A 144,179-nucleotide genomic window follows, 5' to 3' on the forward strand; every position below is an offset into this window, starting at 1 on the left:
ATATGGAAAATAAAATCAAATCGAGAAAAAAAACCACTCATACAAATGGTAGCATCTGGCAAGTGAAAATTTCGTTCGTGTATATTTGTAGTCGCTGGGATGCTGTCTCATTGAGGCAAACGTGCATATCCTATTTCACATTTTAGCGTGCACATGTCTTTTGGTTATTTTGATTGCTAGGTTGCTGTCCCTTTGACTTTTACCCCACATTCTGAATTGATTTTGCTGTACACTATAAACTTTCAAACATGCAGTACATGTGTTATTTTATGTATTATAAAGTGAGAAAATGCTGAAGAGAAGAGCAAGGGACTAAGTAGAAAAAAGAAGGATTTTTTTTTCGCCGTCAAAACCCGACCTGCTTTGGCCACACGTAAATCGGTTGTCTACAAATAAAGTCCATGTCATTTTTATGATTGTAAACTAGAAGTACTGTCTTTTAGGGGAACATTTTTGGCTTAAAATTGTAAGTTATGTTATTTATTTTTTAGTGATTTGTATCATCATTTTGTAAAATATTAACTTATACAGATTGCATTGTGGGACTAAGTGTCAGAATTGTATGGATGGCAACTCTGTCTTTTTAAACAGCTTAACATTAATCGTAACCTTAAAAGAGCGACTTTTTACATGTGTCTAATAACTTTATTTCTTGTCACTTAGCAGATGATAATAAGTAAACACACATGCACAAGTACGTGTCAAGATGTGCTACAGATTTAATGTTTTCTTTTCACTGTATATCTTAAACTGTGTGTTTGCATAAAAGAAATGTCTTCACTGGGGACTCTAGAGCTGAAACCTGTAGTCTTCAGTTTAGCAGGGACTTAACTCTGGCCTTTTTTTTTGTCATTTTTGCAAATATTATCTAAAGGACACAGCCAGTGCAGGAAAGCTATGCTTCCAAAACTACATATTTACCTTGCTACGAAATAATGCATCAAAATAATGACTTTGCGATATATTCCTAGAAATTTTAGCAACTCTTTGACATAAAACACACCCTTTGTTATAAAGACACCAAATGGTACATATAAAAGTTTCTACCTCAAGTTTGAAAACGGACTTATAAGTTATTTAAAAAGTTAAATTGATGATAAGTTAAACATGAAAGGTCACCAGCCTTCAATTGTGTTGGACTGAAAGACCTTAAAAAATAGGCCCCACTATCTATCATGCTTTTACCCTTCCAATCCTGTATGTAAGTCTTATAATACTTCTTTGTCATGCACTTGCTTGAAAAAGCAAAGTAAGCTAACATTTTAAAATATTTCTCAATAATTTTTACTATTCCACAAGACATTCACAAAGAATTACCATTTGATGAAGGTGCGTCATGTACAGCGACAAATATATCAATCATAATATAAAAAGAATAGAACCATATATGTGTGGTAAAACTTTGCTTTAGTCAATTTGAAGTTCCAGTTAATAGATTCTACAAGGTATTCACAGAGAGGTATTAATTGATGAAGCTGATTTATGTCCAGCGACAAATATTTCAGCCACAATACCATAGGATAGTAATATGTATGAGTTTCAAAAATTATTTCTTCAGTCAAATAAAAATTCGAGTTTAAAGATTTTTGTTTACCAAACCTGAAATCGATGTAGGAAACGTCTAAAATACACAATGCTTGATTTTATTGATATCGTGGTGTTAAATGCCACTTTCATCACTATTGGAGTTTTCACTGCGGACAGTTTTTATATATGGAAAATAAAATCAAATCGAGAAAAAAAAACCACTCATACAAATGGTAGCATCTGGCAAGTGAAAATTTCGTTCGTGTATATTTGTAGTCGCTGGGATGCTGTCTCATTGAGGCAAACGTGCATATCCTATTTCACATTTTAGCGTGCACATGTCTTTTGGTTATTTTGATTGCTAGGTTGCTGTCCCTTTGACTTTTACCCCACATTCTGAATTGATTTTGCTGTACACTATAAACTTTCAAACATGCAGTACATGTGTTATTTTATGTATTATAAAGTGAGAAAATGCTGAAGAGAAGAGCAAGGGACTAAGTAGAAAAAAGAAGGATTTTTTTTTCGCCGTCAAAACCCGACCTGCTTTGGCCACACGTAAATCGGTTGTCTACAAATAAAGTCCATGTCATTTTTATGATTGTAAACTAGAAGTACTGTCTTTTAGGGGAACATTTTTGGCTTAAAATTGTAAGTTATGTTATTTATTTTTTAGTGATTTGTATCATCATTTTGTAAAATATTAACTTATACAGATTGCATTGTGGGACTAAGTGTCAGAATTGTATGGATGGCAACTCTGTCTTTTTAAACAGCTTAACATTAATCGTAACCTTAAAAGAGCGACTTTTTACATGTGTCTATTAACTTTATTTCTTGTCACTTAGCAGATGATAATAAGTAAACACACATGCACAAGTACGTGTCAAGATGTGCTACAGATTTAATGTTTTCTTTTCACTGTAAATCTTAAACTGTGTGTTTGCATAACAGAAATGTCTTCACTGGGGACTCTAGAGCTGAAACCTGTAGTCTTCAGTTTAGCAGGGACTTAACTCTGGCCTTTTTTTGTCATTTTTGCACATATTATCTAAAGGACACAGCCAGTGCAGGAAAGCTATGCTTCCAAAACTACATATTTACCTTGCTACGAAATAATGCATCAAAATAATGACTTTGCGATATGTTCCTAGAAATTTTAGCAACTCTTGGACATAAAACACACCCATTGTTATAAAGACACCAAATGGTACATATAAAAGTTTCTACCTCAAGTTTGAAAACGGACTTATAAGTTATTTAAAAAGTTGAACTTGATGATAAGTTAAACATGAAAGGTCACCAACCTTAAATTGTGTTGTACTGAAAGACCTTAAAAAGTAGGCCCCACTATCTATCATGCTTTTACCCTTCCAATCCTGTATGTAAGTCTTATAATACTTCTTTGTCATGCACTTGCTTGAAAAAGCAAAGTAAGCTAACATTTTAAAATATTTCTCAATAATTTTTACTATTCCACAAGACATTCACAAAGAGTTACCATTTGATGAAGGTGCGTCATGTACAGCGACAAATATATCAATCATAATATAAAAAGATAGAACCATATATGTGTGGTAAAACTTTGCTTTAGTCAATTTGAAGTTCCAGTTAATAGATTCTACAAGGTATTCACAGAGAGGTATTAATTGATGAAGCTGATTTATGTCCAGCGACAAATATTTCAGCCACAATACCATAGGATAGTAATATGTATGAGTTTCAAAAAATATTTCTTCAGTCAAATTAAAATTCGAGTTTAAAGATTTTTGTTTACCAAACCTGAAATCGATGTAGGAAACGTCTAAAATACACAATGCTTGATTTTATTGATATCGTGGTGTTAAATGCCACTTTCATCACTATTGGAGTTTTCACTGCGGACAGTTTTTATATATGGAAAATAAAATCAAATCGAGAAAAAAAACCACTCATACAAATGGTAGCATCTGGCAAGTGAAAATTTCGTTCGTGTATATTTGTAGTCGCTGGGATGCTGTCTCATTGAGGCAAACGTGCATATCCTATTTCACATTTTAGCGTGCACATGTCTTTTGGTCATTTTGATTGCTAGGTTGCTGTCCCTTTGACTTTTACCCCACATTCTGAATTGATTTTGCTGTACACTATAAACTTTCAAACATGCAGTACATGTGTTATTTTATGTATTATAAAGTGAGAAAATGCTGAAGAGAAGAGCAAGGGACTAAGTAGAAAAAAGAAGGAATTTTTTTTCGCCGTCAAAACCCGACCTGCTTTGGCCACACGTAAGTCGGTTGTCTACAAATATAGTCCATGTCATTTTAATGATTGTAAACTAGAAGTACTGTCTTTTAGGGGAACATTTTTGGCTTAAAATTGTAAGTTATGTTATTTATTTTTTAGTGATTTGTATCATCATTTTGTAAAATATTAACTTATACAGATTGCATTGTGGGACTAAGTGTCAGAATTGTATGGATGGCAACTCTGTCTTTTTAAACAGCTTAACATTAATCGTAACCTTAAAAGAGCGACTTTTTACATGTGTCTAATAACTTTATTTCTTGTCACTTAGCAGATGATAATAAGTAAACACACATGCACAAGTACGTGTCAAGATGTGCTACAGATTTAATGTTTTCTTTTCACTGTAAATCTTAAACTGTGTGTTTGCATAAAAGAAATGTCTTCACTGGGGACTCTAGAGCTGAAACCTGTAGTCTTCAGTTTAGCAGGGACTTAACTCTGGCCTTTTTTTGTCATTTTTGCACATATTATCTAAAGGACACAGCCATTGCAGGAAAGCTATGCTTCCAAAACTACATATGTACCTTGCTACGAAATAATGCATCAAAATAATGACTTTGCGATATATTCCTAGAAATTTTAGCAACTCTTGGACATAAAACACACCCTTTGTTATAAAGACACCAAATGGTAAATATAAAAGTTTCTACCTCAAGTTTGAAAACGGACTTATAAGTTATTTAAAAAGTTGAACTTGATGATAAGTTAAACATGAAAGGTCACCAACCTTCAATTGTGTTGGACTGAAAGACCTTAAAAACTAGGTCCCACTATCTATCATGCTTTTACCTTTCCAATCCTGTATGTAAGTCTTATAATACTTCTTTGTCATGCACTTGCTTGAAAAAGCAAAGTAAGCTAACATTTTAAAATATTTCTCAATAATTTTTACTATTCCACAAGACATTCACAAAGAATTACCATTTGATGAAGGTGCGTCATGTACAGCGACAAATATATCAATCATAATATAAAAAGATAGAACCATATATGTGTGGTAAAACTTTGCTTTAGTCAATTTGAAGTTCCAGTTAATAGATTCTACAAGGTATTCACAGAGAGGTATTAATTGATGAAGCTGATTTATGTCCAGCGACAAATATTTCAGCCACAATACCATAGGATAGTAATATGTATGAGTTTCAAAAAATATTTCTTCAGTCAAATTAAAATTCGAGTTTAAAGATTTTTGTTTACCAAACCTGAAATCGATGTAGGAAACGTCTAAAATACACAATGCTTGATTTTATTGATATCGTGGTGTTAAATGCCACTTTCATCACTATTGGAGTTTTCACTGCGGACAGTTTTTATATATGGAAAATAAAATCAAATCGAGAAAAAAAACCACTCATACAAATGGTAGCATCTGGCAAGTGAAAATTTTGTTCGTGTATATTTGTAGTCGCTGGGATGCTGTCTCATTGAGGCAAACGTGCATATCCTATTTCACATTTTAGCGTGCACATGTCTTTTGGTTATTTTGATTGCTAGGTTGCTGTCCCTTTGACTTTTACCCCACATTCTGAATTGATTTTGCTGTACACTATAAACTTTCAAACATGCAGTACATGTGTTATTTTATGTATTATAAAGTGAGAAAATGCTGAAGAGAAGAGCAAGGGACTAATTAGAAAAAAGAAGGATTTTTTTTTCGCCGTCAAAACCCGACCTGCTTTGGCCACACGTAAATCGGTTGTCTACAAATATAGTCCATGTCATTTTTATGATTGTAAACTAGAAGTACTGTCTTTTAGGGGAACATTTTTGGCTTAAAATTGTAAGTTATGTTATTTATTTTTTAGTGATTTGTATCATCATTTTGTAAAATATTAACTTATACAGATTGCATTGTGGGACTAAGTGTCAGAATTGTTTGGATGGCAACTCTGTCTTTTTAAACAGCTTAACATTAATCGTAACCTTAAAAGAGCGACTTTTTACATGTGTCTAATAACTTTATTTCTTGTCACTTAGCAGATGATAATAAGTAAACACACATGCACAAGTACGTGTCAAGATGTGCTACAGATTTAATGTTTTCTTTTCACTGTAAATCTTAAACTGTGTGTTTGCATAAAAGAAATGTCTTCACTGGGGACTCTAGAGCTGAAACCTGTAGTCTTCAGTTTAGCAGGGACTTAACTCTGGCCTTTTTTTGTCATTTTTGCACATATTATCTAAAGGACACAGCCAGTGCAGGAAAGCTATGCTTCCAAAACTACATATTTACCTTGCTACGAAATAATGCATCAAAATAATGACTTTGCGATATATTCCTAGAAATTTTAGCAACTCTTGGACATAAAACACACCCTTTGTTATAAAGACACCAAATGGTACATATAAAAGTTTCTACCTCAAGTTTGAAAACGGACTTATAAGTTATTTAAAAAGTTGAACTTGATGATAAGTTAAACATGAAAGGTCACCAACCTTAAATTGTGTTGGACTGAAAGACCTTAAAAAATAGACCCCACTATCTATCATGCTTTTACCCTTCCAATCCTGTATGTAAGTCTTATAATACTTCTTTGTCATGCACTTGCTTGAAAAAGCAAAGTAAGCTAACATTTTAAAATATTTCTCAATAATTTTTACTATTCCACAAGACATTCACAAAGAATTACCATTTGATGAAGGTGCGTCATGTACAGCGACAAATATATCAATCATAATATAAAAAGATAGAACCATATATGTGTGGTAAAACTTTGCTTTAGTCAATTTGAAGTTCCAGTTAATAGATTCTACAAGGTATTCACAGAGAGGTATTAATTGATGAAGCTGATTTATGTCCAGCGACAAATATTTCAGCCACAATACCATAGGATAGTAATATGTATGAGTTTCAAAAAATATTTCTTCAGTCAAATTAAAATTCGAGTTTAAAGATTTTTGTTTACCAAACCTGAAATCGATGTAGGAAACGTCTAAAATACACAATGCTTGATTTTATTGATATCGTGGTGTTAAATGCCACTTTCATCACTATTGGAGTTTTCACTGCGGACAGTTTTTATATATGGAAAATAAAATCAAATCGAGAAAAAAAAACCACTCATACAAATGGTAGCATCTGGCAAGTGAAAATTTTGTTCGTGTATATTTGTAGTCGCTGGGATGCTGTCTCATTGAGGCAAACGTGCATATCCTATTTCACATTTTAGCGTGCACATGTCTTTTGGTTATTTTGATTGCTAGGTTGCTGTCCCTTTGACTTTTACCCCACATTCTGAATTGATTTTGCTGTACACTATAAACTTTCAAACATGCAGTACATGTGTTATTTTATGTATTATAAAGTGAGAAAATGCTGAAGAGAAGAGCAAGGGACAAATTAGAAAAAAGAAGGATTTTTTTTTCGCCGTCAAAACCCGACCTGCTTTGGCCACACGTAAATCGGTTGTCTACAAATATAGTCCATGTCATTTTTATGATTGTAAACTAGAAGTACTGTCTTTTAGGGGAACATTTTTGGCTTAAAATTGTAAGTTATGTTATTTATTTTTTAGTGATTTGTATCATCATTTTGTAAAATATTAACTTATACAGATTGCATTGTGGGACTAAGTGTCAGAATTGTTTGGATGGCAACTCTGTCTTTTTAAACAGCTTAACATTAATCGTAACCTTAAAAGAGCGACTTTTTACATGTGTCTAATAACTTTATTTCTTGTCACTTAGCAGATGATAATAAGTAAACACACATGCACAAGTACGTGTCAAGATGTGCTACAGATTTAATGTTTTCTTTTCACTGTAAATCTTAAACTGTGTGTTTGCATAAAAGAAATGTCTTCACTGGGGACTCTAGAGCTGAAACCTGTAGTCTTCAGTTTAGCAGGGACTTAACTCTGGCCTTTTTTTGTCATTTTTGCACATATTATCTAAAGGACACAGCCAGTGCAGGAAAGCTATGCTTCCAAAACTACATATTTACCTTGCTACGAAATAATGCATCAAAATAATGACTTTGCGATATATTCCTAGAAATTTTAGCAACTCTTGGACATAAAACACACCCTTTGTTATAAAGACACCAAATGGTACATATAAAAGTTTCTACCTCAAGTTTGAAAACGGACTTATAAGTTATTTAAAAAGTTGAACTTGATGATAAGTTAAACATGAAAGGTCACCAACCTTAAATTGTGTTGGACTGAAAGACCTTAAAAAATAGACCCCACTATCTATCATGCTTTTACCCTTCCAATCCTGTATGTAAGTCTTATAATACTTCTTTGTCATGCACTTGCTTGAAAAAGCAAAGTAAGCTAACATTTTAAAATATTTCTCAATAATTTTTACTATTCCACAAGACATTCACAAAGAATTACCATTTGATGAAGGTGCGTCATGTACAGCGACAAATATATCAATCATAATATAAAAAGATAGAACCATATATGTGTGGTAAAACTTTGCTTTAGTCAATTTGAAGTTCCAGTTAATAGATTCTACAAGGTATTCACAGAGAGGTATTAATTGATGAAGCTGATTTATGTCCAGCGACAAATATTTCAGCCACAATACCATAGGATAGTAATATGTATGAGTTTCAAAAAATATTTCTTCAGTCAAATTAAAATTCGAGTTTAAAGATTTTTGTTTACTAAACCTGAAATCGATGTAGGAAACGTCTAAAATACACAATGCTTGATTTTATTGATATCGTGGTGTTAAATGCCACTTTCATCACTATTGGAGTTTTCACTGCGGACAGTTTTATATATGGAAAATAAAATCAAATCGAGAAAAAAAACCACTCATACAAATGGTAGCATCTGGCAAGTGAAAATTTCGTTCGTGTATATTTGTAGTCGCTGGGATGCTGTCTCATTGAGGCAAATGTGCATATCCTATTTCACATTTTAGCGTGCACATGTCTTTTGGTTATTTTGATTGCTAGGTTGCTGTCCCTTTGACTTTTACCCCACATTCTGAATTGATTTTGCTGTACACTATAAACTTTCAAACATGCAGTACATGTGTTATTTTATGTATTATAAAGTGAGAAAATGCTGAAGAGAAGAGCAAGGGACTAAGTAGAAAAAAGAAGGATTTTTTTTTCGCCGTCAAAACCCGACCTGCTTTGGCCACACGTAAATCGGTTGTCTACAAATATAGTCCATGTCATTTTTATGATTGTAAACTAGAAGTACTGTCTTTTAGGGGAACATTTTTGGCTTAAAATTGTAAGTTATGTTATTTATTTTTTAGTGATTTGTATCATCATTTTGTAAAATATTAACTTATACAGATTGCATTGTGGGACTAAGTGTCAGAATTGTTTGGATGGCAACTCTGTCTTTTTAAACAGCTTAACATTAATCGTAACCTTAAAAGAGCGACTTTTTACATGTGTCTAATAACTTTATTTCTTGTCACTTAGCAGATGATAATAAGTAAACACACATGCACAAGTACGTGTCAAGATGTGCTACAGATTTAATGTTTTCTTTTCACTGTAAATCTTAAACTGTGTGTTTGCATAAAAGAAATGTCTTCACTGGGGACTCTAGAGCTGAAACCTGTAGTCTTCAGTTTAGCAGGGACTTAACTCTGGCCTTTTTTTGTCATTTTTGCACATATTATCTAAAGGACACAGCCAGTGCAGGAAAGCTATGCTTCCAAAACTACATATTTACCTTGCTACGAAATAATGCATCAAAATAATGACTTTGCGATATATTCCTAGAAATTTTAGCAACTCTTGGACATAAAACACACCCTTTGTTATAAAGACACCAAATGGTACATATAAAAGTTTCTACCTCAAGTTTGAAAACGGACTTATAAGTTATTTAAAAAGTTGAACTTGATGATAAGTTAAACATGAAAGGTCACCAACCTTAAATTGTGTTGGACTGAAAGACCTTAAAAAATAGACCCCACTATCTATCATGCTTTTACCCTTCCAATCCTGTATGTAAGTCTTATAATACTTCTTTGTCATGCACTTGCTTGAAAAAGCAAAGTAAGCTAACATTTTAAAATATTTCTCAATAATTTTTACTATTCCACAAGACATTCACAAAGAATTACCATTTGATGAAGGTGCGTCATGTACAGCGACAAATATATCAATCATAATATAAAAAGATAGAACCATATATGTGTGGTAAAACTTTGCTTTAGTCAATTTGAAGTTCCAGTTAATAGATTCTACAAGGTATTCACAGAGAGGTATTAATTGATGAAGCTTATTTATGTCCAGCGACAAATATTTCAGCCACAATACCATAGGATAGTAATATGTATGAGTTTCAAAAAATATTTCTTCAGTCAAATTAAAATTCGAGTTTAAAGATTTTTGTTTACTAAACCTGAAATCGATGTAGGAAACGTCTAAAATACACAATGCTTGATTTTATTGATATCGTGGTGTTAAATGCCACTTTCATCACTATTGGAGTTTTCACTGCGGACAGTTTTTATATATGGAAAATAAAATCAAATCGAGAAAAAAAACCACTCATACAAATGGTAGCATCTGGCAAGTGAAAATTTCGTTCGTGTATATTTGTAGTCGCTGGGATGCTGTCTCATTGAGGCAAATGTGCATATCCTATTTCACATTTTAGCGCGCACATGTCTTTTGGTTATTTTGATTGCGAGGTTGCTGTCCCTTTGACTTTTACCCCACATTCTGAATTGATTTTGCTGTACACTATAAACTTTCAAACATGCAGTACATGTGTTATTTTATGTATTATAAAGTGAGAAAATGCTGAAGAGAAGAGCAAGGGACTAAGTAGAAAAAAGAAGGATTTTTTTTTCGCCGTCAAAACCCGACCTGCTTTGGCCACACGTAAATCGGTTGTCTACAAATATAGTCCATGTCATTTTTATGATTGTAAACTAGAAGTACTGTCTTTTAGGGGAACATTTTTGGCTTAAAATTGTAAGTTATGTTATTTATTTTTTAGTGATTTGTATCATCATTTTGTAAAATATTAACTTATACAGATTGCATTGTGGGACTAAGTGTCAGAATTGTATGGATGGCAACTCTGTCTTTTTAAACAGCTTAACATTAATCGTAACCTTAAAAGAGCGACTTTTTACATGTGTCTAATAACTTTATTTCTTGTCACTTAGCAGATGATAATAAGTAAACACACATGAACAAGTACGTGTCAAGATGTGCTACAGATTTAATGTTTTCTTTTCACTGTAAATCTTAAACTGTGTGTTTGCATAAAAGAAATGTCTTCACTGGGGACTCTAGAGCTGAAACCTGTAGTCTTCAGTTTAGAAGGGACTTAACTCTGGCCTTTTTTTGTCATTTTTGCACATATTATCTAAAGGACACAGCCAGTGCAGGGAAGCTATGCTTCCAAAACTACATATTTACCTTGCTACGAAATAATGCATCAAAATAATGACTTTGCGATATATTCCTAGAAATTTTAGCAACTCTTGGACATAAAACACACCCTTTGTTATAAAGACACCAAATGGTACATATAAAAGTTTCTACCTCAAGTTTGAAAACGGACTTATAAGTTATTTAAAAAGTTGAACTTGATGATAAGTTAAACATGAAAGGTCACCAACCTTAAATTGTGTTGGACTGAAAGACCTTAAAAAATAGGCCCCACTATCTATCATGCTTTTACCCTTCCAATCCTGTATGTAAGTCTTATAATACTTCTTTGTCATGCACTTGCTTGAAAAAGCAAAGTAAGCTAACATTTTAAAATATTTCTCAATAATTTTTACTATTCCACAAGACATTCACAAAGAATTACCATTTGATGAAGGTGCGTCATGTACAGCGACAAATATATCAATCATAATATAAAAAGATAGAACCATATATGTGTGGTAAAACTTTGCTTTAGTCAATTTGAAGTTCCAGTTAATAGATTCTACAAGGTATTCACAGAGAGGTATTAATTGATGAAGCTGATTTATGTCCAGCGACAAATATTTCAGCCACAATACCATAGGATAGTAATATGTATGAGTTTCAAAAAATATTTCTTCAGTCAAATTAAAATTCGAGTTTAAAGATTTTTGTTTACCAAACCTGAAATCGATGTAGGAAACGTCTAAAATACACAATGCTTGATTTTATTGATATCGTGGTGTTAAATGCCACTTTCATCACTATTGGAGTTTTCACTGCGGACAGTTTTTATATATGGAAAATAAAATCAAATCGAGAAAAAAAACCACTCATACAAATGGTAGCATCTGGCAAGTGAAAATTTCGTTCGTGTATATTTGTAGTCGCTGGGATGCTGTCTCATTGAGGCAAACGTGCATATCCTATTTCACATTTTAGCGTGCACATGTCTTTTGGTTATTTTGATTGCTAGGTTGCTGTCCCTTTGACTTTTACCCCACATTCTGAATTGATTTTGCTGTACACTATAAACTTTCAAACATGCAGCACATGTGTTATTTTATGTATTATAAAGTGAGAAAATGCTGAAGAGAAGAGCAAGGGACTAAGTAGAAAAAAGAAGGATTTTTTTTTCGCCGTCAAAACCCGACCTGCTTTGGCCACACGTAAATCGGTTGTCTACAAATATAGTCCATGTCATTTTTATGATTGTAAACTAGAAGTACTGTCTTTTAGGGGAACATTTTTGGCTTAAAATTGTAAGTTATGTTATTTATTTTTTAGTGATTTGTATCATCATTTTGTAAAATATTAACTTATACAGATTGCATTGTGGGACTAAGTGTCAGAATTGTATGGATGGCAACTCTGTCTTTTTAAACAGCTTAACATTAATCGTAACCTTAAAAGAGCGACTTTTTACATGTGTCTAATAACTTTATTTCTTGTCACTTAGCAGATGATAATAAGTAAACACACATGCACAAGTACGTGTCAAGATGTGCTACAGATTTAATGTTTTCTTTTCACTGTAAATCTTAAACTGTGTGTTTGCATAAAAGAAATGTCTTCACTGGGGACTCTAGAGCTGAAACCTGTAGTCTTCAGTTTAGCAGGGACTTAACTCTGGCCTTTTTTTGTCATTTTTGCACATATTATCTAAAGGACACAGCCAGTGCAGGAAAGCTATGCTTCCAAAACTACATATTTACCTTGCTACGAAATAATGCATCAAAATAATGACTTTGCGATATATTCCTAGAAATTTTAGCAACTCTTGGACATAAAACACACCCTTTGTTATAAAGACACCAAATGGTACATATAAAAGTTTCTACCTCAAGTTTGAAAACGGACTTATAAGTTATTTAAAAAGTTGAACTTGATGATAAGTTAAACATGAAAGGTCACCAACCTTAAATTGTGTTGGACTGAAAGACCTTAAAAAATAGGCCCCACTATCTATCATGCTTTTACCCTTCCAATCCTGTATGTAAGTCTTATAATACTTCTTTGTCATGCACTTGCTTGAAAAAGCAAAGTAAGCTAACATTTTAAAATATTTCTCAATAATTTTTACTATTCCACAAGACATTCACAAAGAATTACCATTTGATGAAGGTGCGTCATGTACAGCGACAAATATATCAATCATAATATAAAAAGATAGAACCATATATGTGTGGTAAAACTTTGCTTTAGTCAATTTGAAGTTCCAGTTAATAGATTCTACAAGGTATTCACAGAGAGGTATTAATTGATGAAGCTGATTTATGTCCAGCGACAAATATTTCAGCCACAATACCATAGGATAGTAATATGTATGAGTTTCAAAAAATATTTCTTCAGTCAAATTAAAATTCGAGTTTAAAGATTTTTGTTTACCAAACCTGAAATCGATGTAGGAAACGTCTAAAATACACAATGCTTGATTTTATTGATATCGTGGTGTTAAATGCCACTTTCATCACTATTGGAGTTTTCACTGCGGACAGTTTTTATATATGGAAAATAAAATCAAATCGAGAAAAAAAAACCACTCATACAAATGGTAGCATCTGGCAAGTGAAAATTTCGTTCGTGTATATTTGTAGTCGCTGGGATGCTGTCTCATTGAGGCAAACGTGCATATCCTATTTCACATTTTAGCGTGCACATGTCTTTTGGTTATTTTGATTGCTAGGTTGCTGTCCCTTTGACTTTTACCCCACATTCTGAATTGATTTTGCTGTACACTATAAACTTTCAAACATGCAGTACATGTGTTATTTTATGTATTATAAAGTGAGAAAATGCTGAAGAGAAGAGCAAGGGACTAAGTAGAAAAAAGAAGGATTTTTTTTTCGCCGTCAAAACCCGACCTGCTTTGGCCACACGTAAATCGGTTGTCTACAAATATAGTCCATGTCATTTTTATGATTGTAAACTAGAAGTACTGTCTTTTAGGGGAACATTTTTGGCTTAAAATTGTAAGTTATGTTATTTATTTTTTAGTGATTTGTATCATCATTTTGTAAAATATTAACTTATACAGATTGCATTGTGGGACTAAGTGTCAGAATTGTATGGATGGCAACTCTGTCTTTTTAAACAGCTTAACATTAATCGTAACCTTAAAAGAGCGACTTTTTACATGTGTCTAATAACTTTATTTCTTGTCACTTAGCAGATGATAATAAGTAAACACACATGCACAAGTACGTGTCAAGATGTGCTACAGATTTAATGTTTTCTTTTCACTGTAAATCTTAAACTGTGTGTTTGCATAAAAGAAATGTCTTCACTGGGGACTCTAGAGCTGAAACCTGTAGTCTTCAGTTTAGCAGGGACTTAACTCTGGCCTTTTTTTGTCATTTTTGCACATATTATCTAAAGGACACAGCCAGTGCAGGGAAGCTATGCTTCCAAAACTACATATTTACCTTGCTACGAAATAATGCATCAAAATAATGACTTTGCGATATATTCCTAGAAATTTTAGCAACTCTTGGACATAAAACACACCCTTTCTTATAAAGACACCAAATGGTACATATAAAAGTTTCTACCTCAAGTTTGAAAACGGACTTATAAGTTATTTAAAAAGTTGAACTTGATGATAAGTTAAACATGAAAGGTCACCAACCTTAAATTGTGTTGGACTGAAAGACCTTAAAAAATAGGCCCCACTATCTATCATGCTTTTACCCTTCCAATCCTGTATGTAAGTCTTATAATACTTCTTTGTCATGCACTTGCTTGAAAAAGCAAAGTAAGCTAACATTTTAAAATATTTCTCAATATTTTTTACTATTCCACAAGACATTCACAAAGAATTACCATTTGATGAAGGTGCGTCATGTACAGCGACAAATATATCAATCATAATATAAAAAGATAGAACCATATATGTGTGGTAAAACTTTGCTTTAGTCAATTTGAAGTTCCAGTTAATAGATTCTACAAGGTATTCACAGAGAGGTATTAATTGATGAAGCTGATTTATGTCCAGCGACAAATATTTCAGCCACAATACCATAGGATAGTAATATGTATGAGTTTCAAAAAATATTTCTTCAGTCAAATTAAAATTCGAGTTTAAAGATTTTTGTTTACCAAACCTGAAATTGATGTAGGAAACGTCTAAAATACACAATGCTTGATTTTATTGATATCGTGGTGTTAAATGCCACTTTCATCACTATTGGAGTTTTCACTGCGGACAGTTTTTATATATGGAAAATAAAATCAAATCGAGAAAAAAAAACCACTCATACAAATGGTAGCATCTGGCAAGTGAAAATTTCGTTCGTGTATATTTGTAGTCGCTGGGATGCTGTCTCATTGAGGCAAACGTGCATATCCTATTTCACATTTTAGCGTGCACATGTCTTTTGGTTATTTTGATTGCTAGGTTGCTGTCCCTTTGACTTTTACCCCACATTCTGAATTGATTTTGCTGTACACTATAAACTTTCAAACATGCAGCACATGTGTTATTTTATGTATTATAAAGTGAGAAAATGCTGAAGAGAAGAGCAAGGGACTAAGTAGAAAAAAGAAGGATTTTTTTTTCGCCGTCAAAACCCGACCTGCTTTGGCCACACGTAAATCGGTTGTCTACAAATATAGTCCATGTCATTTTTATGATTGTAAACTAGAAGTACTGTCTTTTAGGGGAACATTTTTGGCTTAAAATTGTAAGTTATGTTATTTATTTTTTAGTGATTTGTATCATCATTTTGTAAAATATTAACTTATACAGATTGCATTGTGGGACTAAGTGTCAGAATTGTATGGATGGCAACTCTGTCTTTTTAAACAGCTTAACATTAATCGTAACCTTAAAAGAGCGACTTTTTACATGTGTCTAATAACTTTATTTCTTGTCACTTAGCAGATGATAATAAGTAAACACACATGCACAAGTACGTGTCAAGATGTGCTACAGATTTAATGTTTTCTTTTCACTGTAAATCTTAAACTGTGTGTTTGCATAAAAGAAATGTCTTCACTGGGGACTCTAGAGCTGAAACCTGTAGTCTTCAGTTTAGCAGGGACTTAACTCTGGCCTTTTTTTGTCATTTTTGCACATATTATCTAAAGGACACAGCCAGTGCAGGAAAGCTATGCTTCCAAAACTACATATTTACCTTGCTACGAAATAATGCATCAAAATAATGACTTTGCGATATATTCCTAGAAATTTTAGCAACTCTTGGACATAAAACACACCCTTTGTTATAAAGACACCAAATGGTACATATAAAAGTTTCTACCTCAAGTTTGAAAACGGACTTATAAGTTATTTAAAAAGTTGAACTTGATGATAAGTTAAACATGAAAGGTCACCAACCTTAAATTGTGTTGGACTGAAAGACCTTAAAAAATAGGCCCCACTATCTATCATGCTTTTACCCTTCCAATCCTGTATGTAAGTCTTATAATACTTCTTTGTCATGCACTTGCTTGAAAAAGCAAAGTAAGCTAACATTTTAAAATATTTCTCAATAATTTTTACTATTCCACAAGACATTTACAAAGAATTACCATTTGATAAAGGTGCGTCATGTACAGCGACAAATATATCAATCATAATATAAAAAGATAGAACCATATATGTGTGGTAAAACTTTGCTTTAGTCAATTTGAAGTTCCAGTTAATAGATTCTACAAGGTATTCACAGAGAGGTATTAATTGATGAAGCTGATTTATGTCCAGCGACAAATATTTCAGCCACAATACCATAGGATAGTAATATGTATGAGTTTCAAAAAATATTTCTTCAGTCAAATTAAAATTCGAGTTTAAAGATTTTTGTTTACCAAACCTGAAATCGATGTAGGAAACGTCTAAAATACACAATGCTTGATTTTATTGATATCGTGGTGTTAAATGCCACTTTCATCACTATTGGAGTTTTCACTGCGGACAGTTTTTATATATGGAAAATAAAATCAAATCGAGAAAAAAAAACCACTCATACAAATGGTAGCATCTGGCAAGTGAAAATTTCGTTCGTGTATATTTGTAGTCGCTGGGATGCTGTCTCATTGAGGCAAACGTGCATATCCTATTTCACATTTTAGCGTGCACATGTCTTTTGGTTATTTTGATTGCTAGGTTGCTGTCCCTTTGACTTTTACCCCACATTCTGAATTGATTTTGCTGTACACTATAAACTTTCAAACATGCAGTACATGTGTTATTTTATGTATTATAAAGTGAGAAAATGCTGAAGAGAAGAGCAAGGGACTAAGTAGAAAAAAGAAGGATTTTTTTTTCGCCGTCAAAACCCGACCTGCTTTGGCCACACGTAAATCGGTTGTCTACAAATATAGTCCATGTCATTTTTATGATTGTAAACTAGAAGTACTGTCTTTTAGGGGAACATTTTTGGCTTAAAATTGTAAGTTATGTTATTTATTTTTTAGTGATTTGTATCATCATTTTGTAAAATATTAACTTATACAGATTGCATTGTGGGACTAAGTGTCAGAATTGTATGGATGGCAACTCTGTCTTTTTAAACAGCTTAACATTAATCGTAACCTTAAAAGAGCGACTTTTTACATGTGTCTAATAACTTTATTTCTTGTCACTTAGCAGATGATAATAAGTAAACACACATGCACAAGTACGTGTCAAGATGTGCTACAGATTTAATGTTTTCTTTTCACTGTAAATCTTAAACTGTGTGTTTGCATAAAAGAAATGTCTTCACTGGGGACTCTAGAGCTGAAACCTGTAGTCTTCAGTTTAGCAGGGACTTAACTCTGGCCTTTTTTTGTCATTTTTGCACATATTATCTAAAGGACACAGCCAGTGCAGGGAAGCTATGCTTCCAAAACTACATATTTACCTTGCTACGAAATAATGCATCAAAATAATGACTTTGCGATATATTCCTAGAAATTTTAGCAACTCTTGGACATAAAACACACCCTTTGTTATAAAGACACCAAATGGTACATATAAAAGTTTCTACCTCAAGTTTGAAAACGGACTTATAAGTTATTTAAAAAGTTGAACTTGATGATAAGTTAAACATGAAAGGTCACCAACCTTAAATTGTGTTGGACTGAAAGACCTTAAAAAATAGGCCCCACTATCTATCATGCTTTTACCCTTCCAATCCTGTATGTAAGTCTTATAATACTTCTTTGTCATGCACTTGCTTGAAAAAGCAAAGTAAGCTAACATTTTAAAATATTTCTCAATAATTTTTACTATTCCACAAGACATTCACAAAGAATTACCATTTGATGAAGGTGCGTCATGTACAGCGACAAATATATCAATCATAATATAAAAAGATAGAACCATATATGTGTGGTAAAACTTTGCTTTAGTCAATTTGAAGTTCCAGTTAATAGATTCTACAAGGTATTCACAGAGAGGTATTAATTGATGAAGCTGATTTATGTCCAGCGACAAATATTTCAGCCACAATACCATAGGATAGTAATATGTATGAGTTTCAAAAAATATTTCTTCAGTCAAATTAAAATTCGAGTTTAAAGATTTTTGTTTACCAAACCTGAAATCGATGTAGGAAACGTCTAAAATACACAATGCTTGATTTTATTGATATCGTGGTGTTAAATGCCACTTTCATCACTATTGGAGTTTTCACTGCGGACAGTTTTTATATATGGAAAATAAAATCAAATCGAGAAAAAAAAACCACTCATACAAATGGTAGCATCTGGCAAGTGAAAATTTCGTTCGTGTATATTTGTAGTCGCTGGGATGCTGTCTCATTGAGGCAAACGTGCATATCCTATTTCACATTTTAGCGTGCACATGTCTTTTGGTTATTTTGATTGCTAGGTTGCTGTCCCTTTGACTTTTACCCCACATTCTGAATTGATTTTGCTGTACACTATAAACTTTCAACCATGCAGTACATGTGTTATTTTATGTATTATAAAGTGAGAAAATGCTGAAGAGAAGAGCAAGGGACTAAGTAGAAAAAAGAAGGATTTTTTTTTCGCCGTCAAAACCCGACCTGCTTTGGCCACACGTAAATCGGTTGTCTACAAATATAGTCCATGTCATTTTTATGATTGTAAACTAGAAGTACTGTCTTTTAGGGGAACATTTTTGGCTTAAAATTGTAAGTTATGTTATTTATTTTTTAGTGATTTGTATCATCATTTTGTAAAATATTAACTTATACAGATTGCATTGTGGGACTAAGTGTCAGAATTGTATGGATGGCAACTCTGTCTTTTTAAACAGCTTAACATAAATCGTAACCTTAAAAGAGCGACTTTTTACATGTGTCTAATAACTTTATTTCTTGTCACTTAGCAGATGATAATAAGTAAACACACATGCACAAGTACGTGTCAAGATGTGCTACAGATTTAATGTTTTCTTTTCACTGTAAATCTTAAACTGTGTGTTTGCATAAAAGAAATGTCTTCACTGGGGACTCTAGAGCTGAAACCTGTAGTCTTCAGTTTAGCAGGGACTTAACTCTGGCCTTTTTTTGTCATTTTTGCACATATTATCTAAAGGACACAGCCAGTGCAGGAAAGCTATGCTTCCAAAACTACATATTTACCTTGCTACGAAATAATGCATCAAAATAATGACTTTGCGATATATTCCTAGAAATTTTAGCAACTCTTGGACATAAAACACACCCTTTGTTATAAAGACACCAAATGGTACATATAAAAGTTTCTACCTCAAGTTTGAAAACGGACTTATAAGTTATTTAAAAAGCTGAACTTGATGATAAGTTAAACATGAAAGGTCACCAACCTTCAATTGTGTTGGACTGAAAGACCTTAAAAACTAGGCCCCACTATCTATCATGCTTTTACCCTTCCAATCCTGTATGTAAGTCTTATAATACTTCTTTGTCATGCACTTGCTTGAAAAAGCAAAGTAAGCTAACATTTTAAAATATTTCTCAATATTTTTTACTATTCCACAAGACATTCACAAAGAATTACCATTTGATGAAGGTGCGTCATGTACCGCGACAAATATATCAATCATAATATAAAAAGATAGAACCATATATGTGTGGTAAAACTTTGCTTTAGTCAATTTGAAGTTCCAGTTAATAGATTCTACAAGGTATTCACAGAGAGGTATTAATTGATGAAGCTGATTTATGTCCAGCGACAAATATTTCAGCCACAATACCATAGGATAGTAATATGTATAAGTTTCAAAAAATATTTCTTCAGTCAAATTAAAATTCGAGTTTAAAGATTTTTGTTTACCAAACCTGAAATCGATGTAGGAAACGTCTAAAATACACAATGCTTGATTTTATTGATATCGTGGTGTTAAATGCCACTTTCATCACTATTGGAGTTTTCACTGCGGACAGTTTTTATATATGGAAAATAAAATCAAATCGAGAAAAAAAACCACTCATACAAATGGTAGCATCTGGCAAGTGAAAATTTCGTTCGTGTATATTTGTAGTCGCTGGGATGCTGTCTCATTGAGGCAAACGTGCATATCCTATTTCACATTTTAGCGTGCACATGTCTTTTGGTTATTTTGATTGCTAGGTTGCTGTCCCTTTGACTTTTACCCCACATTTTGAATTGTTTTTGCTGTACACTATAAACTTTCAAACATGCAGTACATGTGTTATTTTATGTATTATAAAGTGAGAAAATGCTGAAGGGAAGAGCAAGGGACTAAGTAGAAAAAAGAAGGATTTTTTTTTCGCCGTCAAAACCCGACCTGCTTTGGCCACACGTAAATCGGTTGTCTACAAATATAGTCCATGTCATTTTTATGATTGTAAACTAGAAGTACTGTCTTTTAGGGGAACATTTTTGGCTTAAAATTGTAAGTTATGTTATTTATTTTTTAGTGATTTGTATCATCATTTTGTAAAATATTAACTTATACAGATTGCATTGTGGGACTAAGTGTCAGAATTGTATGGATGGCAACTCTGTCTTTTTAAACAGCTTAACATTAATCGTAACCTTAAAAGAGCGACTTTTTACATGTGTCTAATAACTTTATTTCTTGTCACTTAGCAGATGATAATAAGTAAACACATGTCATGGTGTAAATTTCTGTGATTTTATTTCATAATTTTTAATACTGTTTTATGTTGTTACAAACTTTCACAAATCCATATGTCGTAATCTTCTTAAAGTACAATTAGTAAAATAGAACTTAATGTCATTTTGAGATAACGGATTAAGCTTCACAAGTTCTCGTGAATAGACCAAATTTGTCAAATTTGTATTAATTAGTGTCATTCTATATTAGAGTAACTCAACATTTGTTATAAAAAGAAACATTCAGAAATTATGGTCAGTGAGGATTACCGAACGTTAGAATACGGAACTCGTATTGCTACTTTTAAGGACTTTCAAGCGGACTGTGCCGTTGTTATTGTTTTATGGACTTCCATATGTAACTTTGATTTATGTAACTATATTGAGATAATTTGATTCAACAATAGAACATTGAAAGTACAACCTGTGTATTTCTTATTTATTTAAATCTACCGCTAGTTCCCCCGTGTTGTAAAATTACAATACGTCAATTGGTGCGAGGACCCGGAACATTCTGCTGATTCTATAACATCAATCAACAGTTTGTGTTGCAAAATCCCGTGTATTATATACAATATGAACATTTATGGAATTCCAATCGTTTACGACAGAAACCACCCAAGACAAGAAGACAGTGTGAATCGACAAAAGGAATTTAAAGGAGTCGCTTATCACCAAAGTAACTTTCAACGGCCTCAAACAAATTCGACTTTTGATCGCCATGTGAACTTCAAGTGCTTTAGGTGTGGACAATTTGGACATTTTAAAGTAAACTGTACATCACCCAGCAAGGTACCAAAGTCAACGAAAAGGAAAGAAAGGGACTCAATCAGACTTCGTGTGTTTCTCGCAAAGAAAATGAACAATGATTTTCCATTCTCAACTTTAGACGATGAAGATTTTCAAATAACTGTGACTAAAACCAATCATCCGGTTAAAATGGAAATGAACAGTTTAAAGATTAACATCCAAAAACTCAGGAACGAAATAGTCGCGCAGGAAAAAGAGATTGTCAACAAAAATACAAGAATTAGCGATTTGGCTTTATCCTTAGAAGTCAAAGAAGAAATGCACGACGAAGAATGTGAACAGCTGGAGAATTTTATCAAAGCTCAAGGAGAACACTATGAGGAATTAGAAAAACAAAGACGTTTTGCCGAAATAACTTTGTTTTCCGTTCAAACATCAGTGGAAAGTGCAAACCGCGGACTTTATCAAGAACTTCAACAGGAAAAGCAAACTGTACAGGAATGGATAAAGATCTGTGAAAAGAAAAGTGAAGACATAACGCACTATCGCTCGTTGTGGGAAAACGTTAAATTGAAATTAGAAAAAACACAAATTGAAATATCTATGTTGAAACAATCTTCAAGTAATGGCAACAACAATACTGCGCCGAACAATATGAGGTACTCAAGAGGTCAAAACCATCGATCGAGAGGAAACCGTCCTAACAGAAGAGGCTTTGGAAATTACAAAATAGTGTCAGTTCTATATCCTTGAGACTCTGGGTCAGAGTCTAGCTGGAGCGGAGGAGAGTTGTCATGGTGTAAATTTCTGTGATTTTATTTCATAATTTTTAATACTGTTTTATGTTGTTACAAACTTTCACAAATCCATATGTCGTAATCTTTTTAAAGTACAATTAGTAAAATAGAACTTAATGTCATTTTGAGATAACGGATTAAGCTTAACAAGTTCTCGTGAATAGACCAAATTTGTCAAATTTGTATTAATTAGTGTCATTCTATATTAGAGTAACTCAACATTTGTTATAAAAAGAAACATTCAGAAATTATGGTCAGTGAGGATTACCGAACGTTAGAATACGGAACTCGTATTGCTACTTTTAAGGACTTTCAAGCGGACTGTGCCGTTGTTATTGTTTTATGGACTTCCATATGTAACTTTGATTTATGTAACTATATTGAGATAATTTGATTCAACAATAGAACATCGAAAGTACAACCTGTGTATTTCTTATTTATTTAAATCTACCGCTAGTTCCCCCGTGTTGTAAAATTACAATACGTCACACACATGCACAAGTACGTGTCAAGATGTGCTACAGATTTAATGTTTTCTTTTCACTGTAAATCTTAAAGTGTGTGTTTGCATAAAAGAAATGTCTTCACTGGGGACTCTAGAGCTGAAACCTGTAGTCTTCAGTTTAGCAGGGACTTAACTCTGGCCTTTTTTTTTGTCATTTTTGCACATAGTATCTAAAGGACACAGCCAGTGCAGGAAAGCTATGCTTCCAAAACTACATATTTACCTTGCTACGAAATAATGCATCAAAATAATGACTTTGCGATATTTTCCTAGAAATTTTAGCAACTCTTGGACATAAAACACACCCTTTGTTATAAGGACACCAAATGGTATATATAAAAGTTTCTACCTCAAGTTTGAAAACGGACTTATAAGTTATTTAAAAAGTTCAACTTGATGATAAGTTAAACATGAAAGGTCACCAACCTTAAATTGTGTTGGACTGAAAGACCTTAAAAAATAGGCCCCACTATCTATCATGCTTTTACCCTTCCAATCCTGTATGTAAGTCTTATAATACTTCATTGTCATGCACTTGCTTAAAAAAGCAAAGTAAGCTAACATTTTAAAATATTTCTCAATAATTTTTACTATTCCACAAGACATTCACAAAGAATTACCATTTGATGAAGGTGCGTCATGTACAAACAAACAGACTTGTAGGTGGCCTTCGGCTGTTGTCTACTCTATGGTCGGGTTGTTATCGCTTTGACACATTCCTCATTTCCTTTCTCAATTTTATTGTAAACATCCTTTTGTCAGGTTAAAAATGTGTCTGCCAAAAAGATATGGCTAAATGTCAAATACACATTTTAGAATTTTAGGAACACATGTCCTTTGTTAGATAAATGTCAGGAAAAAGGAAGTTGTAGTAAGGAATACAGGCCTTATGTTAACACTACTTGTACTTAGAAATACTCATGTTTATCATATTTTTAAGGCATCATGATTTTTTTACATTTGTCATTATTTTCTTAAATATTCTACATATTACAGATAGGTGCGGTCCTAACCTTGACAAAATTAACTTGGAGCAGAATTGTTGACTGCTTTTTAAGTTAACTTGATAATTTTTAAGCAGAAAAACAAGATAACTTCGTCGTTGGAGCTTTTTTTAGGACTTCTGTAGACCTATCGACAGGTCTGCTCCAGACCAGATATTTGAACAAGCCTGCCTTTTTACAGTCCTGAGGACAGGTCTGCTTCTGACCAGACCTGTGGACAAGTCTGCTTCTGACCAGACCTCTGACCAAGTCTGCTATTGACCAGACCTGAGGACAGGTCTGCTTATAACATATTATCGTGTTTAAGAGTTTCATATAAGACTTGAGCTTTAAACAAAATATGTAAACAACATTCGCATTGTTTTTCCCCAGATAGCAAATTTATTTACTCCCTAGACTCTACTAGATATTATACAAAATATCTGTTTTATTTATTTGATATATTTATTTATACTTAAAACAATGACTATACAATCACATAGAGCTATCATAAAGGAAATGAGAGTTTTTTTTATTGGAATGCAGATAGAAATATGGTCCGAGGCCACAATTATTTCGTAGTGCATTTCTTTTAAAACATAAATGAATATAAAAAAAATCCCACCTGCGCTTTCTCAAAGAAACTTTTACAGTATGTTGTACTACTTTTGGGACAAATTATATTAAAATTATAGAAAACTTCATCGGCTCTAACTCAAAATATGGACAATTTTATCTTTATGGCCTTTTTAGCTGGACTAAATCACTACTTTCCTTTAAAATGTTGGACCCAAATTTTTTTACAGTGAAATTTCACCCCCTACGTGCAATTTGAATATTAAACATGGAGTTATAAATTTGGAAAGGGTAAAAAAAAATAATGGCAAGTAACCCACTGTCAACAATAGGGACTATATTCGGGAACAACGAAAATCAAGGGTCTCGGACCATATAAGGTTATCCAACGCATCGGAACAATATTCTTATATCATGGGATATCAACATCATTGTCGACGTTGCTTCGTTCCCCGTTTTTGACCTGTCTCTTCTTAATTTTACTTTATGCATTTATTCATACATGGGTATTTCATATGTTATTTCTGGAATCATGTCTTTTAACATGAATTTCGCATGTCTTTATGACGTCATTTACCAGATAGAAGGCGCGCCTATATCCCTGCTCTATTAAAAGTTTCCAACACATTCATAATTGTCATTCTGTAGGGTAGGAAAGAAATATGTAATGTTCTTTAAGTTCATAATCGTGATTGCCGTATGACTGAAGGAGAGTGACCATTCTTTTAGATTTTAATCTGCCTAATTTTGTGCAGTATAAAATAAAATCTTTTCATCCGTTTGCTCAACGTGTGTTAGAAATTTTTATGCATACATTTGCATCACGTAGTGATGGTAGTCACATGACAGATTCGTCTGAAAAACCTATCCCAGAACTGGCCTATTGTTATTCAACTTGTTTTCATTGGCTTTACTATTCTATTTTCTGCAGAATATTCTAACGAAAATTGTACAGTGTCCGGATACAAACAGTGTGGTAAAACTATTTTGTCAAATTCGTCAGATTTGTCGAGAGATTTGTCTTTACCGATTAATTGATATATGGGACGTCCCAAAATTATACTTAATGTGCACTTCAATGAAATAGTTGCCACTAGACGTTTAACTACGAACAAAATCAATCAACCGAAATAATAGATCAACAGTATACTATTCCCAGAAGAGAACACCATATACTTTTTTGTAAAAAGTACAAATGAATTCAAACATGTCAGTGTTGGTACTTGGATGATGCAGCCAAATAGTTTTTTTACGTGCCATCCTGAACTACTATCTCTAGTGACTGATCACTAAGGCTTGTTTTTACCAAATTCCGTAAATTCTGAAACTACTGGGCCAAATCAAACCAAACTTGGCCACAATCATCATTGGGGTATCTAGTTTAAAAAAAAATGTATGGCGTGACCCGGCCAACCAACCAAGATGGCCGCCATGGCTAAAAATAGAACATATGGGTAAAATGCAGTTTTTGGCTTATAACTCAAAAACCAAATCAATTAGAGCAAATCTGACATGGGGTTAATTGTTTATCAGGTCAAAATCTGTCTGGCCTGAAGTTTTCAGATGAATCAGACAACACGTTGTTGGGTTGCTGCCCCTGAATTAGTAGTTTTAGGGAAATTTTGCTGTTTTTGGTTATTATCTTGAATATTATTATAGATAGAGATAAACTGTAAACAGCAATAATGTTCAGCAAAGTAAGATTTACAAATAAGTCAACATGACTAAAATGGTCAGTCGATCCCTTTAGGAGTTATTGCCCTTTATAGTCATTTTTTAACCATTTTTCAAAAAATTAAGTGTTCTTTTAAAAAAAATCTTCTCCTCTGGAACTACTAGGCCAAATTAAACCAAACATGGCCACAATCATCATTTGGGTATCTAGTATAAAAAATGTGTGGCGTGACCTGACCAACCAACCAAGATGGCCGCCATGGCTAAAGATAGTACATGGGGTGAAATGTAGATATTGGCTTATATCGCTGAAACCAAAGCATTTAGAGCAAATCGGACGAGGAGTAAAATTGTTCATTAGGTCAACATCTATCTGACCTGTAATTTTCAGACAAATCTGACAACCAGTTGTTGGGTTGCTGTCCCCAAATTAGTAATTTTAAGGAAATTTTGGTTATTATCTTGAATGTTATCATAGATAGAGATAAACTGTAAACAGCAATAATGTTCAACAAAATAAGATCTACAAATAAGTCAACATGACCAAAATTGTCGATTAACCCTTTAAGGAGTTATTGCCCTTTCAGGTAATTTTTTAACAATTTTCATAAATTTTTAACAATTTTCATAAATTTTTGTAAATTTTTGTTAATTTGTTAAGAAAATATTTTTTAACTGTTATTACTGGGCCAAGTTCATTATACATATAGATAATTATAGCAACAAGAATGTTCAGTATAGAAAGAGCAACTACCACATCACCATTACTAAAACACAATTTTGTATTGAATTTATCGGAGTCCATTGTTTAATATTCAAATAGACCAAGGTGAGCGACACAGGTACTTGAGAGCCTCTAGTTTGTTATTATGAAGGCAATAAGAAGGACAATGATACGTAATAACACAAAAATAATATAACAAGGGAGGGACATCAGTATTCTTCTCACCTTTCCATTATATCAAAATCATTAGAAAAAATGTTCATCACTAAATTTTAACTTTGTTTTTCCTCCTGCTGTTTGTCAATAGAAATTCACGAGACGTGATTACTACGAATGAAGCCATTACATAAAGCAACGTGTATACATCGTGTGTCTATATTTAAATGTGTGGGAGAAAAAAACAAATTCCCGACATGACTCTTAGCTAGGTGGAGGGGACATTTATTTCCTTGTGAGTGAATATTTTGCGTTAGATATTTGTCACTGAACGGCACAGTAACAATCAAAGACATAAATCGTTTTATACAAATGTCGATCATTCAAGCAATAATTCTTGAAATCAAACAAGCGAACAACCCAAACAAATAAATCGATCAATTATTATTAAATTCATATTAAATGACATTATGCCCAATTTCATTCAACCTAAGTTCAGTCACACAAGAATGATTTTTTTATTTAGATATCAAAATATGTGGTCTTTGCTGCGCATTTTCATCTATTATTAGTAAGAAAAAATGAAAGACAATCTTTATTTCAAATCTATTGTTCCAGGATTCATTTGTCTTTTATAATTTAAACTTTTGAGATGATCCCTTAACTGAAATATCTCAACTCTAGACTCTGGACTATCATGTGTACATGTCAGATGACAACGTACATATTGTATTGAAGTAAAGAAGTAGGTTCAATAAGATCCCTTTTTTTGGCTCCAAAATATAGCAGTTTTACAAAATTGTTGAAATGTAAACTTTTAGTTATTTATTGACAGTAGAATGTTTCTGCTTCATAAATATGTGCTGTTTTTGGCAATACAATGCACATAATATCCGGTACTAGCACCATTTAGTCATGCAAAATTATTGAAATCGTCACAATTCTAACATTTTAGTTAAATTTTAGACGGTTTTCGTGAAAACGAAAGTGGCCTCATTCGTGTTCATCCTTATTATTGAAATGTTAGTTTTATTTGATGATAATACATACCTTATATAAAGGTTGAGGATGAACATGTATGCTGTCACTTCTATTTTTTTCCAAACACCATTTAAAAAGTGACGTTTTCGGCAAATTTGGTAGATTTTTCATATTTTAGCTTGAATCGGATCGTTTTTAATGACTAAATCAGTTTAAATATTTCACATTTACTAATTAATTCAAATAAAACAGACACTTAAGTATTTAAAAAGTGGTCAAAATCTTTCGTCGGGTGAACTTTACCGGACCTACTCCTTTAGTCCCCGTCTCTTTCCTCCCGAATGTGACCTACCGAATTAGACTGAGCAAGGGCTATGCTCTTTTCGTTAAAAGATGAACTGAGACATACAAATCTTTAAAGCAACTAGATCGTCTCACCTCTACGGAGCACAATATATTAGATTTTGTATGCTATTTTTATGTTTTTGCTTTTTTCAAAGCTATGTCAGTGATTGTTTATTTTCAACTTATGAGTTTGAATGTCCCTTTGGTATCTTTCGCCTCTCTTTTGTAAACATATTTTTTCTATGTCTACGTCATAACGTAATTAAACGGTAAGCATTGCGTTTAAGATTTACTATGCTTGAGAGAGAGAAAAAATGATTTGACAAAAACCCTGGTAGAAAGTATCAATGTATCAAAAAAATATGTTTGTATGTTTTAATGCCACTTTAAAGCAACATTTTTAGGCTATTTCGTGGCGGCGGATTTTTATTGGTGGCGGAAGCCGGAATGCCCGAAGAAAACCACTGACTTTCGATAGGAACAGTGACAACCCTAGTCAATTAAAGAGTCGAGTTCCCCTAAAGAGCGGGGTTCAAACTCACAACCCCAGTATTAACTGGCTAGTAATTACACTAGTTACTACTTAGACCATTCGGCTACCGAGGCCCAAGGAAATAAGAAAAACAAACGGCTAATGTTATTCTTTGTTTTTATCGCGTATAAAAGACGACAGGACTTCTTACATTTATGATACTTTTCTAATGTTGCTAATAGTATAAGCATACCAAAAACAAATGTACAAGGACAATTCACAAATATTTGTTTTGGCGAATCTTCTGATTACCAGTAAAACCCTTCAAAAATTTCCAATAACTCAAGTATTGCATCGTCAATAGCAAATCCAGTATGATCATGCCTGAAAATCAACTACGTCAGTAGTGTTTGATAATGTCAAAAGTTAACACCTTTGTATTTAAACATTGAAAGCAGATCAACAAAATTTAGAACAAATGATTTATTAGTGATGCATAAACTAGTTTACTTTATAGAATAATAACTTAAGAATAATATAGGTCAATTATTACTATTATTCCAGTCATGATGATATATGAACAATTTGTAGCACCGCAACCCCCCCCCCCCCCCCCCCCTTTGCTTTTTTTTTCCCAAAACAAATAATAACAAAAATAGTTTTTAAAGTTATGTAATTATTAGACAATTTACTATGTCAACCACGATTTTTGACTAGACATTTTTTTCTCTTTAACATATTAAAATATAAAAACACGATGATTACCGTTTCATTTGTGTCATAGAAGTTTTGTATTGGACATATTTGGAAAATAAAAACATGATATTTATAGTTTCATTTCATTTTTTTTTAGAGGAACAGGAAATTTAAATAAAAAGTATATAATGATATCAATAAGGCCCTCACATTTGCGTCATTTAAAACGACAAATGTTTAATATGTAAGGGAATGAAATCACAAATCACGACACTAAGAGCTAGGAGATATTACAGATAGTACTTATTGTACAATTTAAAAAAAAACAGAAGAACGATATTACATCCTTCATTTATCCCGGTAAGAATAGCCAATTGCAATAAAGACTGATATACGATGAGATATAGGTCATTATTGTGTTAAATGCACTTTATTATTTAGGTGTTGATATCATCCAACTGCAATTCCTCACACACGATCTGAATAATGATATACGTTTCGTGTGATGACAAACATGATGATCACGTGTATCGTATATTTTGCCAATCTGCCTTATTGGACATCAGAGCTACTTTTAGTACATTTAATATATAAATTATCATACAATCTTAATATTAATAAAAGTAAAGCTTCAATTTAACTATAAAAAAGAAGAGGTGGTTTGATTGCCCATGAGAAAACTCTGCACAAAAGACTAATATGACACCGAAATTAACATATTTAGGTCACCGTACGGCCTTTAACAATAAGAAAAAAGGCCAATATTGCATAGTCAGCTATTAAAGGCTCCTGTATTCATCACTTCTACAATGGTGACTTTTTTACGCCCTGGTCTAATAAGTGAAAGCACACCCATTAACAAATAGTGTTAGCATTTAATGTTTGTCAACCTGTATTTAAGTCTAACCATATCGTTTTCTCACTCGGGCTATATCTAAAAACACTATGTTTACTTTTTTATTTGTTTATTGGCTTCGATCATTCTTGAATTTTCTCCATATCTAGTAATATAATTGTTTTTCTCTTGATTTAAAGATCTTTCATTAATTGTCCTTTACTGACCATTTGCTGATTAAAAAGAGATATAGGTTAGTTTTCAAAAATATACACTGACATATATTAATCGAGGTGTAAACTTCATCTAGCTGCAAATTTTATAAACATATTCATGACTAATATTAATATTATGATGACCTATATTTTACTTAAGTTTGATCTCTTTTGTGAAATAAACCGACTTTCGCATCACTAATAAATCCTTTATTCTATATCTTGTCAATCTGCTTTTAACGTGTGAATACTAAGGTTTTAATTTTTTGACATTATCGTTTCGTATTTGATTTTCAGACATGATTATACTGCATTTGACATGGCTCAGTACCTCTACATCTCGTCATCGGTTGTTGTTCAATAAAAATTCTTCAATTTTTGTCTTATATTTTTGGTATTGTACTTTTTCTGGGTTTTTTTAATACATATCACGTGGCTCTGTACGTATAAATCCCGTTATTGAGCTATTGTAAAACTGTTTTGTATTCTTGTCTTTAAGTTTTGCTAATGTGATATATTTTAATGCCTTTTTATGTTTCTTGCAAACAGATTTGACGTGGCTCTGTACTTATACATCCCTTCATTGTGTTATTGTACTTTGGTAAATTTGTGTATTCTTGTCTTTAATTTTTGCTAGTATGCTTGGTCTAAATGCCATTTTGTGCTTCTTTGTTACAATTTTGTTGTTTTATAATAATTAAGATTATAACACATCGTTGACTGCTGTAACTCTATATCTGACATTTTTACTTATAATGTCTTTTTTTTATGCATAGTTGTCATTACAATGAAATTTGTTGTGACTGTCATACTGTGAGAGGTTTAGCTAGCTTTAAAACCAGGTTTATTCAACCATTTTCTAAATAAGTAAATGCCTGTTCCAAGTCAGGAATATGACAGTTGTTGTCCATTCGATTGATGTGTTCGAGCTTTTGATTTTGTCTTTTGATTAGGGACTTGAATTTTCCTAGGAATTTATTATTGTTGTGATTTTCTATTTGCAATTGACGATGCAATTTTACAGTAGTTTTGTTTTAGGTTATCCTGGTAAATGAAAGTTTTGCCAATATAAAGTATTGCACATTGTCTTTGCACATGCATTTGGTGTATGCTTAAAATGAAAGTAACATTCGAAAAATATCACAAATGTGAGAAGTCCTCCGGTCTTTTTTACGCGATAAATATGAGTGTGATGAACTCACAATTACATTAGCCTACTTTTTACTTTCATTATGTGTTTTGTTTCTTTCATCCGGAAGTTTAAAACAAAATAATTGTGTTTTTTTTTAAATCCTATAATTGTAGGAAGCTACCATTTAATTTTTATTAGGGGAAAGGGGAAATGTTAGCTCCCTTAGAGACATTGAGATTTTCACCCGGGGTTTCAGTCCAATCAGTGTTTTTCTCTCTTTCAGGCATAAAAGATGAAAATGTGCAGCAAAGACCACATCTTTTCATATTTAAAGAAAAAATGACAAGTGTAAATCAGAAAAGCAAATTCTTTTATGACAAAAATTTGGTTGAATGAATTTGTGGATAGTGTCATTTTAGATGAATTTAGCATACAATGATCAATTGATTGGTTTTGTTTGTTTGCTTGTTTGATTTAAAGAAATATTGGTTGATACATCGACATTTTTGTAAAACAATTTAAGTCTTTGCTTGTTACTGTGGTGTTCAGTGGCAAATATCTAACAAATATTCTTCACTCACTGAGGGATAAATGGTCCTCTCCTTCTAACTAAGAGTCAGGCCAGGAATTTTTAAGGCGGTGCAACATTTAAGTAATTAATATAACGCGTTTTAGTGCGTGCATTTTAGGTAAAATACTTTAAAAAAAAAAAGCTTGACTAATTTCGTAAGTTCGGACGTCTTTTATACGCGATACAGAAAATATGTTGACGAACTATGATGTACATTTAGCCGTTTTTTTCACAACTTCAGCAATATTTTGTGCCAAGACGGTACAAATATTTTCCCCTAAAATAAAGTGTTTGAATTTCATATTTTTCACTAGATCGCTTTATACCTTCCAGAATATATGATTTTTTACACTGGAAACTTTTCAATAAGAATATTGTTCCTTATTAATATGTTTTACGCATGCCTTAAGGTGTAATACCACCAAATCATGGTACGTCACATCCGGTTGCAGACGAAAGTAGGTCTAAAAAAATATTCCCTTGAATTTGACCGTTGTAGGTAATTAATCCTACATTTTATTGCAGTAAAACTATTTCTGTGTCATAAACATATGTCTTTGGTATTTCAAAACACCATTATTTTTTATTTGTATTTCTATAGAAAATTTTGTAATTTTGAGGTTACATGGTGACTAAACCTTGTACACAGATAGAATAAGGGGAGAAATTTGATTGGTTAACTTCCAATGATGGTTATTTTCTTATATGCAATGAAATGTTATGTGAAACTTTTTCTATAGAACTGGACAGGATAAAACTTTACTCATGCCAAGTATTTCTTTATTTGAAACAAAGATAAAGTCTGCACAATTTTTTGAAAAGTGCAAATTTAACAAAGACTAATAGGGGAAAATCAATGGTGGTATTACACCTTAAATGCAATGTAAAAAAACAATGTTTGACCAGTTTCGGCAGGTTGGACGTCTAGCATTCGCGATACAATGTATCAATTTACAGACTACGATGTACATTTAGCCAGTTTTTTTTCCTTTTTTTTAACTATGTTTTATGCCAGAACAACACCCACACTAATTATCATTTTTCTATCTTTAAAGCAAGTGCTCGAATTTTACATTTTGTTTTCTTTAAGGATTTACGTCTAGACACTTTTTTTTTACACATTTCAAAAATAAAAACATGATGTTTTTCATTTATGTTTATGTAATAGACATTGGTTTTTTTTGTCTCCCACACATATAAATTATAAAAACAATGTAAACAGTTTTGTTTATGTAATAGGCATTTTTTTTCTCTTAACATCGAAATATACAAACACGTTGTTTACCGTTTCCTTTATGTAAAGGCTTCATTCAATAACGCTTCTTGTGAATTTCATTGACAAACAGCAGGGGATAATAAGAATTTATAATTTATTGATAAAACATTTTTTTCTCCAGATATTTTGTAAACTATATATTGGCACAAATAGATGTAGCACTATTACAAACTTCTTAAGGCGGTACCTACAGTCCTTGGATGGTGTAAACTTCCCACTAACACCATACAACATTACACCATACACCATACACCATTACACCATACACCTTGTACCATTACACCATACACGTTTCACCTTTGCACCATACACGTTACACATTACACCATACACCATTCTCCATTCTATCTACACGATCCGAAATTACCCATAACGCAATAAAATTTCAAATATTAAGATTATTATTATTGTTTATGTTTACAATCCGAAAAATTAAAATAAAAAGGACTTCGTTTTCAACCAATGAAATGTTCTACAACGTTCATTCACACCATTCCCGATCGCACGTTACACAATCACACCATTCCTCATACACCATTACACCATTCCCCTTACACCATACACCATAGCACCATACACCTTACACCATTGCACCATATGCCATACACCATTACACCATACACGTTTTTTTGGGAAGTTTACACCATCCAAGGGCTGTAACACTTCAGTCAGATTACTCTGTAAAAATATGCTAAACGTTATAATCACGTTGTATTGTAATTTTTTATATTTTTGTCAAAGGGTTAAATAAACATTTTGTCAAAATGTTATGAAAATTAAACTAGTCAAATTAATATAAGTCAAGTTTTTCGATATCACCTAATATGAAATATTTTCTAATATGATTAATGTACCATCGTCCATCAAAAGTAAAATCACAAAAATACTGAATATCGAAGAAAATTCACAAAGGAAAGTCCCTAATTAAAATAAAATGCATTTTATGAACGCCTTCAAAATAAAATCCGAAACATTAAATATGATTAAATCGATTGTGTGGATGTCTTATCTAATGCGAGATAAAAAGGGACTTTTATCCGTGTTTTCTTTATTTTTACAATGGTGTTTTTTTCTTTTGTCCTAGTTAAATAAGTCAAAGCACGCCTATACATTGTTCAAAAATTTTGCAAGTGTTGGCATTTTATATGTATCAAACTGGATTTAAGTCTAGACATTTCTTTTTCTCGCACATTCGAAATCTAAAAATAGGTGTTTACCTTTAGTTTGTTAAATGGCATCAATCATTCTTGACTTTTGACGTAACTTTCAAATATTAATGGCCTGGGGGAAAGGGAAAGTTACTATTTAGTATTGGAAGTTTTTCTTCTAATAGAAAGATCTTGTAATTATTGTCCTTTCCCGATCATCTACCGACCATAAAATATTTATCTGTTCGTAGGAATGGTCGTCCTATCTCGTGCTGTAATGATGATAAATAAAGAGGGACGAACAAGAAATCTAAATTAAAATTATAGTTCAATCAATAAGGTTAAATATATAGATTTAAAAGAAATGATCAAAGCGAAAAGTATCAATTTTTATTCATGCTTTAGCACAGAACGTAAAGCCAATTACGACTGCTGTGCAAAGAAATTTAGGTCGGTTTTCTGGGATATTCACTGACACGTATTAACTGAGGTGGTAATTTGATACATCTGCATTTTTTTTATATATTAAATAAACCGACTAAAGTATCAACAATTAATCGTGTATTCTATATTCTGTCAATCTGTTTGTGATGTGTAAATACAGAGTTGTTAATTTTTGACACTATCAAAATATTTTTGTCGTATCTGACTTTCAGACATATTTATAATGCGTTTGTAAATCTGCATTTAGACATAATTTTTGGCTTTTTAAAACATTGCGCATGTGACTATCAGGCATGCTCAAAGTGCATTTGTTATTGACGATGTAATTTAAGAGTAATTGTTTTAGGTTTTACTGGTTAACGAAAAATTTGCCTATAGATAATTATCCATTGTCCTTGCAAATGCATTTCAAGTACGCTTTTAATGTAAGTAACATAAGGAGGTAAAACAAATGTTAGAAGTCCTGCGGTCTTTCATACGCGATCAATATTATTATGATGAACTAGAATTACATTAGCCGTTTTTTTTTTCTAACTGCCATCATGTGTTGTTTGCTTACATGAAGTTTACAACATAAACCCTTCAATTGTTTTTTTCAAATTCTTCAAATGTTAGACATTGATATTTTCACGCAGGGTTTACGTCTAGACATCTTTTCCTCTCTCAAGCATTTCAAATCTGAAACGCAATGTTTACTGGTTTATTCACGTGATGCCATAGACATATTAGAAAGATGTTAACATCAGACAGGCGAATGATACCAAAGGGACGGTCAAACTCATAAATTGAAAACAAACTTACAACGACATTGCTCAAAAAGAAAGAAAAAGAAACAATAGTTCATACAAAAAAGCATAGCAACGTTTTGTGATCTCGTGTGCCCTGGAAAAATAGATTCTGCTACACATGTTGCACCTGTCGAGTTAATACAAATTTTAAGAAAAAGTACAAACCCGATGATAAGTATAAATCGGTAAGTCACATTCAAAAAAAGGGGGACGGGATCAAAGTGACGATAACGCGCCATCCTCTTACAACAAACAAGTGGCAGTCGAGGGTTTATAGTTACTGTTAAGATATTACATAAAGATTAAAACATAAACTTTAGCTTCCGCTTTACAAGCAGAACCAAATGCAATGAAAGTCCTAACTATGTATTGGCTTCCGAAGCTCCACAAAACACCTTACACATATAGATTTATTTCGTCTTCAAGCCATTGTTCCACAACTAAATTGTCTATTCTTCTTACCAGTAAACTTGGTACTATAAAAAAAAGATAATAAATTGTTCAAATAAGGCTTTCGAAAAAAGTGAAATTAATTACTTTTGGAGTGTCAAGTACTCGTTGGAAGTACTTGATAAATTGCATGCTTATATTGGTGATTTTGAATCTGTTCAAAACTTTGATTTTTCTACCCTGTATACCACATTGCCTCACATTCTCATTAAGAACAAATTCATCCACCTAATTAAATGGGCATACAAAAAGTCAGAATGTGAATAAATATGTTCAAACTCTTTTAGGTCATTTTGTAGTAGCAATAAACAAAAAAAACTATGTCAATTGGACATGCTTTGATACTATATATGCCCTTGAATTTTTACTAGATAACATTTATGTTCGCTTTGGAGATTCCATATATCGTCAGGTTATCGGAATTCTAATGGGGACTAACTGTGCACCACTTATTGTGGACCTGTTTTTGTATTGCTATGAGTTACAATTTAGGACAAAAATCAGCAAAGACCCATCGAAACAACATCTGATAAACAAATTTAATAATACTTTTAGATATTTGGATGACATTTTGGCTGTCAATAATGACGACTTCATAATGTATACTAAAGATATTTTTCCTATTGAACTTACTTTAAATAAAGCTAATACTAAAAATGACCACTGTGACTTCCTCGATCTTAATATCTATATAATAAACGGGAAGCAGAATACAAAAAGTTATGATAAAAGAATCCTATCGTCAATTATCCATTTTTAGATGGTGAGGCTCCCTGGTCACCATCTTATGGTGTTTATAATTCTAGACGTATTAGCTTTTAGCTAGAGAAATTTATGTATAACTGAAAAATTATTACACCAGGGTTTTCGATGTCACAAACTGGTCAAAACATTAACTTAATCTTATCACCGGTATAAAGAAATAATGCGTAAATATAACTCAACATGCAGACATCTTGTACGTTCAGGTATTACACATCTAATTTTTTTTTTGTAATATTCTTAACAAAGCACAAAAATGTCAGTATTTACCTCAAAAGCTTACAAAACCTTTAAACAGACTTATTAAGAAGGAATAAAGTTACGATACTGTTGTCAGGTCATTAAAGATTGCATATTTCGGCTTTAATATTGATCCACTATAGGGTCTTTGCATCGGAGCTAAACACATTTTTTTTTTAAAACACTTGTCGGAGTGACACGGGTTATGTTCTTTTCATATATATATATAATGATAGTATGATAATAAACCCCTAACGGGAGGGATTGTACCTGATATTCATATGATGAATTCAAAATCTTCCAATCAGTTTAATTGAGGTCTGGAGCTGGCGTATCAGTTAACTGCTAGTAGTCTGTTGTTATTTATGTATTATTGTCATTTTATTTACTTTCTTTTGTTACATCTTTTGACATCGGACTCGGACTTCTCTTTAACTGAATTTTAATGTGCATATTGTTATGCGTTTACTTTTTTCAACATTGGCTAGAGGTATGTGAAGATCTCATAAACATGTTTAACCCCGCCGCAATTTTAAGCCTGTCCCAAGTCAGAAGCCTATGGCCTTTGTTAGTCTTGGATTAATTTTAATTTTAGTTTCTTGTGTATAATTCGGAGTTTAGTTTGACGTCCGTTATCACTGTACTAGTATACATATTTTTTAGGAGCCAGCTGAAGGACACCTACGGGTGAAGGAATTCCCGCTACATTGAAGACCGATTGGTGGCCTTCGGCTGTTGTCTGCTCTATGATCGGGTTATTATCGCTTTGAAACATTCCCCATTTCCTTTCATAATTTTATTGACTAATTTCGAAAGTTATGACGTCTTTAATACGCTATACGATAAATATGTTTTCGAACTATGATGTACATTCAGCCGTTTTTTTCTAACTTTAGCAATGGTTTGTGCCAAGCCCGCACAAATATTTTCCCCTAAAATGTGTTCAAATTTCATATTTTTCACCAAGATATAACAGTATTCTGTAACGATTATCCATAAAAAAAAAATCGATGTTTACCATTCTGTTTATATAATATTCATATGTTTTATATCTTCCACATATCAAAATATACACACACGTTGTTTACTGTTTTCTTTATGTAATGGCCTGTGCTGTTCAATGAAAAATATCTTACGCACATTCTTCACTGGCAGAAAGATAAATGGTCGCCTCCTCCTCGCTGGGAGCCAGACCTGGAACCAGTTTCTCGATTAAGAATTCAATGAAAGAGTTTATAGAAACAAGTGAAAAGTTGGGCCTTAATCCCTTCAATAACAGGTTTTCGGGTCAATGCAACATATGCTTTTGCATCAAATTAATTATTCAAAGGGGAATATGCAAAGATTGTTTACTCCTCTAGATCTCTTTTCCCTTTCAAAATAGATACTTTTATTTTTTTATTGGACAAGATTCATGACAGTGCCATATTCAAATGAAACATGGATTTGAACCTGCTGCAAGTTAAACATATTCACGACTCTAACAATGATAACATAAAGGCCTGTATTTAACTTAAGATAAGTGGCATATATGAATATGTCAACATAACCATCTTTGTAAATCCATTATCTAATGATATGTCACTCTGATCTGATAAAATTTTGAAACGAAAAACAATTTGTCAAAAAACGTAATCTTTTATGAAGCGATTCAATATTTAAGTTATAATTCTTTGTGGTTTTTCGAGTACACTGGAAATTTCAATATGCATAGTGTTCCATCGTCCTTTTAAATACTTATTGTATGCATGCATTGGCCAATTTCAGATGTTCGAATGTCTTTAATATACGAGATAATATATTTACGAAATAAGATAAACATTAAGGCGTTAATTCCTAACGTTAGCAATTTTTTTGTGCCAAGACAAAATCAAAGCAAATATTTTTTTCCAAAAATAAAGCAAGTGAAATAAAAAAAAAAAAAAAAAAATATCCGGGATTTACGTCTAGACATTTTTTTCTTTCACACATTATAAATACTAAAAATAATAGATCCAAGATGTTTACCATTCTGTTTATGTAAAAGGCATTTCTTTTGTCTCCCATACATTTAAATACAGAAACAAGATGTTTACAATTTGCTTTATGTAATGACTTCATTCATCGTCACATTCTTCATGAATTTAATTGATAAATAGCAGGGGAAAAGAGAAAGGTAAAAGTTAGTGATTAAACATATGATTTTGATATAATTGATAAGTAGCGAAGAATTCTATCATCATCTTTATGATATATTATTCCTTAGTTTCAAACATTTTTGTCCTTTTTCCGGTATAATAACAAAAAGGGGAACAAATAGGACAGTTTTAAACAAAAAATCTTTTTCAATGAATAAGGTGCTCGATCCTTACGTTTGCCGTGAATAACAGAATCTAAAATCTGTTGTTTAAAGTCTATAAAGTAAAGAAAAAAACATTTGGAGCTAATAGGTAGTAGATCATATATTGATTGAGATGGTACGTGTTGTATGAATTGAAAAGCAATTAAACTACGATGTTATTAAATGTGCATCCTTTATATTGCACATTATGAAAAGTCCATGACTAATGATGAATGCTGAGATATAGGTCAGTTTCCTGGTAATTGCACTGACATACATTTACTCAGGTGTTGATTCATCCAGGTGCGAATTCTTCACACATGACTTGAATGATAATGTGATAAAGACCTACATTCTACATACTGTATATTCCTAATATATAACAACTAAACTAAACCAACCCTTATAAACTCTTATATTTTGACATTCTGACTTGATTCAAATTTGAATGTCTGAAGTCCGTTCTTTCAACATAAGTCAAGAATTACATCATTTAGTCCTGAGTTTTCTGTAGTATTATATGTACTGTTGATTGTATTTTTTTCTATTTGATTGCCACTGGTTGCTCACTTGCTATCTTCATCTTTATTTCTAACATTTACTCAATAGATTCATTCAAAGTAATATGCAGATCCAGCCCTTGTGTACAAATTTGTTTATTAAATGTTTAAGAGTCTCGTTTCGTCGTACTTAAAATTCCTAAACAAGTTATTATAATTATATTCCTGAATTTAAATTCAGATGTTATGGTATGAGCGTTACTTAAGATCAATTGAGAAAAGTGTTACGAGCTTACTAGTTTATAAAGTAAGATTTTAATCACTTACTGTTCTTATGGTATCCTCTTTTTGCAAGTTATATGATCCCATTTCAATAAACATATAACTAAACCTCATTATAGTCACCAAACCCATGAGATCACTTAGTCTATCGAAATTAGACAAACAAAATAATGTTATTTTTTTTGTTTTCTTCTTGTTAGCCCTCTGTTCGAAATCTGTCCCAATGACTAATAGAACTAATCGCAGAGAGGGGCTGAGCAGAATATTCGCGTTAAAAAATCGAATATTGGTTAGAACATAAACACACTTGAAAAATGCGTTCTTTCTGAAAAGCAGGAATATAATGTTCATATTGCACTTTTTGCATTATTTAATAAAGTTAATTGAAGTTTTCAAGATGTTAAAAATTAAAAAAAAGTATCTGAAAAATGCTAAAACTTTGCAAGGGCTAAATTAGAGCGCAATTTAGTTCCAGCATTTTTTTCTTTACTTGATTACATAGTTCAAGCCACCGTTTTTCAATACCAAGAGAACTTATCTTATATTAGATAGACTTTTATTTGTTTATTTCCTGTAATATATATCAGTAAGTGGAAATTTCACGTTGATTCGCGCAACCTTAGTATACGGATGATTCAAGCGCGTGTATAACAAGCAAATAAATGAGGAAATCTGACGAACTTCGAAAATGCAAGATGAGGTGCTTCGACAGTGCAGTCCTCTCTTGCTAAGCATGCATCATCCGCTATGCACATTACCATATAATCCAAATGTATTACTCGAGCGAAGGACATAATCGGTAAAGTTAAAGATCATTCAACTATACTGGATCTTAAACCGGCAAAAAATGTCGTTAGTCAGTTGATAGAATTAATGTAACGATCCTAAAGAGAGCCTAACAAAACTTTAAGAATGTACACCTCTTAGTAGCCAAAAATTTCTAGAATTAAACTCTGTTTCTTAACGTGATGTTTGGGTTGGTATGACAATAAATACATTTAGCGTATTTACTGTCTTCTAATTGGCTAAAATAATTAGCTTTATTTTCAATGTTATCAATTTTTATGGCAACACGCTTCGCGGATTATTCAATGTGAAGAGTCAAAAATTAATTTTACGGCTCAATAAATTCAAAATAAACAACAGCCATTCATTAAATAAACAAATAATTGGTGAAGAAAATATCATATGGTGGTGCACTTCTTTTTATTGTACTTTATGGATCAGCCCTTTTAAAGTACCCTATGTTAATGATTTTTCCATTTTTTATCTATTTTTACCTATTTTGGGGTTATTATCATGAAAAAAAAATCATAGTTCCTCCATCTTACTTTTTCTCATACTTTCAACAAAGATGAAGTGGACCAATCTGAATAAATAGAACTTAAACACAGTTATACGTAGGTGTAAATATAAGTTTTATCATAATTATGTTGATGCTTTTTGGTGTCAAATTTACCATGATGTCAATTTTGTAAATTTGTGATTTTTCTCAGTTTTAAGAACAACATGCATATTGTTTCAACTTTTTTGCTATAAATGATTGAGAAAATACATATCTAAGAAGTTTGAAAAGAAAAAAAATATATGGGATGTACATATTCTGGTAAAATCATTTCTTGTACATTTCACCTATTTTCTCAAAATTTTTGCTAAAAAGACTGACTTATTTGGTCGTAGAGTTTGAAAATTTGATTACTCAAAAACTTTCTATTGGAAATATACAATTTTTTAACAGAGTTAAGTTTGATTATTACACATTAAAAAATTCATTGATATTTTCCACGTGTACCACATGTTTAGGAAATAATTCCAAAACGAGATTTTAACGAGACCCAAACGTCAGAAGAATACATTCTTAAACTCATTATTCGAAAATTAAATAAAAACGTCATGACCAAAATACAAAAATTTCCAAAAGACAAATAATAGATTACAAAACACAAGATGGACAACTAAAGTCTAAGCCACAATAAAACCAGTAAACACCTGGAATGAATGTCCCGGAAACAGTACAAACATCCGAAGGTCAACAATAATGCTTAACTGTTTGCAAAGGTTGTATTTCGATTTTTCTCTCATTTTCGAAGGTCTTAGTCGTTTAGATCGTTTCAACTTATTTGCCATGACCTTTATAGTCTACATTGTTTTTAACTATATGCCAAGGTTTAATCGTCTAGACTTTAAACCATAGTTCATTGTTATTGTTAATTTTTTAGTTGCAAACTGATAATATGTTGTCGAGGTACGACAAACTATAAAAAAATTTTTTTTACTAATGATCAGCATGCTAAACTGTAAACAAAGAAAAAAAAAATACAAAAATAGAACGAAGGACAAAGTATAATTGGAACATAAACACACAAGCAACACGAATATATAGAATAAGTCAACTTGAATTTCAAAGTGTTCCTAAATAAGACAACAAAGAAAACTTATAATACAAACATAATAATTGGGTACAGGTGATTACAACAAAAAGATAGAATTACGCATATCATAATGTTTGTCAACAACTATATGATGGATCAGCTCTGCATATCTTCGTTTATATATAACCCTAATCCATTCCTCATGTCTTATAACCGTTGCTGTTTGCTCCTCTACTTTTTGATTTTTTGCCAGATTTTCAAAATCCTCTGGTTTTATCCATGTATTAACATAAAAAAAAATTGCCCACTAACCCCTACTTTTCATTTCATATTTTTATTACATATTATTTAAAAAGCCATATTTCAAAATCTTACTTTTATTTTTTTATTGGACATGATTCATGACAGGCACTAGCCTTTTTCTGTCCTAGTGCCATTTTCAAATGAAACATGGATTTGAACCTGCTGCAAGTTAAACATAATCCCGACTCTAACAATGATAACATAAAGACCTGTATTTAACTTAAGATAAGCGGCACATATGAATATGCCAAACATAACCAACTTGATAAATCCATTATTGAATATAATTGTCACTCTGATCTGATAAAACTTTGAAACGAAAAACAATTTGTCAAAAAACGTAATCTTTTATGAAGCGATTCAACATTTAAGTTATAATTCTTTGTGTTTTTTCGAGTACACTGGACATTTTCAATATGAATAGTGTTCTATCGTCCTTTTAAATACTCATTAAGACGTTAATTCCTAACGTTAGCAATGTTTTTGTGCCAAGACAAAATCAACACAAATATTTTTTTCCAAAAATAAAGCAAGTGATAATTTTTTTTATCCGAGATTTACGTCTAGACATTTTTTTTCTTTCACACATTATAAATACTAGAAATAATAGATCCAAGATATTTACCATTCTGTTTATGTAATAGGCATTTCTTTTGTATCCCACACATTTGAATACAGAAACAAGATGTTTACAATTTGCTTTATGTAATAACTCCATTCATTGTAACATTCTTCATGAATTTAATTGACAAATAGCAGGGGAAAAGAGAAAGGTTAAAGTTAGTGATTAAACATTTGATTTTGATATGATTGATAAGTTGAGAAGAATTCTATTGTCATCTATATGATATATTATTCCTTGGTTTCACAGATTTTTGTCCTTTTTCCCCGGTATAATAACAAAAAAGGGAACAAATAGGACATTTTTAAACAAAAAATATTTTTCAATCAATAAGGTGCTCGACCCTTACGTTTGCCGTCAATAACAGAATCTAAAATCTGTTGTTTAAAGTCTATAAAGTAAAGAAAAAAAACATTTGAAGCTAATAGTTAGAAGATCATATATTGATTGAGATGGTACGTGTTGTATGCATTGAAAAGCAATTAAACTACGATAGTATTAAATGTGCATCCTTCATTTTGCATATTATGAAAAGTCCTTAACTAATGATAAATGCTGAGATATAGGTCAGTTTCCTGGTAAATGCACTGACATAGATTTACTCAGGTGTTGATTCATCCAGGTGCGAATTCTTCACACATGACTTGAATGATAATATGATAGACCTACATTCTACATACTGTATATTCCTAATATAAAGCAACTTAACTAAACCATTCCTTATAAACTCTTTATCTTATATTTTGACACTCTGACTTGATTCAAATTTGAATGTCTGAAGTCCGTACTTTCAACACAAGTCAGGCATTACATTATTTAGTCCTGAGTATTCTGTAGTATTATATTACTCAATTTATTTCACTTGACTGGGCGGAGTTTAACCGGTTCGCTCATAATAAACCAGTCCATCTATAGTTAGGGGTTTAAGGATAAACTCAAAAATGAAGTGTGCAGTCATTGTTTTGTAAATTCCTTTGGGGACACTGATAGGTGATTAGAAATCAGTAATAATTATAACGGTAATCATCCTTATCACACACATCTTCACATAGACTGTCCTTATGCAAATTAAAACGTAAGCTCCGCCCGATCAGTTGAAATAACATTGGTAATACGTACTGTTGATTGTATTCTTTTCTATTTGTTTGCCACTGGTTGCTCACTTGCTATCTTCATCTTTATTTCTAACATTTACTCAATAGATTCAAAGTAATATGCAGATCCGACCCTTGTGTACAAATTTGTTTATTAAATGTTTAAGTGTCTCGTTTCGTCGTACTTAAAATTCCAAAACAAGATATTATAATTATATTCCTGAATAAAAAATGCAGATGTTATGGTATGAGCGTTACTTAAGATCAATTGAGAAAAGTGTTACGAGCTTACTAGTTTATAAAGTAAGATTTTAATCACTTACTGTTCTTATGGTATCCTCTTTTTGCAAGTTATATGATCTATCCCATTTCAATAAACATATAACTTAACCTCATTATAGTCACCAAACCCATGAGATCACTTAGTCTATCGAAATTAGACAAACAAAATAATGTTATTTTTTTTGTTTTCTTCTTGTTAGCCCTCTGTTCGAAATCTGTCCCAATGACTAATAGAACTAATCGCAGAGAGGGGCTGAGCAGAATATTCGCGTTAAAAAATCGAATATTGGTTAGAACATAAACACACTTGAAAAATGCGTTCTTTCTGAAAAGCAGGAATATAATGTTCATATTGCACTTTTTGCATTATTTAATAAAGTTAATTGAAGTTTTCAAGATGTTAAAAATTAAAAAAAAGTATCTGAAAAATGCTTAAACTTTGCAAGGGCTAAATTGGAGCGCAATTTAGTTCCAGCATTTTTTTCTTTACTTGATTACATAGTTCAAGCCACCGTTTTTTAATACCAAGAGAACTTATCTTATATGAGATAGACTTTTATTTGTTTTATTTCCTGTAATATATATCAGTAAGTGGAAATTTCACGTTGATTCGCGCAACCTTAGTATACGGATGATTCAAGCGCGTGTATAACAAGCAAATAAATGAGGAAATCTGACGAACTTCGAAAATGCAAGATGAGGTGCTTCGACAGTGCAGTCCTCTCTTGCTAAGCATGCATCATCCGCTATGTACATTAACTTATAATCCAAATGTATTACTCGAGCGAAGGACATAATCCGTAAAATTACAGATTATTCAACTATACTGGATTTTAAACCGGCAAAAAATGTCGTTAGTCAGTTGATAGAATTAATTTAACGATCCAAAAGAGAGCCCAACAAAACTTTAAGATTGTACACCTCTGAGAAGTCAAAAATTTCTAGAATTAAACTCTGTTTCTTAACCTGATGTTTGGGTTGATATGACAATAAATAAATTTAGTGTATTAACTGTCTTCTGATTGGCTAAAATAATTAGCTTTATTTTCAATGTTATCAATTTTTATGGCAACACGCTTCGCGGATTATTCAATGTGAAGAGTCAAAAATTAATTTTACGGTTCAATAAATTCAAAATAAACAACAGCCATTCATTAAATAAACAAATAATTGGTGAAGAAAATATCATATGGTGGTGCACTTCTTTTTATTGTACTTTATGGATCAGCCCTTTTAAAGTACCCTATGTTAATGATTTTTCCATTTTTATCTATTTTTACCTATTTTGGGGTTATTATCATGAAAAAAAAATCATAGTTCCTCCATCTTACTTTTTCTCATACTTTCAACAAAGATGAAGTGGACCAATCTGAATACATTTAACTTAAACACAGTTATACGTAGGTGTAAATATAAGTTTTAGCATAATTTTGTTGATGCTTTTTGGTGTCAAATTTACCATGATGTCAATTTTGTAAATTTGTGATTTTTCTCAGTTTTAAGAACAAAATGCATATTGTTTCAACTTTTTTGCTATAAATGATTGAGAAAATACATATCTAAGAAGTTTGAAAAGAAAAAAAATATATGGGATGTACATATTCTGGTAAAATCATTTCTTGTACATTTCACTTATTTTCTTAAAAATTTTGCTAAAAAGACTGACTTATTTGGTCGTAGAATTTGAAAATTTGATTACTCAAAAACTTCCTATTGGAAATATACAATTTTTTAACAGAGTTAAGTTTGATTATAACACATTAAAAAATTCATTGATATTTTCCACTTGTACCACATGTTTAGGAAATAATTCCAAAACGAGATTTTAACGAGACCCAAACGTCAGAAGAATACATTCTTAAACTCATTATTCGAAAATTAAATAAAAACGTTATGACCAAAATACAAAAATTTCCAAAAGACAAATAATAGATTACAAAACACAACTTGTACAACTTAATTCTAAGCTACAATAAAACCAGTAAACACCAGGATTGAACGTCCGGGAAACAGTACAAACATCCGAAGGTCAACAATAATGCTTAACTGTTTGCAAAGGTTGTATTTCGATTTTTCTCTCATTTTCGAAGGTCTTAGTCGTTTAGATCGTTTCAACTTATTTGCCATGACCTTTATAGTCTACATTGTTTTTAATCATATGCCAAGGTTTAATCGTCTAGACTTTAAGCCATAGTTCATTGTTATTGTTAATTTTTTATTTGCAAACTGCTAATATGTTAGTCGAGGTACGACAAACTGTAAAAAAAAAGAGTTTACTAATGATCAGCATGCTAAACTGTTAACAAGAAAAAAAAATTACAAAAATAGAACGAAGGACAAATATATAGTCGGAACATAAACAAACAAGCAACACGAATATATAGAATAAGTCAACTTGAATTTCAAAGTGTTCCAAATATGACAACAAAGTAAACTTATAATACAAACATAATAATTGGGTACAGGTGATTACAACAAAAAGATAAAATTACGCATATCATAATGTTTGTCAACAACTATATGATTGATCAGCTCTGCATATCTTCGTTTATATATATAACCCTAATCCACTCCTCGTGTCTTATAACCGTTGCTTTTTAAGGATGTTTGCTCCTATACTTTTTGATTTTTTTGCCAGATTTTCAAAATCCTCTGGTTTTATCCATATATTAACATTAAAACAAAATTGCCCACTAACCCCTATTTTTTTTCATATTTTTATTACATATTATTTAAAAAACCATATTTCAAAATCTTATGAAATCCTTGTTATTTTTTCACAGATTTTTATAACAAAAAAGGTGACAATGATAAGTGAGAAAAAAATATAGATAGAATTATTTCCCGCCAAATCTTGAACGGGTTATATCTCATAAACAAGCACACGGACCCTCTATTTTTATCTGCTTTTTCAGTTTCTTTATGTATATACTTTCAATTCAGTAAAGTTTTTTAAAAAGCTTATTACTTCAAACAGAGTAGCTAACATCGTGAATTGGTTTTTATGTTTTTTTTTATGTCAACATATGTAGTGGGTATACGTCGTTAATGTACGCCAAAGCGTTACTTTATACACTAAACATTTCAATGATTGATGATCATTGATGAAAATCAATCAAAGTTTTGGGAGAATATTATCCAACTATAAGTTGTTATTGTCTTTGAAGTAGCTTTTAGATTTACAAGTATTTTATATCTGTATTTGGTTTCTAATGTCTGTATGCTAGTTTCATTGTCAACTAATTATAGTTTGTTCTCATGCTTGGCTATTACACCGCTTACTCGGCTTTCTAGACGATTGAGCGCTCGCAAACAAGTTTTACACACATAATGCATGCGTATGGTCCATTTCAGAAGTTAAGTAGTTGACGTTGTTGACTGTTTGTTGTTTATGGTTTTGTCTTTTGAATCAAACGGGTTTTTTTTATGGTTTAATATTTTGTTATGTCGGGGCCTTTTCTAGTAAGGTATACGACATAGTCGATGGATGCAATTTTTTGCATAAAGCAACTAAACACATACATCATGTTGTGAATAGATATATATAATTGAGAAAGGAAATGGGGAATGTGTCAAAGCGATAGCAACCCGACCATAGAGCAGACAACAGCCGTAAGCCACCTATGGGTCTTCAATGTAGCGAGAAACTACCGCACCCATAAGCGTCCTTCAGCTAGCCCCTTAAAAATATGTATACTAGTACATGTACAGTGATGATGCATGCCATTTTTTTCATGATTCGGTTATATGGTTCTTACTGTTAGTATCTTCGATATTTTTTGTCAAATTTATTTACAATTTTATAAACTGTGAACGATTTAGAGTTAAACATAATAAAGAGTGCATTTCTTTCTCTTACACAAACTATACAAACGGTATGTCTAATTATCATGTATTGTTTACATGCTGTTTTATATACGTTTACTCACTTCTCCTAATTCATTATTTTATAAGATCAATGAATTACTGATGAAAAAATTGAATAATCTTGTAAAATAGCTGGCTTCTATTTGAACCCACAATGCTAATAGTATACGCTAGTAAAAATAGTATACCAATTATGAATTCTGGCTACTAGTATGAAGAACAAATATGTTTTAAATGGAACACAAAGTAAAATGTTGTAGTGTTCAAAAATAGCAACCCGACCATAGAGCAGACAACAGCCCAAAGCCACCAATGTGTCTTCAATGGAGCGAGAAACTACCGCACCCATAAGCGTTCTTCAGCTGGCCCCTAAAAAATATGCATACTAGTACATGTACAGTGATGATGCATGCCATTTTTTTCATGATTCGGTTACATGGTTCTTACTGTTAGTGTCTCCGATCTCTTTTGTCAAACTCATTTACGATTTTATAAACTGTGAACGATTTAGAGTTAAACATAATAAAGAGTGCATTCCTTTCTCTTACACAAACTTTACAAACGGTATGTCTTATTATCATGTATTGTTTACATGCTGTTTTATATACATTTACTCACTTCTCCTAATTCATTATCTCATAAGATCAATGAATTACTGATGAAAAACTTGAATAATCTTGTAAAATAGCTGGCTTCTATTTGAACCCACAATGCTAATAATATACGCTAGTAAAATCGTATACCAATGATGAATTCTGGCTACTAGTATAAAGAATAAATATGTTTTAAACGGAACAAAAAGTAAAAGGGTGTAGTGTACAAAAAAGGGACGAAAAACACCGCAGAGACAGACATACTCATAAATCGAAACGTAACATTGATTATTTTAGAATCGTTTATTGCATCATTGGATGCTCCGAAAAAGGTTAATTAAACAAATGTTGTACAAAATCTTCACTATTTAATATTGTTTTTCTTTATTCATTTTTATGATTGGATATTCATATCATAATTTTTCTGTATAAAACACGAACATTACTTTTACTCAGCTTGTTCTAAAATAATCTTAAGTTCATACTGCATTAAGGCACACAGATTGATATCTCAGACAGAATCTAGGAGACAACAATAAGCACTTCATAGCATTGTTTCGTTTTCTTCACAAGGTGTTCTGTGGATTGGTGGTGAATGTTTTGATTCACTATAATTAAGAAAAAAATGAGTTTATGGTAAACATAAGTTAAATCGTATAAAGAATCTGTTTCTTGTCATGAATTTAACAGTCAGTGGTCAATTTTTACTTTGATTTTGTTTTCGAAAAAATATATTATTTCCGTAAATGACAGGTATATATTGAGATTGTTGTTATTTTCAGATAGCCTCGATTACAGTTCATGTTTTGGTTAAGCGATTCACTATATTAACGATTTAAAACATCTCAGCTATTCAATTCATTACTGAAGATTATAGCGTATAACGCATGTTGACACTGGAATTCATTACTAAAGATTATAGCGTATAACGCATGTTGACACTGGAATTCATTATTTAAGATTAAAGCGCATAACGCATGTTGACACTGGCAGCTATTCAATTCATTACTGAAGATTATAGCGTATAACGCATGTTGACACTGGCAGCTATTCAATTCATTACTGAAGATTATAGCGTATAACGCATGTTGACACTGGAATTCATTACTGAAGACTATAGCGTATAACGCAGGTTGACACTGGAATTCATTACTAAAGATTATAGCGTATAACGCATGTTGACACTGGCAGCTATTCAATTCATTACTTTAGATTATAGCGTATAACGCATGTTGACACTGGCAGGTGATAGATTATAGCGTATAACGCATGTTGACACTGGCAGGTGATAGATTATAGCGTATAACGCATGTTGACACTGGAATTCATTACTGAAGATTATAGCGTATAACACATGTTGACACTGGCAGGTGATAGATTATAGCGTATAACGCATGTTGACACTGGAATTCATTACTAACGATTATAGTGTATAACGCATGTTGACACTGGCAGGTGATAGATTATAGCGTATAACGCATGTTGACACTGGAATTCATTACTAACGATTATAGTGTATAACGCATGTTGACACTTGCAGGTGATAGATTATAGCGTATAACGGATGTTGACACTGGCAGGTGATCTACATATGAGCTGATCAATATGAAATATATTTACTAACAGTTTTATGTAATTATTTTTAAAATTTATCGTGTCTGCTTTTCTATTTTTATGATTAAATCGGATGCTCTCTATTTTATTTGAGAGGGTTTATTTATGAAGATAGGTGTAAAATATGCTGAAGGACACCTACGGGTGCGGGAATTCTCGCTACATTGAGGACCCATTGGTTGCCCTCGGCTGTTGTTTGCTGTATGGTCGGGTGGTTGTCGCTTTGACATATTCACCATTTCCTTTCTCAATTTTATTCGAAAAGTTGTAAAAATTTGTGTGAAGTCATTACTTTATTTTCAGAATAAGGTTAATTGATATATACCTGACAATGTGAATAGCTTCCTGTACTGTATCAGGTAGTTTGGTTTTTCCAGTTTCCGGCAAAAATATGGCAAGTAAGCCGGCTAAAGTTCCAACTGAACCAAATATTATCAGTGGTAACGCTTGGCCAAACCTTGTGTCTACCAATACACCCTAGAAATAAATAATTCGAAACCATTGAAAAAATCGATCAAAATTTAAACAGTAAATAATCTTCAGATCATTGAAGGACTACTGAAACCTAAAGAAGAAGAATTTATATGATATTCTGTTCAAATTATTGACGCGCGTATAACTTGTTGTCTAATTCCAAGTCTGATTTTGTTAAAAATATCTTCTTTTACCTTTTGGTCTTATATTTTAATAATTCCAAACAAACAAACAAAAAACATTCAATTGAGGCCTATATGTGATATATTTAACGAACAGATAAAAGAATATATCTTTAAATAACGTTCCATCACTGAACCGATTTCGTTGCAATAAAGAACGAAGTTGAAGGGCATTTGGGATTCTTCATTACGAAAGAAGTAACGTTCAAATAGAACTCAACCGGGTTTAAATTCTAATAGTCAATCACCTAATTAAACTAATCAATTTCAATATTTTAAGTGCTGAGGGACATTCAAAACTCATTTGTTGAGATAATTTGACAACGCCATGACAAAAAAAACCGAAAGACAAAGAGAAGACAATACATCATATACAAAACTAAATATTAAACAACACAATCCCTACCCAAATTTTTCGGCGATCTCAAGTGCTCAAGAAAGTTAAGCAGATTCGAAAGTGTAAGATGAGTATAGGTATCAACTTTACAAAATACTATTTCTAGGCATATAAATAAATACTAAAATACTATATATAGCCGATAGCCCAGCCATACTGGTGGACCCCATATGTAATTAATATAAATGTAATAGATATACACAATATACATGAAGCATAAGTATCAATGCACTATAAATAAACTTTTATAAAGAATTCTTTAGGAAAACTAGTAAACTGTGTTAAAAAATATGGGCTCTGTCATCAACGATCCCGCCGGCCAGGAAAAACCAACAAAAACGAGTTACCTCGGTTCAAACTCAATTTAAACTACATTTTAAATAAAGTGGAAAATTTTGGAAACCTGTGTCCAAACCCAAATGCTCGGAAGACCGCATCGAGAGGTAGACTTGGACTGTATAAAACAGAATAAATTTAACTATATGGAATAAGTAATAAATCAAGTTACTTTTTAGTAAAATATAAAAATACAAATAAAATAACAAATCAATTGAACATGAAAGTTATGTCACTGTCCAGTATGATGATTGGCTAGAAGTGACCAACAAAGGAAAATATTTCCGCTAAATATCAGTATCACGTGATACATGTATGTATATATGTGAACATAAAAAGTACCAGTATAAATAGTATTCACTAGTACCGTTATTACAATAGTTTCCAACTATACTATCGAACCGTTGGAAGTTATAATTATAGGTGTTACCAGTACAATTTTGCAGAAATGTTTCATTACGGGTGGTACAGCTCGGTCATATGAGTCTAGATATGCTTGAAGGTATTACCAATGTTATTTCAACCGATCGGGCGGAGCTTACGTGTTTACCTATATAGAGTCTATTTGAAGATGTGTGTGATAAGGATGAATATCGTTATAATAATTTGTGATTTCCAATCACCTTTTAGTGTCACCAAACGTATATATAAAAGAACTGAGTGGATGATATAGAACTAATAACTAGCTACTTCATTGGCTAATCCATCACAAAACACATGTCTACTGATGGGATGGTCTATGATGAGCAAACCGGTTAAACCCCGGCCATTCAAGTGAAATAAACCAAGTAATACCATTATGAAAAAAGTATAACACAAAATATAGAACTCGAAGGCAAATTAAAAAATCAACATTTTTCTACAGACTGAAAATTTCTTCATTTGCAATATTTTTAAATGGATATAAGAAGGATTTTTTGAGCGCCAAAATGTCACAATTTGTAAAATTTAAAAATATAAATGAGCTACATTATTAACTTTGTCTTAAAATCAAATACCTACCAGTTTACCAATATACGAGGAAGATATTGAGCCAATTCTACCTCCCATGTCACAAAAGGAAAATGCAGTTGCCCTTATTATTGTGGGAAAAATTTCAGCAGTGATTACATATATTAGAAAAAATGATGTAGAAACGCATAGTTTTCCAACCATTGCTAACATAATAGTCAACCACTGCAACGCTAAAAAAATGAAAAATAGTATATTAAATCAAATGAAAGTATTACTGTTTAACAATAAACAAGCCCTGTGTAAAATATACAACACAGAGCGAAAAAGAAACATGTTATATTTAGCCTATAAGCCATTTTGGTTGTTATTTCATGTTCTTTGTCTGTTTTTGTAGTGCTTATAAATATTAAACAATACTATAACCCAACTTTGTTTTTTTTATTTAGACAGTGTATGTCTGTTTTGTTTAAACATTGTTATCAATATAATGGTATTTAATGCGACTGCCATATAAGTAGAGGATTGCCTAACTACACACAAGGTTTTTTTCAGGATTTTCTACATAAAGAAATGTCTGTATCAACTTAGGAAAAAGACGGTTGTTTTCATTCGTTTGGTGTGTAAACTCATAAATCAAAAACTTGTAAGATAATGGGTATATACTTAAAACACTTAACAAGGGAAACCCTCTATAATGAAAATTAATGACATGAGTCTTTACATAAACTTACAATTTCCCCCAAATGTTGATGTAAATAAAGTACACAAACAGGAACAGCCTCCAATAATCATAGAAGAGCAAAAAAGTCTTTTCCTCGGAAACTTGTCTGAGAAAAAGCAGAAAATAACTGCTATTGTTTCTGCTGTAGTAGATATGGCGTAGTTTATATAGACGTTTCCGGCAAGGTCACCAATATTCAAACTTATTCCGTAGTATATCAAATTCACTGCCATCCTGTAAAAAAACATACAAATGTTTACTGTAAAAGTATAGTTTCAGATCTCATAGAGAACCCGAAAGATTGATAGATTCTACGCGTTTTACATGGAATTGAATAGACAATTTCTTATAAAAAAAAACTAAGTGCAAACACCAGACACAAAATAGGATACATACCAGTTTAGTATCAAAATCAGTGATCTGAATAACATTTGCTTTGACTTCATCATGGTTTTTATCCCAGTCGTAATTGAAATAGTTTCTTCTTTCTTCACGACGATGGTCTCTGCTGTAAAGTCAACGGATACTTGATTGCGTTTTGCAGCGTTTTGGAGGATTTCTATCGCTTGTTTATCCCTGCCTTTGATAAATAACCATCTGGGTGATTCCACAATATATCTGTTAGGTAAACAAAAATATTGCCTGTAGTCGATTTTTTGTTGTCTTAAATCTTCAAATACTAAAGAAGTCGTTATTCAATTTTACCGAATATTTCCCTCCAGATTGTGATATTTTTGGATTCTTGATCAATGTTTGTATGAATAGCAGGGAACATTTATTCTGCCTACGTATCATCAATAATCAAGAGATTCCCTTTTTTTTCGGTTCGTTTCGTGTTGCTCTGTTTTAAAATTTCTACATTGTGGTTTATGTACTGTTGCTGGGTTTTTTTTTTATGGGGGAGGTGAATTTCTACGACTTGATATTTGATTATGGTTCATGTATTCATTTCATTTTGTATTACTTTTTTGTTCGTTCAAAACAGTGAATGATGCCAAATAATAAAAAAAAACATGCTTTTAGTTAATTTTCACTCCTTTTTAAGCAGGTCGGGAAATGTATTACATAGTGAGTGAGGACTTGTTGCAATTTATTTGATATTGATTTCATTTCATAATCACTACAATACAATTATTAACATTTTCTTATAAGTAACTGATTGAAATCGTGTCAAAAAGGGAAAAGAAAATAGAAGAAAAAAACGGACTGCAAGGAAATTCATAACGTAAAGTGTCTTTTTTATCATTTGCAAGATTAACAGCGTAAACTTTTCAAACATATGTATAACAACTGTAATATATGTAGATTGCTCAAATGTATTCTTTCTTAAAACAATGGAATAAAACAACTTATTTATGTAGCTGATAAACCAGGTTAAATACACTATCTTTATAATAGATACGTGTACAAAGTCACAAGATATAACATTTGTATTCCATGTGACTGGGAAAGACGTTTGAAGTCCCCGTTTTTGCATTTTCCTTTTAGTTCGGTATTTTTTTTTTTTTTTTTTTTAAGTTATTGATTTATGATGAATGTCATGATTGCCGTCCACAACATCGGACATGAATAAATATGTGAGCTCGTAACTATGTTTTTCAAGCAATTGTTTTAATCAATCACTATCTTACGTACGGGAATGTGAAGAAACAAACAGCAATTGGAACCGAAATTACCAGCATAAGGTTTTCCCATCTACGCACAAAAAAGGCTTCCACTAGTAAGATATATTCACCAATGCAATAAGCAATATATAATATAAACGATGCCATGATCCTCTTGTCTGGTCCAACAAGTTCTGCCGCTGAAATGAAATTCACATAGATACGCATTTTTCCTACAATATAAGTAAAACATGTGCGCCTTTTACTCCATTCATTGATTAAATAATTTCTTATGTGTAACATAAGTGTAAAGTTGCAAGCAGAAAGAATTTAGTGTAGTGAAGTGTTGGTAGTTCGATGCAATCTATGACCTGTGTCTATAAAAAGCAGGGGCAACTAACTTTATCACGCTGTTTGATAATTTATCTATTTATATTTTTTTCTTTTGTCATAATTACGGCGCCTCTTTCTGGATATTAATTATATGGTATTGACACCAAGAAATACTCTCCCCTCCTTGAAAAATAATTCCACTTTATCATATGATAACAAAATAAACTGCCTTATGAAAATCAAACACAAGATTCAGAAAATTTGAAAAGAGGAAAAGGAAAAGAAGTCAACATATACAGTTACCTAATATCTGATCATCATATCTTTACGACTTTACCTCGCATGTAATATAAGCTTGAATTTACATCCATTTACTATAACCTTAAAATAAATACAATAACTGGTTTTTTTATAATTAATTGTAGGTGGTATTAAAGATGACTTACCGAGAATAAAAGAGACGACATAGTGATATACTCCTCCAACTGAGTTGAAGAATTGACATAAACAAACTAAGTATACATTTGACATCCATCGACTAACAACATTGGCAACAAAAAGAACGATAACACCAGTAACTATAACAGGTTTTCTTCCCCATCTGAAAAAAAACAATACTATACATAGATAAAGGACGATGTAGTATGAGTGCCAATGAGGAAACTCTCCATCCAAGTAATAACTTATAAAAGTAAACCATAATGTAAAGGTACGGCTTTCAACAATATATGTATTTTTATTTTGATGATTTTTAGAACTTTGTTCAATATTTTTATCGAAAAGCCAAAATAAAACAGAATATGCAAAGGTGACAATAACTATCGACCTAGATAAATATAATACATATTCCTTTTCACAAGGTTTGTTCTTTTATGCAATATACAAAAGAGTACTATATATGTCTATTATATATCTCCCTAGCCCAGGATTAAGATAAATACTACAAAAAAAAAGTAAGAGTGCCACTTCTTCGCTCACTAAATTATTACATTGCATTGATTTCTGTTTCATGTCGGCTTAATCATCGACATACTTTTGTAATTTTCTCATTTACTATATTTTAAAGTGAGATTTTTTTTACATTAAGTGTTAGTCAAAGTTTTGATATAATTTATTACATTCAAATGCGGAACATGCAGTGTGTAAACCACCTTAGTAGTCTCGTGGTTGGCTCGGGTGTTGGAGGTCATCGGTTAAAACCCGGACTGGTATTGGTAAAACCAAAGAGTTTAAAATTGGTATTTTCTGCTTATCTCTAAGCTTGGAGGCATACTAATGTGTCCCATGTCTCACCGTTTTCGCAAACGTGACCTTCCGAATTAGACTATTTACCCGTTTTGTAATAACATGGGAAACACGACGGGGGTCACATGTGGAGAAGGACCTGCTTAACCCTTTCGGAGCATCTGGATCATCCTCAGTTTTTTTGTAGGGTTCTTGTTGTTTAGTCTCTAGTTTTCTACGTGTGTCTTTTCTTATCTGTTTTTTTGCCATTGGGTTGTCAGTTTATTTTCGATCTATGAGTTTGACTGTTCGTCTGGTATATTTGTTCAACTTATAGGTCTTCCTGTGGAAAGTAACCTTGTAAACTAGCACGTTAGGAATCCCAATCAACGTGTCGGTCTAGTACAAAGCAAGGTTTATATCTATATTGTATAAAGATGATCTCGTCTTGAATATACATTTCGTTTGATGCTGGACATTAGGCAGCCATCAATTATCATCATCATCACCAGCGTACAATGAGTTGGTTGTAATATGCATTAGCTTTGAATAACAAAATTCATTATGTACTCACATGTCGCTGATAAATCCGTAGGTGAAGGCACTAAACATCTGTCCCAGGAAGTAAGCTAATAATACATGACTGCGCATGAATCTGTCATCACAAACAATGTCAAACTGAAAGACAGACGGAAGAGACCAGAGGGAGAATCAAACTCAAAGATTGAAAATAAACTGACAACGTCATTGATAAAATCAAACAGACAACAAACAACAGTACAAATTAGCTATACAAGCTAGCATGACGTCCATCATCACTGTACTAGTATACATATTTTAAGAGGCCAGCTGAAGGACACCTACGCCATACTTATTTCCAAATTGAACCCAAGAAACTAAAATTAAAATAATACAAGACTTACAAAGGCCAGAGGCTCCTGACTTGGGACAGCCGCAAAAATGCAACGGGGTTGAACATGTTTATGAGATCTCAACCCTCCCCTATACCTCTTGCCAATGTAGAAAAGTAAACGCATAACAATACGCACATTTAAAATTCAGTTCAAGAGAAGTCCGAACCTGATGTCAAAAGATGTACCCAAAGATAATTAACAAAATGACAACAATACATAAATAACAACAGACTATTAGCATTCAACTGACATGCCAGCTCCAGACTTCAATTAAACTGATTGAAAGATTATGTCTTCATCATATGAATATCAGGCACAATCCTTCCCGTTAGGGGTTAAGTATCATACTATCATAACATATATGAGAAGAACATAACCCGTGTCATGCCAACAACTGGTTTTTGAATACAAGTGTTTAGTTCCGACCCTATAAGTGAATCAATATCAACGCAAAAATATGCAATCTTTAATGACCTGACCTGAATATTTATCGTGAAATAATTATAGAAAACGAGATTTTATAAAAGTCATAGGATAGTTTTTTTTTTATCTCTAAGACGCAATCTATTATGTAATAACTTAATATGTAGTAAGTACTTACAAACCTTTGATATTAGTGTTGAATGGTAAACCGTTTTGTCATAAATCCATTCTTTACAAGGTGTTTCAGTGCCATTAGTTGTAATAAAACATTGACTTGTATTGTTAATGTTCAAACTAAAAGTGTTGTTTTCATTTACAATTTCGTAGTTGGCACTGTTGTTAGTAGTCAGATATTGGCATCTGTAAAAATTAATCTGGAACTTGGGATGGATTTTATTCAAAACGAAATAAATATATGGAAATTAAATAAGAAAATGTGCTATGATTGCCAATCAGTCAACTCTAAACCAACGATGTGTCATCGTACAGCCTCTAACAATGAGCATAACCAAAACCGCATAGTCAGTTATAAAAGGCACCGAAATAACAAATGTTAGTGTAACGAGAAAACTAAAGGCCTTGTTTATGTACAAAATAATAAACGAAAAGCTTATATATTATGGAGCAACATAGAACAACTTCAAATACTACATTTAGAATTAAAAATTAGTACAAGAACATTAGATATATATACCTGTGCAAATGATTTCCAAGAATAAAGTTCAGCACTTGCGTCGTTGTCGCATTGAAAACGGCTGGAATCGCTAGGAGGCAAAGTAAGAATTTCTGGTATTTCCCATAACTACCAGCACGTTGTAGAGCCTCGTCGTATTCCATTCCGTCGAAAATCTGTACAATACAATGGTAGGTTCATACACTTTCGTATCACTAGACTGTTTTTGTTTTGTATTTTTCAGTACATTTGCTCCTGCATTGAAATCATAGTAAGAAACACCGATCTAAAACATTAAAGTGAGGGACATACATGTAATCCAAGTAAATGTGTATACATCTTAACATGTGTACACTACTTACCTGTCAAAATAAGGAAAACCAAAACCCGTAAGATTGTGATATTATCAATTAGAGTTAATATATTGTTATAACTACTGATATTGATATTTCCGACTTGGTGAGTGAGCATTCACGAAACGGAATTAATTGCAATAATTTACGAATATGAAAAGCCATATATTTCAAACAATACCATTGAATAGTTATACCTTAAGCCTCCGCTGATCAATATTGCAAACTCTTATCATTAAGGTTATCTATTAATAAATAAATTTGATAACTATTTGTATACACTTGAACTTTTAACATGAACACACTGTTTTAAAGTCTCGAAAACACTATCAGTAATTATATGTTCATACTTTATCCCGGCTCTCTTTTGAAACATATTATTTTGTCATATTTTACCTCATAACTAATAATAAAATAGGAAAAGAGTGCCATACTTGCTTTAAATATTTCATAGATAGATGCTGAAACGGATGCATAAGGAATTCGTTTTATTATATTGATAAATATAATTGATATTGCGGAAGTGAAATGCATAATCCGAAGAATACCTATACAGATTAAAGTGTTTGTCAAAGCTTGTCTAGCATTTTGAAATGAATGAGATAAAAGAAGACAAAACAATTAAAAATTTTAACCGATCATTTCACCTCTAGACATGACATTTTATATAAGGGGAATTTATTGGCTTTGAAGTAGCTTTAATTTTATTAACGGTGAGTACTTTCTGGTCTGTACTTCATGTTCTTTTGTTTTGGCCAACAGTAGTATACCGCTGTTCAGATACCCTGCAAAGTCCAGTGTATGTTTATAGTTATTTGTTTTTTCTAGATCTGCTTTGCATCGATCTTATTAGATGAGATATTTTAAACTGATTGTAAAGCATGTTCACTTGGTGCATTGTTATACAACTGTCTACGGTTAACAGGACGGTTGAGCGTCAACAAGCACGTTAAACTCCGCCACATCCTGAATGGGCCTGCCCTATGTCAGGAGCCTGCAATTGAGTGGTTGTCCTTTCATGCTGTATATCATGTTCGTTTTTCGTTCATAGCTTTGTACACATAAATCCGTCTATTAGATTTCTTAATCGAATTGTTTGACTTTTGTCTTTCTGTGCTTTTATTTTACAGCTGATTATGCAGTCTGGGTTTTGCAAATTGTTGAACGCAGTACGGTGACATAGAAATGCTAGTGTATATCTTAGTTGGTCTTTTGTGGAGATATGTCTCATTGGAAATCATACCACATGTTCTAATTTTTGTTTAATGATTTGAATTCCTCAAGGGGCTAGCAAAGATTCAGAAACATGTTTCTTTGTCACTTAATGGAATGCTACTTAAAACTTATAATGTTTGTACGCATTTAAAACTTTTAATCTGTGTTTATATTATTCCTTTAGATAAACATGCAGTTATGCAACTATTAGTGATATGATACTACATGCTAATAAATAGTGTTATTATTATCATCTCCATATGTCTCATCAACTTTACCTTTATTTGATTAAAACATGATTAGGTTAAATAATGTAACATATAGATTAAGATAGACAAAGAAATTTTTAAAACACTTCAAATTCAAGTTTATAATTAGGGTTAATATTTTCCAAATTAGATATAAAAAACCATGATTTAAAGATAAGTTTAAATTATTTTTTATCATTTAAGAAATATAAATACACTCATCATACATACCAGGATTGTTTTTTTTTATTTGCGCCAAACGCGAGTTTTGTCTGCAAAATACTCATAAGGGGCGCTCGAATAAAAAAGTGTTAAAAAAATAAATAAAGTAAGACGTTGAAGAGCATTAAGGACCCAAAATAAATGTTCTCAATCGAATTGATTTATTTTTGTCTTTCTGGGCTTTTTTATAGCTGATTAAAGAGTATGGGTTTTGCAAAACAAATAAATTACGAAGTTGAAGAGCATTGAGGACCCACAATAATTGTTCTTCGTGTTTGATATATTTGAGGTGATATAATCCATTTGCATTAAGACTTGGATATAGAGTTGTCTCATTAGCAGTCAGAGCACATCTTCTTATATCTGAATACATGAATACATTAAAAACGTCTTTCTTTGGTTGATTGGTTATATTGCCGCTTGCTATCTTTTAGCTGTTCCATAGTTCTAATGCCACAAAAAAGATAAACGGGTTATTCAAACTAAAAAGTCTTCGACAAGCTGTCAAAGCCAAGGTTTAAAAACGAAAAACGTGGAAATGACAAACGGTCATACCAAAGGGATAAAAACGACTATCGCGGAAACTGTCATAGCCAAGGAATAATGACAAACAAAGGTTTAAGAAACACATCAAGGAAATCTAATGACTGAGCTCAGGTCATGAATGTTCTTCAACTCCCGATTGCCATTGCAAAACAATGTTATTATAAATCGTGGTCCGCAGTTTTGAAACTGTGTCATCTTTTGCACAACGATTACCGATACCACTTTTGGTATTTTTTAGGTTGTTTGGTTGATTTTTCATTGATTTACCTCTTTTTTTATAATGAATTATTATTGAGCTATCTTAAACACGTTATCAGTTTTGTGAAAGACACATTGTGCAATATGCATCACAATTATTCATCTGTCCTACAGATATGAAAGGTTGTTATATATATCGATTTAAGTGACGAAATTGTATATTGTAAATATTGCTATCAGTTTGCACTGATAACATATCAATATAAATCCAAAATATTGATATTTTCTTTCACAATTTATGGCATGGCAAGGATGCAGCTCAATTGTTTTTGTTTTATTTTGTTGTGTTTATTGTACCAATCACAAGCAAACACATATGCAGAAATAAGGAAGAACGCGTATAAAATCATTGACCAATCTAAACATTTTGATAAACATGCATTTAGACAAATAGAGCGGGAACTTAAAGATGTATTCGATATGGAGAAAATTTTAAAAGCTACCAACATAGATAGTCTAACAATTAACAATCAATTGACAGACAGTAAAACTTTACCTGCGCCTCCTTTCGGTCTACCAAACCTTCCATCGATAAACTTCACGAATCTTGTAAAGGGAGTATCGGTTCAGTGTATGTTAGATGGCCAAAAGATTCTAACCGGAATACAGCAATCTAAACCATGGGCATTGAGCAGTAAGTTTTTTACTTTTTATCATGGCAAGTAAGATGTCTTTAATCAGTTGACATATACTGTAAACTGTATTTTCGCATTTTACTCCGTATAGTCCACTTCGCGACAATTTAATAATCTAATAGCGGGTGTTTGTACTATACTTGGTGTAGTTTAATAATAAAAGAACCAACCTTAACATATTCATCAATTCATATTCTATTCGCGAAAGTCGCGAGTAAAACCGCTCGTGAAAATATGCCCCTGTCAGTAGGGAGAGTTATCTCAATAATTTGTTTCTTCAGGGTTGAGCTCGCTGTGACAATGAGATAAAGAAAAGGAATACCAGGCCTTGCGGTCATAAAACTTTCGAGTCAGTTTTTTGTACTCGTACTCGAAATTCAACCAATCAAAATGCTGGATTTCATGTTTCGAGCATGATTTTTGTGCTCCGAGCACTGAGCAAAGTTTTATGACTTCAACCCCAGCACTGCTTCTTTGCTGAGTGCGTGTGTTTTTCGCTGAGCATGTACTGATTTTGGATCATAGATTGATAACATAATTTTTTCCCATTATATACAAAAATGAAATTCCAAAGAAAGTATTCCTAATATTGTCAATCGTATTTTATCTTTTTAAACGATAAAGCTTTTAAAATGATGAAAAGCACAGTCATTAATTGTAACAAGTTATGAGCAACTAGACGAGTGCCACATGCTTATCCTCCCGTAGCACCTCTAATCACCACTGCTTTTTTGTGAGGTTCTGGTTGCTCGGTCTTTATTTTTCGTGTACTGTTGTTTGTCGTTTTTGTCATGACTTTGTTAGTTTATTTTTGATACATGTATATAGGAATTTGAATATCTCTTTCAAATTGGTATATTTTGCCATTCATTTATGAATATATAAACGTAATCGGCGCTATCAACTTATCTTTTGTTTGTATTTCAAGTGATGGATGCCTTTGCAAAGCCCCCCTCAGGAATATTAAATGGTGGGTTCATGTGGCTCGGAGATTATGATGAGTGTTTGGACATAAAGACAGATTCATTTCATGGCAAATACTGCAGAGAACAGCTGTACCTTGCTAAATTTACCAACCCGGTAAGGAGGCATTTTCACTAAACGAAATGTAATAAATAATTATTTGTCGCTGAATGTGTCTTGTTTATAGAACTCCGTAAATATAATGATGTAAGACAACTGTAAGATATATAATATGTATCGTAATGCGAATTTTCAATGAAAGAAGTAAAATGACAAAAATATGCCTCATTTAAAGGAAAATTTAAATCGGAAAGTCAATTATCAAGTGGCAAACACATCAATCGAATGAAAAACAATTGTCATATACCTGACTTGGTACAGGCTTTTATTTTAACTTAAGTTCAATCAATATGTATCTTCTGAATCTGTTTTTTTTCTTGCTGGATTTTTTAAATACTTATCGGTGTTGTTAATCTGGAAAATCGACTGGTAAGAGAAAAAATCAAGGTACCAATCAAATCTTACGTTATCAGATGAACTCAAAACCGAACAGGATTTAGTTTGTCGAGTGAGCGTCTTCTGCTATGCATGGATCATCTGGATGTCAGTTGCTACAGTGAGAAATAGCACACAAATAAATACTAACAGCAGGTATATACATCATGTTTGTAAATGTCTACTTACTTTTAATTGAACTTATGATTTTAGCTGACAAGACAAAATGGGGCTAGTTTGAACGCTGGGATATGTGTTCCAAGTAGCTGTTCCGGCGATGATATTCTTAATCTGCTGAAATCAGGTATGACAGCTTATTTGTGATATTCAAACCAACAATTTTGAATGATGTCTGCGGTTTTCAATTACATAAGTGTCACACGCATATTAAAAGTCCGTACGAGACATGTTTTTAGGGATTACCATGTGAATATAGAATACCAGGATTAAAATTTTTAATATTTACGCCAGACGCGCGTTTCGTCTACAAAAGACTCATCAGTGACGCTCGAATAAAAAAAAATGATATAAAAGTCCAAAAAAGTACGAAGTTGAAAAGCATTGAGGACCAAAAATTCCTAAAGTTTTGCCAAACACAGATAAGGTTATCTATTCCTGAGGTAGAAAAGCCTTAGTTTTTCAAGAACGACAGAGAAATAGAACCAAAAGTGGTATAACTAAAACAGCCGACATTATACTGTAGAATATGTGTAAGTTATGAAACATCTGGTTTATCATGAGACCATAGAACTTTCATCTGAAAATATCTTAAAAAAAAAGGTAAATATGATAACAGATTGCAAACAAATAATAATAAAATTGAGCATAGAAATATTTATAGTTATACAATTATGATACTTTTGGTACTGCATGTTGTTCATTAATGTATTAAGGAACTACAGAAAGCTATGTTTTTTTCTGTCACTATAAAGGAATGTCCCTAAACTGAATTCATTGTATGTGAACTTTCTAAACTTTGCGAAAACATGCTTATTTATATGTCGGATTAAGCTATGCATTTGTAATTAGCAACTGTGAGTACTCTGAGATCCGTAATTTATGTTTTAGGATGAGATTATTCCTGTGTTTTTCTGTTTTAAAGTTTTTCTGACATGAAAACATTTCATCTCTGCCGATAATGTTAGTATTAAAAAACAAATATGTCATTTTACTCTTAAACTTTTCAGTTGTGCCACAATTGTCCAATCAAACAATATTTCCCTATAGTGGGAGTTGTGAAGAAAAAGATCAGAGATATGATACCCGAGCAATTGTTGTATTGTAAGTACGTTTAAACAAAAAATATGAATGTGTCTTTCTATGTTGTGATATTACACGTCTATTGTTTAAGATAATGATGAAGGTTGGTACGTTAAAACCTGTTGAAATTGATTTGACCTGTCCTAAGTTAGGAATCTGATGTTCAGTAGTTAGCGATTGTTAATTTAAGTTCATTAGTGTATCTCGTTATTCTTTTTTCATATTGTTTACACTGTTGGTTATACCGTTTGAATGGTTTGACACTAGTCATTTATAGCTTGCTGTTCGATGTGAGCCAATGCTCCGTACTGAAGACCGTACTTTGACCTATAATGGTTCACTTTTATAAATTGTGTCTTGGATGGAGAGTTGTCTCATTTGAACTCATACCACATCTTCATATATCAATATAATATGTTGTGAAACATAGTACGGTTTGGTGTATAATCATCGATAGTTTCAATATGTTCGGTAAAAAAACTGATATACGTAATAAGCTTTTTTTTTACCGAAAGAGGTATCTTTCTATCCATAATTTTCTACATAGGAAAATGCCAGTACCACGTCATGAATATGACAGTTGTTGTCCATTTGTTTGATGTGTTTTAGCTTTAGATTTTGCCATTTGATTAGGGATTTTCTGTTTTGAATTTTCCTCTGAGTTAAGTATTTTTGTGATCTTTCTTTTTATAAGAATTACTACGGTAAAAGAGGGATGAAGGATTCAAAATGGAAATTCATAGTATTAAAATCTTCGTCCAGATCATTTATTTCTAAGTCAGTCATTAGACACATTGTGCACCGACAGTTCACTCAAGCATCCAGTTAATTTCTAGTCAACCTTACTTCAGAAAGAAGATAAAACTTCCGTCACAAACACCGATAAAATTAACCACAGACGATAATTGATCTTTTTAAAACATTTTCCTATTATCAAAATTCACTGGATAGTTATCTAATAAAAGTAACGGTTGCTTTTGATATTTCGTCATAATAAAAAAAAATGTTGATGGGCACACAATACTATATGTCGAGATGGTCACTTAACGGAGAGTACAGTAAAATAGTGATTTTGGAGAAGCGAAAATAAAATATGGGCGCGTTAAGTTTGTCTAAAAGTTTCCCTAATATATACAATTGTGTCACATCATTCATTTATGAAATAATTTCTGGTCGACGCATTTGTTTTTCATGTCCAGTTAATTTACTTATTGGAACTAGTATTTTGATTGACGGTGAAAAGATACATAAGACACATATATTGCAAATGTTCCTGTATTTAATATTAGAACTGTCGTAGGATCAAAATTATCGATTTTTTTGAAATGCTAAGGCTTTTCTACTTCAGGAATAAATTACCATAAGTTATTTGGCCAAACTTTTAGGACATTTTGGTCCTCAATGCTCATCAAAATCTGGCCTTTTACACTTTTTTTATGAGTCTTTTGTAGACGAAAAGCGCATCTGTCGTAAATACAAATTTTAATCCTGGTATCTATGATGAGTATATTTATCGAAACAGTTTTCTTGATTTTTATTCATAAGCAAAGCTCAAACTTAAGGAATTTATTTTAATTCTATACTTCTTTTCCCACTTCAATTGAATAAAGGATAATAAAAAATAGCTTTGGTTTTTTTCAGAGTCATTCTTTCAAATTTTGCTATTGTTATAACGTTAGCCACAATATATGATGTCGTCATACGGGTGATGGAAAAACGGCAGAAACAGAATCCGAAAGGTGGTATCATAAATATAGCGTACGTCTCTAGTGAAGCCAAGGAATCTGGAGATGATTATAAACCTAAGGTAGAGGAACCGGAAGTATCTGTAGATGTTGGACAAGACGGAAACGAAACATCTGCGTACACACCAGGTACCTTTAGTTAACAAGTTTTTAGTAGTGAGATATTATTCTAATAAACAAGATAGGAGTGATTTGAAATATTACGTTGATAAAATTTATAACTTATAAATTGAATAAGTCTTACTTAATAGTAAAGGTCTATTCATAACTATAGACACTTCTCATGATCTCTCATGCATTGTTTACCTATGATCAAGAAGGGTTCTGTATGTGCTCATTGTATGTATAATTTCAGAGATCTATTTTATAATCAAACATTTATTATGTTTTCGCTTTTAAGGTATTATAGGGAAAGCGTGGCTGTCGTTTTCTGTTTATACAAATATAGAAAAAATACTTGGAACAAAGCAAGGTGCTGGAACATTGGCAGCTATCAATGGTATACGGTTCATCAGTATGTCGTGGGTCATCCTTGGACATACATTTGCCTTTGGATTAGGTCAGATGGGTATGTATGCATATATGGCTTTCATCGTCTGTTTGTACTGTCTGTACTAAATACTGTTTTAGTCATTAAAGTAATGGTACAATACAAAGGGATAGCAAATACTCCCGGTTATCAGGCCACATTAACCACAGCACACGTTAGTTCTGTTTCACAGATTTTCAGTGTAGAAATTGTGGGGAATTGTTGATAGAAAGCAGAAGTATTTCAAATAAGTTTGCAGTGATTGTTATGTGTATGATTGATTGATAGTTCGGTGTTAGGCGCTACTGTCAGCAAATTAGGCTAGTTCGTGGCGGTTAGATCTAATTGATAAAGCAGCCGAAATGCCTGGAAATATCGAAAAATATTCAACAGGAAAACTGAAAGTCTTATCTATTTAAAATTTGAGTCGAATGCACCTAGCACGTACAAACCTTGTTGTTAGTGAAATAGTAGTAGACTACTTATACCATTCAGCCACCACGGTTCCCTTTAATTCGTGTGCTTTTGTTTATCTTTTTATAATTTTTGTATGCAAAATTAAAAAATGGTGACCAACAATGGCTTACACCTACGTCATTAGGACTCAGGTGTTGCGTTTTCTTATTGTGAATCGTTTTACGCGAGGTTTATCTAGTCGTAATACCAGGTTCGATCTACCATTTTTCATTAAATGTCCTGTACCAAGTCATTTGTTCTCTTAAAGATCGTTTCTGTTTGTGTTGTATTGTCGGTTTTTGTTGTTGTTGTATTGTCGGTTTTTGTTGTTGTTGCACTTCAGTGTTTCTGTTGTTTCGTTTTTCCTCTCTTATAGATGATGTGTCTACCTGTGTTTTAGTTTGTAACCCGTTTTTGTGTTTTTTTCCAATCGATTTATGGCTTTCAAGCAGCGATGTACTACTGTTGCCCTTTATATTTACATCTCTGAAATTTATTTCCATAAATATTATCTTTTGTTTTTCTCTGTTCCTAGTCCTGATAATATATCATGTGGTTTTCTATCTTCGCATTGTGATTGATTGATTGATTGATTAGTATGCTATAGTTACACAGAAGTTTTAAACAAATAACAAATAATACTATCAATATAATACAATTTTTTAAGGTTAATTTTATATATTTTATAATTGTTTTTCAGACAATGCGGCTCAGGTGTACACGAAGTTCATTAAAAGGAAATCATTTATGGCCATTATGAACGCAGAAGTATCTGTTGATTCTTTCTTTGCATTAAGGTAAAACTGAAATATTACATTAGCAATACAAAAAAAGACGAGATAACTGATGTCGCCCTTCATTCAATTTAGATCAGGCTAATACTTAAATTGCAATTACAGTATACACCGTTTAAAGTTTTAAAGTAGACGAGACGATCAGGTCACTTTATATTCTCTTTAATTTGAAAATCAAAAAGTATCTAGAAAACTACGAAATCGTATCCTACAGATGATTACAAGGCATTAGTCTGTCGGATGTCTATTTTTATATTCGAAAACTTTGTCTAACATAATTGCTTTTTTTTTTATTTCTTTGTCTTATTTTACAATCATGTCAATTACATTTAGATAAGGAGAATTTTACATAGAAGATGATGTTCCTAAGATGTCATTTTGTGTAAGGTCTTGGTTGATAACACCTTTTTATCTATTTCAGATCATAAAGATTTTGCCCTTTTTTTTTATAAAACATACACCAAAGATGGTCAAATCTCAAATGAAGTATTATATATATTTATCAAAATACATTAACAATTTGAATGGTTTTTTTCGGGTAAAGGGGAGATAAGCGAATTTGAACAATTATAAATCGCACATTAAATTTTCAACAACAGGTGGGAAATACGGTTGAAATAGAACAAAAGAATCAAAGCTCTTTATAAGATAAGGCGAAAATTGCTAACTGTAATGTTTACCATAGTAACAAACATTTAAAAATTTAATAGAAACAAACGCAATGACAATGTTCTGCTCAATTACCAAGTGTTTTATTTTAAAAAAGACCATTTGCATAAGTTTTCAATTCATGTATTACATAGTTAAGCAGAACAGTTAGATATCAAGTCGACGAAATGGGTATCTATCAAGTTGGATGCAGAAAATGCATAACTTCCGATTTACAAAAAAAATTTACCGCGGATGCAGAATATATCAATCTATAAGTTCAATATTTTTCGTGTCTTTTTCCAATATGTGACTCAAGAACAAAATCCAAAAAATGGGTAACAATTGTATCAAAAAGAGAAAATCGAGAGCACGTTTTATGTTAGAGCGTGTTTGAGTTGAATATTTTGTCTTGAAAACGTATAAAGCAAGAGTATTTGTTACATCATGCGGCTTCATATTCTATCATTAAACAAGGCTACAGGTTCACTTTATAACATGTGTTCGAATAGCTATTTTTTCACTAAAAGTACTTGACGAAAGCCTCTAAAGTTGGATGTTATAAATGCATGTCTTCGAAAAGAAAAACGTTTTTCTGTTTGATAATTAAGGTTTATAGTCTTCAACCACTGAATTTTTTTAGTCTGCCTTTCCACGAATTATTTAATTAGATTTTTTATTCATTTTTATGAATTTTCGAAAAGTCCACCTGACCACCGTTCAGACAATTATTTTAAGTTGACTCAATGCAAACATGAACATTTACTGATGCTTAATTACTATAAGATACACTTGTCTTTCAAAAAACAACTGACATATTAGGATAGTAATGGTGCTTTGTGGATAAATGTATCGGTTTTCCAGAGCAAAATTGGCAGCCAATTTCTACGATTGTAAAAATGAACTGGCGTAATCGGGAAATGATTTTCACAAAGTAGAATCCTGACTGTACACACGTCCGATAGTTACACTATAAAAGGAATGTGTATAGTTACATCTAAACTTGGGCGTCTCTTTTTAGTATTTTAAATATTTAATTGATTGAGATTGATAATAATAATTATATATTTTGCAGTGGTACCTTATTGGCATATTTGATACTCCAACAACTGCAGAAACAAAAGAGCGTCTTAAAGCTTAATTGGTTTATGTTCTACTTTCATCGGTTTTGGAGGTTGGTATGATATATTTTACAGAACACGTCTGTGTTGACACGAATTATCATTGCTATGGTCATAATTATAAATCAACTGTAAACAAAACTTTGCATTATAATACTAAGGATTTTCTACCTCAGGAACAAATAACCTAAGATGTATCTGGCAAAACTTTTAAGAATATTTGGTTCTCAATGCTCATTTTAACACATTTTGAGCGTCAATAATGAGTCTTTTGTAGACGAAACGCGCGTCTGGCTCAAGTAATTACTTTCAATCGAGTTTATTCATACATTAACGGATTAGGTTTTTCGTCAGGTTAAAAAATCATCGGCATCAGCACCTCTACACAAGGTTTCGGTAAAATATTTTGTCTGTTAGAAATTTTTGAAATCAACTATTTGGTTAGATACCTAAACTCTACATATACAAATAGCTTTAGGAGGGCAAAATGAATAAACTAGGGTCAAAACCTCTATTGCATGATAGCTTGACAGATGATTCTAGACACAAAAGTACATCATTAAATATTGTATGTAGTACTATGTATCAAATTTGATAGATGTTAGTGACGATAAAGACAATCATTTTCTCAAATCAATAACTTAAACCAACTATTCAAGTACTGAAAAGTTCAAAATTAGACTAATTTAAACTAAAGTCGAAAAAATATAGACCAGACATGACAGGATACATTTCTATTCTTTCTTTTTATTTTCTAGATTGACTCCACCATATATGCTCGTTCTGATGGTATTTACAGGACTCTATCCCTATCTAGGCAGTGGTCCGTTTTGGAGTGACAGTAGAAAATCACCAGATAATTGTCACACAAACTGGTGGTATAACCTCTTATACATCAACAACTTTAACAAAGAATCAAATGAGGTCAGTAAATCAGGCGAAAATAACGAAAATTATTATTTTCATAATTTTTTTTAAAGGTTAAGATCACAGAAAAAAACCTTTCTCATCCAAGCAATCGATATATTGTAACAAATTATTCAGAACATAACAATTTCCATCTGATGTATATATCTCCTTTTATACATTTGTCAAATAAACCATATATCCAGGCGAAAACCAAAGAAAATGTTTCACTCTGATTACATTAATAAGTTTTGCAATTGTTGAGTGAGTTAATTTAATTAGATTACTTCATCAATTATTCCTAATTAAATTATCGTTATTATTGTCCTTACAGTTAAGGCATTTAAGATAGTTTTTTCTTTCCTTTTCAGTGTTTTGGTTGGGCTTGGTATTTAGCAAATGACATGCAGTTTTTTGTAATCAGTCCTATCATCTTGATTCCTATGTATTAGTAAGTAAATGTTTTAAAGATATCTATGAGATTCATGTTAAACAATACTATTTCTAGTAACCATCCCTCAAACGTCGGGTATTGTCAATCTGGCAATAACTTATCTTAACATATACTTAGACTAAAAAAAAATATGATTTTTACTATACCATAATAGCATTAAATTGACGTAAATTCCATATTTTTCGAATTGATGCCAAACGGGCAGATATGAAAAGTTTATTTCATGCTTCGATTTTTATCACATGTTTTTCCGTAACGTTATCGCATGGTATTCCGGTGATACTCGGCAAATTTCAGGAAAATACACTTCAATGGTACATTTTCAGAGAAAAACATTACAAGTAAGGGTACAAAACAAAACAACTCATAAATCAAATATAAATTGACAACACCATGGATAAAAATGAAAAAGACAAACAGACAAACAATAGTACACACAATACAACATAGAAAACTAAAGAATAAGCAGCACGAACCCTACCAAAAACTAAGGGTGATCTCAGGTGCTCCGGAAGGTCCTGCTCCACATGAGGCACCCGTCGTGTTGCTCGTGTTATAACAAATCCGGTAAATAGTTTGATTCGGTAATCGATAATATCATTATTTGTATTCTTTATTTAGTTCTAAAATAGCAGGAACAGTCGTGACGGGTGTAATGTGGTTAGGATGTGCCATAGCAACAGGACTTGTGTCCAGACATTTTGATCTCCAAACCTCTCAAAAAGGGTATGTTGAGGTGTATATGACTTTCAAAGTTAAATCATTTCCTTTTTTTATAAATCAGAGTGTTGTTGTAAAACAATTTCATTTTTCTAAAAAAAAAAAAAAAGGTTTTTGCCTATATAACTCAAGGTGTAATTTTAGTACACAATGATGTGAAATATAAACATGATTTATGCTATTAATCAGATGTTGAAGTATATGTAAAGGCCACAGTAGGATACCGGTGTTCCAAAGTCATAAATAAATTCAGAGAAAGAAATACGGTTACAAACTAAATCTGAAGGAAACACATCACTTATAAGAGAAAAACAAATGAACAACAGGATCACTGAAGTGAACTAAAACAACCGCCAACAAACATAGACACGAACTATCTGATAATAACTACCATATTCCTGACTAAGAACAGGAAATTTTTATCTTTCCCCTCGCTACTCTCTTGGAACCGTTTCCGTATATGGAGCATACTCCTATATATAAAGTCAGTATAGTGTGAACGTATCAATTGAGGTATGTAAACACCATACCACGGAGCAGATGTTAAATTTCGCTAATCAAAAGCAAATTATTTGCAAAAAAGCTTTCACTGTATAAAAAGAAATAAGTAGGTGAGATACGGGTAACAATGAGACAATTATCCATCCAAGTCACAATGTGTTAAACTAACACAAATATAGGTCAAAGTACGTTCTTCAACACGGATTCTTGGCTCACACCGAACAGCAAGCTATAAAAGGCGTCAAGTGCACTTGTATAAAACGATGCAAACGGTTAAAACCAACGGTATAATCTATGTAATAACGAGAAACGAGAAACACTTATGAACCACATCAACAAACGACAACTAATGAACATCAGAATTCCTGACTTGGGACTGGTGCAAACGATTGCAGCTTTTTCAAGCGTTTTAATGGTACCAAACAGTTACGCTCATCTGAAACAATAGTGTAACATCACAACATAGAAAGACACACTATAAAATGTCCATCAAAATAGCTTAACCCAATCAAAAGACACATTAACACAAGTGAGCATTCACTTTACAGATAAATTTGATCTATGATACAATGTCAACACTAAATCAATAAAATAAAATAAGCTAAAACAGTACATGTTCTATAGTTAATATTATATATTATATATACAGACCACACAGTGATGATTATTTCAACCAGTATTATCAACGACCTTACACTCGCATTGGACCATATCTAGTCGGTATGTTCTGTGGTTTCCTCCTATACCAAACTAAGTGTAGATGTAAGATAAATAAGGTGAGTACATAGAAAAAAATCGGTCCGTTTTTCTGTTCGATATGTAATGCTTTCTATCGATTTAATGTGTTAAGCCTTTTTTATATGGCTTTTTCCTGTAGTACTATTACGCCACTGTCCAAAGTTAAGGGAGGGTTTAGCGCTCGCGACATGTTTTATCCATCACATCTGTTATGTGCCTGTCCTAAGCCAGGAGCATGTAGTAGTAGTTGTTATCATAATTGTTTATCTTGTATTATTTTGTAATGAATTAAGTCGTTAGTTTTTCTCAATTAAATTGATTTATATTTTTTATTATGTCGGATCCTTTTATAGCCCAGATCTTTTTATAGCCGACAATATTGGATTTTTGCATTGGTGCATTTCAAGTATGTGTTTAGGTTAATCAGACAACAACTTAATAACACTTTAAGACATGAAAAGACTTCTGACATGTTCTGAGTGCAACAAATGGTCCGCAACAATGAAAGATGTATACGACCCGATAAATTGCTGATCATTCTCAATCTGCACAAACATGGCGGTTTGTAAAAACAATTGCGTCTAAAGTGTAATAAAAAGGTAATGTTTTCTGTTTCAGTACCTTAACTTGGTACTATGGGCAGTTTTTACCGCAATTGCCAGTGCAGCGCTATATGGTGTCTACAGAGATTATAATGGTCATCCGTTTTCAACTGATCTTGCAGCTACTTTCAACACTTTACACAGAACTGCATGGAGTCTTGGTGTTTGTTGGGTTATATTTGCATGCGCAACAGGAAATGGAGGTTTGTTAGCAATTAAGTAATGGTTATAATAGGGTCTATACTGTTTTGTTAAGAATGGAAAATTCGAAAACACAATGCTGTAAACCAAATTATCTTCGCGGATACTTTATTTCGCGTTTAGCCCTTTCAAGCCCATTTCGTGTCGATTTAGTTTAACGGTTCTCAAATTTACTTGATGTAGTTAAGTAAGGACAAATCCAAGTTTTAAATCATTCCAAACGATTCATATTTGCGATATTATTCTTCACGCGAAAGTCACTAACGAAAATTAGTTGGTTACACATATAGACAGAAAGAAATAGAAATAGATATATATAATTATATCCTCTAAGGTTTAAGTTTAAACAGGAAAACCTGAAATATTGATTTGTAATAATCAATAATTGCTTTTATATCAAATTTATATGAAATTGAAATACCAATTAAAGTCGTCTTCGTGTATTCAAATATAAAATATACAACAAAAACGAGTTTGAGTTTTCAAAAGAGGAGGAATATCGACAGTCACTGATTTTGAAATGATATTTCAGCTCATAACTATACAACATTTAATTTTTGCAGTTTTAAGTTTCGAAGAACAATAATGGATGTTTTGATAAACTTGATGTGTTTCCTTCCAGTACGAAATACACCTGACACTCATGAATTAGTTCCGTCATTTCTCACCCTTTTGGATAGTCGGGCGTTCCAGATCAGCTCATGTCCGATAACATTATATCAGTATTACAAGAATTTAAAAATGTTCAACGCTATACAATATACCATTGAAGCTGGTATCCCTAAAGCATTGGTCCGCAACTGTTACCATTTTGTCATTTTTTTAGTTAATTTCCTTTTTTTTAATTTTCTTCGGAGTTCAGTATTTTTGTGATATTACTTTATATATATATACATATACAATTGATACGTTTGTAAATAAAAATCATCATTGCTTACTTTTTTTTGTAGGAATAATTAACACCATTTTGTCATGGAAAGCTTTTGTACCTTTGGGCAAATTAACTTACTGTGCCTACTTAGTTCATCCTATTGTAATTTTCTACTATTTTGGGTCAAGGAGGAAGCTTATTCATGTCGATACTCATATAATTGTAAGTCATGTTTAATATTTTATATCAGTCTTTTCTGCATTAACTCACACAAAAGAGCATTTTATCGTCATGAAATACGGACAACGAAATAAACTATTCGTTTGTTAAACGCGGCTTGGATCGGTGTCAAAATATATAAGATGCTACACAATTATATAATATATATTGCAACCACTATGTACGATTTCATAAACTAATAAGTCGCTCCAAAAAAAGATGGTCTTCAATACAGTTTGGTTTATTATCCACTGGCATTTTCACTGCAGAGAAAGAAACATGTTCACCTTTATACACACCTTTAAACGTACATAAACGACGTGCATGCATAGAGAGCACAAGGTCTCGGGTAATAAATGGTGCATTTTCAAAATAAAAAAATTATATCTGCGACCGAATGATTGACCATAGTTATCAAAAGTACCAGGATTCTAATTTTAAACGCCAGACGCGCGTTTCGTCTACATAAGACTCATCAGTGACGCTCAGATCAAAATAGTTAAAAAGCCAAACAAATACGTAAGTGCAAACAAGTGCTAAGAGGGTGGATATCAAAAGGGAATTCAAACAGTAGGTGGAAAAAAACTGACAACGCCATGACTTAAAAAGGAGAAAAAAAGCAAAACAAACAACAGCATACAAAAAAAACAATAAAAAAACGAAGAATAAGTAATACAAAAGTGAACTTATATTTTAGGCACAAAATTGGTATTATGTTATACGCATAATGTTGCATGCTCCATGCACAAAAGTTGATCCAGAAAATGTTCAGAGAGAAATTATAAAATAAACACTACAAACGTTTTATGATCATCTTCAAGGAAACTTTGACCGATAAGATACATGTAGGTCTGTCTCTCAACTCACTAACGAAATGTATTTCGTAGTAGTGTTAATAAGTCTACAGCTTTCGATTTTGTCATTTGATTAGGAAATTTTGTTTTGAATTTTCTTCGGAGTTTATTGACCGTTGATTGGCCGTTATGGAATAACTGTTTCACACATATCGGATATCTTCCTTACGTCGTAACTACAACCCCCTTCCCTTTCATGAATGTGACTTACCGAATTAAACTATTTACCGAATTTGTTATCACCTAAGCAACACGATGGGTGCCACATGTGGAGTAGGATCTGCTTACCCTTCGGGAGCACTTGAGATCATCCTTTGTTTTTGGTTGGTTTCGTGTTGCATATTCTTTAGTTTTCTTTGTTGTGTTATGTGTACTATTGTTTGTCTGTTTGTCTTTTTTTCATTTTTAGCTATGGCGTTGTCAGTTTATTTTCGATTTATAAGTTTGACTGTACCTCTGGTATCTTTCGTCCCTCTTTTAGTATTTTTGTGATGCTTTTTTTCTAATGATATCAGAACAGTCGTCTAATCTATAATTGCCAAGTGCCTTCCCGATTGTGGCATTTACTAAATGTGGATTTACTTTACGGGTGCTGCATGCATGGAAGAACACTCTTTCCTTGTCGATACATCTGGCCTTGAAGTCATAAAACTTTCGGGTCAGTCTTTTGTACTCAAACTCCAAAGCAACCAATAAAACTTTGCCCAGTGCTCGGAGACAAATATCATGCTCGAAATATTGAATTCACCATTTTCAATGGTTAATTTTGGAGTTTGAGTACAAAAGACTGACCCGAAAGTTTTAAGACTTCAAGGCCTGGTCTCGCGCCTGTTGGCGTTCATGCAATACCATTGTATGTTATTTTTCTACTTTGATTTGTTTTAGGGGTTTTTTTTCGTCCATTTATGTGTTTTAAACATCTGTAAACTAGTGTTGTCAATTTTTATTAATGAGCCATTTGTAAAAAATGAGGAAATTATATAAAACTAAATTACATGTTTTGTCTCAATAGATTTATGAATACCTTGGAAATCTCGTATTAGCATATGCCTGTGCCTTTGTTGCGTCGCTAGCATTTGAAGCTCCTATGATGGGATTAGAAAAGGTTATATTCAGACGGGGTGAAAAGAAGTGAAGCAAATGTGACGTTTATTTATTTCAAAATAGTGATTGTCGAACTAAAAACAGATTTTAATTTGTATATTGGAAACACATTTAGTATTGTTTACGTTTGGTATTTCAAATATATGTGGGTTTTATTTTGTATTTGTTTAACTGACAGGGTTAAAAAAAATGGTTCCAATGTATATCAGGAGAAATTAAATATGTTATGTTGTTCTATGCTACACATCATGATACAGTATTGTAAATTGTATTTAAATTCCATGTGTAAAATAAAGAATAAAGATAATATTGGTGTCATAATTTTAATGAACTGTTTTTATGATCCGCCTTTTCGAAGCATTACAAGACGTGATTAAACATAAAACTTTATTTTTAATTCTCATATGTTAGTGTAAACACAGTTTTTCGGTTGTGTTTGTGTTGCTCAAATTTCGATGTTATTTAGACTTAGTCTATTGTTTGTCATTTGGTAGTTGTCCTTTTTCTCCGTGGCATTGCACTATCCATTTTGTATCTTCGCCCTCTCTTTTCTAACATTTAAATTGTTTTCCGCTTCGTATTCCTTACATGATATTACCATATATGTGACATCTCTTATCTTAAGTAACCGTATATGTTACATCATGAAAGTTTTGGCATTTCGTTTCGTATTCCTTACCTTTAGTAACCGTATAAATGGCATCATGATATTTTGACTAACATAGTATAATCATTGCCAATGGACGTAAAGCAACCAACAATCAATCAATCAATGTAGTATAATCATGTGTTTAAAAATGTGATTTTGAATGTGCCTTTGGTTTCTTTCGCCTATCTTTTCGGATTTCAAATATTTGGCTTTGAGCGTTCCTGATGAAGGTAAATCCAGAAAAGCGTTTCGGACGCAATAAATTATAAAACGTGTTGTTTTCCATTTTTTACATCACTGGGTCGATACCTCTGCCGGTGGACTATCAGTCCCCGAGGGTATCATCAGCTCAGAAGTCTGTACTTCGGTACTGACATGATTTAACAAACTTTACTAAAATTGTCTGTTTATAAATTTTTGAAATTATTATGAAACTAAGGTTTCAACTCCCTCAGGCAAAGTTGGCTTTAGACGAATTTGGCTATTTATTTTAGGTATTTTTTACATATAGCTCTTCAACGATTTTCGGTACTTGTACATCTTCGGATTTCAAATATTTGGCTTTGAGCGTTCCTGATTAAGGTAAATCCAGAAAAGCGCTTCGGACGCAATAAATTATAAAACGTGTTGTTTTCCATTTTTTTTTTATATGTCCAACTATAGTAAAACAGCATACTGAATGAGTGACAATATTTACAATTGTAATATTATGAAATAAAATTCACGGCTACTTGAGGAGAATCGAAATTTCAGAGAAAATTAAGCGGCATGATATTTAAAGCAGTGTGGAAAATTGAGTTTGAAAACCCTAGGTCACTACTACGACTAACTTGGTAAAGACACTGTGCAAATCGTACATCCATATAGGCAACTAATTTTTCGCCACTTGTCTCACATCAATTCGTATTCCGATAAGGAAACCCGTGAAGTAGAATAGAAACTTGAAGACACTGTATATGTATGTTACAGTTGACAAAACCGCTCACTATGAAAAGTCTTTCTCATCCAATTTCAATACAAAAATGACACTGCTTGGTATTAACGTCGGAAACGCATTGTCCCTATTCTAGATTCTCGATCAGCTGTACTGGGCCTCAACTCTCGAGCCAGTTATTAACACTATAATAAAGAGTTATTGCATGAATATTAGGGAATATTGTCCCAAGTAGAATTTTATATTGCACGAGCTTGCGAGTGCAATATATCTTCTACGAGGGACAATATTCCCCAACATTCATGTAATAACCATTTTAATGTATAGCAATATACAATTTAAAAGTATAAATTAGTTTAAACTAAAATTTTGTCGTTGATGATGTCATGAACTTTGAAGATTTATTACACTAGTGCAATATTAAAATTTATTGCACGCTAATTTTTTGTTACTTTCTGTGGGAAATATTATATTGCTTTACAGTAATATAATTTTTGGCATAATATTGAATGCATATCATATTGCAATACCTATTTTTAGTTACATATCCAAACCACGATAAACGCTAATGAGTAACATATATATAAACAAGTCTACCGAATAAGAACTATAAAGTGACCTTATTAAGACATACCAAGATATCCAAGATACTTTGTATGATTCACAACGCTTTATCAGTTAGGGTCAAGCTATCTCATAAGATGTTGTGAAATAGTTTGATCAATAATATTTGGAAACTTATGTCGCTGTACAGTAGTTATCTGATCTTTTATTTTCTTCATCATAGCTGATGTAGTTGTATTTATCAAAGAGATAAAAAAATATTTAAAAATGAAAAGTGCTCGGCTTTGCTTTATATTTATGATTATAATTAGCTGTGTTTTTGCTAATGACGATGTAAACACATATCATCAAATGCGATTAAATCTTGTTAGACCAAATGATTTCAATCGTAAATTAAATTGTTCTGTTGACGATTTATTAAGAATTAGCAAATTTGTAGACATCGAGAATATATTAAGGAATGTTGAAGATGAGGATAATACTGTATACGATGACAGTTTTGATGTTCCTTTAAATGTGACAGCAAGTCCACGAGTCTTCCATGTATCTTCAGTTTGTCTGAATCATACTAAAGCCATATATACCGGTTTGGAAGGAGGAGAACAATGGGCTTTAAAAAGTAAGTTATTCGATATATCAGTACACTCATACGCTGACTCTAAATGTAACTGTAAATTTTATTCATTTCCCTCTTCATGCAAATTATATTGCAAGTAAATGTGTAATGTCTTCTTTAAGTATGTTAATTTACAACTATAATGAAGTTTCTGATTCGGTACACTTATGTACCGTTTTCTGCTGCTTGTAATGCTATCCTTTCCCCTTTTGTTAAATGAACAAATAGGTAAGACTAACATCAACAAAACCATTGTTTAAATTGCCTTTGATTTCTATCAAGATAGTAATTTTAATTTCTGATTTGAGGGTTTTTTTCCCTGTCAATGTGAAAAATTGTGCATATGCAAATTCATATATGTCATTAAGACAAAAACACACAAATAAAAGTGACCAAAGACATCTAAAATGCAACATATATTTATCAGAAATACCCAACAAAACAGTAAATTACCACAGCAAACAACGACTTCCACTCAATTGCAGGTTCCTGACCTGGGAGAATATGCCAGAGTTTAAAATGTCATCTAGACTAAGTGCTCAACCCTTGAACAGTGGTACAACAGCAAAAATATTTGGTGTCATTAAAAACGATTTGTATTTACAAATAAAAATCAATACAATTATAGACCTACAATAATACCATATACTAGTACTAGTAGTTGAAATCATTGGATGACACCTAATAAGAGTAATTGACCATAAATAAACACCAATTTTACCTGATTTTATAAATTGAATTGCCATTTATCTCGAAATTTATTAGAGATAAGAAGAAAGAATAAACTCAACAAAAATGACCAGACATATACCATCTAATAAGTTCTACAAAAATGACATTGTGGCCAAATCATGGAGGGTCCATCAAATAATGAAATTACCCAGTCTTCTAAAAGAGGGGCTAAAGATACCAGAGGGACAGTCAATTACCTACAGTCATTTATAAGAGGGAAGAAAGATACCTTAGGGGTGAAAGAAAAGGGGCGAAATACACCAGAGTGACATTCAATGTTTTAAAACAGGGGCGAAAGATACCAGAGGGACAGTCAATTTTTAAGCTACGAATCGTAGAATATTTACAATAATGCTAATATCCTTTTTACTTCAGTGGTTGATGCAGCAGGTAAACCGGAGGCGGGATTAATGAGCATGAAGTTGAAATGGCGCGGGGATTATGACGAATGTGTCGGCGTCCGCGCTGTCAGTCAATACAAGTTCAACGGCAAATACTGTTCAGTGTCGGTTGGTTATGGAAAATTACCAATTAACCCGGTAATCACTTCAATTAATTAATGTTTGTATACTTTTTAAAACTTGTTTTTAGAATGTTGTTTCGAATAACTTAAACTTAACAACAAAAAGGTAAAAATTAAAATTCAACAACATGTTATGGTTAAGTGCAGGGAAGGAAGTCAAACATTTGTTTAATGTTTTCAGACGCCCGTACTACTCATCTACCATTTAATGTATTAAATGTTCAAAATGTTTAATGAAGATAGGATTGTGTCTCGTTATGCGTATTGGACCAGCCTGTATTACAATTTTTGATTCGCAAGAGTTGCTTTGACCAGAGACATATAATACTATATGTCTCTGCTTTGACTATTTTTCTTATTGTATATGGACGATAGGTAATAGTAGTATTCCACTTTTTTTTAGGTTGAATATAGAATTTTTTAAAAAACAAGAGCTGAATCAAATTATTGTAAATATATATGAAAAAAATTATACAGGAAAAGTGGTATGATTGACAATGAGACAAATATCCATCTAATTTGGAATGAAGTGGTTGTAATCAATTATAGGAAAATGTACGGCCTTCAACAACGAGGAACAAAAACCCATACCGTATAGCGACTATAACAGTCCCCGATATTAAAAAATATGAAATTATTCAATTTAGAAAACTAACCGCCTAATTTATACCAAAACAGTTTACGAAAAATATATATGACAGATATGAACCAACGACAACCACTGAACTACAGGTTCTGGACTTGGGACAGGCACAGATAGAATGTAACAGAGTTAAGTTAGTTTGCTTGTGTATATATTACTAGTACTATATATGTGAAGCCCAGGTGGTCGTGTGGTTTAGCGGGACGGCTGCAGTTCATCCGATTTGGTGTCACGATATCTCAGTAGCATGGGTTCGAATCCCGGCGAGGAACGAACAAAAAATTTGTAAAAGCAAATTTACAGATCTAACATTGTTGGGTTGATGTTTAGACGAGTTGTATATGAGACAATATCTGAAAAAGTCTAGTTTTTGGCAATAAGAAAAAAACTAAAAATTCTTTAGACCCGGTATTTTAATAGCACAAATCAAAGAACACACATTTGGGATCTAGGAACTGTTGTCTGTAATTCAAACATTTGTTTAATAAGGAAACAATGGCAATTTTAAAAATGGTACAAAAAAAATCCAGTTCTTTCCTGTTACCAAAGTGAATCAATTTTAAAAAGTTTCTAATTAGAATAAGGAATAAGTTTAAGACATTATTTGTGGTTTACTAGTATATCCTGCAATAGTTTATCAAATGCCAATTTTTGAATTTAACATTTGCAATACAAAAGGTTTAGAAATATACTTAAATATAGTTCGGTATGTCGGTAACATGAAAGAATCTTGAGTAACAGGACAACGGTAACAGGACAGAGTAGGTAACAGAAAGGATTTTTCTGCTTTATTTTAAAGTTTAAGAAAAATACATCATTTTAGATTGGTCACAATTGGAAGATAACAGCAAACAATGTCATTTATTCTTTGAAACTGTATTTGCAAGATGAAAAATCTGCCTAGGTAATGAAAAATTCTAAAATACATTCTTTTCTGTTACTATCTACTTTACTTAAATTGCACAATGTTCTCTGCTGTTATCAAAAGCAAAAAACCTATTTTTTTATTCAATATACTGTATATTATTTTGAAATTTATTTGATATGGTGGGGATAACTTATATTAAATGAAATGGTTGACATATAGTAGATTAACTCTTCGATTCTTTAGTGAAAATGTCTTGAACATCCTTCCTGTTACTAATGATGTTAATTGCTGTTACTTTTATCAGGAAACATGACAGAACGTAACAGAAAGGAATTACGCGATAGTTTTGTCCTTTTTATCACATTAAATGTAAGTGTATTTCCTGTGTCATATAACTTTTAAAAAGATGATATAAAAACACACTTAATGTTGTGGTGCACACTTAAAAATATTCTCAGAAAGTGTAAGAAAAAGCTATAACAGGATAGAACACCAATAAGTATTTTTCTATAAATTCTTACCTTGGATGGGCTTGAATGTTCAAACCTGGCCGCCTTTTCAACTATTTCTTTGTGCTAATGCATTCAGGAAATGATGCTATTCACAATTCATAATGGGAAAATAACTATTGGTCTTGTAAACGTTTCCAAAGGTAAAAAAACTCAGTGGTAATAGGAGGGAAAATTTCCTCTGGGGACAATTTTTTTTGTCTTAAAATTTGCAAAATTTTATTACATGCTATAGTTATAATATAAAAAGACATATTAAAGGCAAGTTTATTATATAATTTATCATACATGTGAGCATCGGACGCCTGTTTTATTAATTTGGATATTATTTGAATGATTTAGTTTTCATAAAAAAACCAGGGGACAACTTGATTTTAGGGGGGGGTGAACATTTAAATTACAATATTTTATTGGAAGAAATATAAGAATGAGTGTTTAATTGGCAAGAGTTGGTGAATTATATAATTTAGTTTATACTGAAAACTTGAAATTTTCAAAAAAGATGGTTGAATAAAAAAATAATTGCTGGTGGAGTGGGCCGGGGACATGGACATTTTCAGATATTGTCTCATATACATAATGTACATAGCCATGTATCACCATCATTAGTGGTGATCCGATGGATAAATCTGTTGTAGAGTTGTCACTGACTCAGACGTACGTATTACTATATATGTATATATACGTGTGTCCTTATATCGGTCTCCTAAATCAGTTCCGGTCATATAATTTTTTTGCCGTTGGTTGCCATATTACATAATTGGTTTCATTTGATGTTATTAGCGTAAATCTTGCCGTCATTTTTTTTCTGTTGAATTGTTTCACGCATTCTGTTATCTGTGATTTTTCCATGGCTTACTCTATAGATATTGGCTTTGCTTATTATCGACGACCGTACAGTAACCAGAATTTACTAATATGGTCTTTACTGGAAAACTATCTCATTTGAAAACATACATTAGATCCTCTTACCAAAGAATAAATAATTGTCTTTAAGAATTACTTATAATTTGATCACGACAACTTTGTCACGATTTTCTTTAAAAGTAAACAAATAATGATTTTATGCTCTAGGTTGATAAATTAGTGTTGAATGAGTATTCAGTTTATATAAATTTACATTTAGGTGATGGTCTTGACTTATTTTCCAAATATTGAACTAGCTCCTATCTCGCAGACATGATTCATAAACATTTAAATTAATATTTTGAAATCATTTTTTTTTTTCTTCAAGATTTGTTTGCTTTCAAATTACCGCTTGATAACACTGTGATAATTCGTGGTAACATTAAATTTCTTACCTTTGACATTATATATAAAAGTGCTTGAATGAATTTTTAATAAAATGACTATCCAAATGACAGACCCAGTGAAGAACTATGTGGGGGCAATCAGAAAACACCGAATTTGGATTCAAACTTTTATTACTTTTTTTAACAGCTACACGGAAAACTAAAATTTGAGATTTGCCTACCGAGGTGTGCATTTACTTTTTTAATCGGTTGAAAATATCGAATTTGTAAATGTTAAAATCGAAAAAGAAAAAAACTCTGAAAATAACTATAGATGTTCGAAAGTAATGCCCTTAGATTCTTTCTTATCGAAGAACAATTGGTCAACTTTAAAAGAATATGGTCGGTGGGTTTTAATTGTTATCAAACCGTTTTGTAAATGTGAAATAGTTTAAAAATTAAAAACAACGGTTAGATTTATGCTTAAAACAACAAACGAAAAACAAATAATACACTCAGTAAGCAGTAACCAGTCACCTGACTTGGGACAGGCACGTCATCAATGTGACGGGGTTGAATGCCCAACACTTTGATCGCGCGAACTAATGTGATTCGGTTAACGCTTTTGCACCCCTATAAAATAACCCCCCAAAAATCCACTCAATTTTTAATTAGATCTTTCACCCAGCCAAAGACCACGTTAAACATGACTCAAAAGAATAACTTATTTTATTAGATAACTCAGCTGCCTGTTGGAATTGATATAGGGATGTGTCTTCCAGAAAGTTGTAGCGATACAGATACAAAGAATCTCATAGGTCAAAGTAGGTTGAAATTATTGATATGTTTTTAATTAATACATAGTATTATCTATTGCCTTTTCTAGCATTCTTTTGATTGCTTGCTGTTTAATTTGTCTTAATTTGGTGTGAGCAAAGGTTCCGTGTTGAAGATCAAACTTTGACCTTTAATTGGGTGGAGAAATGTCTCTTCGACACTCATACCACATCTTCTTATTTCTATTTTGATAAATGTATTTTTAAATCTTAGATAATATTAACAGTACCAATTTAGGATGGTTAGAAGATTTTTTTCATATTCATTCCGAGGCTCACTAATTTTTGTCATGATAGATCTTTTTATAAATTATCCATTTCAATTGTTTTGCCTTAGAAATGCAAAGAAAAGCGTTTACATTGATTTTTCGTGTTGCTGAAGTTAGTAAAAAGCCAATGAGTATGCTAATTCGGTAGGTCACATACCATACGTGGAAAAGATGACGTCATTGTGGTTACGTCAATTGGTACCAATTCGTTATCACCATGGAAACAGATATTCCATAATGGTTAACTACCTCTAAGGTGGCTTCCGTAAAATTTTCGAAGTGACGATATCAACTTCATTGATTGATTGATAGTTAATTGCTTAACGTCCAGTGGCAAATATTTCATGCATATTCAGGACAAGAACAAGTTCACAATAAAACAATAGGTAGGTTGATACAATAAAGGCCATCTGGGATGATGGTCGGGATAATTGGACTGCCACTGGAAAATGAGGGTATATTGGATAGGGACAGAAATTTTGCCTTGCAACAGGCCACCTACGGACCCCTCAAAGAATTGTTGCAAGGGTTCTTAACGTGCAAAGAGCGTGGCACTCTCTTAACACGAGGCATCGGATTTAACGTCCCCTTTCTGACCGGACGTGACTGCGAACTTGATACATCCCGCAGAGCCAAACGGACGCCCCACTTCGGGCAAGCGTTTTACTGCCGGTCGGGAGAAGACCAAGTGACCATATTTCTATACCCCAGTCACCCTTGAGGTGACTGGGGTATAGAAACATTTGGAATATTTTTGTTTACAGTAGTACCAAGTCAGGAAAATGACAGTTGTTTTCCATTCGTTAGATTAGTTTGATTCTTTTTGATTTTGAAATTTGATAACGAACTTTCCGTATTGAATTACTTTGGAATTCAGTATTTTTGTGATTTTCAATTTTTCCATAAACATGCTTATACCATTTTTTCCCAGCTTAATGTTTAATCCATTACCATGAATTTAAAAATGTGAAAATAAAATCTGATGTAGTTATAAATATAACGTATCTAAAAGTGTATCACGAACGAATGCAGGCGGTAGGAAGGGTGTTATTTTGAGTCCCAATAGGTGTTAATCTCAACTCCGAATCCCCAAAAGATCCTTTCGCCCCTCTTTAATTAATGTTTCACTATTTTACAGCGCTAGAAAGAGTTTCAAACAAAACTGTGTATGTTATATATGCTACCTGTGTGGAAACTTTAGATTCCTATGATATGAGAGCCAAGATTGTTCTGTGAGTAGTAGAAGTAATTTATAGGGCTGAATACAAAGTTTACAAACAAACAAACCAGTATGAAAAGTAAGAGTGATAACACAACATAAAAGATTATCACACATTGTACACACTCCTGGTCAAATATGCTAAGATTCGTATGGTTTGACGATTTTTATGTCAATCAAACATCATAGTATATACACTTTTCTTTAGAGTCGCTGGTGTGTCCTTTGTAGACAAAAAATATGATAAGTTCTCGAGATATGATTTGACATGTTAAATGACATATATAATCGTATGTTTATTTCTGTTCACTCACAGTGCTGTCATTTATTGTCACCATGGCAATTGCAACTGCTTTTGACTTGATTATTGTGCAAAGACCAAAATCTAGCAAAAAACAGCCCATGGAAATCTTCAAAAATGGAGGAACACAACAAAATGGAAAATCAAATGGAGTATTTGTGAATGATGATCACAAGAGCCTTGATATTAATATCAACAAAAATGGGGGTACTGAAAAGGCTTCATCTAAGTATGAAGAAAAGTATAAGCCATCAGAAAACGACATTGTTGAAGGAAAAGGAAAATATACACCTGGTAGGTATAATGTTAGTAAGAACGTTTAAAATTATACAAAATACAGTTAAATTGACTGTTCATATTTTCATTCTATTCAAAAGCATATTTGACATTAGGTAATTTACAATTTTCCTAGCCCCGTGAATCACTGAATTATCAATATTAAATCATTACCAATGTAAGTCATATAATACAAAACATGTTTATCCCCGCCTCACTTTTGAGCCTGTCCCTTCTCTTTCATGTTTTTTTTAATTTTAGTTCATTTATATGCTTTGAAGTTTAGTGTGATGTAAATATTCACTGTACTAGTACACATTTGTTAAGGGATCAGCTGAAGCACGCCTCCGGGTGTGGAATTTTCTCGATGTGTTGAAGACCCATTTGTGGCAATCGTCTGATTTCTGCCCTTTGGTCGGGTTATTGTTTCTTTTGCACATTCTTCATTTCGATTTTCAGTTTTTTATTGTTTTTATATTATTTCATTTTTTTATTAAGCAAACCTTTTTAATTGGACTATCAAGCATTTCACGAAGTAATTGCAAATTGCTATAAATATTAAATCATTTAACCTCTTAAGCTTCATGTTGGCGTGTTAAAAGTCATCGAAACTTTTCAAATTGGATGCCTTGAAAACAATGGTTTTCCTTTGATGTCGATTGTCTTGTATTGAAATATACAAATGCGTGCCAATAACTACACATTAAGATTTAAAAGGGAAAAGAAATTTCTCCCAACGAATTTTATTTTAAACACATTAACAATGCAAAACTATAGACAACCGTACGGTACATACTATGTGAGGAAAGTTATACATGGAATGAATGGACTGCTAACTTCCTTAAATATACAGATCGAGAGAGAAAATGAAAAATATAACAGATAACATTCCATGTAGAGTATATTATCTTCCCTACTTACTTTTAAAACAAAATCCTTTACGATTTGTAGTTTACTTTTCTTACAGGTATCCTTGGTCAACTCTTACTCTCTTTTTCTGTTTATACAAATGGATCAAAGATATTAAATACACACCAAGGCGCTGGAACATTGACAGCAGTTAATGGTATTCGCTTTATCAGTATGACTTGGGTAATTCTCGGACATTCAATTGGATTCGGTGCTCCTAATGCATGTAAGTAGACCAGGTTGATATCTTCTAAGTTCTTGTCAAATCTTCACAGGTTCGTGTGATTTATTGAAGAGTATTTCGCTGAAATTGGTTGTTGTCATTTATCTTATACAACTATCATATTATATAATGGTTACTACTTCACAACTAATCCGCTTCATTCTGTTTAGCTATTGTTACTTGTTTTGGTGTAATAGATATGGATAATATAAAAGATAAAAGACTAAACATATAAAAAGAACTATGACAACATAAACAAAAAAGAAGACCTGACAAAACAAAACAAAACAAAACAAAACATACAAAACTATACAAATTAAAACAATCCTTCAACTTAAAACAACGAAAACGTTTAGCCTAAACAGTTTATGTGTTCAACATATACCATTCTTTTGGTAGTGCCTATTCATATAAATTTATCAAAGCCTATTAACAAATGCTAAACGATGATTAACGGTTGCCCGATCAGTCTATATAAAGGTCTGGACGTAATCAAACATATCTAGCATTAGTTATACTAATTTCTATGATTGAAACCTTTTAAAACTCACAAAAAAACGTGTAAATGCAAACTTTGTCTTATGCGTTAACTCGCAATATGTGTCCCTTTAAAAGAAGAATAAGCCTGAACCAAGTCAGGAATGTGGCAGTTGTTTTTCATTCGTTTGATGTGTTTTATCCTTTGATTTTGCCATTTGATTAGAGACTTTCCGTTTTGAATTTTTCTCGGAGTTCAGTATTTTTGTGATTTTAATTCCTTTTTTTTTATTGTAAATGAGTGATTTTATCAAAAACCTTCTTATATTAAACTATTTATCAGCAAACCTAGCTACTTTCTTCCCAAAGATGATTAGTAGAAGATCATTCATGGGCATTTTAAATGCTGAAGTGTCTGTGGATACATTCTTCTCATTAAGGTATGTAACAGTTATAGTAGCCAAATATTTTACTGATCTAATATATTACATGATTTTGACCAAATTAGTGGATCTTTGTAAATTAGCTATGACGATCATTGCAAAAAGATTGAAAATATTCCCACAAGAATCGCATGCAAATAAATTGATCAGGAAAGGAAATACACTGATTTAAAACAGCAATGTTGGGGAAAATTCAATTTTAACTTCACTCTTCTGCATTCGAATATTTACATGGGTTAACGTTGAAAATACAATTTATCATAATGTAAGTGTTCCCATATTTCTTTACTTCACATTGGTTCTCTATTCATTTTTTTCGCCCCCTAAAACTGAAATTAAAAATTAAGGAAATTCCAATTACATGATAAAGTATTGTTTTTACGACTCACGATGTATGTTTTACTTGCGAAAATAACTTTTCAGATAAACTTCGATAAGTTGTGGTTGACCTAACACTCCTATACATGTACAAATGTCAACAAGAAATACCAACTCAAAGGAGGATGCACAGAGCATCTCTCATCTAGATATTTATCTAGTTGTTTTAAGGTGGTACCTAACACTACAGGGAGATAACTCTGTAAAGTCAGCTAAACGTTTTAATTACATTGTGTTGTAAAGGGAATTACAAGCTTCTCAAAGATCAATATTGGTGTTTGTCAAACTGCTATATAACCAGTGTAATTTTTCTGACAAAACGGTTGGTTCAAAATTTTTGAATTTTTTATATTTTTGTTAAAGGGTCAAAGTAAATACTTAGTCAAAATTTTATCAAAATTAAACGAGCCAAATTAATTTTAGTGAAAGTGTTAGGTACCACCTTAATAAGATAAAAAAAATCTAAATTATCTATTATATTATCAAATCCATACTTTTGTTACAGTGGATGTTTATTAACCTACCTCGTATTAAAACAATTGAAGAAACAAAAGGGGAAACTGAACTGGTTTATGTTCTACTTTCATAGATTTTGGAGGTATGTATAGTTTCAACTTTGTATGCACTTTGTTTAATCATTTCTTTTGTAATGGACATTAGAAAATACTCACATGAAATCTGAAAATTAACTATTTCGCAGTTGTAAGTAAGATTGGTGGCAAATATTGACACTTATGTTCCGTTTTATAAGACCTTATATATGAAGTTACACATTTTGAGCCATCGAGCTCCATGATATCCTTATACACTAAAGCATATTGATATGATTCGAAACTTCAGTGCCATGCTACAAAATTACAGGACAGAAGGATTAAAATTGCTCTAAAAGACTATATATTCAAGCATCACTCAACTATAAAAGGGTTCGCGTTGAATTGAGATAAAAAAAAATAAAAAAAAAATAACAGCACAACTTTTAAAACAATGCAAGGACGTCACTGTGAGTACAGCTACACGATTTTTAAATTTATTGATTTATCACCAAAGAGCACAATTAGGGCCAATGCATTCGCTTTACAAGTTGTTAAAGCCTGGAAAACGTCACCAGAGAGTATGACTACTTCATCAATATATTTTAGATTTGATAAATACTAAATGAACCAACCAATGATGCATAAGGATGACAACAAAACCTATCATAGATATTAGGGTTGAAATTTTGTATTTGCGCCAGATGCGCGTTTCGTCTACAAAAAAAAACAGTCACGCTTAAATCAAAATAAAGTTATAAGGCCAAAACATACAAAGTTGAAGAGCATTGATGACAAACAAAATCCCTAACGTTTTGCCAAATACATCTAAGGTAAACTATTCCTGAGGTAGAAAAGCCTGAATATTTCTAATATTCAAAAATATATTTTGTAAACAGTCAATTTATAATTATGACCATATAAATGATAATTCAGTCGAAAACTTATGTGCATAATTGATATGCATTTTAATGAGCAGTAATATCGACATCTGTATATATTGCTTATACAAACTATAGTGTAGTGGTTAGTGCATCGGACTACTAACACAAAGGTTCCTGGTTCGATTCCCGTTTGGGATGAAAATTTCAGGAACTCAATTTTCGGCTCTCCCTTGACACCATCTGCGAGTATGGTCTTGAGGAAAGGATGATAGTCCGTCGGAAAGGGACGATAAATGGCTGACCCGTGTTAAGAGAGAGCCACATCTCTTGCACGTTATAGACACCCTTGTAGATTTCGAAAAAGAGTAGGCTAATGCCGCTACGAGGCAGCACTCGCACCCGCAAAGTGGAAAGGGATTAATATAAGTTGCAAAACTTGTTTCCCAATCCACTATAAATAAATATGTTTAAACTACAAACTATAGAACCGGTAAGATTTGATTTTATCAAAATTTACAACCAGTATTGAATGAGTACTAAATTTTATGACAAAACAGATGATTTCTTACTTTTTCATTTTACGAATGTCATTATGAATTGGTTGAATTGGATCTTGCGTATTGTTTTATTGATGTAATGTAATGTTGTAGGCTAACACCACCATATATGTTGGTTATGATGGTCTATATAGCTTTGTTTCCGTACCTTGGAAGTGGTCCTATATGGAAAAAGAATGGGTTAGAAAATAATTACTGTAAGGATACATGGTGGTACAATCTTCTCTATATACAAAATTTCCGGCCTATAACGGATCAGGTATGTTTTTTTTCCGAATTGTAGTCATTTGATTTCGCATACGACTTAATCGTTTACATTGCAAATATAGTAAAACGTGTTCAATAAGAAGAAAGTATATCGATGTTCTATTTATACCCAAAAAAAGTCCAGGTATAAATTTAGGCAACATTATTTTAGTGATGTTCAGTTCTGGTAAAATAGATAAAAAAAAACTCGGTATTAGAAATCCATGAGCACATTCCTATGGACAATCGAAGTAGTAGTACTAGCTTGTCGTGGGATAGCGTGTTGCTTTGCAAAAACATTTTCAGGAATTGTTATAAATTGTAATGGTAAATTGGAAAATATAATATGAAAATTTATTAGTGAGAATGGCATAGTAATCGACATTATCTGATGATACAAATGTCAAAATCGCAATCAAATGGTATGTTTTGAAATCGACGTTATAGAGGGCATTTTATATTCTGGACTATTTACACTGTTGGTGTCGTGACAATAGGTAGAAAAATATGTGTCATGGATATTGAAATTATTTTCCTTAATCTATATAATATCTCTTTTAACGAAATTAAAAGATATTTAATGCAAATAAAAAATCAATTCTGAAACTATATTTTCAAAGCATGCTTTTAATAATTAAATTCTAGATATTTGTTTTACTTTTTCTTGAGTTATACCTTTATATAGCAAATTGTTGTTTAATCGGTTTATACGTAGATGTCTACTAGCAATCCTTTGGCTTTGTTTGACATTGTCTTTATCAGATTTTTGATTTTGATTCCAATAGGATTATTGTTTTAATCGGGTAACTATAAAAGCAACAGTATAAAACGACTGCTCAATAGTCATACATCGATTGAGAGAAAACAAATCCGGGTTACAAACTTAAAGCCAGGAAAACACATCAACTATAAGAGGAAAACACTAAGGTGCAACAAAAAAGAAACGCCGACATACTTAAAAAAGTTTGATTTTAGTATCGATATAATCTTTAATATTCAGCTGGTATTTTAATATTTTGGACGTTATCTCAGGGATTCGCATGAGCTTTGTATCGATATTTATTATGAACACAATGTACTTTTCCACAGATTCATCTGCAAGATACCTGTGGATTTAAAAGTTCTATTGTCCAATCTAACAAATACAATTATTATAGATTTTGTTCTCTGTGTAGTTTATTCACTGGGACCTTTAAATTTCTTCTAGGAGAAATATAGCACTCATTGATTTGTTTACCTGACCACAAAATATCTCCTTTTTTATTGAAAGACTTCTATAAACTCACATAAACTGTATGCGATATTGCATTTATTCAATATATCATTAATACATTATCAATCTGTCTAATATAAAATCTGATTTAATAATAAAATGTTTATTTTTGAATTTTTTTTAGTATTGTTCCAACGAATTTGCATGTTTTTGCTGTTGTTCATTTATAGAATACATTTATGAAGACCTTAATTTAAAAAAATATATATTCAAATTTGGATTTTTCAAACACACAAAGAAGCAAATTTTAATAGGTAAAATATCGAATATTTGATCAAAAATCAACTTTCAATTTTTTGAATTAGTGTTGATATTGAACACATTAAAAATGTATTATTGATATTGAATAAATGCAATACCACATGCAGTTTTGTGAGTCCTTATTTAGTATTGGTATTTTGTATTTTCATCATTAACAGATACATTTTTTGTTAAGGTAAATTAATCAGTGAGTGATAGATTTCTCCTAGAAGAAATTTAAAGGTCCCAGTAAACGAACTACACAGAGAAGAATAGCTATTGTATTTGTTGGATGGGACAATAGAACTTACAAAAATTAAATCGACAGGTAACTTGCAGGTGAATGTGTGGAAAAGTGGCATTAGTTTCGCATTAATGTTTTGTGTTTGTACTAATTGTACCTTGATAAATAGTTTATGTTTGACTATCTATATCAGTGTCCGGTATCTGCAGTGATGTGTATTTATTTCTGTTTTTTTTTTTTTTAATGTTATTGGTTTTGGGTTTTTTAGGTTTTTTTTTGCTTGAGCTCCTTATCACACACATGATATGGAGTTTTGTATAAATATGTCAGTGTTGTGCTCAGGTCTTGTATAACTATAAAAATAATGTATGATTGCCAATGATACAGTTCTTCACCAGACACCAAATGAAATAGAAATTTCAATTTTGGGCGTTCAATTGTTTGTTTTTATTTCAGTGCTTTGCTTGGGCCTGGTATTTAGCCAATGACATGCAGTTTTATGTCATCAGTCCTATTCTTCTTCTTCCGCTTTACTTGTAAGTAATGTATACCAAGTAAAAAGTTCATCAATATTCTGAAAATCTACTAAGCTATTTCTAACTTAATTTAAAGTGTTTTCGTTCAGTTGAAATAAGTAATGCTTAAGAGAACATATTGAACTTTTGTTTGTGTTTGGGGGGGGGGGATAAAAGTATACTGAAACACAAAAGATCCCTTACGTATCGAAGAACCAGGTATTCCCTCATGGTTTGCATTGCCAATGCGTATTAAATTGTTTTTCATTTTCAGTAAATATGTTTATATATGCCTTCTATATGTCTTATTGTTTTTCTTTGTTGACATATTTCTTTATTTTATAATGATTAAGACATTAACGTAATGTTGACTGTAGTACCCCTATTTTGATATTTTTACCTATTACGTCTGCTTGGTTTGTTCAAACATCGATGTCAATAAAATGGACTTGTATGTGACTGTCATACAAGTGAAATGTTTAGCTAGCTCTAAATCCAGGTGTTATCCACCATTGTCTACATAAGATAATGCCTGTAGCTAGTCAGAAATATGACAATTGTTATTCATTCGTTTGATGTGCTTGAGCGTTTTGATATTTTCTTGGGTGTTCGGTATTTTTGTTATTTTACTTTTGATTCATAATGATTTTACATTTGGTTCATAATGATATGCTACATTAAAAGAAAAAGGTTTTCAATATAAAAAAGGGGTCATGTTTTGAACGTCACTTGTTGGAAACTATTTTGGACAAATCTTATCTGCCTAGCTCTTTTCCGGACAGTTACACCGCATGCATTAATTTTTTGATAAGTCTAAAATCAAAATTGCAGATGATGTTTGTATGTTTGTAATTTGATTATAATTTACATACATAACGTTTGGACTTTGAAGTGAGGATTCTAAATACTATTTCAGTAACAAAGTAGCAGGTACAATTGTAACAGCTATGTTCCTAGGAGGTACAACAATAGCTACAGGAATTATTTCTACACACTATGACCTTGGATTATCTACTTTTGAGTAAGTAGAAAATAATTTTACAATAAGGGTGGTTACAGCTGCTATAACACAACAATCACTAAAGCATGTTATATCTGAGGGACATAATATTGTAAGACTTGTCCCCAAATGTCTACATTTTACATACTACGACGACCGACTAAAGAGTCGTTGCACTTTCGGAAAACATGACTTTAATAGCCAGATCACATTGTTCAGTTTTAGTATTCTATCTATGTATTATATTTTCCTTTCTTCTAAACAGCGTTGACTATCCGTCTTTCACTTATTAAAGTTTTGTGTCTGGTCTGTGCGTCTGTTCGTTCGTCCATCCGTTCGTTCTTTCGACCGTCCGTTCGTCCGTCCGTTCGTTCGTCCGTTCGTCCGTTTGTCCCGCTTCAGGTTAAAGTTTTTGGTCGAGGAAGTTTTTAAAGAATTAGAAGTCCAATCAACTTGAAACTTAGTAAACATGTTCCCTATGATATGATCTTTCTAATTTTAATGCCAAATAAGAGATTTTTTCCTAACTTTCACGGTCCACTGAACATAGAAAACGATAGTGCGAATGGAGCATTCGTGTACTAAGGACACATTCTTGTTTGGTTATATATTTTTTTTCACCTGCTACATCAACCCTAAGTCCCCCAAGGAAGCAACTGAGGGGGCCCCGATTTTTACACTCTCATTTGTCAGGTGAATAGCAAATGAGGAAAAAAAATCTGACTATAATTAGTTAACATATATCACCTATCCGCGGAATTATTTTATTGTGTGTATGTATATAAAACAGCGATTGTGAATGATTATCATGAAATTATTGTCTAGAATATAGATAAGTCATAACATGAATAACAAACTTTCTTAAACAAAAAAGATATTCATGTTTGTGTATTTTAAATTTGATAGATATCATATTTGCAATAAATATCTTTAAGGATCTTTTCATTTAATGATTTAATATATCTTACAAATGACGATCGGTTGTTTACGTTATATAACACTATTTCTATAGATAATATCCTTGTCACCGATTTTAACTAACAGGTACTCATGGTACTGCTAAATTCTATTGAATATAACCTACCTTTTATGAGAAAGTTTGCTATAAATATTTCTAGCGAATAAAAAGAATCGCGAATATCTATTTTATATGACTAATTCAAAAGCCAATATCTATATTTTAATAGAAATAACAATTGTAAATATATCTACATGTTTATATATAAATATAAAAGTTAACCAGAACAAATTATATACATAAAAACAACAGTAGTATACCGTTATTCAAAACTCGTAAATCTATGGACAAAAAACACAATCGGGGTAACAAACTATAACTGAGGGAAATATACCAATCATTTAAAATCTAGAGAGGCCACTATAATTTTTAGTGCCCCAAATCAATTACAATATTTGTTAATTGAAACTTCTGTTCTGTTTATTTCAGCAAGAATGCAATGGACTACTTTAACAACTACTATATTAAACCATATACTAGGATGGGTCCATACCTGGTCGGAATATACACTGGTTATATCTTGTATAAAATTAAGTGTACATTCAAAATTAATAAGGTATCTTATTTGTATATGCCTTCATCATCATGCACTTGCTTTTAAAGTTTACTATGATAAAGTTCTCTTGATCTGCAACCGGAGATTTCTGTCCATGTTTCTTTACAATTCTCCAAAGGAAAATTCGAAATACCTTCTACTAAGAGGGAAAATAATGTCAGTTTATTAATATGAATGTCAAAGTATTAAATGTTAAACAAAACGTATTTGATCATTTTTTGCATATTTTAAATTGTCTTCTAAATACTTTTATCAATATATAATTGCATAACCCACCACACTTCATGTATCAATAAACGAATTAGACGCATAACTAAGAAAACAATTACCGAAATAAATATCTTCTTTTACAGTTTGTTAACCTTCTTTTGTGGGGAGTGTTCACTGCAGTGGCCTCTTTAGTATTGTATGGAGTATACGACCACTACAACGGAAAACCATTTTCAACAGAGGTGGCTTCTTTATATAATGCTGTACATAAAACTGCTTGGGGTGCCGCTGTTTGTTGGGTTATATTTGCCTGTGCTACTGGAAACGGAGGTAAGATGAATATCTCTTAGAACTTAATCTGAAAAACTAAACAAAACAAAAAAACAAATCAAGGTTTGTGGATCGATGTATTCACTGAATCATACAACTTGTGGTTTTTAACCATGCCAAATCTAACATTCTTTATAAGTAGAGCTGCTAACAAATACATTATTTGTCCTGATGCAGTCAGTGTCATTGAATATGATAACAAAGTAAATAAGTCCGTTGACAAAAATTGGGTTATATCTAGAGTATGTTGTGATATAATAATGCATTTAAAGTTCATTCGAAAACGATAGCGAAATTTGTTTCCAAGTAATTGCAAACAGTTTATTCCCTAATGCATTCTAGAAATCGGTTATTTGCTTCATGAATTAGCGAACATCGAAGAAACAAAAAATAGTATTAGATATAGTCGAGAATGCATTGACGCGTTATCAGCTTTCCTTGATTATAAGATCTATTTTAGGTTTATTCTATAAATTGAACTCATATAGGGATGAAATATATACATAATAGGTTGTAATGAGAAATGAGAAATGAAACATACAAGCAGATTTCAGTTATTTTAGAAATGACCTACAGAAAAATTCATTGCAGTAAAAAGTACTGCTAAATGTATTCTTTTGACGAATTTACCTTTGACTTAGGTAATAAAAAGTAAAAACACAAAAATACTGAACTCCGAGGAAAATTCAAAAAGGAAAATTCAAAATCAAAAGGCAAAATCAAAAGTCCAAACACATCAAACGAATGGATAACAACTGTCATATTCCTGATTTGGTACAGGCATTTTCTAATGTAGAAAATGGTGGATTGAACCTGGTTTTATAGCTAGCTATACCTCTCACTTGTATGACAGTCGCATCAAATTCCATTACATTGTCAACGATGCATGATCAAAACAAACAACTTAAAGAGTAAAAATGTCAAAAATAGGGGTACAACAGTCAATATTGTGTTATCATCTTAATATCACTATAAAAACAACAAATGTAACGAAGAAGTACAAAAAGGCATACATCAAATTTAACATTCTCATTTTGCTTTTCTTATACGACTTAATTTATCTATGTAAAGTCTACCCGTAAAGGATATAAGGTATTCATTACTGGTGTAAAATTGCGCGTTTGAAATTCACACAGGTAGACATGAAGGTAATAGCACTTTTTCTGGTAATATGCTTTTTCTGGTAATATGCATTTTTTGTAAAATTATAATAAAAAAAAACGAGAAATTTTGTATACAATAAAGTTTCTTGCTTTATTTACTTTAAATATTCTTACACAGTTGTGTACCACTATCATGTAGAGCAGATATATATATATCAGAAATGAAACACCACATTAAAAAAATATAAAAGTTGTCAAAATTTATTCTAATTATTTAATTCCTATGAAACTTTTCCTCACAAGTTATCATTTGTTTTTCATGTATATTTGAGTTAGTTAGCAATGCATATAATAACTACTGTTATCAATACCTATACTAGGATTTATCAACACAATTTTATCCTGGAAAGGATTTGTACCATTGAGTAGACTGACTTACTCTGCTTACCTGATCCATCCAGTTATAATACAATACTATGTGTATACACGAAAACAAATGGTATATGTGGATGATCATCAAATGGTAAGTTTGGCATACAAGTACATGATATCGGATATGTTCCTTACGTCGTAACTACAATCCCTTTCCTTTCCCATACAAGTATTACATGATATTGGAAATGTTCCTTACGTCGTAACTACAATCCTCTTCGTTTTTCATACAAGTATTACACGATATTGGATATGTTCCTTACGTCGTAACTACAATTCCCTTCCTTTTTCATACAAGTATTACACGATATCGGTTATGTTCCTTACGTCGTAACTACAATCCCCTTCGTTTTTTTTATACAAGTATTACACGATATTGGATATGTTCCTTACGTCGTAACTACAATCCCCTTCCTTTTCATAAAAGTATTACATGATATCGGATATATGTTCCTTACGTCGTAACTACAATCCCCTTCCTTTTTCATGAATGTGACCTACCGAATTAGACTACTTACCGGCTTTGTAATAACATGAGCAACACAACGGGTGTCACATGTTGAGCAGAATCTGCTCACCTTTCTTGAGCACCTGAGATCACCACCAATTGGTGGGGTTCGTGTTGCTTTGTCTTTAGTTTTCTATGTTGTGTCATAGTCGAAAAAAAATGAAAATGCCTTAAAGAGAAGCGAAAAATACCTAATAGATATTCAAACTCATAATTGAAAAACAAACTGACATAGACATCACAAAAAAACAAAAATAGACATATAGTACACACAAAATACCAACAACGAAAACCGAAACGTATTAAGTAACGTGAAACTTACGAAATCCATAAGTCTAATTCGATATTTTTTATTCGAGAAAGAGAAGACGGGATTGTCGTTACACCAATTGAAAAATATCCGACGGTAAAAATGATATTTCATAATGGTCAACCAGTTCATGACGGCGTCCATTGAATTTACGTAGGGATTATTGTATCTTCATTACTTAGAACTCTAGATTCAATTGCTTCTTCTTTGAATGCAGCAATCCTATCTGAAATAAATCAGGATGGTAAATGCAATATTAAATATAATATCAAATGGGAGAAATATACTCCAAATAAAGGTGCTGTTGGAATGTTTCTTCATAGAAATGGCCATTTGGAAACGGAAGTCTCTCTTTTTGTAAACATTTCTAGATCTGATTCAAGTATGAAGCAGATTTAAACTGTATCTATTATATCCTGTATATCAAGTTCTATGAGATCGATGTGTTCAAGATAGTCACACAATTTTTAATTACTTAGTGAGAAAATACCATGTACTTGTATATAGCTGAACATGAAGTTAAAGGATAATCTCCTTATTGATGTTAGCCTCTAATGAACTAAAGAACGAACCAATTTCTCTGTAGCAACATTCAAGCAGCGCTGATACTATATTCGGAAACTTGCATTTCATACCATGATTTTCTTGATTAAGGGTTTTGATTTCAAGGTATTTTTCAAACAAAGAGTTCCAAAGGAACTTTGATCCATCCTTTCGTAAAGTTTGGTTTTTAATGTTTTGTTTTTAAAGACTTTTATATCATTTTTCCAATAGCATAGTCAGTTTGTCTTTTACTTGTAGATTTGAATTTACCTAAAGTCTCTTCCAACTCTCCTACCATTGTTGTTTGCTAATGTTCTGTCCATATTATCGGGAAACATTATCTATTTCATATGAAAAAAATGCAAAGCATTTCCATTGAGTTGTTATTTTGTATTGTTTTTCAATCATGAAATTCAACTATGTTTTTTTCCTCAGATTTATGACTTCCTAGGAAACCTTGGACTCTCATATGCTGCTGCGTTAATAGTATCGCTTGCATTTGAATCACCAATGATGGGACTGGAGAAAGTTATTTTCAAGAGAGGGCAGAAGAAATGAATACACCATCCTTTTGTTTATTATTAAATTCTGTATTAATTCAAATATGGTTAAGATCTGATTAAAGTTTGGACTAGTTTATTTGCATTATTGTATTGAAAACCCCAAATTGAATTAATTCATTTTAACCCACGTGTTAAGTAAAATTCACTTCCGTCTTCTGCATGTTCTGTGCGCGTCAATATCTGTTTTATGGTTCTAGGAAAGAAATAGTGTTGTTGGTTTACTGCGGTTGATTTCATAGATTAGCAGTGGTACTGCGGTCTTAAAATAACATATCTTTTATAATATTCAGAAAGAAGAGATTTTAATAAATAGATTTAATATATTTATATAAATTAGTATTATTTTTCACTTTAAGGAAAGAGAAAGTTTTTTTCAATTTGGCTCATATCATATTCTGTCGTTCTGAAGTAATGACTTATAACCTGGGCTTTAATTTTTTTGCTTTGAATGTTCCTGATGGATTTAAATCCGGAAAAGCTTTTCAGTCGCATACTGATTTATAACGGGTTATTTTCATATGTTAATTATGTATTTTGCATGTATTCAAAATTAGAGAGAAAGTTGTTCTGGTTTTATCGATGTAAAATCCTGAAATTCTGACACAAGACGCTTTGAATTCGCAATTCTTTCATGTTTCTGTAAGACTTTAAATACTGGACAAGCTCAAAAAGCATAAACCTGTTCACTCATATGAAAACTATTTGAAAAGAAAATTAATTTGACTACGAAAATTTGAAGGTTTTTCATGTCCACCTAACTTTTATACAGATATGTCAAAACATTTTTCGATTGCAGAAAAATCTTCGTGAACAAAAACGTGTTCAAATTGTATAGTTTGTATTTCATTAATTTTCAATAAATTGTAATACTCATGTCAAACAAAAATTGAAATAGCATGTTACTGTACTGTAATGAACAAATATCCTAACACTTCATGGATATGAAAAGGTGCTTGCTTCAAAAAGGGAGATTTTAACAAGCTCAATAACTGTTTGATATCATACACAAAATATGTTATAGAAATGTTGAAAAACAAAAAGCGACATTTCAGAAACAATAGTGACGAAAGAAAAAAAAATAAACAGAACAAAATCATAAGGTCTTTCTCGGGGAAAAGGGAAAAAAAGGAAAATCCGTAAAAATACTGAATTCCGAGTAAAATTCAAAACGGAGAGTCCTTAGTCAAATAGCAAAATCAAAAGCTCAAACACATCAAACGAATGGAAAACAGTTATTTAGTCAACAGTAATTTACAAATGTTCAAATCTCGTAGGTCAATTAGAAAGAGACAAATCAATGAGATTTACAAATAATTCAGAGGGAACCGGATTAACCCGAAAATGAGTGACACTTTGATGGTCGAGAGGTTAACCGTCTCAAGCTGTACCTGCACCTCCACCGTGGGGATTAACATTCAGTTAAAACATTACATTCAATAATTCAAAACAAACTGCAAAATAACAGATTTAATAAAATTAACGATACCAATTTTCTTGAACCAGATGCGCATTTAGATAATACATGTCTCTTCAGTGATGATCGTGGCCAAAATATTTGAAATCCAAAGCTTATATAAAAAATGAAGAGCTATAATCCAAAAGGTCCAAAAAGAATAGCCAAATCCGTGAAAGGAATCAGAGTTTTGCATGAGGGAGAAACATTCTTAATCTATAATAACTTCTAATATTTTGTAACAGCAAATTATAATAACACAAAAAATCCGTATTTTCATGTCAGTACCGAAGTACTGGCTACTGGGCTGGTGATGCCCTCGGGGACTTGTAGTCCACCAGCAGAGGCATCGACCCAGTGGTAGTAATAAAATTAACGGTACTAATTTTCTTGCACCAGATGCGCATTTCGACAATACATGTCTCTTCAGTGATGCTTGTGGCCAAAATATTTGAAATCCAACGCTTATATAAAAGATGAAGAGTTATAATCAAAAAGGTCTAAATTGTGTAGCCAAATCCGTGAAAGGAATCGGAGCTTTGCATGAGGGAGTTACATTCCTTAATTTATAATAATTTCTAACATTTTGTAACAGCAAATTTTAATAACACAAAAAAATCTGTATTTTCATGCCAGTACCGAAGTACTGGCTACTGGGCTGGTGATGCCCACGGGGACTAATAGTCCACCAGCAGAGGCATCGACCCAGTGGTAGTTATTATCCAACTTATGCCGTTATCTAAACATCTAAGACCGTGAAAAAGTCGCAAGTGAGTTGAGACACTGACATATCGTATCTGTCAATCAATTCATAAAAGCTGACAAATTAGTAGTTACTTGAACTTACAAATACATGTACCAATGTTAAACTCAAGTTCCAATAGGATATATAACAAATGTTGCAAACAAAAGTATAGCTATCATATTTTCATTTTCATAGTCCACTAAAAAAGTGCGTATAAAAACAAATGAACATCTAGAGTAAACTGTATAACTGTATTGGATCAATCACAGATATCAGTAAATTCCATAAAAATAATAATTCATACCGTGTATACAGTTGTGGTGTGACTTGCATAGGTCATTTGTTTTATATTTACCTCATTTGCATAGTCACGTTTTTGCACTACAAAAAAAGTACTTTTGTTTATACTTGCATGTCCCTTTGGTATCTTTAACCTCTTTTGAATAAGATTTATTTTCTTTGCACATTAAGTCATAAACAGCTTCTTTGTTCTTATTTTTTTTACAAGTGTCTGAAGGAATTCCGAATCATATGAAAATAAGATCAGGTCGACAAGGAGAGGCGCACAGTTCGTTCCTAAAGAAGCATTTGGTCAGTTTGATGGAGTTTCTTATTTTTTTACAACATATTTGGTGAATTTGGAGGTAATTGTTTTCAAACAAATTGTCGGCATTTCATGGGAACGAACTGTACGCCTCTCCTTATGTTTTTAAATTCAGAGTTCCTTCAGACGGCTTGTGAAAAACGAGAAGAACATTAAGATATATTGATGATGTTCTTTCCATGAACAATCCATCCTTTTCAGATTGGGTTCCATTAATATCCCTCTATTTCATTTTAAAACTAAATGATAATGAATCCACAGAATATTTAACGCATCTATTTCATCAATACATAGTTGAGTATTACTATAGTAATTACTATACAAATCCTTGATACAGTAAAGTCTGCCTGACATCTTGACTAACATATAGAAATTGACAATGAGGGTCGTTTGTAAACAAAACTTTAGATGATTTCAGTTTCCTGATTGTGAACTTCCCATTTCTATGTAGCAATTTTCCAGTAGTGCCTGCATATGGAGTATATATCTCCCAATTGATACGATATCCCCAGGCTTGTATTGACTATGATCATTACTTTGACAGAGGATTGCTGCTCACAAGGAAGCTTTAAACAAAAAAAATACAAATTACCGACACCATCACGAGTTGGGTGACCGTTATGGAATCTCTGTTTCAGAGCAGATATGTTTCCCATGTGGTAACTACAATCCCGTTCCCTTTTTTTGAATGTGACGTAACAAATTGGACTTATAACTTGGTGTGTACTAACATGAGCAACGAGACGAGTGTCACATGTGGAGCAAGATCTGATTATCCTCCCAGAGCACCCGAGATCACCCCTTGTATTTAGTGGGGTTACGGTTTATATTTCTATATTGTATTTTTTTTAAGTCATCACATTGTCAGTTTATTTTCGATTTATGAGTTTGACTGTCCCTCTGGTATCTTTAGTCCCTCTTTTATACAAGTGAGAGATTTAGCTAGCTATGAAAACCAGGTTTAAACGACCATTTTTTTCAAACAAAAATGTCTGTTACAAGTCAGGAATATGACGTAAATCGGTTGTCTACAAATATAGTCCATGTCATTCTTATGATTGTAAACTAGAAGTACTGTCTTTTAGGGGAACATTTTTGGCTTAAAATTGTAAGTTATGTTATTTATTTTTTAGTGATTTGTATCATCATTTTGTAAAATATTAACTTATACAGATTGCATTGTGGGACTAAGTGTCAGAATTGTATGGATGGCAACTCTGTCTTTTAAACAGCTTAACATTAATCGTAACCTTAAAAGAGCGACTTTTAACATGTGTCTAATAACTTTATTTCTTGTCACTAAGCAGATGATAATAAGTAAACACACATGCACAAGTACGTGTCAAGATGTGCTACAGATTTAATGTTTTCTTTTCACTGTAAATCTTAAACTGTGTGTTTGCATAAAAGATTGTCTTCACTGGGGACTCTAGAGCTGAAACCTGTAGTCTTCAGTTTAGCAGGGACTTAACTCTGGTCTTTTTTTGTCATTTTTGCACATATTATCTAAAGGACACAGCCAGTGCAGGAAAGCTATGCTTCCAAAACTACATATTTACCTTGCTACGAAATAATGCATCAAAATAATGACTTTGCGATATGTTCCTAGAATTTTTAGCAACTCTTGGACATAAAACACACCCTTTGTTATAAAGACACCAAATGGTATATATAAAAGTTTCTACCTCAAGTTTGAAAACGGACTTATCAGTTATTTAAAAATTCAACTTGATGATAAGTTAAACATGAAAGGTCACCAACCTTAAATTGTGTTGGACTGAAAGACCTTAAAATAGTTATCAAAAGTACCAGGATTATAATTTTATACGCCAGACGCGCGTTTCGTCTACATAAGACTCATCAGTGACGCTCAAATCAAAATAGTTAAAAAGCCAAACAAATACAAAGTTGAAGAGCATTGAGGACCCAAAATTCCAAAAAGTTGTGCCAAATACGGCTAAGGTAATCTACTCCTGGGTAAGAAATAAGCCCCACTATCTATCATGCTTTTACCCTTCCAATCCTGTATGTAAGTCTTATAATACTTCTTTGTCATGCACTTGCTTAAAAAAGCAAAGTAAGCTAACATTTTAAAATATTTTCTCAATAATTTTTACTATTCCACAAGACATTCATCAAGAATTACCATTTGATGAAGGTGCGTCATGTACAGCGACAAATATATCAATCATAATATAAAAAGATAGAACCATATATGTGTGGTAAAACTTTGCTTTAGTCAATTTGAAGTTCCAGTTAATAGATTCTACAAGGTATTCACAGAGAGGTACTAAGTTATGAAGCTGATTTATGTCCAGCGACAAATATTTCAGCCACAATACCATAAGATAGTAATATGTATGAGTTGCAAAAAATATTTCTTCAGTCAAATTAAAATTCGAGTTTAAAGATTCTTGTTTACCAAAACTGAAATCGATGAAGGAAACGTCTAAAATACACAATGCTTGATTTTATTGATATCGTGGTGTTAAATGCCACTTTCATCACTATTGGAGTTTTCACTGCGGACAGTTTTTATATATGGAAAATAAAATCAAATCGAAAAAAAAACCACTCATACAAATGGTAGCATCTGGCAAGTGAAAATTTCGTTCGTGTATATTTGTAGTCGCTGGGATGCTGTCTCATTGAGGCAAACGTGCATATCCTATTTCACATTTTAGCGTGCACATGTCTTTTGGTTATTTTGATTGCTAGGTTGCTGTCCCTTTGACTTTTACCCCACATTCTGAATTGTTTTTGCTGCACACTATAAACTTTCAAACATGCAGTACATGTGTTATTTTATGTATTATAAAGTGAGAAAATGCTGAAGAGAAGAGCAAGGGACTAACTAGAAAAAAGAAGGATTTTTTTTCCCCCGTCAAAACCCGACCTGCTTTGGCCACACGTAAATCGGTTGTCTACAAATATAGTCCATGTCATTTTTATGATTGTAAACTAGAAGTACTGTCTTTTAGGGGAACATTTTTGGCTTAAAATTGTAAGTTATGTTATTTATTTTTTAGTGATTTGTATCATCATTTTGTAAAATATTAACTTATACAGATTGCATTGTGGGACTAAGTGTCAGAATTGTATGGATGGCAACTCTGTCTTTTTAAACAGCTTAACATTAATCGTAACCTTAAAAGAGCGACTTTTAACATGTGTCTAATAACTTTATTTCTTGTCACTAAGCAGATGATAATAAGTAAACACACATGCACAAGTACGTGTCAAGATGTGCTACAGATTTAATGTTTTCTTTTCACTGTAAATCTTAAACTGTGTGTTTGCATAAAAGAAATGTCTTCACTGGGGACTCTAGAGCTGAAACCTATAGTCTTCAGTTTAGCAGGGACTTAACTCTGGTCTTTTTTTGTCATTTTTGCACATATTATCTAAAGGACACAGCCAGTGCAGGAAAGCTATGCTTCCAAAACTACATATTTACCTTGCTACGAAATAATGCATCAAAATAATGACTTTGCGATATGTTCCTAGAATTTTTAGCAACTCTTGGACATAAAACACACCCTTTGTTATAAAGACACCAAATGGTATATATAAAAGTTTCTACCTCAAGTTTGAAAACGGACTTATTAGTTATTTAAAAAGTTCAACTTGATGATAAGTTAAACATGAAAGGTCACCAACCTTAAATTGTATTGGACTGAAAGACCTTAAAATAGTTATCAAAAGTACCAGGATTATAATTTTATACGCCAGACGCGCGTTTCGTCTACATAAGACTCATCAGTGACGCTCAAATCAAAATAGTTAAAAGCCAAACAAATACAGAGTTGAAGAGCATTGATGACCCAAAATTCCAAAAAGTTGTGCCAAATACGGCTAAGGTAATCTACTCCTGGGTAAGAAATAGGCCCCACTATCTATCATGCTTTTACCCTTCCAATCCTGTATGTAAGTCTTATAATACTTCTTTGTCATGCACTTGCTTAAAAAAGCAAAGTAAGCTAACATTTTAAAATATTTTCTCAATAATTTTTACTATTCCACAAGACATTCATCAAGAATTACCATTTGATGAAGGTGCGTCATGTACAGCGACAAATATATCAATCATAATATAAAAAGATAGAACCATATATGTGTGGTAAAACTTTGCTTTAGTCAATTTGAAGTTCCAGTTAATAGATTCTACAAGGTATTTACAGAGAGGTACTAAGTGATGAAGCTGATTTATGTCCAGCGACAAATATTTCAGCCACAATACCATAAGATAGTAATATGTATGAGTTGCAAAAAATATTTCTTCAGTCAAATTAAAATTCGAGTTTAAAGATTCTTGTTTACCAAAACTGAAATCGATGAAGGAAACGTCTAAAATACACAATGCTTGATTTTATTGATATCGTGGTGTTAAATGCCACTTTCATCACTATTGGAGTTTTCACTGCGGACAGTTTTTATATATGGAAAATAAAATCAAATCGAAAAAAAACCACTCATACAAATGGTAGCATCTGGCAAGTGAAAATTTCGTTCGTGTATATTTGTAGTCGCTGGGATGCTGTCTCATTGAGGCAAACGTGCATATCCTATTTCACATTTTAGCGTGCACGTGTCTTTTGGTTTTTTGATTGCTAGGTTGCTGTCCCTTTGACTTTTACCCCACATTCTGAATTGTTTTTGCTGCACACTATAAACTTTCAAACATGCAGTACATGTGTTATTTTATGTATTATAAAGTGAGAAAATGCTGAAGAGAAGAGCAAGGGACTAAGTAGAAAAAAGAAGGATTTTCTTTTCGCCGTCAAAACCCGACCTGCTTTGGCCACACATAAATCGGTTGTCGACAAATATAGTCCATGTCATTTTTATGATTGTAAACTAGAAGTACTGTCTTTTAGGGGAACATTTTTGGCTTAAAATTGTAAGTTATGTTATTTATTTTTTAGTGATTTGTATCATCATTTTGTAAAATATTAACTTATACAGATTGCATTGTGGGATTAAGTGTCAGAATTGTATGGATGGCAACTCTGTCTTTTTAAACATCTTAACATTAATCGTAACCTTAAAAGAGCGACTTTTAACATGCGTCTAATAACTTTATTTCTTGTCACTAAGCAGATGATAATAAGTAAACACACATGCACAAGTACGTGTCAAGATGTGCTACAGATTTAATGTTTTCTTTTCACTGTAAATCTTAAACTGTGTGTTTGCATAAAAGAAATGTCTTCACTGGGGACTCTAGAGCTGAAACCTGTAGTCTTCAGTTTAGCAGGGACTTAACTCTGGCCTTTTTTTTGTCATTTTTGCACATATTATCTAAAGGACACAGCCAGTGCAGGAAAGCTATGCTTCCAAAACTACATATTTACCTTGCTACGAAATAATGCATCAAAATAATGACTTTGCGATATATTCCTAGAAATTTTAGCAACTTTTTGACATAAAACACACCCTTTGTTATAAAGACACCAAATGGAATATATAAAAGTTTTTACCTCAAGTTTGAAAACGGACTTATTAGTTATTTAAAAAGTTTAAGTTGATGATAAGTTAAACATGAAAGGTCACCAACCTTAAATTGTGTTGGACTGAAAGACCTTAAAAAATAGGCCCCACTATCTATCATGCTTTTACCCTTCCAATCCTGTATGTAAGTCTTATAATACTTCTTTGTCATGCACTTGCTTAAAAAGCAAAGTAAGCTGACATTTTAAAATATTTCTCAATAATTTTTACTATTCCACAAGACATTCATCAAGAATTACCATTTGATGAAGGTGCGTCATGTACAGCGACAAATATATCAATCATAATATAAAAAGATAGAACCATATATGTGTGGTAAAACTTTGCTTTAGTCAATTTGAAGTTCCAGTTAATAGATTCTACAAGGTATTCACAGAGAGGTACTAAGTGATGAAGCTGATTTATGTCCAGCGACAAATATTTCAGCCACAATACCATAAGATAGTAATATGTATGAGTTGCAAAAAATATTTCTTCAGTCAAATTAAAATTCGAGTTTAAAGATTCTTGTTTACCAAACCTGAAATCGATGTAGGAAACGTCTAAAATACACAATGCTTGATTTTATTGATATCGTGGTGTTAAATGCCACTTTCATCACTATTGGAGTTTTCACTGCGGACAGTTTTTATATATGGAAAATAAAATCAAATCGAAAAAAAAACACTCATACAAATGGTAGCATCTGGCAAGTGAAAATTTCGTTCGTGTATATTTGTAGTCGCTGGGATGCTGTCTCATTGAGGCAAACGTGCATATCCTATTTCACATTTTAGCGTGCACATGTCTTTTGGTTATTTTGATTGCTAGGTTGCTGTCCCTTTGACTTTTACCCCACATTCTGAATTGTTTTTGCTTCAAACTATAAACTTTCAAACATGCAGTACATGTGTTATTTTATGTATTATAAAGTGAGAAAATACTGAAGAGAAGAGCAAGGGACTAACTAGAAAAAAGAAGGATTTTTTTCCCCCGTCAAAACCCGACCTGCTTTGGCCACACGTAAATCGGTTGTCTACAAATATAGTCCATGTCATTTTTATGATTGTAAACTAGAAGTACTGTCTTTTAGGGGAACATTTTTGGCTTAAAATTGTAAGTTATGTTATTTATTTTTTAGTGATTTGTATCATCATTTTGTAAAATATTAACTTATACAAATTGCATTGTGGGACTAATTGTCAGAATTGTATGGATGGCAACTCTGTCTTTTTAAACAGCTTAACATTAATCGTAACCTTAAAAGAGCGACTTTTAACATGTGTCTAATAACTTTATTTCTTGTCACTAAGCAGATGATAATAAGTAAACACACATGCACAAGTACGTGTCAAGATGTGCTACAGATTTAATGTTTTCTTTTCACTGTAAATCTTAAACTGTGTGTTTGCATAAAAGAAATGTCTTCACTGGGGACTCTAGAGCTGAAACTTGTAGTCTTCAGTTTAGCAGGGACTTAACTCTGGCCTTTTTTTGTCATTTTTGCACATATTATCTAAAGGACACAGCCAGTGCAGGAAAGCTATGCTTCCAAAACTACATATTTACCTTGCTACGAAATAATGCATCAAAATAATGACTTTGCGATATGTTCCTAGAAATTTTAGCAACTCTTGGACATAAAACACACCCTTTGTTATAAAGACACCAAATGGTATATATAAAAGTGTCTACCTCAAGTTTGAAAACGGACTTATTAGTTATTTAAAAAGTTTAAGTTGATGATAAGTTAAACATGAAAGGTCACCAACCTTAAATTGTGTTGTACTGAAAGACCTTAAAAAATAGGCCCCACTATCTATCATGATTTTACCCTTCCAATCCTGTATTTAAGTCTTATAATACTTCTTTGTCATGCACTTGCTTAAAAAAGCAAAGTAAGCTAACATTTTAAAATATTTCTCAATAATTTTTACTATTCCACAAGACATTCACAAAGAATTACCATTTGATGAAGGTGCGTCATGTACAGCGACAAATATATCAATCATAATATAAAAAGATAGAACCATATATGTGTGGTAAAACTTTGCTTTAGTCAATTTGAAGTTCCAGTTAATAGATTCTACAAGGTATTCACAGAGAGGTATTAATTGATGAAGCTGATTTATGTCCAGCGACAAATATTTCAGCCACAATACCATAAGATAGTAATATGTATGAGTTGCAAAAAATATTTCTTCAGTCAAATTAAAATTCGAGTTTAAAGATTCTTGTTTACCAAACCTGAAATCGATGTAGGAAACGTCTAAAATACACAATGCTTGATTTTATTGATATCGTGGTGTTAAATGCCACTTTCATCACTATTGGAGTTTTCACTGCGGACAGTTTTTATATATGGAAAATAAAATCAAATCGAAAAAAAACCACTCATACAAATGGTAGCATCTGGCAAGTGAAAATTTCGTTCGTGTATATTTGTAGTCGCTGGGTAGCTGTCTCATTGAGGCAAACGTGCATATCCTATTTCACATTTTAGCGTGCACGTGTCTTTTGGTTATTTTGATTGCTAGGTTGCTGTCCCTTTGACTTTTACCCCACATTCTGAATTGTTTTTGCTGCACACTATAAACTTTCAAACATGCAGTACATGTGTTATTTTATGTATTATAAAGTGAGAAAATGCTGAAGAGAAGAGCAAGGGACTAAGTAGAAAAAAGAAGGATTTTCTTTTCGCCGTCAAAACCCGACCTGCTTTGGCCACACGTAAATCGGTTGTCTACAAATATAGTCCATGTCATTTTTATGATTGTAAACTAGAAGTACTGTCTTTTAGGGGAACATTTTTGGCTTAAAATTGTAAGTTATGTTATTTATTTTTTAGTGATTTGTATCATCATTTTGTAAAATATTAACTTATACAGATTGCATTGTGGGACTAAGTGGCAGAATTGTATGGATGGCAACTCTGTCTTTTTAAACAGCTTAACATTAATCGTAACCTTAAAAGAGCGACTTTTAACATGTGTCTAATAACTTTATTTCTTGTCACTAAGCAGATGATAATAAGTAAACACACATGCACAAGTACGTGTCAAGATGTGCTACAGATTTAATGTTTTCTTTTCACTGTAAATCTTAAACTGTGTGTTTGCATAAAAGAAATGTCTTCACTGGGGACTCTAGAGCTGAAACTTGTAGTCTTCAGTTTAGCAGGGACTTAACTCTGGCTTTTTTTTGTCATTTTTGCACATATTATCTAAAGGACACAGCCAGTGCAGGAAAGCTATGCTTCCAAAACTACATATTTACCTTGCTACGAAATAATGCATCAAAATAATGACTTTGCGAAATGTTCTTAGAAATTTTAGCAACTCTTGGACATAAAACACACCCTTTGTTATAAAGACACCAAATGGTATATATAAAAGTGTCTACCTCAAGTTTGAAAACGGACTTATTAGTTATTTAAAAAGTTTAAGTTGATGATAAGTTAAACATGAAAGGTCACCAACCTTAAATTGTGTTGGACTGAAAGACCTTAAAAAATAGGCCCCACTATCTATCATGCTTTTACCCTTCCAATACTGTATTTAAGTCTTATAATACTTCTTTGTCATGCACTTGCTTAAAAAAGCAAAGTAAGCTAACATTTTAAAATATTTCTCAATAATTTTTACTATTCCACAAGACATTCACAAAGAATTACCATTTGATGAAGGTGAGTCATGTACAGCGACAAATATATCAATCATAATATAAAAAGATAGAACCATATATGTGTGGTAAAACTTTGCTTTAGTCAATTTGAAGTTCCAGTTAATAGATTCTACAAGGTATTCACAGAGAGGTATTAATTGATGAAGCTGATTTATGTCCAGCGACAAATATTTCAGCCACAATACCATAAGATAGTAATATGTATGAGTTGCAAAAAATATTTCTTCAGTCAAATTAAAATTCGAGTTTAAAGATTCTTGTTTACCAAACCTGAAATCGATGTAGGAAACGTCTAAAATACACAATGCTTGATTTTATTGATATCGTGGTGTTAAATGCCACTTTCATCACTATTGGAGTTTTCACTGCGGACAGTTTTTATGTATGGAAAATAAAATCAAATCTAAAAAAAACCACTCATACAAATGGTAGCATCTGGCAAGTGAAAATTTCGTTCGTGTATAATTGTAGTCGCTGGGATGCTGTCTCATTGAGGCAAACGTGCATATCCTATTTCACATTTTAGCGTGCACGTGTCTTTTGGTTATTTTGATTGCTAGGTTGCTGTCCCTTTGACTTTTACCCCACATTCTGAATTGTTTTTGCTGCACACTATAAACTTTCAAACATGTAGTACATGTGTTATTTTATGTATTATAAAGTGAGAAAATGCTGAAGAGAAGAGCAAGGGACTAAGTAGAAAAAAGAAGGATTTTCTTTTCGCCGTCAAAACCCGACCTGCTTTGGCCACACATAAATCGGTTGTCGACAAATATAGTCCATGTCATTTTTATGATTGTAAACTAGAAGTACTGTCTTTTAGGGGAACATTTTTGGCTTAAAATTGTAAGTTATGTTATTTATTTTTTAGTGATTTGTATCATCATTTTGTAAAATATTAACTTATACAGATCGCATTGTGGGACTAAGTGTCAGAATTGTATGGATGGCAACTCTGTCTTTTTAAACAGCTTAACATTAATCGTAACCTTAAAAGAGCGACTTTTAACATGTGTCTAATAACTTTATTTCTTGTCACTAAGCAGATGATAATAAGTAAACACACATGCACAAGTACGTGTCAAGATGTGCTACAGATTTAATGTTTTCTTTTCACTGTAAATCTTAAACTGTGTGTTTGCATAAAAGAAATGTCTTCACTGGGGACTCTAGAGCTGAAACTTGTAGTCTTCAGTTTAGCAGGGACTTAACTCTGGCCTTTTTTTGTCATTTTTGCACATATTATCTAAAGGACACAGCCAGTGCAGGAAAGCTATGCTTCCAAAACTACATATTTACCTTGCTACGAAATAATGCATCAAAATAATGACTTTGCGATATGTTCCTAGAAATTTTAGCAACTCTTGGACATAAAACACACCCTTTGTTATAAAGACACCAAATGGTATATATAAAAGTGTCTACCTCAAGTTTGAAAACGTACTTATTAGTTATTTAAAAAGTTTAAGTTGATGATAAGTTAAACATGAAAGGTCACCAACCTTAAATTGTGTTGGACTGAAAGACCTTCAAAAATAGGCCCCACTATCTATCATGCTTTTACCCTTCCAACCTGTATTTAAGTCTTATAATACTTCTTTGTCATGCACTTGCTTAAAAAAGCAAAGTAAGCTAACATTTTAAAATATTTCTCAATAATTTTTACTATTCCACAAGACATTCACAAAGAATTACCATTTGATGAAGGTGCGTCATGTACAGCGACAAATATATCAATCATAATATAAAAAGATAGAACCATACATGTATATGTGTGGTAAAACTTTGCTTTAGTCAATTTGAAGTTCCAGTTAATAGATTCTACAAGGTATTCACAGAGAGGTATTAATTGATGAAGCTGATTTATGTCCAGCGACAAATATTTCAGCCTCAATACCATAAGATAGTAATATGTATGAGTTGCAAAAAATATTTCTTCAGTCAAATTAAAATTCGAGTTTAAAGATTCTTGTTTACCAAACCTGAAATCGATGTAGGAAACGTCTAAAATACACAATGCTTGATTTTATTGATATCGTGGTGTTAAATGCCACTTTCATCACTATTGGAGTTTTCACTGCGGACAGTTTTTATATATGGAAAATAAAATAAAATCGAAAAAAAACCACTCATACAAATGGTAGCATCTGGCAAGTGAAAATTTCGTTCGTGTATATTTGTAGTCGCTGGGATGCTGTCTCATTGAGGCAAACGTGCATATCCTATTTCACATTTTAGCGTGCACGTGTCTTTTGGTTATTTTGATTGCTAGGTTGCTGTCCCTTTGACTTTTACCCCACATTCTGAATTGTTTTTGCTGCACACTATAAACTTTCAAACATGCAGTACATGTGTTATTTTATGTATTATAAAGTGAGAAAATGCTGAACAGAAGAGCAAGGGACTAAGTAGAAAAAAGAAGGATTTTCTTTTCGCCGTCAAAACCCGACCTGCTTTGGCCACACGTAAATCGGTTGTCTACAAATATAGTCCATGTCATTTTTATGATTGTAAACTAGAAGTACTGTCTTTTAGGGGAACATTTTTGGCTTAAAATTGTAAGTTATGTTATTTATTTTTTAGTGATTTGTATCATCATTTTGTAAAATATTAACTTATACAGATTGCATTGTGGGACTAAGTGTCAGAATTGTATGGATGGCAACTCTGTCTTTTTAAACAGCTTAACATTAATCGTAACCTTAAAAGAGCGACTTTTAACATGTGTCTAATAACTTTATTTCTTGTCACTAAGCAGATGATAATAAGTAAACACACATGCACAAGTACGTGTCAAGATGTGCTACAGATTTAATGTTTTCTTTTCACTGTAAATCTTAAACTGTGTGTTTGCATAAAAGAAATGTCTTCACTGGGGACTCTAGAGCTGAAACTTGTAGTCTTCAGTTTAGCAGGGACTTAACTCTGGCCTTTTTTTGTCATTTTTGCACATATTATCTAAAGGACACAGCCAGTGCAGGAAAGCTATGCTTCCAAAACTACATATTTACCTTGCTACGAAATAATGCATCAAAATAATGACTTTGCGAAATGTTCTTAGAAATTTTAGCAACTCTTGGACATAAAACACACCCTTTGTTATAAAGACACCAAATGGTATATATAAAAGTGTCTACCTCAAGTTTGAAAACGGACTTATTAGTTATTTAAAAAGTTTAAGTTGATGATAAGTTAAACAAGAAAGGTCACCAACCTTAAATTGTGTTGGACTGAAAGACCTTAAAAAATAGGCCCCACTATCTATCATGCTTTTACCCTTCCAGTCTTATAATACTTCTTTGTCATGCACTTGCTTAAAAAAGCAAAGTAAGCTAACATTTTAAAATATTTCTCAATAATTTTTACTATTCCACAAGACATTCACAAAGAATTACCATTTGATGAAGGTGCGTCATGTACAGCGACAAATATATCAATCATAATATAAAAAGATAGAACCATATATGTGTGGTAAAACTTTGCTTTAGTCAATTTGAAGTTCCAGTTAATAGATTCTACAAGGTATTCACAGAGAGGTATTAATTGATGAAGCTGATTTATGTCCAGCGACAAATATTTCAGCCACAATACCATAAGATAGTAATATGTATGAGCTGCAAAAAATATTTCTTCAGTCAAATTAAAATTCGAGTTTAAAGATTCTTGTTTACCAAACCTGAAATCGATGTAGGAAACGTCTAAAATACACAATGCTTGATTTTATTGATATCGTGGTGTTAAATGCCACTTTCATCACTATTGGAGTTTTCACTGCGGACAGTTTTTATATATGGAAAATAAAATCAAATCGAAAAAAAACCACTCATACAAATGGTAGCATCTGGCAAGTGAAAATTTCGTTCGTGTATAATTGTAGTCGCTGGGATGCTGTCTCATTGAGGCAAACGTGCATATCCTATTTCACATTTTAGCGTGCACGTGTCTTTTGGTTATTTTGATTGCTAGGTTGCTGTCCCTTTGACTTTTACCCCACATTCTGAATTGTTTTTGCTGCACACTATAAACTTTCAAACATGTAGTACATGTGTTATTTTATGTATTATAAAGTGAGAAAATGCTGAAGAGAAGAGCAAGGGACTAAGTAGAAAAAAGAAGGATTTTCTTTTCGCCGTCAAAACCCGACCTGCTTTGGCCACACGTAAATCGGTTGTCTACAAATATAGTCCATGTCATTTTTATGATTGTAAACTAGAAGTACTGTCTTTTAGGGGAACATTTTTGGCTTAAAATTGTAAGTTATGTTATTTATTTTTTAGTGATTTGTATCATCATTTTGTAAAATATTAACTTATACAGATTGCATTGTGGGACTAAGTGTCAGAATTGTATGGATGGCAACTCTGTCTTTTTAAACAGCTTAACATTAATCGTAACCTTAAAAGAGCGACTTTTAACATGTGTCTAATAACTTTATTTCTTGTCACTAAGCAGATGATAATAAGTAAACACACATGCACAAGTACGTGTCAAGATGTGCTACAGATTTAATGTTTTCTTTTCACTGTAAATCTTAAACTGTGTGTTTGCATAAAAGAAATGTCTTCACTGGGGACTCTAGAGCTGAAACTTGTAGTCTTCAGTTTAGCAGGGACTTAACTCTGGCCTTTTTTTGTCATTTTTGCACATATTATCTAAAGGACACAGCCAGTGCAGGAAAGCTATGCTTCCAAAACTACATATTTACCTTGCTACGAAATAATGCATCAAAATAATGACTTTGCGATATGTTCCTAGAAATTTTAGCAACTCTTGGACATAAAACACACCCTTTGTTATAAAGACACCAAATGGTATATATAAAAGTGTCTATCTCAAGTTTGAAAACGGACTTATTAGTTATTTAAAAAGTTTAAGTTGATGATAAGTTAAACAAGAAAGGTCACCAACCTTAAATTGTGTTGGACTGAAAGACCTTAAAAAATAGGCCCCACTATCTATCATGCTTTTACCCTTCCAATCCTGTATTTAAGTCTTATAATACTTCTTTGTCATGCACTTGCTTAAAAAAGCAAAGTAAGCTAACATTTTAAAATATTTCTCAATAATTTTTACTATTCCACAAGACATTCACAAAGAATTACCATTTGATGAAGGTGCGTCATGTACAGCGACAAATATATCAATCATAATATAAAAAGATAGAACCATATATGTGTGGTAAAACTTTGCTTTAGTCAATTTGAAGTTCCAGTTAATAGATTCTACAAGGTATTCACAGAGAGGTATTAATTGATGAAGCTGATTTATGTCCAGCGACAAATATTTCAGCCACAATACCATAAGATAGTAATATGTATGAGCTGCAAAAAATATTTCTTCAGTCAAATTAAAATTCGAGTTTAAAGATTCTTGTTTACCAAACCTGAAATCGATGTAGGAAACGTCTAAAATACACAATGCTTGATTTTATTGATATCGTGGTGTTAAATGCCACTTTCATCACTATTGGAGTTTTCACTGCGGACAGTTTTTATATATGGAAAATAAAATCAAATCGAAAAAAAACCACTCATACAAATGGTAGCATCTGGCAAGTGAAAATTTCGTTCGTGTATAATTGTAGTCGCTGGGATACTGTCTCATTGAGGCAAACGTGCATATCCTATTTCACATTTTAGCGTGCACGTGTCTTTTGGTTATTTTGATTGCTAGGTTGCTGTCCCTTTGACTTTTACCCCACATTCTGAATTGTTTTTGCTGCACACTATAAACTTTCAAACATGTAGTACATGTGTTATTTTATGTATTATAAAGTGAGAAAATGCTGAAGAGAAGAGCAAGGGACTAAGTAGAAAAAAGAAGGATTTTCTTTTCGCCGTCAAAACCCGACCTGCTTTGGCCACACGTAAATCGGTTGTCTACAAATATAGTCCATGTCATTTTTATGATTGTAAACTAGAAGTACTGTCTTTTAGGGGAACATTTTTGGCTTAAAATTGTAAGTTATGTTATTTATTTTTTAGTGATTTGTATCATCATTTTGTAAAATATTAACTTATACAGATTGCATTGTGGGACTAAGTGTCAGAATTGTATGGATGGCAACTCTGTCTTTTTAAACAGCTTAACATTAATCGTAACCTTAAAAGAGCGACTTTTAACATGTGTCTAATAACTTTATTTCTTGTCACTAAGCAGATGATAATAAGTAAACACACATGCACAAGTACGTGTCAAGATGTGCTACAGATTTAATGTTTTCTTTTCACTGTAAATCTTAAACTGTGTGTTTGCATAAAAGAAATGTCTTCACTGGGGACTCTAGAGCTGAAACTTGTAGTCTTCAGTTTAGCAGGGACTTAACTCTGGCCTTTTTTTGTCATTTTTGCACATATTATCTAAAGGACACAGCCAGTGCAGGAAAGCTATGCTTCCAAAACTACATATTTACCTTGCTACGAAATAATGCATCAAAATAATGACTTTGCGATATGTTCCTAGAAATTTTAGCAACTCTTGGACATAAAACACACCCTTTGTTATAAAGACACCAAATGGTATATATAAAAGTGTCTATCTCAAGTTTGAAAACGGACTTATTAGTTATTTAAAAAGTTTAAGTTGATGATAAGTTAAACAAGAAAGGTCACCAACCTTAAATTGTGTTGGACTGAAAGACCTTAAAAAATAGGCCCCACTATCTATCATGCTTTTACCCTTCCAATCCTGTATTTAAGTCTTATAATACTTCTTTGTCATGCACTTGCTTAAAAAAGCAAAGTAAGCTAACATTTTAAAATATTTCTCAATAATTTTTACTATTCCACAAGACATTCACAAAGAATTACCATTTGATGAAGGTGCGTCATGTACAGCGACAAATATATCAATCATAATATAAAAAGATAGAACCATATATGTGTGGTAAAACTTTGCTTTAGTCAATTTGAAGTTCCAGTTAATAGATTCTACAAGGTATTCACAGAGAGGTATTAATTGATGAAGCTGATTTATGTCAAGCGACAAATATTTCAGCCACAATACCATAAGATAGTAATATGTATGAGCTGCAAAAAATATTTCTTCAGTCAAATTAAAATTCGAGTTTAAAGATTCTTGTTTACCAAACCTGAAATCGATGTAGGAAACGTCTAAAATACACAATGCTTGATTTTATTGATATCGTGGTGTTAAATGCCACTTTCATCACTATTGGAGTTTTCACTGCGGACAGTTTTTATATATGGAAAATAAAATCAAATCGAAAAAAAACCACTCATACAAATGGTAGCATCTGGCAAGTGAAAATTTCGTTCGTGTATAATTGTAGTCGCTGGGATGCTGTCTCATTGAGGCAAACGTGCATATCCTATTTCACATTTTAGCGTGCACGTGTCTTTTGGTTATTTTGATTGCTAGGTTGCTGTCCCTTTGACTTTTACCCCACATTCTGAATTGTTTTTGCTGCACACTATAAACTTTCAAACATGTAGTACATGTGTTATTTTATGTATTATAAAGTGAGAAAATGCTGAAGAGAAGAGCAAGGGACTAAGTAGAAAAAAGAAGGATTTTCTTTTCGCCGTCAAAACCCGACCTGCTTTGGCCACACGTAAATCGGTTGTCTACAAATATAGTCCATGTCATTTTTATGATTGTAAACTAGAAGTACTGTCTTTTAGGGGAACATTTTTGGCTTAAAATTGTAAGTTATGTTATTTATTTTTTAGTGATTTGTATCATCATTTTGTAAAATATTAACTTATACAGATTGCATTGTGGGACTAAGTGTCAGAATTGTATGGATGGCAACTCTGTCTTTTTAAACAGCTTAACATTAATCGTAACCTTAAAAGAGCGACTTTTAACATGTGTCTAATAACTTTATTTCTTGTCACTAAGCAGATGATAATAAGTAAACACACATGCACAAGTACGTGTCAAGATGTGCTACAGATTTAATGTTTTCTTTTCACTGTAAATCTTAAACTGTGTGTTTGCATAAAAGAAATGTCTTCACTGGGGACTCTAGAGCTGAAACTTGTAGTCTTCAGTTTAGCAGGGACTTAACTCTGGCCTTTTTTTGTCATTTTTGCACATATTATCTAAAGGACACAGCCAGTGCAGGAAAGCTATGCTTCCAAAACTACATATTTACCTTGCTACGAAATAATGCATCAAAATAATGACTTTGCGATATGTTCCTAGAAATTTTAGCAACTCTTGGACATAAAACACACCCTTTGTTATAAAGACACCAAATGGTATATATAAAAGTGTCTATCTCAAGTTTGAAAACGGACTTATTAGTTATTTAAAAAGTTTAAGTTGATGATAAGTTAAACAAGAAAGGTCACCAACCTTAAATTGTGTTGGACTGAAAGACCTTCAAAAATAGGCCCCACTATCTATCATGCTTTTACCCTTCCAATCCTGTATTTAAGTCTTATAATACTTCTTTGTCATGCACTTGCTTAAAAAAGCAAAGTAAGCTAACATTTTAAAATATTTCTCAATAATTTTTACTATTCCACAAGACATTCACAAAGAATTACCATTTGATGAAGGTGCGTCATGTACAGCGACAAATATATCAATCATAATATAAAAAGATAGAACCATATATGTGTGGTAAAACTTTGCTTTAGTCAATTTGAAGTTCCAGTTAATAGATTCTACAAGGTATTCACAGAGAGGTATTAATTGATGAAGCTGATTTATGTCCAGCGACAAATATTTCAGCAAAATACCATAAGATAGTAATATGTATGAGTTGCAAAAAATATTTCTTCAGTCAAATTAAAATTCGAGTTTAAAGATTCTTGTTTACCAAACCTGAAATCGATGTAGGAAACGTCTAAAATACACAATGCTTGATTTTATTGATATCGTGGTGTTAAATGCCACTTTCATCACTATTGGAGTTTTCACTGCGGACAGTTTTTATATATGGAAAATAAAATAAAATCGAAAAAAAACCACTCATACAAATGGTAGCATCTGGCAAGTGAAAATTTCGTTCGTGTATATTTGTAGTCGCTGGGATGCTGTCTCATTGAGGCAAACGTGCATATCCTATTTCACATTTTAGCGTGCACGTGTCTTTTGGTTATTTTGATTGCTAGGTTGCTGTCCCTTTGACTTTTACCCCACATTCTGAATTGTTTTTGCTGCACACTATAAACTTTCAAACATGCAGTACATGTGTTATTTTATGTATTATAAAGTGAGAAAATGCTGAAGAGAAGAGCAAGGGACTAAGTAGAAAAAAGAAGGATTTTCTTTTCGCCGTCAAAACCCGACCTGCTTTGGCCACACGTAAATCGGTTGTCTACAAATATAGTCCATGTCATTTTTATGATTGTAAACTAGAAGTACTGTCTTTTAGGGGAACATTTTTGGCTTAAAATTGTAAGTTATGTTATTTATTTTTTAGTGATTTGTATCATCATTTTGTAAAATATTAACTTATACAGATTGCATTGTGGGACTAAGTGTCAGAATTGTATGGATGGCAACTCTGTCTTTTTAAACAGCTTAACATTAATCGTAACCTTAAAAGAGCGACTTTTAACATGTATCTAATAACTTTATTTCTTGTCACTAAGCAGATGATAATAAGTAAACACACATGCACAAGTACGTGTCAAGATGTGCTACAGATTTAATGTTTTCTTTTCACTGTAAATCTTAAACTGTGTGTTTGCATAAAAGAAATGTCTTCACTGGGGACTCTAGAGCTGAAACTTGTAGTCTTCAGTTTAGCAGGGACTTAACTCTGGCCTTTTTTTGTCATTTTTGCACATATTATCTAAAGGACACAGCCAGTGCAGGAAAGCTATGCTTCCAAAACTACATATTTACCTTGCTACGAAATAATGCATCAAAATAATGACTTTGCGAAATGTTATTAGAAATTTTAGCAACTCTTGGACATAAAACACACCCTTTGTTATAAAGACACCAAATGGTATATATAAAAGTGTCTACCTCAAGTTTGAAAACGGACTTATTAGTTATTTAAAAAGTTTAAGTTGATGATAAGTTAAACAAGAAAGGTCACCAACCTCAAATTGTGTTGGACTGAAAGACCTTAAAAAATAGGCCCCACTATCTATCATGCTTTTACCCTTCCAATCCTGTATTTAAGTCTTATAATACTTCTTTGTCATGCACTTGCTTAAAAAAGCAAAGTAAGCTAACATTTTAAAATATTTCTCAATAATTTTTACTATTCCACAAGACATTCACAAAGAATTACCATTTGATGAAGGTGCGTCATGTACAGCGACAAATATATCAATCATAATATAAAAAGATAGAACCATATATGTGTGGTAAAACTTTGCTTTAGTCAATTTGAAGTTCCAGTTAATAGATTCTACAAGGTATTCACAGAGAGGTATTAATTGATGAAGCTGATTTATGTCCAGCGACAAATATTTCAGCCACAATACCATAAGATAGTAATATGTATGAGTTGCAAAAAATATTTCTTCAGTCAAATTAAAATTCGAGTTTAAAGATTCTTGTTTACCAAACCTGAAATCGATGTAGGAAACGTCTAAAATACACAATGCTTGATTTTATTGATATCGTGGTGTTAAATGCCACTTTCATCACTATTGGAGTTTTCACTGCGGACAGTTTTTATATATGGAAAATAAAATCAAATCGAAAAAAAACCACTCATACAAATGGTAGCATCTGGCAAGTGAAAATTTCGTTCGTGTATATTTGTAGTCGCTGGGATGCTGTCTCATTGAGGCAAACGTGCATATCCTATTTCACATTTTAGCTTGCACGTGTCTTTTGGTTATTTTGATTGCTAGGTTGCTGTCCCTTTGACTTTTACCCCACATTCTGAATTGTTTTTGCTGCACACTATAAACTTTCAAACATGCAGTACATGTGTTATTTTATGTATTATAAAGTGAGAAAATGCTGAAGAGAAGAGCAAGGGACTAAGTAGAAAAAAGAAGGATTTTCTTTTCGCCGTCAAAACCCGACCTGCTTTGGCCACACGTAATCGGTTGTCTACAAATATAGTCCATGTCATTTTTATGATTGTAAACTAGAAGTACTGTCTTTTAGGGGAACATTTTTGGCTTAAAATTGTAAGTTATGTATTTATTTTTTAGTGATTTGTATCATCATTTTGTAAAATATTAACTTATACAGATTGCATTGTGGGACTAAGTGTCAGAATTGTATGGATGGCAACTCTGTCTTTTTAAACAGCTTAACATTAATCGTAACCTTAAAAGAGCGACTTTTAACATGTGTCTAATAACTTTATTTCTTGTCACTAAGCAGATGATAATAAGTAAACACATATGCACAAGTACGTGTCAAGATGTGCTACAGATTTAATGTTTTCTTTTCACTGTAAATCTTAAACTGTGTGTTTGCATAAAAGAAATGTCTTCACTGGGGACTCTAGAGCTGAAACTTGTAGTCTTTAGTTTAGCAGGGACTTAACTCTGGCCTTTTTTTGTCATTTTTGCACATATTATCTAAAGGACACAGCCAGTGCAGGAAAGCTATGCTTCCAAAACTACATATTTACCTTGCTACGAAATAATGCATCAAAATAATGACTTTGCGATATGTTCCTAGAAATTTTAGCAACTCTTGGACATAAAACACACCCTTTGTTATAAAGACACCAAATGGTATATATAAAAGTGTCTACCTCAAGTTTGAAAACGGACTTATTAGTTATTTAAAAAGTTTAAGTTGATGATAAGTTAAACATGAAAGGTCACCAACCTTAAATTGTGTTGGACTGAAAGACCTTCAAAAATAGGCCCCACTATCTATCATGCTTTTACCCTTCCAATCCTGTATTTAAGTCTTATAATACTTCTTTGTCATGCACTTGCTTAAAAAAGCAAAGTAAGCTAACATTTTAAAATATTTCTCAATAATTTTTACTATTCCACAAGACATTCACAAAGAATTACCATTTGATGAAGGTGCGTCATGTACAGCGACAAATATATCAATCATAATATAAAAAGATAGAACCATATATGTGTGGTAAAACTTTGCTTTAGTCAATTTGAAGTTCCAGTTAATAGATTCTACAAGGTATTCACAGAGAGGTATTAATTGATGAAGCTGATTTATGTCCAGCGACAAATATTTCAGCCACAATACCATAAGATAGTAATATGTATGAGTTGCAAAAAATATTTCTTCAGTCAAATTAAAATTCGAGTTTAAAGATTCTTGTTTACCAAACCTGAAATCGATGTAGGAAACGTCTAAAATACACAATGCTTGATTTTATTGATATCGTGGTGTTAAATGCCACTTTCATCACTATTGGAATTTTCACTGCGGACAGTTTTTATATATGGAAAATAAAATCAAATCGAAAAAAAAACACTCATACAAATGGTAGCATCTGGCAAGTGAAAATTTCGTTCGTGTATATTTGTAGTCGCTGGGATGCTGTCTCATTGAGGCAAACGTGCATATCCTATTTCACATTTTAGCGTGCACGTGTCTTTTGGTTATTTTGATTGCTAGGTTGCTGTCCCTTTGACTTTTACCCCACATTCTGAATTGTTTTTGCTGCACACTATAAACTTTCAAACATGCAGTACATGTGTTATTTTATGTATTATAAAGTGAGAAAATGCTGAAGAGAAGAGCAAGGGACTAAGTAGAAAAAAGAAGGATTTTCTTTTCGCCGTCAAAACCCGACCTGCTTTGGCCACACGTAAATCGGTTGTCTACAAATATAGTCCATGTCATTTTTATGATTGTAAACTAGAAGTACTGTCTTTTAGGGGAACATTTTTGGCTTAAAATTGTAAGTTATGTTATTTATTTTTTAGTGATTTGTATCATCATTTTGTAAAATATTAACTTATACAGATTGCATTGTGGGACTAAGTGTCAGAATTGTATGGATGGCAACTCTGTCTTTTTAAACAGCTTAACATTAATCGTAACCTTAAAAGAGCGACTTTTAACATGTGTCTAATAACTTTATTTCTTGTCACTAAGCAGATGATAATAAGTAAACACACATGCACAAGTACGTGTCAAGATATGCTACAGATTTAATGTTTTCTTTTCACTGTAAATCTTAAACTGTGTGTTTGCATAAAAGAAATGTCTTCACTGGGGACTCTAGAGCTGAAACTTGTAGTCTTCAGTTTAGCAGGGACTTAACTCTGGCCTTTTTTTGTCATTTTTGCACATATTATCTAAAGGACACAGCCAGTGCAGGAAAGCTATGCTTCCAAAACTACATATTTACCTTGCTACGAAATAATGCATCAAAATAATGACTTTGCGATATGTTCCTAGAAATTTTAGCAACTCTTGGACATAAAACACACCCTTTGTTATAAAGACACCAAATGGTATATATAAAAGTGTCAAACGGACTTATTAGTTATTTAAAAAGTTTAAGTTGATGATAAGTTAAACATGAAAGGTCACCAACCTTAAATTGTGTTGGACTGAAAGACCTTAAAAAATAGGCCCCACTATCTATCATGCTTTTACCCTTCCAATCCTGTATTTAAGTCTTATAATACTTCTTTGTCATGCACTTGCTTAAAAAAGCAAAGTAAGCTAACATTTTAAAATATTTCTCAATAATTTTTACTATTCCACAAAACATTCACAAAGAATTACCATTTGATGAAGGTGCGTCATGTACAGCGACAAATATATCAATCATAATATAAAAAGATAGAACCATATATGTGTGGTAAAACTTTGCTTTAGTCAATTTGAAGTTCCAGTTAATAGATTCTACAAGGTATTCACAGAGAGGTATTAATTGATGAAGCTGATTTATGTCCAGCGACAAATATTTCAGCCACAATACCATAAGATAGTAATATGTATGAGTTGCAAAAAATATTTCTTCAGTCAAATTAAAATTCGAGTTTAAAGATTCTTGTTTACCAAACCTGAAATCGATGTAGGAAACGTCTAAAATACACAATGCTTGATTTTATTGATATCGTGGTGTTAAATGCCACTTTCATCACTATTGGAATTTTCACTGCGGACAGTTTTTATATATGGAAAATAAAATCAAATCGAAAAAAAACCACTCATACAAATGGTAGCATCTGGCAAGTGAAAATTTCGTTCGTGTATATTTGTAGTCGCTGGGATGCTGTCTCATTGAGGCAAACGTGCATATCCTATTTCACATTTTAGCGTGCACGTGTCTTTTGGTTATTTTGATTGCTAGGTTGCTGTCCCTTTGACTTTTACCCCACATTCTGAATTGTTTTTGCTGCACACTATAAACTTTCAAACATGCAGTACATGTGTTATTTTATGTATTATAAAGTGAGAAAATGCTGAAGAGAAGAGCAAGGGACTAAGTAGAAAAAAGAAGGATTTTCTTTTCGCCGTCAAAACCCGACCTGCTTTGGCCACACGTAAATCGGTTGTCTACAAATATAGTCCATGTCATTTTTATGATTGTAAACTAGAAGTACTGTCTTTTAGGGGAACATTTTTGGCTTAAAATTGTAAGTTATGTTATTTATTTTTTAGTGATTTGTATCATCATTTTGTAAAATATTAACTTATACAGATTGCATTGTGGGACTAAGTGTCAGAATTGTATGGATGGCAACTCTGTCTTTTTAAACAGCTTAACATTAATCGTAACCTTAAAAGAGCGACTTTTAACATGTGTCTAATAACTTTATTTCTTGTCACTAAGCAGATGATAATAAGTAAACACACATGCACAAGTACGTGTCAAGATATGCTACAGATTTAATGTTTTCTTTTCACTGTAAATCTTAAACTGTGTGTTTGCATAAAAGAAATGTCTTCACTGGGGACTCTAGAGCTGAAACTTGTAGTCTTCAGTTTAGCAGGGACTTAACTCTGGCCTTTTTTTGTCATTTTTGCACATATTATCTAAAGGACACAGCCAGTGCAGGAAAGCTATGCTTCCAAAACTACATATTTACCTTGCTACGAAATAATGCATCAAAATAATGACTTTGCGATATGTTCCTAGAAATTTTAGCAACTCTTGGACATAAAACACACCCTTTGTTATAAAGACACCAAATGGTATATATAAAAGTGTCAAACGGACTTATTAGTTATTTAAAAAGTTTAAGTTGATGATAAGTTAAACATGAAAGGTCACCAACCTTAAATTGTGTTGTACTGAAAGACCTTCAAAAATAGGCCCCACTATCTATCATGCTTTTACCCTTCCAATCCTGTATTTAAGTCTTATAATACTTCTTTGTCATGCACTTGCTTAAAAAAGCAAAGTAAGCTAACATTTTAAAATATTTCTCAATAATTTTTACTATTCCACAAGACATTCACAAAGAATTACCATTTGATGAAGGTGCGTCATGTACAGCGACAAATATATCAATCATAATATAAAAAGATAGAACCATATATGTGTGGTGAAACTTTGCTTTAGTCAATTTGAAGTTCCATTTAATAGATTCTACAAGGTATTCACAGAGAGGTATTAATTGATGAAGCTGATTTATGTCCAGCGACAAATATTTCAGCCACAATACCATAAGATAGTAATATGTATGAGTTGCAAAAAATATTTCTTCAGTCAAATTAAAATTCGAGTTTAAAGATTCTTGTTTACCAAACCTGAAATCGATGTAGGAAACGTCTAAAATACACAATGCTTGATTTTATTGATATCGTGGTGTTAAATGCTACTTTCATCACTATTGGAGTTTTCACTGCGGACAGTTTTTATATATGGAAAATAAAATCAAATCGAAAAAAACCACTCATACAAATGGTAGCATCTGGCAAGTGAAAATTTCGTTCGTGTATATTTGTAGTCGCTGGGATGCTGTCTCATTGAGGCAAACGTGCATATCCTATTTCATATTTTAGCGTGCACGTGTCTTTTGGTTATTTTGATTGCTAGGTTGCTGTCCCTTTGACTTTTACCCCACATTCTGAATTGTTTTTGCTGCACACTATAAACTTTCAAACATGCAGTACATGTGTTATTTTATGTATTATAAAGTGAGAAAATGCTGAAGAGAAGAGCAAGGGACTAAGTAGAAAAAAGAAGGATTTTCTTTTCGCCGTCAAAACCCGACCTGCTTTGGCCACACGTAAATCGGTTGTCTACAAATATAGTCCATGTCATTTTTATGATTGTAAACTAGAAGTACTGTCTTTTAGGGGAACATTTTTGGCTTAAAATTGTAAGTTATGTTATTTATTTTTTAGTGATTTGTATCATCATTTTGTAAAATATTAACTTATACTGATTGCATTGTGGGACTAAGTGTCAGAATTGTATGGATGGCAACTCTGTCTTTTTAAAGAGCGACTTTTAACATGTGTCTAATAACTTTATTTCTTGTCACTAAGCAGATGATAATAAGTAAACACACATGCACAAGTACGTGTCAAGATGTGCTACAGATTTAATGTTTTCTTTTCACTGTAAATCTTAAACTGTGTGTTTGCATAAAAGAAATGTCTTCACTGGGGACTCTAGAGCTGAAACTTGTAGTCTTCAGTTTAGCAGGGACTTAACTCTGGCCTTTTTTTGTCATTTTTGCACATATTATCTAAAGGACACAGCCAGTGCAGGAAAGCTATGCTTCCAAAACTACATATTTACCTTGCTACGAAATAATGCATCAAAATAATGACTTTGCGATATGTTCCTAGAAATTTTAGCAACTCTTGGACATAAAACACACCCTTTGTTATAAAGACACCAAATGGTATATATAAAAGTGTCTACCTCAAGTTTGAAAACGGACTTATTAGTTATTTAAAAAGTTTAAGTTGATGATAAGTTAAACATGAAAGGTCACCAACCTTAAATTGTGTTGGACTGAAAGACCTTCAAAAATAGGGCCCACTATCTATCATGCTTTTACCCTTCCAATCCTGTATTTAAGTCTTATAATACTTCTTTGTCATGCACTTGCTTAAAAAAGCAAAGTAAGCTAACATTTTAAAATATTTCTCAATAATTTTTACTATTCCACAAGACATTCACAAAGAATTACCATTTGATGAAGGTGCGTCATGTACAGCGACAAATATATCAATCATAATATAAAAAGATAGAACCATATATGTGTGGTAAAACTTTGCTTTAGTCAATTTGAAGTTCCAGTTAATAGATTCTACAAGGTATTCACAGAGAGGTATTAATTGATGAAGCTGATTTATGTCCAGCGACAAATATTTCAGCCACAATACCATAAGATAGTAATATGTATAAGTTGCAAAAAATATTTCTTCAGTCAAATTAAAATTCGAGTTTAAAGATTCTTGTTTACCAAACCTGAAATCGATGTAGGAAACGTCTAAAATACACAGTGCTTGATTTTATTGATATCGTGGTGTTAAATGCCACTTTCATCACTATTGGAGTTTTCACTGCGGACAGTTTTTATATATGGAAAATAAAATCAAATCGAAAAAAAAACACTCATACAAATGGTAGCATCTGGCAAGTGAAAATTTCGTTCGTGTATATTTGTAGTCGCTGGGATGCTGTCTCATTGAGGCAAACGTGCATATCCTATTTCACATTTTAGCGTGCACGTGTCTTTTGGTTATTTTGATTGCTAGGTTGATGTCCCTTTGACTTTTATCCCACATTCTGAATTGTTTTTGCTGCACACTATAAACTTTCAAACATGCAGTACATGTGTTATTTTATGTATTATAAAGTGAGAAAATGCTGAAGAGAAGAGCAAGGGACTAAGTAGAAAAAAGAAGGATTTTCTTTTCGCCGTCAAAACCCGACCTGCTTTGGCCACACGTAAATCGGTTGTCTACAAATATAGTCCATGTCATTTTTATGATTGTAAACTAGAAGTACTGTCTTTTAGGGGAACATTTTTGGCTTAAAATTGTAAGTTATGTTATTTATTTTTTAGTGATTTGTATCATCATTTTGTAAAATATTAACTTATACTGATTGCATTGTGGGACTAAGTGTCAGAATTGTATGGATGGCAACTCTGTCTTTTTAAACAGCTTAACATTAATCGTAACCTTAAAAGAGCGACTTTTAACATGTGTCTAATAACTTTATTTCTTGTCACTAAGCAGATGATAATAAGTAAACACACATGCACAAGTACGTGTCAAGATGTGCTACAGATTTAATGTTTTCTTTTCACTGTAAATCTTAAACTGTGTGTTTGCATAAAAGAAATGTCTTCACTGGGGACTCTAGAGCTGAAACTTGTAGTCTTCAGTTTAGCAGGGACTTAACTCTGGCCTTTTTTTGTCATTTTTGCACATATTATCTAAAGGACACAGCCAGTGCAGGAAAGCTATGCTTCCAAAACTACATATTTACCTTGCTACGAAATAATGCATCAAAATAATGACTTTGCGATATGTTCCTAGAAATTTTAGCAACTCTTGGACATAAAACACACCCTTTGTTATAAAGACACCAAATGGTATATATAAAAGTGTCTACCTCAAGTTTGAAAACGGACTTATTAGTTATTTAAAAAGTTTAAGTTGATGATAAGTTAAACATGAAAAGTCACCAACCTTAAATTGTGTTGGACTGAAAGACCTTCAAAAATAGGCCCCACTATCTATCATGCTTTTACCCTTCCAATCCTGTATTTAAGTCTTAAAATACTTCTTTGTCATGCACTTGCTTAAAAAAGCAAAGTAAGCTAACATTTTAAAATATTTCTCAATAATTTTTACTATTCCACAAGACATTCACAAAGAATTACCATTTGATGAAGGTGCGTCATGTACAGCGACAAATATATCAATCATAATATAAAAAGATAGAACCATATATGTGTGGTAAAACTTTGCTTTAGTCAATTTGAAGTTCCAGTTAATAGATTCTACAAGGTATTCACAGAGAGGTATTAATTGATGAAGCTGATTTATGTCCAGCGACAAATATTTCAGCCACAATACCATAAGATAGTAATATGTATGAGTTGCAAAAAATATTTCTTCAGTCAAATTAAAATTCGAGTTTAAAGATTCTTGTTTACCAAACCTGAAATCGATGTAGGAAACGTCTAAAATACACAATGCTTGATTTTATTGATATCGTGGTGTTAATTGCCACTTTCATCACTATTGGAGTTTTCACTGCGGACAGTTTTTATATATGGAAAATAAAATCAAATCGAAAAAAAACCACTCATACAAATGGTAGCATCTGGCAAGTGAAAATTTCGTTCGTGTATATTTGTAGTCGCTGGGATGCTGTCTCATTGAGGCAAACGTGCATATCCTATTTCACATTTTAGCGTGGACGTGTCTTTTGGTTATTTTGATTGCTAGGTTGCTGTCCCTTTGACTTTTACCCCACATTCTGAATTGTTTTTGCTGCACACTATAAACTTTCAAACATGCAGTACATGTGTTATTTTATGTATTATAAAGTGAGAAAATGCTGAAGAGAAGAGCAAGGGACTAAGTAGAAAAAAGAAGGATTTTCTTTTCGCCGTCAAAACCCGACCTGCTTTGGCCACACGTAAATCGGTTGTCTACAAATATAGTCCATGTCATTTTTATGATTGTAAACTAGAAGTACTGTCTTTTAGGGGAACATTTTTGGCTTAAAATTGTAAGTTATGTTATTTATTTTTTAGTGATTTGTATCATCATTTTGTAAAATATTAACTTATACAGATTGCATTGTGGGACTAAGTGTCAGAATTGTATGGATGGCAACTCTGTCTTTTTAAACAGCTTAACATTAATCGTAACCTTAAAAGAGCGACTTTTAACATGTGTCTAATAACTTTATTTCTTGTCACTAAGCAGATGATAATAAGTAAACACACATGCACAAGTACGTCTCAAGATGTGCTACAGATTTAATGTTTTCTTTTCACTGTAAATCTTAAACTGTGTGTTTGCATAAAAGAAATGTCTTCACTGGGGACTCTAGAGCTGAAACTTGTAGTCTTCAGTTTAGCAGGGACTTAACTCTGGCCTTTTTTTGTCATTTTTGCACATATTATCTAAAGGACACAGCCAGTGCAGGAAAGCTATGCTTCCAAAACTACATATTTACCTTGCTACGAAATAATGCATCAAAATAATGACTTTGCGATATGTTCCTAGAAATTTTAGCAACTCTTGGACATAAAACACACCCTTTGTTATAAAGACACCAAATGGTATATATAAAAGTGTCTACCTCGAGTTTGAAAACGGACTTATTAGTTATTTAAAAAGTTTAAGTTGATGATAAGTTAAACATGAAAGGTCACCAACCTTAAATTGTGTTGGACTGAAAGACCTTCAAAAATAGGCCCCACTATCTATCATGCTTTTACCCTTCCAATCCTGTATTTAAGTCTTATAATACTTCTTTGTCATGCACTTGCTTAAAAAAGCAAAGTAAGCTAACATTTTAAAATATTTCTCAATAATTTTTACTATTCCACAAGACATTCACAAAGAATTACCATTTGATGAAGGTGCGTCATGTACAGCGACAAATATATCAATCATAATATAAAAAGATAGAACCATATATGTGTGGTAAAACTTTGCTTTAGTCAATTTGAAGTTCCAGTTAATAGATTCTACAAGGTATTCACAGAGAGGTATTAATTGATGAAGCTGATTTATGTCCAGCGACAAATATTTCAGCCACAATACCATAAGATAGTAATATGTATGAGTTGCAAAAAATATTTCTTCAGTCAAATTAAAATTCGAGTTTAAAGATTCTTGTTTACCAAACCTGAAATCGATGTAGGAAACGTCTAAAATACACAATGCTTGATTTTATTGATATCGTAGTGTTAAATGCCACTTTCATCATTATTGGAGTTTTCACTGCGGACAGTTTTTATATATGGAAAATAAAATAAAATCGAAAAAAAAACACTCATACAAATGGTAGCATCTGGCAAGTGAAAATTTCGTTCGTGTATATTTGTAGTCGCTGGGATGCTGTCTCATTGAGGCAAACGTGCATATCCTATTTCACATTTTAGCGTGCACGTGTCTTTTGGTTATTTTGATTGCTAGGTTGCTGTCCCTTTGACTTTTACCCCACATTCTGAATTGTTTTTGCTGCACACAATAAACTTTCAAACATGCAGTACATGTGTTATTTTATGTATTATAAAGTGAGAAAATGCTGAAGAGAAGAGCAAGGGACTAAGTAGAAAAAAGAAGGATTTTCTTTTCGCCGTCAAAACCCGACCTGCTTTGGCCACACGTAAATCGGTTGTCTACAAATATAGTCCATGTCATTTTTATGATTGTAAACTAGAAGTACTGTCTTTTTGGGGAACATTTTTGGCTTAAAATTGTAAGTTATGTTATTTATTTTTTAGTGATTTGTATCATCATTTTGTAAAATATTAACTTATACAGATTGCATTGTGGGACTAAGTGTCAGAATTGTATGGATGGCAACTCTGTCTTTTTAAACAGCTTAACATTAATCGTAACCTTAAAAGAGCGACTTTTAACATGTGTCTAATAACTTTATTTCTTGTCACTAAGCAGATGATAATAAGTAAACACACATGCACAAGTACGTGTCAAGATGTGCTACAGATTTAATGTTTTCTTTTCACTGTAAATCTTAAACTGTGTGTTTGCATAAAAGAAATGTCTTCACTGGGGACTCTAGAGCTGAAACTTGTAGTCTTCAGTTTAGCAGGGACTTAACTCTGGCCTTTTTTTGTCATTTTTGCACATATTATCTAAAGGACACAGCCAGTGCAGGAAAGCTATGCTTCCAAAACTACATATTTACCTTGCTACGAAATAATGCATCAAAATAATGACTTTGCGATATATTCCTAGAAATTTTAGCAACTCTTGGACATAAAACACACCCTTTGTTATAAAGACACCAAATGGTATATATAAAAGTGTCTACCTCAAGTTTGAAAACGGACTTATTAGTTATTTAAAAAGTTTGAGTTGATGATAAGTTAAACATGAAAGGTCACCAACCTTAAATTGTGTTGGACTGAAAGACCTTCTAAAATAGGCCCCACTATCTATCATGCTTTTACCCTTCCAATCCTGTATTTAAGTCTTATAATACTTCTTTGTCATGCACTTGCTTAAAAAAGCAAAGTAAGCTAACATTTTAAAATATTTCTCAATAATTTTTACTATTCCACAAGACATTCACAAAGAATTACCATTTGATGAAGGTGCGTCATGTACAGCGACAAATATATCAATCATAATATAAAAAGATAGAACCATATATGTGTGGTAAAACTTTGCTTTAGTCAATTTGAAGTTCCAGTTAATAGATTCTACAAGGTATTCACAGAGAGGTATTAATTGATGAAGCTGATTTATGTCCAGCGACAAATATTTCAGCCACAATACCATAAGATAGTAATATGTATGAGTTGCAAAAAATATTTCTTCAGTCAAATTAAAATTCGAGTTTAAAGATTCTTGTTTACCAAACCTGAAATCGATGTAGGAAACGTCTAAAATACACAATGCTTGATTTTATTGATATCGTGGTGTTAAATGCCACTTTCATCACTATTGGAGTTTTCACTGCGGACAGTTTTTATATATGGAAAATAAAATCAAATCGAAAAAAAACCACTCATACAAATGGTAGCATCTGGCAAGTGAAAATTTCGTTCGTGTATATTTGTAGTCGCTGGGATGCTGTCTCATTGAGGCAAACGTGCATATCCTATTTCACATTTTAGCGTGCACGTGTCTTTTGGTTATTTTGATTGCTAGGTTGCTGTCCCTTTGACTTTTACCCCACATTCTGAATTGTTTTTGCTGCACACTATAAACTTTCAAACATGCAGTACATGTGTTATTTTATGTATTATAAAGTGAGAAAATGCTGAAGAGAAGAGCAAGGGACTAAGTAGAAAAAAGAAGGATTTTCTTTTCGCCGTCAAAACCCGACCTGCTTTGGCCACACGTAAATCGGTTGTCTACAAATATAGTCCATGTCATTTTTATGATTGTAAACTAGAAGTACTGTCTTTTAGGGGAACATTTTTGGCTTAAAATTGTAAGTTATGTTATTTATTTTTTAGTGATTTGTATCATCATTTTGTAAAATATTAACTTATACAGATTGCATTGTGGGACTAAGTGTAAGAATTGTATGGATGGCAACTCTGTCTTTTTAAACAGCTTAACATTAATCGTAACCTTAAAAGAGCGACTTTTAACATGTGTCTAATAACTTTATTTCTTGTCACTAAGCAGATGATAATAAGTAAACACACATGCACAAGTACGTCTCAAGATGTGCTACAGATTTAATGTTTTCTTTTCACTGTAAATCTTAAACTGTGTGTTTGCATAAAAGAAATGTCTTCACTGGGGACTCTAGAGCTGAAACTTGTAGTCTTCAGTTTAGCAGGGACTTAACTCTGGCCTTTTTTTGTCATTTTTGCACATATTATCTAAAGGACACAGCCAGTGCAGGAAAGCTATGCTTCCAAAACTACATATTTACCTTGCTACGAAATAATGCATCAAAATAATGACTTTGCGATATATTCCTAGAAATTTTAGCAACTCTTGGACATAAAACACACCCTTTGTTATAAAGACACCAAATGGTATATATAAAAGTGTCTACCTCAAGTTTGAAAACGGACTTATTAGTTATTTAAAAAGTTTAAGTTGATGATAAGTTAAACATGAAAGGTCACCAACCTTAAATTGTGTTGGACTGAAAGACCTTCTAAAATAGGCCCCACTATCTATCATGCTTTTACCCTTCCAATCCTGTATTTAAGTCTTATAATACTTCTTTGTCATGCACTTGCTTAAAAAAGCAAAGTAAGCTAACATTTTAAAATATTTCTCAATAATTTTTACTATTCCACAAGACATTCACAAAGAATTACCATTTGATGAAGGTGCGTCATGTACAGCGACAAATATATCAATCATAATATAAAAAGATAGAACCATATATGTGTGGTAAAACTTTGCTTTAGTCAATTTGAAGTTCCAGTTAATAGATTCTACAAGGTATTCACAGAGAGGTATTAATTGATGAAGCTGATTTATGTCCAGCGACAAATATTTCAGCCACAATACCATAAGATAGTAATATGTATGAGTTGCAAAAAATATTTCTTCAGTCAAATTAAAATTCGAGTTTAAAGATTCTTGTTTACCAAACCTGAAATCGATGTAGGAAACGTCTAAAATACACAATGCTTGATTTTATTGATATCGTGGTGTTAAATGCCACTTTCATCACTATTGGAGTTTTCACTGCGGACAGTTTTTATATATGGAAAATAAAATCAAATCGAAAAAAAAACACTCATACAAATGGTAGCATCTGGCAAGTGAAAATTTCGTTCGTGTATATTTGTAGTCGCTGGGATGCTGTCTCATTGAGGCAAACGTGCATATCCTATTTCACATTTTAGCGTGCACATGTCTTTTGGTTATTTTGATTGCTAGGTTGCTGTCCCTTTGACTTTTACCCCACATTCTGAATTGTTTTTGCTGCACACTATAAACTTTCAAACATGCAGTACATGTGTTATTTTATGTATTATAAAGTGAGAAAATGCTGAAGAGAAGAGCAAGGGACTAAGTAGAAAAAAGAAGAATTTTCTTTTCGCCGTCAAAACCCGACCTGCTTTGGCCACACGTAAATCGGTTGTCTACAAATATAGTCCATGTCATTTTTATGATTGTAAACTAGAAGTACTGTCTTTTAGGGGAACATTTTTGGCTTAAAATTGTAAGTTATGTTATTTATTTTTAGTGATTTGTATCATCATTTTGTAAAATATTAACTTATACAGATTGCATTGTGGGACTAAGTGTCAGAATTGTATGGATGGCAACTCTGTCTTTTTAAACAGCTTAACATTAATCGTAACCTTAAAAGAGCGACTTTTAACATGTGTCTAATAACTTTATTTCTTGTCACTAAGCAGATGATAATAAGTAAACACACATGCACAAGTACGTGTCAAGATGTGCTACAGATTTAATGTTTTCTTTTCACTGTAAATCTTAAACTGTGTGTTTGCATAAAAGAAATGTCTTCACTGGGGACTCTAGAGCTGAAACTTGTAGTCTTCAGTTTAGCAGGGACTTAACTCTGGCCTTTTTTTGTCATTTTTGCACATATTATCTAAAGGACACAGCCAGTGCAGGAAAGCTATGCTTCCAAAACTACATATTTACCTTGCTACGAAATAATGCATCAAAATAATGACTTTGCGATATGTTCCTAGAAATTTTAGCAACTCTTGGACATAAAACACACCCTTTGTTATAAAGACACCAAATGGTATATATAAAAGTGTCTACCTCAAGTTTGAAAACGGACTTATTAGTTATTTAAAAAGTTTAAGTTGATGATAAGTTAAACATGAAAGGTCACCAACCTTAAATTGTGTTGGACTGAAAGACCTTCAAAAATAGGCCCCACTATCTATCATGCTTTTACCCTTCCAATCCTGTATTTAAGTCTTATAATACTTCTTTGTCATGCACTTGCTTAAAAAAGCAAAGTAAGCTAACATTTTAAAATATTTCTCAATAATTTTTACTATTCCACAAGACATTCACAAAGAATTACCATTTGATGAAGGTGCGTCATGTACAGCGACAAATATATCAATCATAATATAAAAAGATAGAACCATATATGTGTGGTAAAACTTTGCTTTAGTCAATTTGAAGTTCCAGTTAATAGATTCTACAAGGTATTCACAGAGAGGTATTAATTGATGAAGCTGATTTATGTCCAGCGACAAATATTTCAGCCACAATACCATAAGATAGTAATATGTATGAGTTGCAAAAAATATTTCTTCAGTCAAATTAAAATTCGAGTTTAAAGATGCTTGTTTACCAAACCTGAAATTGATGTAGGAAACGTCTAAAATACACAATGCTTGATTTTATTGATATCGTGGTGTTAAATGCCACTTTCATCACTATTGGAGTTTTCACTGCGGACAGTTTTTATATATGGAAAATAAAATCAAATCGAAAAAAAACCATTCATACAAATGGTAGCATCTGGCAAGTGAAAATTTCGTTCGTGTATATTTGTAGTCGCTGGGATGCTGTCTCATTGAGGCAAACGTGCATATCCTATTTCACATTTTAGCGTGCACGTGTCTTTTGGTTATTTTGATTGCTAGGTTGCTGTCCCTTTGACTTTTACCCCACATTCTGAATTGTTTTTGCTGCACACTATAAACTTTCAAACATGCAGTACATGTGTTATTTTATGTATTATAAAGTGAGAAAATGCTGAAGAGAAGAGCAAGGGACTAAGTAGAAAAAAGAAGAATTTTCTTTTCGCCGTCAAAACCCGACCTGCTTTGGCCACACGTAAATCGGTTGTCTACAAATATAGTCCATGTCATTTTTATGATTGTAAACTAGAAGTACTGTCTTTTAGGGGAACATTTTTGGCTTAAAATTGTAAGTTATGTTATTTATTTTTTAGTGATTTGTATCATCATTTTGTAAAATATTAACTTATACAGATTGCATTGTGGGACTAAGTGTCAGAATTGTATGGATGGCAACTCTGTCTTTTTAAACAGCTTAACATTAATCGTAACCTTAAAAGAGCGACTTTTAACATGTGTCTAATAACTTTATTTCTTGTCACTAAGCAGATGATAATAAGTAAACACACATGCACAAGTACGTGTCAAGATGTGCTACAGATTTAATGTTTTCTTTTCACTGTAAATCTTAAACTGTGTGTTTGCATAAAAGAAATGTCTTCACTGGGGACTCTAGAGCTGAAACTTGTAGTCTTCAGTTTAGCAGGGACTTAACTCTGGCCTTTTTTTGTCATTTTTGCACATATTATCTAAAGGACACAGCCAGTGCAGGAAAGCTATGCTTCCAAAACTACATATTTACCTTGCTACGAAATAATGCATCAAAATAATGACTTTGCGATATGTTCCTAGAAATTTTAGCAACTCTTGGACATAAAACACACCCTTTGTTATAAAGACACCAAATGGTATATATAAAAGTGTCTACCTCAAGTTTGAAAACGGACATATTAGTTATTTAAAAAGTTTAAGTTAATGATAAGTTAAACATGAAAGGTCACCAACCTTAAATTGTGTTGGACTGAAAGACCTTCAAAAATAGGCCCCACTATCTATCATGCTTTTACCCTTCCAATCCTGTATTTAAGTCTTATAATACTTCTTTGTCATGCACTTGCTTAAAAAAGCAAAGTAAGCTAACATTTTAAAATATTTCTCAATAATTTTTACTATTCCACAAGACATTCACAAAGAATTACCATTTGATGAAGGTGCGTCATGTACAGCGCAAAATTATCAATCATAATATAAAAAGATAGAACCATATATGTGTGGTAAAACTTTGCTTTAGTCAATTTGAAGTTCCAGTTAATAGATTCTACAAGGTATTCACAGAGAGGTATTAATTGATGAAGCTGATTTATGTCCAGCGACAAATATTTCAGCCACAATACCATAAGATAGTAATATGTATGAGTTGCAAAAAATATTTCTTCAGTCAAATTAAAATTCGAGTTTAAAGATGCTTGTTTACCAAACCTGAAATTGATGTAGGAAACGTCTAAAATACACAATGCTTGATTTTATTGATATCGTGGTGTTAAATGCCACTTTCATCACTATTGGAGTTTTCACTGCGGACAGTTTTTATATATGGAAAATAAAATCAAATCGAAAAAAAACCACTCATACAAATGGTAGCATCTGGCAAGTGAAAATTTCGTTCGTGTATATTTGTAGTCGCTGGGATGCTGTCTCATTGAGGCAAACGTGCATATCCTATTTCACATTTTAGCGTGCACGTGTCTTTTGGTTATTTTGATTGCTAGGTTGCTGTCCCTTTGACTTTTACCCCACATTCTGAATTGTTTTTGCTGCACACTATAAACTTTCAAATATGCAGTACATGTGTTATTTTATGTATTATAAAGTGAGAAAATGCTGAAGAGAAGAGCAAGGGACTAAGTAGAAAAAAGAAGAATTTTCTTTTCGCCGTCAAAACCCGACCTGCTTTGGCCACACGTAAATCGGTTGTCTACAAATATAGTCCATGTCAGTTTTATGATTGTAAACTAGAAGTACTGTCTTTTAGGGGAACATTTTTGGCTTAAAATTGTAAGTTATGTTATTTATTTTTAGTGATTTGTATCATCATTTTGTAAAATATTAACTTATACAGATTGCATTGTGGGACTAAGTGTCAGAATTGTATGGATGGCAACTCTGTCTTTTTAAACAGCTTAACATTAATCGTAACCTTAAAAGAGCGACTTTTAACATGTGTCTAATAACTTTATTTCTTGTCACTAAGCAGATGATAATAAGTAAACACACATGCACAAGTACGTGTCAAGATGTGCTACAGATTTAATGTTTTCTTTTCACTGTAAATCTTAAACTGTGTGTTTGCATAAAAGAAATGTCTTCACTGGGGACTCTAGAGCTGAAACTTGTAGTCTTCAGTTTAGCAGGGACTTAACTCTGGCCTTTTTTTGTCATTTTTGCACATATTATCTAAAGGACACAGCCAGTGCAGGAAAGCTATGCTTCCAAAACTACATATTTACCTTGCTACGAAATAATGCATCAAAATAATGACTTTGCGATATGTTCCTAGAAATTTTAGCAACTCTTGGACATAAAACACACCCTTTGTTATAAAGACACCAAATGGTATATATAAAAGTGTCTACCTCAAGTTTGAAAACGGACATATTAGTTATTTAAAAAGTTTAAGTTGATGATAAGTTAAACATGAAAGGTCACCAACCTTAAATTGTGTTGGACTGAAAGACCTTCAAAAATAGGCCCCACTATCTATCATGCTTTTACCCTTCCAATCCTGTATTTAAGTCTTATAATACTTCTTTGTCATGCACTTGCTTAAAAAAGCAAAGTAAGCTAACATTTTAAAATATTTCTCAATAATTTTTACTATTCCACAAGACATTCACAAAGAATTACCATTTGATGAAGGTGCGTCATGTACAGCGACAAATATATCAATCATAATATAAAAAGATAGAACCATATATGTGTGGTAAAACTTTGCTTTAGTCAATTTGAAGTTCCAGTTAATAGATTCTACAAGGTATTCACAGAGAGGTATTAATTGATGAAGCTGATTTATGTCCAGCGACAAATATTTCAGCCACAATACCATAAGATAGTAATATGTATGAGTTGCAAAAAATATTTCTTCAGTCAAATTAAAATTCGAGTTTAAAGATGCTTGTTTACCAAACCTGAAATTGATGTAGGAAACGTCTAAAATACACAATGCTTGATTTTATTGATATCGTGGTGTTAAATGCCACTTTCATCACTATTGGAGTTTTCACTGCGGACAGTTTTTATATATGGAAAATAAAATCAAATCGAAAAAAAACCACTCATACAAATGGTAGCATTTGGCAAGTGAAAATTTCGTTCGTGTATATTTGTAGTCGCTGAGAGCTGTCTCATTGAGGCAAACGTGCATATCCTATTTCACATTTTAGCGTGCACGTGTCTTTTGGTTATTTTGATTGCTAGGTTGCTGTCCCTTTGACTTTTACCCCACATTCTGAATTGTTTTTGCTGCACACTATAAACTTTCAAACATGCAGTACATGTGTTATTTTATGTATTATAAAGTGAGAAAATGCTGAAGAGAAGAGCAAGGGACTAAGTAGAAAAAAGAAGAATGTTCTTTTCGCCGTCAAAACCCGACCTGCTTTGGCCACACGTAAATCGGTTGTCTACAAATATAGTCCATGTCATTTTTATGATTGTAAACTAGAAGTACTGTCCTTTAAGGGGAACATTTTTGGCTTAAAATTGTAAGTTATGTTATTTATTTTTTAGTGATTTGTATCATCATTTTGTAAAATATTAACTTATACAGATTGCATTGTGGGACTAAGTGTCAGAATTGTATGGATGGCAACTCTGTCTTTTTAAACAGCTTAACATTAATCGTAACCTTAAAAGAGCGACTTTTAACATGTGTCTAATAACTTTATTTCTTGTCACTAAGCAGATGATAATAAGTAAACACACATGCACAAGTACGTGTCAAGATGTGCTACAGATTTAATGTTTTCTTTTCACTGTAAATC

At 32.3% G+C, this 144,179-nt stretch overlaps 4 protein-coding genes across 4 annotated transcripts; 3 read left to right on the forward strand and 1 right to left on the reverse strand.

Annotated features, from left to right (window-relative positions):
- Nucleotides 1–50,416: 50,416 nt before the first annotated feature.
- LOC134705514 (organic cation transporter protein-like) lies at nucleotides 50,417–59,415 on the reverse strand. Its single transcript, XM_063564235.1, has 9 exons — nucleotides 59,319–59,415; nucleotides 58,374–58,477; nucleotides 57,022–57,176; nucleotides 56,274–56,442; nucleotides 55,035–55,256; nucleotides 54,649–54,872; nucleotides 53,966–54,147; nucleotides 51,900–52,051; nucleotides 50,417–50,568 (listed from the first exon to the last, which is right to left on the reverse strand). Exons 2-9 carry the CDS (start codon nucleotides 58,448–58,450, stop codon nucleotides 50,505–50,507), a joined length of 1,245 nt encoding a protein of 414 aa, XP_063420305.1. The 5' UTR covers nucleotides 58,451–58,477; nucleotides 59,319–59,415; the 3' UTR covers nucleotides 50,417–50,504.
- A 3,482-nt stretch (nucleotides 59,416–62,897) lies between these two features.
- Nucleotides 62,898–78,711, forward strand: LOC134708306 (nose resistant to fluoxetine protein 6-like). Its single transcript, XM_063568745.1, has 15 exons — nucleotides 62,898–63,285; nucleotides 64,215–64,366; nucleotides 64,958–65,048; nucleotides 65,932–66,025; nucleotides 67,646–67,878; nucleotides 68,150–68,317; nucleotides 69,435–69,531; nucleotides 71,252–71,350; nucleotides 72,056–72,221; nucleotides 72,575–72,654; nucleotides 73,279–73,383; nucleotides 74,528–74,654; nucleotides 75,235–75,421; nucleotides 76,370–76,512; nucleotides 78,376–78,711. The coding sequence occupies exons 1-15, from the start codon at nucleotides 62,904–62,906 to the stop codon at nucleotides 78,496–78,498; spliced, it is 2,247 nt and encodes a 748-aa protein (XP_063424815.1). The 5' UTR covers nucleotides 62,898–62,903; the 3' UTR covers nucleotides 78,499–78,711.
- A 2,028-nt stretch (nucleotides 78,712–80,739) lies between these two features.
- On the forward strand, nucleotides 80,740–88,093 carry LOC134708308 (uncharacterized). Its single transcript, XM_063568747.1, has 4 exons — nucleotides 80,740–81,233; nucleotides 82,338–82,501; nucleotides 86,474–86,561; nucleotides 87,981–88,093. Exons 1-4 carry the CDS (start codon nucleotides 80,882–80,884, stop codon nucleotides 88,076–88,078), a joined length of 702 nt encoding a protein of 233 aa, XP_063424817.1. The 5' UTR covers nucleotides 80,740–80,881; the 3' UTR covers nucleotides 88,079–88,093.
- Nucleotides 88,094–88,390: 297 nt separating this feature from the next.
- Nucleotides 88,391–102,206, forward strand: LOC134708307 (nose resistant to fluoxetine protein 6-like). The gene is made up of 11 exons (XM_063568746.1): nucleotides 88,391–88,656; nucleotides 89,606–89,773; nucleotides 90,591–90,687; nucleotides 91,574–91,666; nucleotides 93,133–93,298; nucleotides 95,499–95,578; nucleotides 96,474–96,578; nucleotides 98,005–98,131; nucleotides 98,485–98,671; nucleotides 100,155–100,297; nucleotides 102,003–102,206. Exons 1-11 carry the CDS (start codon nucleotides 88,398–88,400, stop codon nucleotides 102,123–102,125), a joined length of 1,548 nt encoding a protein of 515 aa, XP_063424816.1. The 5' UTR covers nucleotides 88,391–88,397; the 3' UTR covers nucleotides 102,126–102,206.
- The last annotated feature ends 41,973 nt before the right edge of the window (nucleotides 102,207–144,179 follow it).

This window comes from Mytilus trossulus, chromosome 2, assembly GCF_036588685.1.
Source record: "Mytilus trossulus isolate FHL-02 chromosome 2, PNRI_Mtr1.1.1.hap1, whole genome shotgun sequence".
NCBI lineage: Eukaryota > Metazoa > Mollusca > Bivalvia > Mytilida > Mytilidae > Mytilus > Mytilus trossulus.

What these genes read in the sequence shown, in the direction of transcription:
- LOC134708307 (XM_063568746.1), top strand. Translation starts at nt 88,398, where the DNA reads ATGGCAATTGCAACTGCTTTTGACTTGATTATTGTGCAAAGACCAAAA. An exon ending in TACTTTCATAGATTTTGGAG is followed by an intron (nt 91,667 to 93,132) that starts GTATGTATAGTT and finishes GTAATGTTGTAG; the next exon opens with GCTAACACCACCATATATGT. An exon ending in CTTGGATTATCTACTTTTGA is followed by an intron (nt 96,579 to 98,004) that starts GTAAGTAGAAAA and finishes TGTTTATTTCAG; the next exon opens with CAAGAATGCAATGGACTACT.
- LOC134705514 (XM_063564235.1), bottom strand. Translation starts at nt 58,450, where the DNA reads ATGCGCAGTCATGTATTATTAGCTTACTTCCTGGGACAGATGTTTAGT. An exon ending in ATCAACATTTGGGGGAAATT is followed by an intron (nt 54,148 to 54,648) that starts GTAAGTTTATGT and finishes TCATTTTTTTAG; the next exon opens with CGTTGCAGTGGTTGACTATT. An exon ending in CCTCGTATATTGGTAAACTG is followed by an intron (nt 52,052 to 53,965) that starts GTAGGTATTTGA and finishes ATTTATTTCTAG; the next exon opens with GGTGTATTGGTAGACACAAG.
- LOC134708306 (XM_063568745.1), top strand. Translation starts at nt 62,904, where the DNA reads ATGCAGCTCAATTGTTTTTGTTTTATTTTGTTGTGTTTATTGTACCAA. An exon ending in GATTCTTTCTTTGCATTAAG is followed by an intron (nt 69,532 to 71,251) that starts GTAAAACTGAAA and finishes TATATTTTGCAG; the next exon opens with TGGTACCTTATTGGCATATT. An exon ending in TTAACAAAGAATCAAATGAG is followed by an intron (nt 72,222 to 72,574) that starts GTCAGTAAATCA and finishes TTTCCTTTTCAG; the next exon opens with TGTTTTGGTTGGGCTTGGTA.
- LOC134708308 (XM_063568747.1), top strand. Translation starts at nt 80,882, where the DNA reads ATGAAAAGTGCTCGGCTTTGCTTTATATTTATGATTATAATTAGCTGT. An exon ending in GAAAATTACCAATTAACCCG is followed by an intron (nt 82,502 to 86,473) that starts GTAATCACTTCA and finishes TTATTTTATTAG; the next exon opens with ATAACTCAGCTGCCTGTTGG. An exon ending in AAAGAATCTCATAGGTCAAA is followed by an intron (nt 86,562 to 87,980) that starts GTAGGTTGAAAT and finishes ACTATTTTACAG; the next exon opens with CGCTAGAAAGAGTTTCAAAC.